Below are 129,445 nucleotides of genomic sequence, written 5' to 3' on the forward strand. Positions count from 1 at the left end.
TTGAGCCAAAATGTCCATGTTTTTGGTCAAAACTTTGTTATTTGTTTTATCATGAACATCAGCAACCGAATGGACAATCAGTTTTCGACAAACGAGATTCATATTGACACGCTTCATGACATAACAGTATATAAATTGCTTAGATGGAGGGCAAATGCGTCAGTAGACCCCTTATTACTCGTTATTGTGCTAAAATGAACCCCCAATAATTGATCAACCTTTTCGTTGTAGTCACACCAATGAAACCAACGAGATCGTTGGTATACAATTCAAGAACATAGCTTGGATCAGGGGCAGATCCAGCATTTTCCAAAAGGGGGGGGGGTCACATTTTCTCGAGGGAAAATTTGTTATACGCAAAAGAAAAGGGGGTTTTTAACCACTAAAACTTAATGATATTTCGTCGCCGAAAAATTTTTACAAGCAAAAAAAAAAAAAAAAAAAAAAAAAAAGGCCTTCACTTTCGAAGGGGGGGGGGCACACTTTTGTTTTAATGCCATTTTTAGATTAAAAAAAATAATTTTGCTTCTCAAAGTCCGCCAGTGGCTTGGATAAGTAAAGCAACTTTTTATAATTTTTATAAAACCTCTTGAAAAACTTGAAGGAGATATTGCTATATGCAGGTTACATGGAAATAAGTTTTGGTATCTCACAGCTGGCTCACAGCCTAACGTGACAGGAGCCGGGCCGGCCTGTCGAAGGTATCCTACCCCTACTTTGACTCTATTATAGTGATTTGGGGCAGTGACAAAACGGCATTTCTACTATGTACATCTCAAAACCACTTTAACTATCCTCCTAGAAAAGATAAAAGAAACATTGCTCTAAATTAAAGATTAAGGGCGTAGGCTGGAGTGCATTGGGTGGTCGAGCACTCTCCCTCTGAGGCAGAGGAGTTCCGACACTGGCAAGCAAAACAATTGTTTTACCCCTTCTGCTTTCAACAGCTGAATTTCCAACCTTTAGTCCCCCCCCCCCCCCCGGTTCCACCTCACTATGCTCAAACCAGCCTACGCCCTTGAAGATTCAGTGCTCGAATAACAGTTTTGGCAAATTAAAGCCTGTACCCCAACTGGGCTTCAATATTATTTACTGCGCACCCCTATCCGAATTTTGACTCTGTTGAAAAATATCGTATTTGGATAACCCCCAATTATGACAAAATGAATCTCCTATATTGTTTTTTGGGGCCAATACAGTTCTTTCTTATAATTCACGATACCATATCATCATGATTTTTAACCTTTCTTCTCTGTCGTGGATGTTTTTGAGCGTGGGTAATATAATAATAATGTCAGTTCAACGTATATACGCCACGAGTTAAGCGTGCGTCATTGTAAAGAAAATCATATTAAGCTATGTAAAGAGGATGATTTTTATTAACCGTGTATTAAGTAGATTGGAAAACATCCTACCATTGGTGCTTGGTTGTGTTGTGAAATATTTTCTTGGTGATCATGTGATAAACTAAATTTTTGATGTGGCTGTATATATAACTGAGCAATGTGCAAAATGTTGATACAACCGCCGTGACAATAACTTTAGATCGACACCGAGTGGGAGTTTATCAGTCACTTTTATTTGCCGCTCTGGGGTGTTGGTAAGAATGTTCATTACAACTAACTATTTTAACTATTAATTTACACAGTAACTTATGTTTGAATAACATTAGAGTTGGATGAAAATTATGTTGTGCTAAAATCCACAAACATTCACGATTTGAAATTATATTTAATACGATATTTGAAAAAGCCATCCTGTTACCTTTAAGGATGTAATTAAGCTTCGATTTTGTTTATTACTTTGTTGCATGGGCGTCAATCTATTCGCTTGTTTGGAGATAATATAGATGGCGATCGAGTCATAAAAAGATAAAAAGACGTTCATCACCAAATATACTCTTAAAAATGTTGGGCAAAACAAGGCCCAATTTTTAACCATCACTGGGCAACATACTGTCCACACAACTATTGGTTAAAATCTGTCCAAATTGGGTAATAAAAACTAACAATTGGGTAATAAATTGCTCAATTGGATAATAATTGCCCAGAATATATATATATATATTTACCAACATACATTACCCAACACAGTGGACAGTATATGTTGCCCACCATAGTGTACGCTATAATCATATTATGCACTATACTGCCCAAACCTTGAGCCACCTCCTGATGAAAAACACAAGCCTTTTTGTATATTCCACGGGCGTAAATCCCCGGGGGGGGGGGGGTGATGGGGATACAACCCCCACATTCCGGAGAGGGGGTGGCATGCAGTCACAGTCTTCCCCCTCCCCACTTTTCAAAACAGAAACGATTTTTTTTTTTTAAATCATCAAGTGATTAATACTACTGTTAATGTGTGGATTCATCTTTAAATGTGACCAAAGTGCTTATTTGCCCAGTTTTGCATTCTAAAAATGCCAATTTCTCGCGCGGTTGCTATGCTCCCGCGCTCAATCTAATCTTACAATATTTTGGCCATGACAAATCCATACGTTTAGCATATTGCAAATGTTATATCCCCTGCATCATGAGAGTATATATGCATATGAATTTTATGATTCAAATGATTTTTTGATATGGTTATAACTGATCATAAACCAATCAAAACATCCTTTGAATACACTGGCGTGAATGTTGGGGAAGTCATACCAGTCTAGCATATTTGGAAGCGGGGGATAATTTATACAAAAATACAGGCATACTCTATACTTAAGTTAAGTGTACGATGAGTTACTGCTGACTAACCAAATCAATGTCGTTTATGAAACACGGAGGCAAGTTAGGACACCGATTTTTAAAAAAAAAACCTTACAATTTCATCCGTTTATAGGAGACTTAAAATCACATTAATTCCATAACAATTTGATATATATTTCAAATATTAATTTCATTCCAAATTTTGAATGTTGCATCATCTTCCAATATAATCTTAAAGACTATTCAAAATCTTTCTTTTCAGCAATATGTTTCTTTTACTCTATGTTGTTACCACTTGCATATCTGAGGGGGAAGGGGGTGAGGGCTACGTGCAGTATCCATGCTGATGGAGTCCCCCCCCCCCCCCCCCCAAAAAAAAAAAAAAAAAAAAAAACGCCAAAAGAATAGTGAAAAGTGTACAATTAATTCCAAACCAGATGTTTTTTTTTCTTGCTCAATTTCGCTAAGTGCATGGCATCCTTGAAGTTTCTACAAAAAAGGTTCTCCTAATGACATTATATGACGCTAAAATTGCCATCAAATCGAACTAGCTAGTCACGAATTTTGTAAGGTAGAAAGGAGTTTTGAAATATTATTCGTGTGGTTGCTAACTTTTGTTCCAGGAGACGCACCTTAAAAGGCACTTCAATATACAGACAGTGTTATCGTAAAATTAAAACCCCTTCAATATTCAAAACCATTAGAAGCTTCAAGCATGCATGGTGCATGGATGTCGTCAAAGGAGACTAAAATATTAGTGTACACTGAAGCAGTATATCATCAAGATGACGGTCATAAAATTATTTGAGATTTGGTGGTGATGACAATGCTAATGGTGTAGTAGTAGTATAAGTGGTAGTAGTATTAGAAATATATAGTAGTAGTAATAGTAGTAATAATATAATAGTAGTAGTAGTAGTGGTAGTAGTAGTATAGTAGTAGTAGTAGTAGTAGTAGTAGTAGTAGTAGTAGTAGTAGTAGTAGTAGTATACAAGTACTAGGGTTAATGATGTGATGATGATGATGATTAAGATGACAGCAACAATGATAATAACCATATGCGGCTATCCCGCGAAGCCCCCCTCCCCACGAAATTAATATAGACGTACAAAACTCGCCAATCAAAATGCGAGCGCACAGCGCTGACAATCAGACCTGAAAAGGGATATTTTGAGAACTTTATGGAATACACGAAGAGAATAGATACTTGACAAATCAAATAATGCTAGTGCGCATGATATCCAGTGATCACAAAGATAAAATTTTACTTATTCATTTATTTTTCTAGAAAAACAACACTGCCCAATCGATAATGATTGGTTGGATTTGGTTATTCATTTTAAGTTTCTGTGATAGACTTTTCGCCATGATTGAAATAAAAATGCAAATTTGTTGTATTGTATCTTGGTTTCAATTGTAAATAAAATAACCCAGTTTTAATGTTATCATTTTGTTACATTTCAACCAACAGGGCAATCTGTAATTGTAACCCCTTTTAACTCTCACTATATAAAGTCGGAGGCAGTTTCTGTGATAAATCGTAACAGAAGGAAACATGTCTCAATGGTTACATTTTGGTTAAAATTGCATTTTTTTTGGAAAGGTAGTATTTTTCTTCATACAAACGTAAGAAAAATCAAACAAATTATTGCATGTTTTGTCACAATTGTGCCCCTCGATCTGTGTAAATTTGAATAAAGCGTTTTCATGGTAGTAGAGCGGATAAGCCGAACAATTGTGCAAATTATGACTAAAGCATGAAACTTTCACAAGTATTAGTATATGCCGTAAGATTTATTTTAAAGATGGGAGGTAAATTTATAAATGCCATTTTCGGCCGTTGCCATGGCAACGGATTAATTTCTCCAAAATAACTTGGGAGCCTGAAAATTATCATTTTGGTCATCTATATCATGTTTATTTACCATTTAATGAATGTTGCATCATCTTCCAATATAATCTTAAAGACTATTCAAAATCTTTCTTTTCAGCAATATGTTTCTTTTACTCTATGTTGTTACCACTTGCATATCTGAGGGGGATGGGGGTGAGGGCTACGTGCAGTCTCCATGCTGATGGAGTCCCCCCCCCCCAAAAAAAAAAAAAAAAAAAAAAAAAAAAAAAACGCCAAAAGAATAGTGAAAAGTGTACAATTAATTCCAAACCAGATGTTTTTTTTTCTTGCTCAATTTCGCTAAGTGCATGGCATCCTTGAAGTTTCTACAAAAAAGGTCTCCTAATGACATTATATGACGCTAAAATTGCCATCAAATCGAACTAGCTAGTCACGAATTTTGTAAGGTAGAAAGGAGTTTTGAAATATTATTCGTGTGGTTGCTAACTTTTGTTCCAGGAGACGCACCTTAAAAGGCACTTCAATATACAGACAGTGTTATCGTAAAATTAAAACCCCTTCAATATTCAAAACCATTAGAAGCTTCAAGCATGCATGGTGGATGTCGTCAAAGGATACTAAAATATTAGTATACACTGAAGCAGTATCATCAAGATGACGGTCATAAAATTATTTGAGATTTGGTGGTGACGACAATGCTAATGGTGTAGTATAGTAGTATAAGTGGTAGTAGTATTCGAAATATATAGTAGTAGTAGTAGTAGTAGTAATAGTAGTAATAGTATAATAGTAGTAGTAGTAGTAGTAGAAGTAGTAGTAGTAGTAGTAGTAGTAGTAGTAGTAGTAGTAGTAGTAGTAGTAGTAGTAGCAGTAGTGTAGTAGTAGTAGTAGTAGTAGTAGTAGTAGTAGTAGTAGTAGTAGTAGTAGTATACAAGTACTAGGGTTAATGATGTGATGATGATGATGATGATTAAGATGACAGTAACAATGATAATAACCATATGCGGCTATCCCGCGAAGCCCGGCCCCTCCCCACGAAATTAATATAGACGTACAAAACTCGCCAATCAAAATGCGAGCGCACAGCGCTGACAATCAGACCTGAAAAGGGATATTTTGAGAACTTTATGGAATACACGAAGAGAATAGATACTTGACAAATCAAATAATGCTAGTGCGCATGATATCCAGTGATCACAAAGATAAAATTTTACTTATTCATTTATTTTTCTAGAAAAACAACACTGCCCAATCGATAATGATTGGTTGGATTTGGTTATTCATTTTAAGTTTCTGTGATAGACTTTTCGCCATGATTGAAATAAAAATACAAATTTGTTGTATTATATCTTGGTTTCAATTGTAAATAAAATAACCCAGTTTTAATGTTATCATTTTGTTACATTTCAACCAACAGGGCAATCTGTAATTGTAACCCCTTTTAACTCTCACTATATAAAGTCGGAGGCAGTTTCTGTGATAAATCGTAACAGAAGGAAACATGTCTTAATGGTTACATTTTGGTTAAAATTGCATTTTTTTGGGAAAGGTAGTATTTTTCTTCATACAAACGTAAGAAAAATCAAACAAATTATTGCATGTTTTGTCACAATTGTGCCCCTCGATCTGTGTAAATTTGAATAAAGCGTTTTCATGGTAGTAGAGCGGATAAGCCGAACAATTGTGCAAATTATGACTAAAGCATGAAACTTTCACAAGTATTAGTATATGCCGTAAGATTTATTTTAAAGATGGGGGGTAAATTTATAAATGCCATTTTCGGCCGTTGCCATGGCAACGGATTAATTTCTCCAAAATAACTTGGGAGCCTGAAAATTATCATTTTGGTCATCTATATCATGTTTATTTACCATTTACATGGGAATGTATGTTATTTTGGAGAAATCAATCGGTTGCCATGGCAACGGCCGAAAATGGCATTTATAAATTTACCTCCCATCTTTAAAATAAATCTTACGGCATATACTAATACTTGTGAAAGTTTCATGCTTTAGTCAAAATTTGCACAATTGTTGTGATTTTTGGAGCTTATCCGCTCTATACTATAAAGAGTTTCACGCGGTTTTAATTCACACAAGTATGAAACTATTTCGGTACACCCAAAATAGTTATGCATCATGGAATGGAATTCTTAGTTCTTAGAAATCTTACAATCTGATTAACGAATTGCTTCTTTGAATATATAAATATACCCTTTTTACTTTTCTCACACAATGCAGCAGTGGTAACCCTAAAAGATCTGACAATGCTAGCTTTACTGGTTTTCATGGCAACAGGTAAAAACTTGTTTATATAAAGGATCATAGTATACAGGTTATCTGAAGGTCAGTGAGGTGGAAAGTATAACACACACACGTACTTCCTTTTAATATAAGTTTTGATCGAGCTCTTTATAAACTAGACGATGAGGTAAAAGTGTCAGGGGTACAAATAACAGAGATAAAAAAAGTAGAAGAAGAAGAGGAGGATGAGGAAGAAGAAAAAAAAAAGAGGAGGAGGAGGAGAAGAAGAAAAAGAAGAAACAAGAGGAGAAAAAAAAGGACAAAAATAGGATGGAATTAATTGACCAATAAAAATTTAACTCCCTCTTCGCGCTCGCTTTGTTTCTTTAAAGAGGAGAAGGGGAGTACTAGTACTGTATTGATCATAAAGATTATCTTCCTGAAATTGACCTACCCAATTTTCAAGTCAATTATTATATATCATTTATAAATAAATAAATAAATAAATAACTATATATATATATATATATATATATATATATATATATATATATATATATATATATAAAAGAAGAGGGCCCTTTGCATAACGTGTATTGCAGCGCGTCATGTTCTATGTACACTTGTAAATAATTCAGCATCAACGCAAGACGTAGCTTCCATGTATCTCTTTATTACAAGCTTTCGGCCAATGGGGCCTTCATCAGGCCTATAATGCATTGAAACAAACAGAACAAACCATACAAATAAGGTCGAAATAACAAAGTAAATGTGTAACAAAGGGTACAGAACAGAAGGGTTCCACTAAGATAACAAAAATAACAGAAATTAACAACAGAGGGGGTTGAGTACAGAACAGAAGGATTATAGTAAGATAACAAAAAATAACAACAGAGGGGGTAATGACTTGAACGAGATGGTGGAATACAATAGAAACGATTGGGAAACTTAAGTGTGTGAAAGGACAAGGTATTTACCGGCATTGAAATTAACTTGGGATTCTGTTCATCATACTTACTACTCCTCCTGATGAACAGAATCCCAAGTTAATTTCAATGCAGGTAAATACCTTGTCCTTTCACACACTTAAGTTTCCCAATCGTTTCTATTGTATTCCACCATCTCGTTCAAGTCATTACCCCCTCTGTTGTTATTTTTTGTTATCTTACTATAATCCTTCTGTTCTGTACTCAACCCCCTCTGTTGTTAATTTCTGTTATTTTTGTTATCTTAGTGTAACCCTTCTGTTCTGTACCCTTTGTTACACATTTACTTTGTTATTTCGACCTTATTTGTATGGTTTGTTCTGTTTGTTTCAATGCATTATAGGCCTGATGAAGGCCCCATTGGCCGAAAGCTTGTAATAAAGAGATACATGGAAGCTACGTCTTGCGTTGATGCTGAATTATTTACAAGTATATATACAGTGCGTCCCAAAAAAAACTATACACTTTTGAAATGGCTGCCAAATAAAAAATATAGCACTTTGGGGGAAATAACTTATAGATATGGAAAGCCGATAAAGTCAACTTTCAAGTGACACCAAAAAGTTGGAAAACTATTCATGCTTGAGCGAGCACTGCCCACTGAAACAAAGGGTATGAAAATTAGGGTGGGCCGGAATTAGCCTTCCAATTTCTTTCAGGTTTTTTGTTTGGTACTTGCAAAGTTGAGGGTTCTTTGGTGAATGAAAGATCAGTTGTGATAGTTTGTTGTTTGTGAAAATTTAATGCGTTTATTACATTGAAATTTAATGTATGAGTGATCGTGAATTGCAATTTTTAGTGCAGCATTTTGTCTTTATCATGTGGATCTCAACAATGTGTTTATGAAAGTCAGGAGAAGAGGGGGTAATATGACTTAGGTAGGTGAAGTACGTTGATGGGATAAAGGTCAACAGAACATTTAGCAACCCCTCCCTCCATCTCAACCCCCATCCCCGCTTCTTTCCTCCTCAGACACTAAGCTCGGCTAGGCTGGGCAGGAATTAGCCTTACAGTTTTTTTGAGTGGTTAGTCCTTTTGGAACTTGCTAAGCTAAATTAATGAGTGAGGTAAGTTTTGGTTTCTTAGGCAAATTTCATGAGTTACTAAATTGAAATTTAATGCATGAGTGAACAGGAATTGAAATTTTAGTGTAGCATATTCATCTTGTGGACCTCAGAAGTGTGTTCGTGAGAGTCAGAGAAAATGTGATGGTACCTGTTACAAGCAAGAGGGCGAGATATGCTAAGACTTGGTTAAAAGGGCATTCCTCTTCTTTTTGTCCTTTTACAAATTAAAAGTAATAATTATGTACCCTCCCCTCTCCACCTCCATTTCCCAGCCCCCCCCCCCCTCTCTGTCTCACTTCCTGGATTGTAGCCTATTCAAAACTTAGCTGCCAAGTGACCGGTGGCTGATGGTCACTTTTTCATTGAATTATTACCAAGAAATTTAATGATTATGATGATTAATGAAATAATTTATTGAAAAAAAAAACTGAATGTTTGATTGATCACATTGCACATTCAATGAGTTGATTTACTGATAAATTGTTGATTAAATGATTGATAGGAAACAGTTGATGCCCCAATTCAGAATTAATCATTAAATCAACATTCCGCTCTGGACTTCACGCGTACATGACAATAGCCATCAGTCTCTCAACAGGAGGGGAGGGCGGGAAAGAGGGAGGGGGCGGGGGCTGAATGTTCTGTTGACCCTTATTCCATCAACCTACTTCTCCCACTTAAGTCCTATCTCACTCCCTATTCTCCCGACTCCCATGAACACACTGCTGAGATCCACATGATAAAGTTGAAATGCTGCCCAAAAAGAGATCCAAATGATAAAGTTGAAATGCTGCCCCAAAAGTGTAATTTGTGTTCACTCATGCATTAAAGTTCAATTTAATAATTTATAGAATTTGCATAAGCAACCAAAACTGGTTACGGTTGATCATTAATTTATCACAACGCCCTTAACTTTGCAAGTTCGAAAGGATTTGCCTCTTAAAAACTGACATAAATTGGAAGGCTAATTCCAGCCCACCCTAATTTTCATACCCTTTGTTTCAGTGGGCAGTGCTCGCTCAAGCATGAACAGTTTTCCAACTTTTTGGTGTCATTTAAAAGGTGACTTTATTGGCTTTCCATATATGTAAAAAAAAAAATCCCAAAATGCGATATTTTTTATTTGGCAGCCATTTCAAAAGTGTATAGTTTTTTTTGGGACGCACTGTATATATATATATATACGAAAGAAAATATAAGACGATAGGACGTTGCTGAAAATTACACTTTTATTCGCCAAGCTTTTCGTCTTTAATTTTTCTTCATGGGCTCTGGATCTTCCGGAGTGGTGTATTATTTTCAGAATATGTACACCAGTCCGAGAGTGTGACGACAGCATATTCATTCATCCAATCTACAGCCTCTTTCCATGTTGGAGGAACAGCATCGTCATGCTCGACAAACTACAACCTTAATTACACCATTTGGCTGCGGTTCCCTTGCCCGCGGAAAGAGGTCGGTGCGGATCTAATTCAGACCATTCCAAAGGAGTACTTTCCGGAATTGCCAAGCATCCTCATCAACTCCACGTCACCCGATGAGTGTTCAGCATTTACTGAAAAAGCAATATTGCGTCTTTGTCGCATTCCAGGTAAGTTCAAAATCTAGTGTAGCATGCGTGGATCGGAAATAGAACCAAGAGAAAAGAAGGAATGAGGTCGTGGCAAGATATGCAGTAGTATTCATTTCATGAGATCTTTGTCCATTATGGGGAACGAGATGACCCATAATTAGCTCCTGTACAAAATTCAAAAGTTGAGGGGGGGGGTGGGAACATGACCACTCCACCTGGGATCTTTGGAAGAGCCTATCTATTACCTCACCATTAGCCTTAATAATTAGCCCCTATTACTGAAAGCCAGACCGAAAGACTCAGTATATGCAGTCATTGGTTTTGCCTAGACTTATGTCTGACTCCACTGATAACTTCCATCTATTGAGGAGAAAAAAGTTGTAAAAAAACTCATCAAATTAGACTGATTTTTCTTTCTACTCTCTATAAGCCTATATAAACCTATATTCATAAAATGAACAAGGCAGATCAGGCCTATCGTTATGAAGAAACAAGGATGAGATGGATAGAAGGGGTACTCTGGTAGCTCCGATCGAGCTGAAAATATTTATAGATAAATACGCAGGCCGGGAGGAGAGGAAAATGTTCCAAAACAAGAAAATTTGTCCAAGTATGATTTTTATTTGAATTAGAATAACGTTATGTATGTTAATCGTTATGATGGAAGATGTTTAATTCTTGTTATATAATGTTGAAAATGATCATACTTTACTTTTGTTATTTTGAATTGTCGAAATACAAAGTCAAAGTTGGAGAAGAACTGTATTCTGGTCATTAATCTTTGTCCAATTTCCCTTATACCTCTATCTAGATTGTATCAGAAACCCTTGTCAGTATGGTAGGTGTGAGGAGACTAAGAAAGACTATAGATGCCACTGTCCTCCAGGTTTCTATGGCCTCCACTGTGAAAGAGGTAGGAACAGGAAAAACCTTACATGCTGGGGGCTTGGGGTAATTTCGCCCCAGAAATGCCCCAAAAGCCATGGAAACTATTTAAAAAAAAAGAACCTTGGAAAATTCCCATTCTCTACAGTGTTAAAGCTTTTAGTGTTGCAGATTTAGGCATAATGTTGTGAAAATTACCCCCCAAACAAAAAAGTAAGTAAGTAAAATAAATGAATGAATAAAAAAATAAACAAACAAATGAATAAATGAATAAATAAATAAATAAATAAATGAATGAATAAAAATAAGCTGTAGAGAATATTTTTTTTTTTTGGGGGGGGCTCATTTCTTTTTGCTTTCTTCAAACCCCGGTCGTTCTGCGCGTACTTCTTAAGACGGGGCCAAGATGTAAGAGGAAATTCTAAGCTTTGCAGGTCATTTGTCTATCACAATTAATTCTGCTTTATTATGTATATACATAGTTTGATTTTGAGTATTGAATAAGGTGATATTTCAAAAGGGAAACATCGATATTTCTCCAGTCTTCTTTTGTTTTGGAACACATTGTATAATACCTCACAATTTAATGTCACCCTATCGAATCTTTGTTTGCAGTTGTTGAGGGCCTTGTGCAAGTTACAACTGATGAATCACTTACTGTCCCAATAGTAACCTCAACTATGGCAATGACATCAGTATCAGGTAGGAGTGATAAAAATGAATGTTATGATTAAGTTGAATATGAATGATTATTATTATACTTGTGCATGAATAGTCATATATTTTTTTATCATCTTGTTGCATAAAGTTTTCTTTGAAAGAAATATATCGTGACTTGCATGAAGGTATCTTTTATTTGGAGATTCTGTAAACTAAATGGCATTTGAGAAAATGTGTATCAGAATATTCAATACCCCGTTGTACCTTATGACCTTTGTTCAGTCAATGAAAGCGGTCAACCAACTGAGGTACGTGTTATGACTCCTGGAATTGTCAACACATCTACATCTGCAGGTGGGGAGATTTTAATTAAAACACAAATGCAAAAGTTTCATATGCATTTTATTTTATGAAATGACAAATTTTTGAATTTGTTTAAAAAAAAATGATACCATATATGTAGTATGTGTTAACGCTTGGATAATCAGGAGGTATATCTATAGCTTGATTTGCGACAAAGTAAGGCATGGCTGCAATGAATGAATCCAGATGACACTGATGTCATAATCAAATTATATGCAAATATCTTTTCAATGAAATAAACTTGAGAATTGATACTAAAAAAATGCTTCTTAAACAATTTTTAATGTTAATTATTGAAAAGTTTTTTTTGCAATGGATTTTAATGCAACCCTTGTAGGATTATGACATTTCATTGACATCTGGATTTATTAATTGCAGTCATGCCTACTTTGATGCAAATCAAAATTTACATCTCTTCAAAGAATACCTACTGATTATCCAAGCGTGGAGACATACCACGTTAATATTTAGTATTACATGTAATCATTTAAGAGAAGATACTCTTTCTGGCCATAAGAATGTTCATGACATTTTCTCCTTAAATTGGGGATTTGTGAGGTGTCAAGTTTTCTTTACTCACATGGCACATAAAGAAATGGCATCAATATAATTTTCAATTTTCTAATGTATTTCTTTGTTTTGGATGAAAATTGTCAGATATAGTACTTTTCTCATCATAAACACCAATATATATATTTATCTTAATCAGTGAAATTAAAGTACACATGTTGTTGACTATAAACTCCATTCTTCTTTTCAAAATTCTCACATTTTCCCATGCAGCCTTCAGGGATACTGATGCTGTTGTGCAACGCAAAGGCAAAGTTTACTTGACAGATGTGAAGGCTAAAAGGGTCTATATTGCTGATATTGGGAATTACTCTTTCACTGCATTGAACGAAAATGATCCTGTTCGTGCCGCGGACATCGCTTTCGATGAGACCAACCAGAAACTCTTCTGGATAGACTCCAGTGATAATAGAATTCACCGTGGCAACTGGGATATGACGGAAAGCATATATGTTTCCTTCGCCCACTCATTTGGTAATGATTGAGAAATTAAATGAAAGTGTTGATACCATTTTTTTGCCTTTGCCCGCGTACCTTAACTTACTAAAGAATGTTTTGGTGATTCAAAAGGAGCAATTGCATCCCTGTTTCATAAAGGTTATTATTAATGTAAATATTTGCCATCCAATGGTCAGGGCCGTAGCCAGAAGCATTTTGTTGGGGGGGTGTACCAGCTAATTTTGCCAACTAAATTTGGCGTGACAGCGCCAACGTGAGCACAGGGGGAGTCTGATGAGGGATGTGCCCCCCCTACAATAATCACATGCTAAAAGATTTTGAATTTTTAGAATTGAATTAGTGGCATTTGGTGAATACTTTAAGGTAAATTACACAAAGATATACAAAGATATTTGCACTTTAAAAATAAACATTTTGGATCAAAATAGAAAGGCTAGTGTGCCGTAGTTGCTAACTTGCAGTATAATGATATACCCTATATGCGTTAATAATATCAAAATCAAAGATTTGTTAATTTTTAATTGACCTTCTGTGCAAGATGTCTCAACTAAAATTTCAAGAGTGCTACTGCTAACAGTGGCGTACCGTGGGTCACGGCATTGGGGGGGGGGGCACCAGCAAAAATTTAGAGTCATTAAGTGGGCGCGCGAAGCGCGCTCAATTGCCAGGTATACTGACCTGATAGGGACATTTTAAGGACTGTGCCATTAAAAGGATATGTATCTTAGTGATCAAATAATGCGAGCGCGAAGCGCGAGCTGAAAATGTTTGATATTCAGTCCTAAAAAGGGACATAATAAGCAAAGTTTTGTAATCATGATACGTACCTGTCTTACAAAACAAACAATGCGAGCGCGAAGCGCGAGCTGAAATTTTTTGTATAACTTAACCCTAAAAAGGGACATTTTCAGGACTATCCTTTGGAATTTATGAAGTGCGTACGTATCTCATCATAGTCATCTAATGCGAGCGCCAAGCGTTTGCTGATTTTGTTAGAATTACACTGTATGAAGCACTTTTTGTGGTCATTGTAATCATGAACATGATACTTATTACACTAATGAAATATTGCGGGCGAGAAGCGCGAGCTGACAATTTTTGAAATTCAGACCTGAAGAGGGGCATTCTATGGCTTGTTTGTAGGAATTTACTATTTCACTAATTAAGTGATGCGAGCGCGAAGCGCGAGCTGAAAATTTGTTATAATTAGATCAGAAAAAGGGACATTTTAAGGACTGTCTTTAGGAATTCGTGCACTGCAAAAACACCGGTGTTGATTTAACACCAGCCCGGTATCTATATCGGTCCACACCAATGCGAACGTAAGCACAGACTAGAAATGTTTTATTAAGGCCTTAAAAGGGGGCAATCACTTTAAGTATATAGTCATGAAAAAAGCATATGTCACTCCATAAAACAATGATAACTTGAAGTGCAAGGAGATAGTTTGGTGCATAATCTTTATGGGCTTAAAATACAACAGGACTATATATCTCATTAGTCAGACAATGCGAGCACCAGGAATGATGCAACCCCAACCTGCCCCCATCCCCACCCTAAGCACCTTCTGACACCATAAATTAAAAAAAAAAGTTTAGTAAAAATAACTTAGAACATTTTTGTGTTTTTTGCCAACTGCAAACTTGTAGACAAGTCTACAAGTTGTAGACTTGTCTTCATGAATTTGCCAACTGCAAAGTTACCAGTTTTTTTTAAGTGATGTGTTCTGTTCTTTTCAGATCTGAAACGGGGCAGTACTTGTACATCACTTTGCTGACTGGTAGAGCGTATAGTGTTCTGCCACTTGAATAGGCCCACTTTATAATTTGCCAACTATACTTTGGCTTTGATTATTCAACTTAAACCTTGGAAATTCATCCCACCCAATATTTATGTAGCTAGTCTTGCCTCTAATTTTACAAAACTAATGTGTTTGTTAAATCGTCAATAATTGTGGTATAATTTGCAAACTAACAAGCTTGTTCATATTGGGGGAGGACCGGGGGCTTACTTTGTGTGTTATTATAGCTCCATCTGTTTTGTACTTAGTATTTTGCTGACTAGTAGGGCTCTAAGCCTGGCTACATTGACTTGGATTTGCCAATTGGTTGTCTTTACTCTAAAAGTCGTAACCTTCTTCGAAGTTAGTACCCCTATTTTTCTTTCCTTTTCTTTCTTTCTTTCTTTCTTTCTTTCTTTCTTTCTTTCTTTCTTTCTTTCTTTCGTGAGGTAGTTGTGTTTTTTTCGAGCTCCGGTTTTTCTGGTTTTTCACTGATTTATATGACCATTTGGTCCTTGATTTTTGTACCATTACAATTGTGTTGGGTTATAGATTGATATAGTCTCGATCCTCCTTCGTCAGGTTTACCAATTTTAGTGTTTTTTAAACACATTTTCTGTTATTTTTTGTAAGGTTTCTAGACTGGTTCGTACATGGCCAGTCAAGCAAACCAACGTAGTGTACAGGGCCAGCGTACCACAAGTGCAGCTGGCCCTTTGTTAAACAATGTAGGACATTTTAAAAATGTCACCCGTCACAATGGTGTAAGCTTTCAAGCTATTGAAAATGTAACGATACAATCTTATATCAATGTCTTTACTACAACTATACCCGCTAATGACGTAATATCTGCCTCTCGCATCTCTAATGGTCGCATAGCTGTGTATCTAAAATCAAAAGAAGCTGTTATCAATGCTGTACAAAAAGGCCTTGAGTATGAGGGGGCCTTTCTTGAACTAACCCCCCTTGTACGGCCCACTACTCGAGTCATTTTATCTAATGTATACCCAGAACTACCGAATTCTGTCTTGACTGAAAATCTAGCACCTTTTTGCAAAGTTGTGTCCGACTGCAAACCAATACCTCTAGGATTTAAAGACAAACGTCTAAACCATATTATGAGTTTTAGAAGGCACGTTCAAGTGTTAGTGAAACCTAACACAACACTTCCAGATAACATTAATTTCGTGTTTTCAGGTATGAACTATCGTGTTTTTATTTCAACTGAGTCAGTCAGATGTTTTAACTGTGGTGAATTTGGTCATATTTCCCGCAATTGTAAGAAACCTCAAACAAGCACAAATACTAATCAGTCAAAGACAAACGCTGCCCCAGTTTCAAATGACACGAGAGTGCGCCAGCGCGGATCCTCCCCGCCCCTCACTACGGTTTCGGACCCCATGCCACCATCACCTCCCCCCTTGGCGGCAACTACAATGCCCCCACCTGTACCCACCTCCTCTGATTTCCCTAGTTTACCACCTCGTGATTGTGGGCCCCTTTCTACCTCAGCCACCCCCTCGCGCATCAGGAAGCCTCAATCCTCCCCACTGCACATACCTCTGACATCACCTGCTCAGCCGTCCAGCAATTCAACTACCACGCCCATAGTCGTGTCCTCCAAGTCCCCTCCCCCCAAATCTATTTCTGCGTGCCCTTCGCCTGTGTGGAAAACTCCCCCTTCACCTGTCCGAACTTTCTCTGAAGTTGTTTCAAAACGTAAGCAACTAACACCCGAATCAAACGAAAACAATACTACTCTTACTACACTGAAGGCCCCCTCTCCTCTTCGGAAAGTGGCCAGGAAAGCTCCCTCCTCCCAAACCGAAACCGTAGACTCTCCAACCTTAACGCAAGTCCTTGACTCCCAAACCCCCAATATCCCTCCTACCCCATCCTCCACAGTTGGAGATTCATCTACCGACACTGACTCCATGACTTGGGAAGATGCCCAAACGGATGAAGATGTCCCGAAGGAAGATGCACTCCCATTGACTCAAGGCCCCCTCTCCCAAGGCCAAATTGTGAAATTTCTGTCAAACGTAAAAGGGCGGAAAAAGCCTGCCCAGATTGCACGGAAATATACATCAAATATTCCAGGGCTAGTTAAACAATTAAAGCCCCTGAAAAACAGCCCCCTAGTAAAACGTAACATGCAGCAGAGGATATACAAATTGATCAGCACTCTGGAGAGCTAATTCCTTTTTACCTTCTCTCCATTCATTACGTACGCTCAAGTTGCTATAGCCATAATGGCACTGTCAATGCTGACCCTCAACACCAGAGGATGCTCCTCCCAAACTCAAAATGCCTCCTTCCGAGTTTATGTTGAGCAAATTGCATGCAACCCGCTCGTTGTATTTTTACAGGAAACTTACCACCTTAAAGATAGCAATCCTTGCTGGAGCAACTGGTCGCATAAACCTTTTTGCTCACCCGGTATTACTCGAGGGTCAGGAGTGACAACTTTGGTTAATAATTCTCAAGTCGATATTTTATCTACTTGTATTGTTTTTGATGGCTATATATTGTATAACAAGCTCTCCCATAATAACTGTATTTATCATGTATACAACACACTCATTCCTCAATCTGATGAAATGGCAATTAAAGCTATTAATGCCCTTAATTGTCATATATCCACCTGTTGCGAAGATAATATTGTGATTGTGGGTGATTTTAATTGCACTGAAAATCCTGCGATTGATCGTTTGTGCACGCTCACAGAACGCAGACCTAAACTTGTTACGGCTTTGCAAAATGTTCTGAATAAATCTTCTCTTTGTGATGCATGGCGTTTTCTAAATCCAAATGAAAAGAAATTCACCTGGCAACGGCACAATCCAGCCAGTGCAAAGGGCTTTTCAAAGTCTAGATTAGATCGATTTTATGTACCATCGTGTCTAGTTTCTTATATTCATAAGTGTGAAATTATACCTTGTTCCTTATATGACCACTCTGCAGTTTCTCTAACCTTGAAATTTCCAATACGAGCTAAAGGAAAAAGTGCATATTGGATTTTTAATAACACTCTTTTGGAAGACGAAAGTTACATTGATATTATTCGTCTTTTTTGGTCAGATTGGCAAAAAGAAAAAAATGACTTCCCGAATCTTGCATCTTGGTGGGATTTCGGCAAGGTTCATATAAAATCAATTACTCAAATGTATAGCAAAAAAATAGTACAAAGGAAAAGGCAAGCTCTAATAGAAATTAACAAAGAGATTGATAAACTTCAGAGCGCAAAAGAATCTAGCCAACAAGATAAATATACTCTCGACGAGCATAGAAATGCATTAAACTCGTTACTGAAAAATGAAGCACGCGGAGCTCTTGTGAGGTCTCGCTTTAAATACACAAATGAAACAGACTCATGCTCCAATTTTTTCTTCAACTTAGAAAAAAAGAATTCCTTATCAAAAAGTATATCCCGCATTCGGCTCGCTTCGGGACGTATTTCGGAGAACCCTTCTGAGATAAAAAATCATGTTCGGGAATTTTATGAATCTCTTTACACTCGAAAGCCAACTGACAAGAGCGCCATCAATAGTTTACTTGTAAATATCAAGACGCTTGATCCGTCCTTATCAAAGGACCTTGAGAATCCAATATCTGTAGAAGAACTTGATAATGCTGTCAAGCAGCTAGGCAAAAATAAGTCTCCTGGTATCGATGGACTTACCTCTGAATTTTATCATGTCTTTTGGCCCATGCTCAAAGATGATTTTCTCGAAGTTCTTACCTCCTCTCTTGAATCTGGATTTTTACCATACTCTTTTAGGAGGGCGGTCATTACTTTACTCCCCAAAAAAGGAGACCTCGCTGATATTTCAAATTGGCGTCCCGTCTCCCTCCTCAACACAGACTATAAAATTTTTGCTAGGCTGCTTGCCAGTAGGCTAAAATCATGCATTGACCATGTTATTGGAAGAGACCAAAGTTATTGTATCCCCGGTCGTTCTATTTATGACAACATTAATCTCATTAGAGATATTTTGTTCTATGCAAACACTGATAATATTTCTTTGGCTGTATTGAACTTGGACCAGAAAAAGGCATTTGATAATGTAGATCATGTTTATCTATTCAATGTTATGAAACGCATGGGCTTTGGAAGTCATTTTATATCTTATATACAAATTCTGTATGAAGGGGCTGAAAGCCTTATTAAAGTGTGTGGATCCCTGACAGCTCCCTTCCCCTTTGAGAAAGGAATACGACAGGGATGCCCTCTATCAGGGTTGCTATATACTCTCGCCATTGAGCCTCTCCTGAACTCACTAAGAGAGAACGTGTCAAATCATGCATTAAATATCCCTGCTATTAACAAACGTTGTGTAGTATCTGCATATGCAGACGATGTATCGATATTTGTTACAGCCGATGCTGGCTTTGAATTAGTTGAACAAACTTACAATATGTTTAGTCTGGCCTCTGCTGCATGTTTAAATACAAAAAAATCACAAGGCCTTTGGGTCGGCCGTTGGAAAGGGCGGAATGATAAACCCCTCAACTTTTCTTGGAATAGTGAAGGTCTCCCTTTTTTAGGAGTTCATTTAGGGAACACCTTTAATTATTCTAAACAAAACTGGATTAAATGTAAAGAAAGACTTAATAAGACTTTCATTTCGTGGTCTCGTTTATCGAACTCACTCTCATTTAAAGGCAAGGTATTGATTGCAAACCAGCTCGCTGCATCAAAAATATTTCATGTTCTTGCAGTTCTTTCTCCTCCTGAAAATGTATTAAACGAACTTCAGAATTTAATTGTGAATTTTATCTGGTCAAATAAGCGGCACTGGTTAAAGAAAGAAGTGTTGTATGAAAAACCTGACGAAGGAGGGCTGGGGCTAGCTTGTCTCCAAGCTCGTGTTCTAACTTACAGATTTTCGATTATTCAACGGTTTCTTTCGTTAAATTCTCATCCAGTAAATGACTTTATGGCTCATTTTCTGAGACAGTATTGTAAATTAGGATTTGATTACCATTTGTTCTTTACAAGAATTGATCCTAAGTTTTACACAAGTCTTCCAGTTTACTATAGTGAAGTTCTGCGAGCTTGGTTGACATCTGGAGCTCGAATTGTGACACAATCCCTCTCTTTCAGCCATGCAATTAACATGCCCTTAAGTAGTTTTCATATTATTGATGCAATTGATGTTGATAATTTTTTTCCGACGCGCCTGATGGCATGCGGAGTGAAACTAGTTCGCCATTTGATAAACCACTCAACCGGTCTTTGGATTGAGAGTAGCTGTCTCCAAAAGAACTTTCCAAGAGGACTTCGACAACCATCATCGCGTCTCATCGAACGTGAAACATTACTCATTCGAACTGCACTCTCTAAAGTTTTTCCTACATATTTTAATGACTCAGGCTGTCAACACGAATACTCTGATTTATTGTCTGTTCCAGTAACTCCGATCAACTTCACTCTGGCTTCTTCCGAAAATGGACTTACTGCTTCTTCTAAAGCCATCTACACAATCTACAGGAAAGAACTAGATAACACGACAATCTCATCAAGCTCACATTGGCATGATACTGGATTTCTCGATCCATCTACAAAAGTGAACTGGCTATCTATCTATCAACTACCAACACCTAAAAAAGAGGCTGATATTCAATACAAACTCCTTCACAATATTTTACCGTCGCTCACTGTACTCCATCATCTTAATACAGACATTTCTTCTTTTTGCGGATGGTGCGGAGAAGCAGGAACCATTCAACATCTGTTCATCGAATGTAAAGGAATTCAACCCCCTCTCAATCTTCTTCATAGACTGTTGAACAATCTCCTCCCCTCTCTCAAACTTAATTTTGACCTGTACTGGGCACTCATTCCGCATGCCAGAGGGCGTGACAGAAAGATTATCCGCCTTGCTAATTTCCTTATTATTAGTTTAAAAAGTACAATTTATTTTATGTACCGTACCTCAAATTTCACCGATCCACTTATAATTTGGTTACATCGTCTCAAAAACAGAATACTCTATGAATTTACTTATTACAAATTATGTTCTAATATTGATGCTTTTTCACGTAAATGGTGTATGAATAGATTACTTTTTACAATTAACGAGGGCAGCATTGCATGGCTCATTTAAACATTTGATTTTATAACTCTGTGCTTGTAATCAACCTGATCTCATTTGAATGTTTATGTCAAACTATTCTTTTATTATATACCTGACTTTTGTGATTATAATTTGTAAATAAAGTTTTCATTTGAAAAGTCAAAGTCTTTCTTTCTTTCTTTCTTTCTTTCTTTCTTTCTTTCTTTCTTTCTTTCTTTCTTTCTTTCTTTCTTTCTTTCTTTCTTTCTTTCTTTCTTTCTTTCTTTCTTTCTTTCTTTCTTTCTTCTTCTCCCCTATCCTCCATTTTGCCAACTGGTACATGATTTTGCCGACTGCCACGAATGTTGGGGGGGTGTCACACCCCCCCATACCCCCCCTCTAGCTACGGCCCTGCCAATGGTTACTTGCATGGAATCATTGATTTTGGAATGGAATCATTATTATTATTATTATTGTCATTAGTTTTTATTATTATTATTATTATTAGTAGTAGTAGTAGTAGTACTAGAAGTATTTTATAACTACACTTTTATTACTTCTACATCAAGCCATGGTTTTTTAGCACATGGATTTTTGGCACAACTACTAAGCCCAATCATTAGATTTCAACATACTGCCTAGCAGTCAGATATTTCATTGCTGCTTCTAGGCCTATGGTATTATTGCAAGGTATGTAAACATGCATGAAATAATACGAACATTTACCAAATATGTTGCATTAGAGGTTAACTAATGATTTACCTTTCCCCTTTGTTTCCATGTTGAGTAATAGTTGGTTAAGATGCTTTTGTTATCATCATCGTAATTTTATTATCAATATCTTCATAATACTGCAGACCGCGCATCAATCTCTCTCAATGAAAGAGAAAAGCAGATATTTTGTGTATTTCATGGCGGCAGTAAGATTTCTCGCATTGATCATGATAATCCAAACACAAGGGAGGACTACGTTCTACATTATCTTCAGGACCCCAGCAATATTATAGTGGCTGAAGATATTGGGTAACTGATATTTTGATTATTCTTATTCTTTAAAGCCAGTGTCCTGTGCTCCCTTTTATGCCTTAGGCGGTCACTGGAGGCGTGTGTTTCCGGCCATCTGTCGGTCAGTCGGTCCCATTTGCCTTCTTATGATAATTATAAATTATTTGATGAATCAGCTTCAAACTTGGTCCAAGTGTGCATATAGGAGTTACAATGATCTTAGTAATCTTAGACCCTAGGCTAGGGTCATGTCATCAAAGGTCAAAGTCACAGGGTAAATTATGTGATAATAATAGCTACGTTTTATTTACCCAGGGTAGCCACTTCAGTCAGGCAATTGCTCTACCAGCGGACCTTGCATAACATAATAATGTTATTTTTACCAGAAGGTCTCATTTTATAGGTCTTTGGTATGATTCGGCCGAGGATCGAACACACGACCGTTCATGAGGCGGACGCTCTACCACTGAGCCTCCATGCCCGGATGTACCCGATCTTGTTCTCCTGTGATTAAAAACAAGTGGAACGCCTTTGACAGTCTCGCCTGCATTACGTGGTTCAATATAGCAGCAGTGCTGACTTTGAAAACAGCTATTGAATAATTATTCACAAAAGAAAACACTCATATGATAATAAAATACTACGTCCATTGACCCAAAATGACCTTTGACCATAATCATGTGACTTAGTTAGACGTGTGCAAAACAATCATTCATACTTGATTAGCCTTAAGTGTATATTCCATGAACTACACATAAACTTTCTAAGTTATGATGCCAATTCAACAAATACCCCAAACATGGTCAAAGTGCATTGCCCTTCAATGACCTGTGATCTTGGTCATGTGACCTGTAATGCGCACATGATATTCAGGGATACATTGTTACTCTATTATGTCCAAGTTTCACGAACTAGATCCATAAACTTTTAAAGTTATGATGACAGTTCCACAAATACCCCCAACATTATCAAATTTCTTTGACCCTAAATGACCTTTAAACTTGGTCAGGTGACCTGAAACTCGCACAGGATGTTCAAGGATATTTAATTGCTCTTATGTCTAAGTTTCATAAACTACATCCATAACATTTTAAAGTTATGTGAACAATTCCACAAATACCCACAACATGGCCAAAGTTCGTTGACCCTATTTGACCTTTGAACTTGGTCATGTGACCTCAAACTTAGGCAGGATCTTTATTTATACACTACTACCCTTATGTCGAAGTTTCATGAACTAAGTCCATATTTCCTAGAAAGCTAGGGAACACTTTTTGCGAGAGTAATCACGAATTTCCTTGTTGACCATAGTAGATTGCGAGACAAATGATTACCCTCTAGCGATTATTTCATTCCGCAATAATGAGCCTATTTAGTATTAAGTCCATATACTTTCTAAGTTATGATGACATTTCAAAAACTTAACCTTGGTTAAGATTTCGATATTGATTCCCCCAACATGGTCTAAGCTCATTGACCCTAAATGACCTTTGACCTTAGTCATGTGAACTGAAACTCAGGCAGGATGTTCAGTAATACTTGATTACCTTTATGTCCAAGTTCCATGAACTAGATTCAGATACTTTTTAAGTTATGATGACATTTCAAAAACTTAACCTTGGTTAAGATTTCAATGTTGTCGACGAAAAGAAGTGTTTGAGGGATCATTTTTAAAATTGTCTTATGAGTGCATGGGCGCGTCGTGGTCTAGTGGTTCTGACTTCCTGACTATCGCCTTTCAATTAAACAGAGGGTCGTGGGTTCGAATCCTAGCCATGGCGAGTTTTCCTACAGCAAGAAATTCATTCACACTGTGCTGCACTCGACCCAGGATTAATTCCGTGCATGCACTGAGCGCCGGTGATGGTAGCTCGAGCTAAAGCCGGAGTAATGATAGCAAGCACTTTGTGTCCTCAGGCAAAAAGTGCTATATAAATCCAGCTATTATTATTATTATTATATTGGTGGAACAGTAGTGTGATAAGAGTTTAGGGTCAAAGAGGTCAAAGATGAAAGATGACAGAGGTCATTACCCCTCATTACATCCATTGCAATCAACCTTTTGATGATTAATCTTCAAACTTGGCTCATGTATAATGCCAGAAAACAATCAGACTACATTTTGGGGTTGTTATGTGGGTTAGTTTGACTCTGAGATTGAAAATTGATATACAGTTCAGGTCCAGCCAGTCTGGTTGTTAATGTGTGTATGGAGTGCCAACATCACTGTCTCAATATGTATATGTGTGTGTGAAATGGACATAAGATAACATATGACATCCCCCTTACGGAGAATAAAACTGAGTCCATGGGCCTGTTGCATAAAACTTTTTACCTGAGAAACTCTGGTAAAAACTGAAAACAAAGGTTAGTCTGATTTCTGCCATTGACTTTAACACAGGGCAAAAACTCCGGTAAAAACAACCTGAGTTTTCTCAGGTAAAAAGTTTTATGCAACGGGCCCCATATATAAAGTCCCAATCGAGATTTCCAGGGACGAAGTCCTTAAGATCCAAATCAATATAGGTCGACTGAAGGTAAGTGGTTGTCTGAAGGTAAGTGGTTGTTTAAAGGTCCACTAATAATAGCTTGAGGAGGATAGATTTTTTGAAGATCCGGTTCCAGACATGCGTGTAATGGCTAAGGACAATCAATAGGTGAGCCTGTTAGGCTTCTTAACATGACGGCCACTGTGGGTGATGTTTGGGCCATCAGCATGTGGGGGCGAGTCCTGACGAGACAAGGGAGATGGTGGTGCAGTAGCCTTGTCTTCAGGTGTTGCATTTGGTGCTGGTATCACCAGGTCACGGTGAGGAAGCCTATGTCGGGCATCTGCACGCTGTTTTCTGTTCCTTCGCAATAGACGACCATTTGGCGTCTCCACCAGGTAGGATCTAGGCTCTGGAAGTTTGTCTCGGACAGTAGCTGGAAACCAATGTCCAGTTCGATGGTCCTGGACTCTGACAAGTTGACCAGCTGTAAGAGGTGGTAAGTCATGTGCCGACTTGTCATGGTAGTACTTCTGGGTCTCCTGTCTCTGTTGTAAGCGCCGGTAGACATTGTCGCGGTATGAAGCGTTGTTTGGAATTCTCACAGGGAGATTATTCTTCATCTTTCTTCCATAGAGTAGCTCAGCTGGACTTGGGATGCAGCTATCTATTGGGGTGGCACGGATACACAGCAGAGCCATGTTAGGGTCTATGCCACTCGCCTTAGCTTTCTTGAGCGTGTTCTTCACAGTTTGGATCATCCGCTGAATGAAGCCATTCGATCTGGGGTAGTTGGGAGAGGAAGTCTCATGGTTAAATCCCCACTGTGTTGCGAACTCTCTGTAGGTGGAGGAGTCAAAGTGTCTACCGTTGTCACTGATGATGCGTTCTGGGACACCCTGTTCAGCAAACAACTGACGTGTTGCATTGACAACAGCAGCACTAGTAAACTCATGTGGCATCTTGCGGAAGAAGGGGAACTTCGAAAAGTAATCTGCGATGATGAGATAATTGTTCCATTCGAAGCAAAACAAGTCTGTACCCAAGACTTGTCAAGGTCTAGTTGGTATATCATGCTGTAGAAGACTCTTGGCAGACTGTGCAGTCCTTCACCATATCCTCAATGTAATCATTGATAGATTCCCAGTACACTGAAGCCTTAGCCCGAAGTCTTGTCTTCTCGATACCATGGTGACTCTCGTGGAGCTTGGACAGTATGTATTCTCTCATACTCATAGGGATTAGGATATGTTCTCCTTTCAGGATCAGTCCATCCTCGACAGCAAGCTCGTCACGGAAAGCCCAGTAGCTCTGAAGATGTATTGGTAAATCTCGTCTTCTCTCTGGCCAGCCTCTAACGACAACCTCCCGGAGCGCTGCAAACTCAGCATCTTTGGCTGTTTCCTCCTTCAACTGACTCAAACGGTCTGGAGCGAATTGTACAAAGTTGATTTGCAGGTCAAGGGGAGTGTGTTCTGGTGGACCAAGTGGACGCCTGGACAAGCAGTCAGCTACCGGTACATCCTTTCCTGGTCTGTAGACAATAGTAAGCGCGTATGGCTGAAGACGAAGAAGCATACGCTGGAGTCTGGGTGGAGCTGCTACTAAGTGCTTGTGTTGTATCATCTCTAGAGGTCTGTGATCTGTTTCCACGGTGATGCTCTTTCCATACAGGAATGTGTGGAAGCGCTCACAACCAAAGACGACAGCGAGTAACTCCCGCTCAATGTTTGCGTACCTCTTCTCTGCGTCACTGAGGGCCTTGGATGCAAACGCGATAGCCTTGCCATCTTGAAGGAGCATTGCCCCTAATCCTTGTAGGGAAGCATCGACCTGAAGCACCGTTGGTTTGCTGACATCAAAGTATGCTTGAGTGGCGTCATGACAGATCTTGTCACGCAGATCATTGAATGTGGTCTCATGACTTGGAGTCCATTGGACGTCAGAGTCTTGCTTCAAGAGACCACGTAGGCTATCAGTCTGAGCTGAGAGGTTTGGTATGAAGGGACTGAGGTAGGTTATCATGCCAAGAAACTCCCGAAGTTGGCTCTTGTTCTCAGGCGGAGACATCGACTTGATCGCCTCAACCTTATGAGGATCTGGGTGGACACCTTCAGCATCATACATCATACCAAAGAAGGCAACCTGATTGACCTTTATGCTGCACTTGCCACTGTTGAACTGCAGACCATACTTTGTGGCTTGTGACTTGAGTTGATTCAGGTTCTGGTCATATTTCTCTTCACTCTTGCCGAAGACCACAATGTCATCTGCGATTCCTATTGTCCCCGGGCAACCTTCAAGGATTTAATCCCACCGCTGCCACCATGGTATGTGGGTTAGTTTGACTCTAAGATAGACTGAAATAACGACACGGATTGAGAATTTATATACAGTTCAGGTCCAGCCAGCCTGGTTGTTAATGTGTGTATGGAGAGCTAACATCACTGTCTCAATATGTATTCAAGTTCAAGTTCAATTTATTCAAAAAACCAGACACATTATGGGTACAAATCAATGATCAGATGGTACAAAAGAATACATGATACAATATGAACGGTTTTCTAGGACCCCGAAGAAGCACAGCTTGTGAGTGGGGCCCTATATACCTCTAAATAAGATGTAGATCTAAATGTATAAAATGACAAAGGAGAATACATAATAAACAGATATATCGACTACAAATATGTACAAAATGTACATTAAACAAGTGTCAGCATAAACACAAACACACTCACACACACCCTCACACACACACACACACACACACACACACACACACACACACGCAAACACACATGACTATAGGGTGGCCAACTACGAGATACATGTAAAACATAATAGACTCTATGGAAGAAAAACTTTCTAAATTAACTAAGATAATAGATTGTCAAAGAGGTATTTTTTACATTGCACTTTAAACCGATAAAGAGTTGTACAGTTCCTAATATCAGAAGGTAACCTGTTCCACTCCTTGATACGGGTTGCTATGAAAGAATTTAAGGATACATTAGTTCTTACATAAGGTCGGTGGATAAAGTTATGTTGACGTGTATTGTAATTGTGTATCTGAGAGTTAAGGGGAAATAAGTCTTTTATATGTGTGTGTGAAATGAACATAAGATAACATATGACAGGGGTCAAGGCTCAAATGTCGCAGAGGTCGTAAATTTGGAGAGTATTTATTTCATCAACATTATTTGTTGTCAGATCTGACAATTTTATGTTATTTGAATTTGCTGAGAAGCACAGTTCCTATGGTAACTGTCAAATAGGCATACTTTGGCAGATAAAATATCAGACAAATCTTTTCATGACATGCTCCCCTTAAATTAATATCCTACCCATATGGGAATGTAGAAAAAAAAACAGCACCAAAAAATATTAGAGTAAATGATGAATGCACAAGGCAGTTAACAAACTCTGCGTCATATGCTGGCCATACTTTATAACTCTTAGTTATTTGACCTAATTTCATTGAACTACACTCTAAAAAATGAAGTGCTAATTTAGCATTAGCACTAAATGTACTTGTATAGTGACTCCACTTTGAGTGCTGATTTAGTCATTCAAATTTGAACTAGAAAATCGGCACTCAAAGTGCAGTCACTATACAAGGACACTAAGTGCTAAATTAGAGAACTTAATTTTTCTCTCGCCTGCATAGCAGAGCGAGACTATATGCACCGCTTTTCCGACGGCGGCGTCGTCAATATTGAAATCTTAACCAAGGTTAAGTTTTTGAAGCATCATAATGTCATGTCATCATAACTTAGAAAGTATATAGACCTAGTTCATGAAACTTGGACATAAGGGTAATCAAGTATTACTAAACATCCTGCCTGAGTTTCAGGTCCACTGATCAGTGTTCAGGTCACATGACCAAGGTCAAAGGTCATTTAGGGTCAATGAACTTAGACCATGTTGGGGGAATCAATATCGAAATCTTAACCAAGGTTAAGTTTTTGAAATGTTGTCATAACTTCAAAAGCATATAGACCTAGTTCATAAAACTTAGACATAAGGGTAACAGTGTATTACTAAATATCTTGCCTGAGTTTCACGTCACATGAATAAGGTCAAAGGTCACTTAGGGTCAACAAACTTTGGTCATGTTGGTGTTATTTGAAGAATTGTCATCATAACTTTAAAAGTTTTTGGATCTAGTTCATGAAACTTGGACATAAAAGCGACCAGGTATCCCTGAATATCATGTGCGAGTTTCAGGTCATATGACCAAGGTCAAAGGTCACTTAGGGTCAACGAACTTTGGCCATATTGGGGGTATTTGAGGAATTGTCATCATAACTTTGACATTTTATGGATCTGATTCATGAAACTTGGACATAAGAGCAATCAAGTATCATTGAACATCCTGTGCTAATTCCAGGTCACATGACCAAGGTCAAAGGTCACTTAGGGTCAACAAATTTTGGTAATGTTGGGGGCATTTGTGGAATTGTCATCATAACTTCAAAAGTATATAGATTTAGTTCATGAAACTTGGACATAAGAGCAGCAATGTATCCCTGAATACCCTGTGTGTGTTTCAGGAACATGGCCAAGGTCAAAGGTCATTTAAAGATCAATGAACGCTGGCCGTGTTGGGAGTATGTGTTGAATTGGCATCATAACTGAGGAAGTTTATGGTACTTACTCATGAAACATCGACATAAGGGTAATCAAGTATGAATGATAGTTTTGCACAATCCTTAGGTCACATGATCATTGTCAAAGGTCATTTTGGGTCAATGGACATATTTTATTATCTTATTATTGTTTTCTTCTGTGAATAATTATTCATTAGCTGTTTTTCAAAGGAAGCACTGCTGCTATATCGAATTGCGTAATGCAGGCGAGACTGCCAGAGGCGTTCCACTTGTTTAGAGTATACCAGCACAATAATCTTTCACTTCCTGATGATTTTGATATTTTCCCTCTTATATTATATTTTTAAAATCTGATATTGTACATTTCAATATCTAGTCTTTTAATAAAATATTATGAACTGATTTGAAAATAAAGGTATATCTATTTATTTAAAATGACCCTTTACTGTCATTTTTTTTTTATTTAACAAAAGTTTGCCCTAAACAGATTATATACATGCTTATGTACTGATTTGCAGAGGCCCAGCAAGGGGTAAAATTTGATATCAAAAGTTAGTAATCTTCGGAAAAAGGTACATTATAAAAATGGGACTTGGCAGTTGGACTATCAAAAAAAGTAAAATTGCTTTTCTTCAGGTATCTTTATTTCACGCAGAATCGCCGAGTAAACCGCTGGAAATATAATTATCATAATGATCGTGATTATGAACTTCTCAACACCATCGAGACTGGGCATATTGATGCAATGGCAGTAGATACTGGAGGCAAGTACGAAGAGAATAATGGCCAAATGCAGTCTAAACACAGTTTGTAGGCCTACATCTTTAATACTAAAATAGATAATAATAAAAAAAAACAGATATTAATTAATTAGAGGACATACATATAAGTGCCAGTCCTTCACTGGTGATGATGACTTTATTAAGTTTTTAATATGTTATAAAATGTTACTTTTACTCCGTCAGCTTAAAAATACTGGAATGATTTGCCACTTATAATTACACAGTCTCCATCTCTAGCAATTTTCAGACAGACATTAAAAACCCATCTCTTTTGTAGTTCGCAGTTTAAAGATTATATGATTTCATTTGATTAATTCATTGTAAGCTCTTTGGGTCAAATTGGAAAAGAGCAGTATATTTAATAATTGATAATGATAGTAATAATACCAATATAATAAATTTTATACTATAGGAAAGTAGTTCGAAATTGGGGTCAGGTTATCCCATCTGAAGTATACCAGTGGGGGTATAATTATAATGAGAGATAATGTCAAGCACAAAGTTGTTAGCGCCCCCCCCCCAAAAAAAAAAAATATATATATATTTTTTTAACCAATCAAATTTTTGGACGAAATTTGAGCCAAAATAAAAACGGGACCATTGTATGTGAACATAAGTTTTAGAATCGCACTGACAATACTGGTCACATACAATATGTGATAAATGATACGTGAAAAGTGACATTAATCTTAATACCATTATATAATCAAGATTTCATACGTTTTTTTCACTCACATTTGCACCCTTTTTGAGACTTATGTGCATTTATTCTAAGAACGGTGCGATTTGTCTCACTGTATCCTAACTTTACGTTTGGAAAATATCACCGAGCTTTATCGCTTCCTATATATGTGGCCTACCAGACTTTAAGAGAGATCAAACCTTTCATCTATTTTTGTTTCTTTCAAACCTAGAAACATTTAGAATAATGAGATAGTGGGTCTTCCATCGATCGTGGATTAATAAACGACTTTTCTTTGTCTTTGCAGCGGAGAAAATTGTCGTATCTGATTATACCGGGGCTATGGTCATGATCATGACCTTGAATGGAAAAAACAGTTTTATTGTAAGGAAGCTATCAGACTACAATATAGCTGGCATCGTATTCTACGAAGGGGACTTGTTCTTGATAGGACAAGGGATTAGCAAAGAAGATGTTATGCTGAAGTATGATGACGATGAAGATTCATTTTGGAGTGTGAAGATTCCGGAAGGTATCAACAGAAAATCAAAGATGGAAATTGCCAAAGTAGAGGCCTCGTAAGGAAGAATTAAATTTACATATCGTATGGGCCTACCAATCACCTTCAATGTATGTTTATAACATGATTATTAAAAAAATTGTAAAATCACTTCATTTTAATTGTGTTTGAGAATGTATGAATATAAGTTCTAGATTTGGGTGATATAGAGTATAAAGCCCATATTGGCTTAAAATTGGAGTGGATCATGTAACTGCTATATCATGTCAACACAATAATTAGTTAGGAATTAAAGTCACTTATTTACAAGTTAAGTGAAGAGAACTTGCTCTCACAATGGTTTTCTTAATGTGATAATTATTGGACTGTTTCAAATTCTGGATTGTATGATTTCCATGATTATTATTATAAGCATTGTAGAGATGTATTATTTGAACCTTTTAGATAAAGTCATTAAATTTACACTGCCAAGATTATGTTTTATAATATACTTTCATTTATATTATGAATAAGGGTTAAAAAAAATTTGATTCGTATGTTTATTTTTTTGCCAGGCTTGTATATTTTACCCTAGTTGAATAAAGTTAAATGATTTATGAACTAATTACATATTATGTCATTTGAATTAATTTATCTATTTATATATGAGGAGGTGGTAATGTAGAGTTTTTCAAAAAGCAAAAGAAAAAGAAGAAAGGAAGCAATATTTGATTTATAGGGAAGGGGTCAGAGTTCGAGGGAAGTGGTGGACGCACTCCACCTTTATTTTTATCTGTTTTTCTCTTATCATTTAGATTTTTACGAATTTCAATCTGTATTAGAAACAAGTTGCATGTTCTTCATTATCATTTAATTTTTTTTTTTCATTCTCAATGACCGCTGTACAGTCATATAATTCTGTGATACTTGTTTTAGTGATTGTATAATTTGCTTATGAGATTTATAATTATATTGTTATTGTAGGGCCTATATATTTGATTTGACAAAAGACAATAAAAACGTTATAAACAAAAAGAAAAACCGTGTTCCTGAATCCAGTGACAGCTGAGAACTGCAATCGTAGACTGCTAGTTGGTTCTGATATGCAGAAAATAAAAGATATTCAAAGTTTGAATGGTTCAGAAAATGAGGTCGACACCTTTTATTTTGTTGAGTTTAAAAAAAAAAGTTTGCCTGTAAAATAAGTGCATTCATGCTCGACCCAAAGCATCAACTTATTTTTTTGTGTAAATAATTTATGTAATTAGTTAAGAAATACTTTCCTAGTAATATTGCTCAAACATTTTAGTTAAGAACTCAATCAATTTGATTTTGATAAGGGGAATTATTCTTGTGTTATGTTTAGAAGGTCACAACTTGATCATAGTTTATATGAAATTGTAAATATGTATTATAGAATATCATTAATATCCCCTGCATCCAATTAGCAACTGGACACGGTGGATATCTTAACAACCCTTATTTTTACAAGTTTAATTTGGTGAATTATTTGGGGCATTTTTAAACGTTTCATTAAAAAGCACCTTTAAATGCATATCATGAAAATTATTATTCTCTTAATTTAGCTCGGTGTGCCTTATAGGCTATGTATATAGAACAAAAGTATTATTTCCCTCTCTTTTCATTTTGTCAATCATTCATTTTCATTTATACATTTTCATTTGCTCTATTGTGTATACATTTCAGACACGATTAGGAATATATTAGAAAAGAAAACATGTAATATATATAAATAACATTCTTGAAGCATTTTCAAATTGTTTAAACTTCCAATTTCCTCTTGTATATTATATCAGCGCATATATTAGAAGTGATTATTTGTAGATGTTTTTTTTGGTGATATATAATGGGTTAATGAAAAATTGTTTTTGTTCATGTACCATTTAAGTCGACCCTTTATTCAAGCAATTTTTCAGTCGATTCTTTCCTAGTAATTAAGTCACATAGATTTCTGTAGTACGAAGAGATTGTATTTAGGTAGATTCACCATTATATGAATTACTTGCCGATGAATTGTTTGGGAATATTTGTATACTTCTTGAATCTTGACAATACAGTTTAATCAAGCTTTTAACACATTCAAGGTGGAATGTGTAGGCTTACCTCTACTGTATCTTGCTGTACATGATAATGTGCTTATTAGGTTAAATCTCCTATGACTGTTTAAATATGTCGGACTTTGGCAAAATTCAACCTAATTGAGATAAATAATGATAATAATAACAAAAGGCATTTATATAGCGCCATCTATCTAGAAATATTCTATTCCGAGGCGCGATATTATTATTATTACCCCGGTTTTAGCTCGAGCTACCTTTCAGCGCTCATGCATTCAAGGAATCAATCCTGCCGGGTACCCATTCGCCTCACCTGGGTTGAGTGCAGCACAATGTGGATAAATTTCTTGCTGAAGGAAATTACGCCATGGCTGGGATTCGAACACACGACCCTCTGTTTCAAAGTCAGAAGACTAATCCACTGGGCCACAACGCTCCACACGCTTTGCCAATTATGGTATGAAAATCGCTTCGACTTTAATAGGAGTTGATTATTTGATTCAGACTTTTTATTATCTAAGAATGCAGTTAATAGTAACTCATAATTTTATCCAATTATCTTATTTTGATGATATCAGAGTTTAAATTTCAAAACTTTTTGTATTTTTTTTTCATTTGCATACTGTGGAATGTTAAGAATGATTGAACTAGAATCGAAGTAGTTATCTTCAATCTTTGCTGTGTGGATAACTGCAGTATTGTCAATAGCCCACTCTCATTTTGCTCATGAAGCTTTGTGATGTGAATTTGATCATATCCCCAATATTCGCTTTTCGCTCAATTTGTTGACAAATTTTACTATTTTCTTGATTGTATACAAATATATTGATAATTATAAGACTGCACTTCTTAGGTTTGTAACTCACAACACAGATATTGATATTTTACTTGCTGAAATCTTTGAGAAAATATATTTTAAGTAGGCCTGTATTTGGGGTGGGGCTAATCACTGTTAATGAAACATTTCATGGGTACTCGCCCTCATAAACAATGCAAGCATAAATTCAGATGCATTTGTGGACATTTTTATTAAGTGAGTTCTTTTTTCAAAACCTCCTTTGTTCAAGGTATATTATTGCATTTATTGTATTGATGACAATATTATATATATAGTGTACAATCTATTGTACAATATAATGGATTATATGTACGACAAATATTTTGGCCTCGGTGAAAAAAACCTGCACTCGAGAAAATTTCGTATTTGGAGTTCATATAGTCCAGTAATATTGTACGATAGAACGTTCACTATTTTTTATAGTAAATAATTGTACAACGCCTACTTAGCTTGTTGTACAGGAGCAAATGGGAGGCTGAATGTCAAACATTTGTACCGTTTCACACGTACCATCCAAAATGTACCGTCCATAATGTAACGTTGCACAAGTCAGGACCATAAATCGATATTCTCCCCATTCATTTAACACGGGTTTTCCCTCCAAAAATCGAAAGATATATTGTAAATATTTTTTTATGTACAATATAACTTTTTGAAGGGAGGTCACGTGGTACCAATCTAGCCAATCACAGCTCGTATTTTACCTCTATTCACTATATATTTTCCTTCTTACATGTCTAGTATTTTCTTGAAAAAAAAAATTATGCAGCAGTTGAGTATATTGAAACACAGACATGTGTATAAACTCAGAATGATAAATCCTCTTGATCATTTTGTATGACAATGATTATGATTATCATTGGCAGTGATTTTGGGGAGACAAGGGGAGAGGACTTGTTCCCCCTTGAGGGAGCAAAATCTCCCAAACCTCACATGATTTTACCATTATTTATTTAATATCATTATTATTGATATTAATATTATTAGTAGTATTATTACCATTATTTTTATAATTATTGTTATTGATACTCTTATTACTATTGTCATTATTATTATAATTATTTTGTTATCATTGTTGCTGCTGTCATCAGCCTCATCATTGACAATTACTGTAACTTATTTCACTTCAATTGCAATTACAATGTTAATAGTGTCTATATACTCCAAACTAAAATAATGAAACTAATTTTGATAAAGTAATTCAGCTTTCCACTCTTTGGGTGTTTCTTAACGGATCAATGACATTTGCTCCAATGGAAAATCTGCACATTAAGCCAAACATTAAACCCAACCTCCAAACAAAAATAAACCCTTATCCTTATCTTTACATTATTCTGGACCAAAGAGTCTATTACAATCTTAGGACAATTGTTAGGAGCAATTGTCGCGGGAGCAAATGTCGTGTCACCGTTTTTTATCTTAAAAAAAAGCTTTACAAAACAACCCAGTGAAAGCAGCATTCACTGTCATCATCATCATCCGCTATAATCTTCAAAGGGCTCTCTGCAGCCTATCTCGAAGATGAAATTAGACTTGGATGCACGTCATGAGTGAGGGATATTTTCAAGGTGATTTTGCAGGAGCTTTTGGAAGCTGTATTTACTGAATTTACTATTTGAAGAGGGAGTTTATTCCATTCAGGGACAGATTGTTGAGCAAAGGCATATTTGTCAATATTGCCTCTTGGACGATACGTCTTAAAACACTTGTTGTGATTTTTCCTGGCAACAGTGGGGCTTAAAGAAAAGAATTTGTCTTGGGGTATTGCAGCAAGGTCATTCACAATCATATACACCATACTGAGTCTGCTTACAGTGCATCTAGAGGACGGGCAAGGCCACTTCAGCTTGGTGAGCATGCTGGTTACGTTGCTAGTTCTACGGAAATCAGCTAGAACATAGTGAGCCGCTGTCTATATATTCCTCATGAAATCTTCAGATTTAATAAACTTTGAATCAATCTTTTAGATCTCCTGAAATCATATGTGATATGTGTTTTATTTTATATGACATGGGTTTGTTCATTGGATATGTAATTGCTACAACATTGAGTGTAGTGGTTTCACAGTAGACCATGTATTCTTTTGTGGGCATATGTTGGACCAAACAAACTCAACATTTGAACAAGCATGTTCTTGCCGTCTTCAGGGGGATAATATATGGTGTACCGTGGAATGTCTCCACTCATTTTTTTTTCTTAGTCATGGAAACCTAAGAATGTACATACTTGCTGCAATCTATCAAATAAAGTTTGATAGGCTCAAAATAGACTGCCACTCAGTCACATATTCAGGCATTTGTAACCTGAATTTGTACAGGAACCTATTAGAGAAGTCACAGGAAAATATTTCACTAAGTGTTCTCATTTACTTCAATGATAATAAAAAACTTCCAATGATCACACCAACCAAAATTAATTTCAAAGATATTTTATACTTTAAAAGCATTTATTTCAATGTTATAAAACAAACTTACAATTTCTCTCATATATTCATGTACAATTCAAGATTAAAAGACAGATTTGAAATGCGACAGTTTCAACCAATCACTACCTAGCTATAAAAAATTCTCACTTTTAGTAATGAAAATGAGAAATAATTGACTTTCATATTATAAGAAGTCAAAATCTGAATACATTATAGCATGTGATGATCATGGGAACCATACTGAAGCTGGATCCAGAAAAAAAAGAGAATAGGTTCAGCAAATTTGAATCTAAAGTTTTCAAAAATTCAGAAAATATGAAGTCTCACACTCTGAGTCTGATATGTACTCAGAAAAATCATGGATCATTCTTTGACTAAGTAATAGTGTGATAAGACTAGTTTCTATAAAATGAACATTTTGAAAAGGAAAATGCGGTTTATTGGAGTACCGACACTGCTCATACTCCGCCCTTATTTTTAATTTCAACCAAACATTCTTCAAAAATATACAAATAATACAAAAGCAAGGAAAATTTATTCTCAAATGATATCAGGTACATTGAACAGAAAGAACACAATAAAAACTTCACTAATGAATCTGAAATTAAAAAAAATTGTAGAAAAAATTAAATTGAGAAGTGGTGTTCTTGATTAAAATACATGTAAAAGATAGAAAATACTAAGAACTTGTATAAAATAAAAAGAAAATTGAGAAATGGAAAATGACCAGGGAATGATTAACCCTAGTGAGAACAATCAACTCGCATAATGATATAAAATGGCATAGATTAATATAGCTTACTTCCCTACATTGTATATACCTACTTATTAAAAAAAAAAACACCAAAAATAAAATATACATGCTATTGGCTTCATGTAATATCTGTGTATAAATCAGTAAAGTGACGCACTGGAGATGAAAGATGCAGAAATAGCACATCTAACTAAAAATTATAAAGGAATACTCGCTGAAAGCAATTCCTGAAGGAGTGTGTTGTGACTTTTACAAATAAGAGCAATTATAACTTATAATCATCATTATTTCTATATTGGAAATGCAATCAAAATAGGCAATCAGAGTCATCATTGAAACATGACAGTTTGCAACTTGTTTTTTTTTTAGGTTTAAGTTTTATCAATTTCATTTTTTACAAGTATGTAGGAATGGAAAAAAAAGAATTAAAGTGGAATTTTGAATTTAAGTCTCAATAAAGTTATGTATGGCAATTTCTTGGTTTGAATTCATTTTACACTAATATCTACCTCATGGTTATTGCAATCAAGCCATTCCAAATGAGATAAAAAAATCTACAAATAAAAATAACATTTTGCTCAGCACCAATATAGTGAAGGAAAAAAATATATAAGACAACCCTAGACCTTAAAAGACATATTTAGTTACATTTGCTGTCTGAGTGAAAATCTAATCTCTCACTCAAATTGCACATAAGATATTTCTCAAATAAAGAAAAAAAACAAGGTATATCAATGTAAATCACACAAAATATCTAATATGTAATAGATTCAAGATAACCAAATGCAATCACGAAAGAAATTCATTTTCAATTAAACTTCACAACAAACAAGACCTCATAATGTTGAAATTGCGAATTCAACATCATGGAAATTTGAATTTTTGCATACAGCTGATGCAAGACATAGACACAGCAGATTAACCCAAATTTGTCATATTTAACACTTTTTGAACTTGTTGGAACCCCCTCCCCTAAAAAGACAAAACATAGAAAGACTCCCAAATCATACATGCATCAGCTGGATTAAAAACAAATTTGAAAATGGAAACACTGTTGACCTTTTGATGCGGGTGGTAATCCCATCCAAGAGCAAAAACAAGACAAGAACACTAAATTAGCAAAAATTTTACATAATTACACAAAAGTTAGCTTGTCTAATCAGCATTGATTATAAAAGCAAAGAACAAATATTGCAGATACAGGAGTTTAAAAGAGCAATTGAGTTGAAATTAAAAAAATTCATGTCAAAATGTCAATAAATTACAATAGAATCAAAGATAGCTACATCTATTAAACATCAACAGTCTGAGACTCATACAAAATTCAGCACCTAATATTATTATTATCCTCAGAAGGCACAGAAACACACAGAATAGATGGGGGATATTGTCATTCAACATCTTGAATCAATAGATTATCAACATTACAAATAGAATTGATCTTATTTTATTTTGAATAGTGTCACCAATACCAAGGGAAGCAGAGATAAATGGATTCAAACACATTTCAAAATACGGAACTGTTGACCAAAATGATACAAGAACAATGATTGCCTCTCCATCATTCAAGTATCAAACATGTGGACCAAAGTTCCTAACACCTTAGTCACATTTGCTCTATAGCGCCGTATACCGTACAGCCGCCGTAGAGCAAATATGACAGAGGTATAATCTGGAAGTTTGAGCAAATGAAACATAAAGCATCTCATCAATATGAATGAAGATTTCTAACAGCTGGATTCTTCTCACATAAATGCACATGGTAAAATATTAATTTGTGTTTAAGTCTCCTTGTAACTTTGTGCTAGGTGTTTAAAATTCATTTAAATATCAAGAAAGAAGGAAAAAATTATAATTTATCCAATTGTAAAGGCAGTGTAAAGATATTAGAATTATCAGTAAATATCTATGAAAGTATAAATGAGAAGTTAAATCAAAGACTTTCAAACCAGTATTCTGATTGAAATTCATTATTTTCATATTGCTTAACTGCCCATACATCAAGCTAAGAAGCAACCACATCCTTCACAAATAGACTCGCTTGAATATATATCTGTCCAGGGGCCCGTTGCAGAAAGAGTTGCAATCAATTGCAACTCTAAAAATCATGCGCAACTTGATTTTCAACCAATCAACAGTGCGCATTTGGGACTTGCGATTGATTTTTTGACTTGCGTTTACACGCAACTCTTTCTGCAACGGACCCCTGATGTCTATTGGATCAAATGTTTCCACATGACACTGAAGCTGTAAAAAATATCTCAGCTTACTGACATCTCCATCAAGCACAAGCAATAACATTCATTGCTTCCTGAATATCAAAGTTCTTCTCCATGTGGTCCTAGAGAATGGTCTTTTAAGTCACTTCGCCATTTAAAAAAAATAAATTTGGTATCATGCGGTTGAAGTATGCAGACTGGTTGGATTACTGATTATACTCTGTGAATAAATGAAAGTTTATCTTGTCACTTTGTTTTTATTTTTTATATAAGACCAATCTATACATTGAGTAGATCGCACAGCCAATAAATTTGAGGGAAGTCATCAAAATTGAATGATAACATTTCTTAAATTGATATAATTTTCAAGGAATCTCTTGACTTCCAGGGGGAAGTGGCAATAAAGGTGCTGTATTGTTTATCATTTCTTTGTTAGTAGTAGATCTCCTAACCATCAGAATATCCTGCACCATGCCTTGCGATTCCTCATGGTAAACAAATCACATCAAATAAACAGTTGAGATCTTTGGCACCAAGACTGGCCATGAACCCTTGACATCCTCGTCAGTTCACTCCGTTGATGTTATCCTCATGTCACACACAATCACTGCTAACCAGTTTATCCCTTCTGATACAGAAGCCAAAATTCTCTCTCCATAGATAAACAGGATATTCCAGGCCTGGCTCCAGCAAGAAACACTTTTACCTGTGTTTTGTTGACAAGGGCACATAGTGCCCTTCAGGAGTGTTCTTCCAGGAGTGTTGCCTTCAGGTGATGTCTTGCAGCCTCAGAGGCATAAACCATCTGGGTACTATATATATTATGACAAATCTTTGGAAATAGCCTTCTCTTTCATTCATCATCTTTAAGGTACATGTCCATCAGTACAATCTAAAGTTCATTATAAACTGAACCTCCTAGAAAGGATGGTTTCGTGTCTGTTCATTCATAAAAGCACTGAAGTTTCGAAAATGAAAGTTCGAGTCACTATTGAAGGTTTAAAGATGATAAACAGGTCATCATGGATGACAAGTATGTGTATATCATAATTTTGAAGATGTCACTTAAGTAAAATCTTGCAATTTCAGGAAAACAGATGATGACAAGGAATCCAAGAAAATATATAAAAATCATCCTTTCTCAGTTCTCACTAACTATGCAGTCACTAACAGCGATAGATGACATCTGAGTTTGCGTTATACGAACGACGAGAATCCATGCACGGGGGCTCGTGAGCCGGCCTGCATGCTGGCTAGATTGTTCTGCAGGTATACAGTTCTACCATCCACCGTGGGTACGGGATCCGGCTCACTGTCCGTGTAGCTATACGCGTTACTGGACGGACCGCTTGATGTTTGCTGGCGCCGCCATGACTGCGTGCCTGGAAGACTTGCGTAGTGGTTGACAAATGAAGGAGGATCGCCCCCATGGGCTCCTCCACCGTCTACTTCAACATCGCTCTCGCTGGCCTGGTAAGGAAAGAAAGAAGGAATGGAATTAGGGGTGTGGCAAATAGAGGAGGTGCGTTAAATATGCAGAAGAGGGAGAAATTTTCCAAGACCCAGTGATTACATAAAACACTAAGTGCCATGCTCCAGAAGTAGTACAGCGAAAAAGCATTAAAGGGATACCAGTTTATAGAAATCAAAGTAACAATTATTCACATTTCTTAACCAAATGACAAGGCCATAATTCTGTCTTGTACACAAAGCTGTGTCTTTAATTATGAAAAAATCTTATTCTTTATTTCTTTTTATCCTATTTTCAAGCAAAAAAAAATCCATACTTCTTTAAATTTTTGAAGAAAATAAAACATATCATCATTCTTACATTTTCTAAAATCCAATTTCTAGTGGATAAAAAATCATATTTAGAGTCACTTTCCCCTTAAAAAATTCTAAATAGGATAAAATCTTGCTAGCTCTGAATCCTTAAAAGAAAGAAGCACTTACTAATGACTCTGAGAGCGATGGTAAATCATTTTTCTCTGTTAGACTGCTGTTTTCTCCCGGCTCATCACCTCCAGCCATTCTCCGCCTTACATCTTCATAATGTTTACTTTCTTCTTCCTCTGAATACTGTATACTGCCTGGACTGGGTCTTGGAGGGGGCCTAGAGGGTAGGTGAATAAATACAAAATAGCAAAGATGGTATCAGGTTTCTCTTCGGAGTAGCCACCAGGCGTTCTCTACATGAAAACTGTTTCTTTAGCACTGCAAGTCTACGCACACTGAACTACTAGTAATTACTGATGATTTTCCTCCCGGGGTCCATTGCATAAACTGGTTATAATAACAAATTTGCAGTAACAGTTTAAAGCTACCGTAATCATTTAATTTGATGACAGTAAACTTGTCACAGAAAATATGCATTTGTTATTATAACAAGTCTTTGTGAATCGGTCCCCTTGTCTAATCTCATTATATCCAGTTCCAATTCATTTTCATCCCACTCATCCGCTTCCATTTTATCTACAGCCACTGGGTCTAAAAATAACCATCTGGTCTCATTACTACCTACATGTAGAACATAAATGATTACACCAAGTTTCCTATTAAAGTACGCCTGTTTCAGAAATTTACCTATAAACTCTTGTAATAGACCAAAGAATATCATACATGTATGTGGTGAGAAAACTAAGTGACCATTTGATCAAGATAATAAATGACACTTAGCCTTTTAGACGACTGGACTAAGTGAGAACTTTCACAACACTATCTTACTTTCTTAAAACAAATTGCTGGACTCTGTAGATGTTTTTTTTAAAGCACCAAACTGGTTATCAATATCAGTTTTGAATTGATTCTTATAACAAAAGTTGGTACTTTCAAATTAAATACTAGATTACTGTGAGAACAAGTTAATTCCTGCCCAATTTACACTCACTTGTATACACTTGCCGGAATTATCAGAAATATATATTGAGTAGTATAGAGATGAACATGGATGTGCATTACAGATAGATATTTCTTGATCTTACAAGCTGCTGGTACTTGAATGTCATGCTAACTCACTAACTACACAAGTTAACATGCATCAAGTCTAGCAGATTGTAATCTCTACTATTGAAGATACATACATGCCTTCCAGAAGAAAAAAAAATCAATAAAAGTAAACATTCTTTGTTATTACTCAAGGATTTTATGAAAAAGAAATCCATTGAAGATAAATATTTAAAGCCAGCCAAAAAATATACTGGGCAATCTTTCAACATGCCCGTGTGAGCCAAAATAGATGGATAAAAAAAAAGGATAAAGTGTAAAAACAATCACCCCCTTGACTTAAGTAAATGTCATATTTATGAAATAAACAAATATGCATAGGAACAGAAAAATTTGATTGATTTGCAAATATGATCCTTCACACTGGCTATTTGTAAAGTTTACACTGTGGGAATGGGGCTGTTAATCTGTGCAAAAATCTGAAAGTATTTTTGATTTACCCAAAATACATATAAAATAAGCAAAGTGCCGGAAAAGTCTTTTTTTTCTCCAAACATTCAAACAAAGTGGCATTGTTTTCACTCTATAAAACATTTAATCAAACTGGGTTAAAAAGTATACACAGTATTATCAATATTTCAATGAATATTGATACTATATCACAATTCCTGTTGATTGTTACTATTACTAGTACTACCACAACAGCTACTACTGATACTAAATGAGTTAGTAACCCTTAACCCTCTGCAAATTACATTCACACTGTCTGTGTATCTATATAATTCAGAACTAAACACAATAATTGACCATGAAATGTATTTCATTCCTCTGTGACAACACCAAGAAATGATAATGAGAAATAAGTATGGAATTTAGAACTGAGTTATATTGACTGTTTGGAATGACAATACAAGATCATAAAGCAATTCATAATATCAGCATTCAAATACAAATTTTAAAATCATTTTTCCTATCTACCAGCTGGCTTCATTGAAAACATTTTATAAACACATGTAAAAGGGAAAATGCATCATTACTGAAATATGTGGTTGCATAATTTTCTTTAGATTTCAGCAAACGATGATTCTACTTATATTGCCTGGTGTGAACACACTACAAACATTTATATACCAGTGTGCTTTAAAGGCAATAACAAAGTGATTCACATATGATATATACCACCCAACATAATCAACACACATTAAAACTTGAAAAAATGTGCACAGTTTGAACTTTATGAAATGTGAAGATCCTTGCTATTCTTTGTATGTACGCATTATCAAACAACAGGAACGTTCCAAAAGTCTGCTTAACTAGAAGTTCGAACATGGCTAGTTTAAACAGTGAACACAGTCATTCATTAGGCATGCCTTGTTCACATCTAACTTTAGTCTCATTCAAACTCCTCATGCAGGACAAATAACAGGGAAATACATTGAAAATCTACTAAGGAATGAAAGCCACAGCACTCCAAAATAAGGGCACAACCACTGATTGGTCAATTCAAATTTTGCTTTGCTCTGATTGGAGGACATACGCGATTGAAGGCCCAAGGAATGTCAGCAATTGTGGGAGCTCCTCGTTACTGCTGTGAAACAATGATTAATCATGAAATAATATACAATAAAGAAGAGAATAGTGATTCTAAAATGTAATCTAAATACACTGTACTTTGCAATACTCTAGTGATTTATGTCAAGTGCTGTAAAGGAAAAACAGGAATACATCTAATTGCCGTGTACTTGATAGTTTTTGTAACTCTATCATCAATTCAATTACTTTATTTCAATTTGTACAATGTATATTAAACATCTCAATTTTTGTGCAAACTGCATTGCATATTCCAGCACAAAATCTTGACAGCAATGCTCAACGCAATGGAATATTTTATTTCTCACAATTTTCTTGTTCTCTTGTACATCCTTTCCTCTTCCTTTTCAAATCTCCAAAACTCTTATTTAGTTAATAGTATAGAAACATCCACTTTCTAATATTTTGCCTTAGTTATGACTCCAATCATACTAGCTTACCTGGTATATGAATTTGTTCTGTTATATACTCCACTGCGACCGTTTGTTCTTCCATTTCTCCCTGACCGTCTCGCAGCAGGATCCATCTCAAATGACGTGAAGCCGCCGTCTTCCGTAACACTCACTCTTTCATCAGGTGTCATTCTTTTATGAACTTTCCTGTCTGTTGATCAAAGGGAATATACATGAACAGTAAAACCACCTGATGGATACCATGGAAATGGTCTGTATTAAAGATTACTATATACAGTTGTGCTCCAAAAGTTAGTGAAGCCCACTACAAAATGCACTCCTTCATGCTGAGTATTGAATGTAGACAACAACATTACAATATTCAGCGAGCCCAGAGAAACAAAGTTTATTGAATGTAATATTTCATCACCTAAATTCACAATTAAATATCTAAAACATGGCAGAACTTGAACACTTTAGATATGTTCATTTTCTGGAAGGGTCCACCAACGTTTGAGCACCATTGTATATTATGTTTTAATGGAGGAAATTATTCAACGGAAACCAAACTAGTGGTCTTGACAGACAAGTGGTCCTTCTATACATGGGAGCATTTCATCAAATTTTGTCTTCGGACAAGTTGTCAGACGTGACAACTTTACCTGGTTTTGATTGGCTGAGAGGCAAAAGTGTATGACTGTTACTATTGTAACTGATGGATAAAACAGACTTTGTTGGATAAAAGACCTGACAAGCCCTTTCATGAAATGCTTCATGGGGTGGTCACTAAAGCAATTTTGACTGTACATCTTTGTTATTTTCTGGAGTTTATTTCAGAAAATTTATGAACATGTCTCAGTAAAATATATTCTGCAAAACCCATTGCAAGGTTGTTTCCAAGAAACCATAATAAATAATTCAAACGCATGAAACATACAATTCTGTACATTCTGTACAACAGAAAACCACCTAGAGAAGCAAGTCAACACATCACATGATACATACCGACATATAAACGGCTCCTTCCCAGCATGCAAAGCGAAGCTCCAACAAGGATGATGACGATGATGCCAACGAGGGCAACGATTACCAAGAACCACCACTCCTCGTAGAAATTCTTCTGAGCTAGGTTCGTACCAGCAGCTGCAAAAAAGGAATTAAAAAACACCAGAAAATTTACAATATCATATGATTAATCGTAGCCTCATATATAATGAGATGACTTTAATTATTTGTTTTATCTATTTGTTAATGCTACTTGAAATATATCTATGACAATTAAATATCAAAAGATTTCTGAGTTCCCCATATCTACATGTATACTGTTTCATGTCACTAATGGTATCTTATTTTTGTTGTTATTTTAGCTGCAATAAAGGAATTTCATTTGCCTATTTAACATTTTCCTGTATACGGATTGACGATATGACTAGCTGTTGACAATTACGTAAGTGCTCATATTTTTATTTACACTATATAAGGTAGAAATTCATAACAGATGCTGAAAGAAAATGTTATTTTTTTCTTTGAACATCACAAACTTTCTATGCTAGAATGAAATATTTAAGTGACTAACATGAATATTGGTATGCCATTATGAACAAAAGTACTATGTAATTAAAAGTTTAAAGTAAATTATGTATTGAGAAAACTCTTACTAAATACATTTGATCAACAATACTCATGAATATGTGAAGTACTACAGTTCATCACTTTATTTGACCTTTAAACTATATAATACTACTCATGCACTGGCTGGTGTTTGTGTGGTATATATAAGTGCTATTGTGTGAGAGTATAAATCGATACAACAATGCAAAAATATTATATATACGACATATGGGGCATTTAATGCGTAACATCATCACAAAGTAAATGAAAATGAGAGGGGCAAAACTGACATATCTTATTCAGGTACTACACAAATCAGATATAACATTTTACTTGCCGAAATGATTTACTATCCCAAAATAATACTTTGATTGCTTTTTGTGAACCAATAAAGGTTTCTTGGGCTTATAATCACATCAGTATTTCAGAATGCAATTTCCGATATGTTATATTCACAAAGCAGGATTTTAATATCACGATATAATAGCTAGTTCAAAAAAAAAAAAGAGCAGTCACATTACTAAGTACACATTTAAATACAATACAAAAATACTCATACATTCCATTATACTTCCATAACATAGGTGATGTAAAATGGGTGAACATATGTAGGCCCAAAATTCACCAAGGTTATTTTGAATCAATGTGAATTGATGTATGAAATACGTATTAACCATGGCTTTAAACAAAATTCAAAACCACCTCTGTGAATTCGGCCCTAACACTCCAAGAAGTTACTTGAAACAACACTTCAAGATTTTTCACAGAAACAGATAAATGGACAATGTCATTTGGAAGAGGGAGGGTTCAACTCCAAACAGCACACATGGATAATATCCCTTGTCAGGTGCATATATTGAGAAGAAGTCTCAGGTAAAACATTTTTTGACCAAGTTTTTTTATTCTTCCTTTTTCCACCTAAATTTTGTAAATTTCCAAATGTGGTAAAATGTTACATATTTTCTTCAATCCCACACTGAAAACACAAAACAGCATTTCAACTCCGGTGTGTGATTTATGAAGAGTCAAAATCAATACTCAAACTTTTTTTTTTTTTGGGGGGGGATGAGTCCATTGTTATCAGACCATTAAGCAATATTTAGTTTCTGTCAAATCTTGCACTCACTTCCAACTGGCAAACCACACGAGTGCATCATGCACAGCTCATTCCAATATAGTAATGTTCAATATTTCTATGATAGTATAGAATAAGTGACAAGAAAGAAAAAAAAGACAGCATCGACAGCTATTTTTTCAATACCTTCCGTAGTAGCTTGGAAAGAACTTAATGGAGGTGAAGTGGGTGAAGCTATGGCTGAAAATTACAGGTATATGTTAGATAAAGCATGATAATGGAATGATGGGTTAGCACGTAATGAGAAATATATGAAGAGTAAGAAAGGTGAAAAGTCAATAACTTGTATTTTCACATAGTAGGTATATACAAGTGAAGATCTCATTTCTTTGAAATAAAAAGGAGTTTCTCTACTTTCAGAATTGAAAGGAAGAGAAGCAAAGAAGTAGATAATGACCAATGATAATGAAAATAAAATGAATGTCACATAGCAGACAAGAAACAAGAACAGAAACAAAAAAGATGAAGTGATGATATAACGTAAAGAAAAACAAATGAAACCAAATCATAATATCATGGAAACAAAAATATAAAAGAATATCAAGCAAAGGCAAATGTTCAAAGAAGTTGTTACTTCTCATTCTTTAAAACAGCAAAGCAGAAAAAAATTATTTTGCAAACCTGTTTTCTTAGTATTTAATGCAATAATATCCATCAGCCAAGAAATTAATCTAAACAATTTTGGCCTTTGTAAAGAAGTCATCCTCATAGTCACCTGAACACTGAAGAAAGTTTCAGTGGCCTTATTAATAAAAGTGTATTAACCACTAATTTGTGTATTCAAATAAACCATGGATGAATTCAGGGGAGCGTTTCATCAACATTTTCGTCCGACAAGTTTTGAGATCCGACAGCTCTCCATCATTGTGATTGGCTAAGAAGCACTGTTACTATGGTAACTGTCTGATAAAACAGGACTTATCAGGAAAAAAAAAACGTCCTTTCATGAAATGCTCCCCAGAGATCTAATATGAGAAGCCATGTGTGTCATGAAGAGTAGATGTTTGATTTTTCAGATAACCCAAACTACTAGCAATTAAGAAGTATTTCTAGTCGAGTCCCCAAAATGTAATCTATTAAAATTCATATCCCTATCATTAAAAACTGTCTGGGAATGATACAAGTTAGGCTTTCTTAATTATTAAAGCACAATTCTACTATTCATAAAGAAAATGGGAGCTGAGACAGGATCATCATCTTGGCTATCCATAAAAACTACATATAACAATCATAGTTTATGAACTTATTACACCTTTCTGAAACCAGCCATTGATAATATGAGTTCAAGATTAAAAAAAAAAGCATTGTGTTTTCCTAAGAGAAGTCCTCTAAATCCCAAGAGATAATATAGACATACCTGGCACCATCAGCTCTTCACTCAATGCAGGTTCACTGACACTGATCATGCTCTCAGCCATCACACGGAATGTGTATACTGTCACTGGGTTCAGACTGCTGTACGGTATGGAGAACTGTGATTGGTCAGCAGCAATGGTATCGTTGACATCCTCCCATGTATCCTGACCTGTATGGTTGTAACACATTTTGACAATAAATAAGGGGTCTGTTTCACAGGAAGTACCATAACTCTACTTAAAAGCAAATCCCTGAGAAACGTCTCGACTTTGAAAATACAGTCAGACGTGTCTATAAAGGCCACATTTCTCCAGTGGACACTTTCTTCTTTCCTTTAGGTTGCCTTAATATACAGGTTCCTTTTTTAATGGGAGTCAATTTGGTGGCAACTGAATCTGACAGGTTTTCACTGTAGACAGTACTTTTGTCAGTACTTGTTTTCTAGAAGTTGTCCTCAAAATTAGACTCACAACAATTTAGTGTAATGGATCCCCAATCCTTAAAAGATAGATAACCTTCCAGAATTTAACTTCTGCACAGACAAACCAATTTTAACCACATTTTAAACCATTTCTGCACAAACAAATCAACAATTGCCCACGAAAGATACATGGTGTACCGTGAAACCCACTACACTCAAATCCATTTACTTTTAGGAAACATAAAACAAAATTATCAACGTAAATTAGGAATCCATACAGAAGTGACAAAGAGAGCGTTTTATCAAGATATGGCTGTCTGACAAGTTGTCCGATCAGACAAATTTCCTTGATTTTGATAAGCCAAGAAGCAAAGATATCTGACTGTTCTGTAATAAATGTTGGAAAAAATCCCTGGATAACAGCTGCACCAAGGAAATCTATCAAGCAACAACTTATAAATATGATTTATTGACTTTTGTACATTAAGCATCCAATTAACACATTGGCTGCAAAAACAGAGTGGCACCTGTACAAAGCCTGTGGGACCAAGAGAATTCTGTATTAACTTAACTGACCTTTTTCCAGTGATTGTATGATGTATCCGGTGAGAGGTTGATCCCCATAATATACAGGTGCATCCCAGGAAACAGTCACGAAGGAAGACTCTGGAGACAACTGAACATATCTTGGAGATTCAGGGGCACCTAACGGACAGACAGAGGGGAAGTGAGAGAGAGAGGGGGGGGGGCAAGGAGAAAGAATGGTTTGGGGAAAAAAATGTAGGTTATACCCTTACAGTAATTTTTACCTCTATAAGACACATGACAGTTACAATGGCCACAATCCCAAGCAGAAATGGGCCTTATAATTTTGGTCTTCATGTGAGTTTGGGGGGTTGATACCCTAATGTGAAGATCCTAATCATGATCACAAGAGTTTCGGTAATGACTGAAACACAATTCAAACACCATTTTCTTGGGACTTACCTAAAAAAAAAAAAAACAGAGACTACCAAAGGAAGTTCTAGACATGTCTAATCTTGGATTTTGGAGGTGCAAATCATCACTCATCCTTCCAAAAGTAACATTTTGGAAAGCTTATTTGAATAAATTGTGTGCCAACTGCCTTCATATTTCCAATATCAGTTTATAATGATAAGTAGTCAATTGATTTTATCATGCATATATCATAACCATAGTGATTCAGTTTCCGGACAGCAAGAATGATTATGATTTCCAAATTGAATTAACAATCAATTGTTTTTCAGATCGGGAATATCTTATTTACTGGGTACAAGCCAGAAATTGTACTTACAGTACAATAATAGCAATATTGGTTAACAAAATTATTAAGAAAGCCTACCTGCTTGTGGTCCAGTTGTAATATTTTGCCCTCTCCGTGGTCCAATGAAGCTAGTAGTCTCTGCATAGACTTCAAACAGGTATCGTTCTTGTTCACCAAGCCTCTTGGCAACGTAGGAATACTCATCATTGGGTAGGGTCACCACAACAGATGTTCTTTCCCCTACAATGATATCAACGAGAGATTTGTTACTTCATCTTTACATCATGTTTAAGATGAAAACAGTATCACACAAGGAGGGTGGGGATTCATAGTGTTCTTGTGGATGAGGTGATTAGTCTTTGTATTTGAAATCTTTGGGAAGTTACTTAGTGGGTGTTGCAAGGAAATATTTGCTAATTTCTGTTACAAATTTACAATTGCTAGATTTTAGCTGTAGCAAATCAATTTACATTCCTTGTTGCAAGAAACAGATTAGCAATCAAATGCAAATTTACAATTGATTGTAAGACATATGATTGGGAAACACCAATTGATTTGATTGTAAGTTTCTTGAAATGCCCCATTAGATGAACTAAACGTAATGTCATGTAGGTAACCTCGCTCTCTATCTGAAATGATAGGGACGACTTACTAAATACAATGAAACAGGAGCCATTCTATTCAATGTTTTAGGGCCAGTTTAATAAAACTTGTTAGAATAACAAATATGCAATAACAGTTACAAGCTACTGAAATCCTTCAATCTGATTGGCTGATAGTAAATTTGTTATAGAAATTGTGCATTTGTAATTATAACAAATCTTTATGAAATAAGACCTAAAAGTTTCTAACTCTCTTGAATTTCTTACTTTCTTGTGACACAAAACAGTTCCTTCGGCATGAAAATGCAATAGTGCCTTATGCACTACTACCACTATTACTAGCACTTTATCAATATTACATTAATAATACATTAACTGATACTTACACTACAACTTGAAAATTATATTTAAGAATACTGATAAAGTTCATGCTCTCATTTCTTACCATTGATGGGTTCATGAGGTTGATAGAATAGTTTATACTGAGTGACAGTCCCGCAGGCTGATGTCGGAGGACCCCATGATACGTTGAGAGAACTCATTCTCACCTGACTGAATAATAGATGGCTGACTTCACTCGGAACTAGGGACAAACAAGATTTTTATAATTGATCATATTATGAAGGAAAATTGTAAGAATATTGTGAAGAAACACTGAGGGGAAACACCAAACAGGATATAGGGATTATATGACAAATACCTCAGGCTCTTGGAAGGGAATTCAATACAAGGATACCATTTGTCACAAATATTTGGAAATAAAACCTAACAAAATTACCTCCCAGATTTCAGGGTTGTACTGGGACGATTTTTAAAACAGCATTAAATTTAATAATCTTATTAAAATTAAAACTTCCTTTCTTCCCAAATCAAGCCCATAAAAAATACAATCTTTCCCTGAAAAATCAGGAATTTGAAAAAAAAGGACTGAAAATCACCTTGGATGGGCGATTTTGTACACAGAAAAATGTATTTCTACGAGTAAGAACAAGATTAAAAAGTCTGAATTTAGACTTAAGCTTGAAAATTGGCACCCCTGCACTTAAATAATGAGGGGGGATGACATCTTCCTGAAGGACACTCCTACTCACCATCTTCATCTGTAGTGCTGTACTGTGGGGGCGATCCTGGACCATCACCTGCAGCATTGAAACCTTTGACAGAGATGCCATACTCGGTGAAGCAGTTAAGGTCATCGAGGGTTGCTACCATGGCCGAGGCTGGGAATGTTTTGGTCTGCTGGACGATGGTGGAACGCGCCTGGCGGGAGTGATTCTCCCAATACAGTACCTGGTAATAAACATGATAACATGATAATGACCACAGCACAAACAACAATGACAGCCATTTCCAAGTGCAAGAACTTACAATATTGGGTCTGCAGGGACTCCAGAATCAGGTGGGTGCTTCATAAAGCTGTTTGTAAAGTTATGCACAACTTTACATGACTGGAACATGTTCTCAGGGGCTAAGTCAGCTACATAGGTATATCTCATTTAGTGCAAGAAATGGTCACCAGTCATGCATAAAGTCATTTGTAACTTGCATAAAGCTTTGTGAAACACCTGTCAGGTATTAAGAACTATTTCATACTTGGATAATTTGTTTACCTTGTAACCTTGGAGACCACCATTCTGTGATTCCATAGAGGGTGGTACCCATGAGATCTGAAATGAGGATGAACCAGTGGTACTAATGGACACAGCAGAGGGAGGCTCAGATGGAACTGTGGGTAAAAAGAACAGAGAGAGAATTTGAGTATCACCCAACAAATAATATGTAGAAAGGCTCATCAAGAAAGAGTTGTCTTTAAAGACAAGTTTCTGAAAGTACAAGCTTCAATAAGTAACATAGATTGAAGAGAAACAGAAAATGCTATAGAAATGTGGTCGCTATAGCAAGTTTTATTCTATATTTTTAGCCTCAACGCCAAGTATGTCAAATAAGGAGGAACTTGAAGGAGAATGAAACCCTTGAAATCAGCTGAATCCATATCAAAGAGAAAAATCAACGAAACATATTGTTGAAAGTTTGAGGAAGATTGAATGAATAATAAGAAAGTTATGAGCATTTGAATATTGAGATCACTAATGCCATGTAGTTCCTCCCATTGGCAATGCGACCAAGATCTGTGATGTCACACACGTACAACTCCCTCATTACTTTAGTAATTATTTCACTTATATTCTCACTTTTATAGAGTCTATCACAAGGTGAGGTTCTCTTTATGAGAGGACAAGTACAGAGGTTTCACAACATTATATCATTGATGAATTGTTTGTCATATGATTAGAATGAGCAAAAAGAGATGTTTTTTGGGGTTTTCAGTGTCCAAAAGGGGAGAGTTGTTCATCTGTGACATCATAGATCTTGGTCGCATTGCCAATGGGAGGATCTCCATAGCATTAGTGATCTCGACATTCAAATGCTCATAACTCTTCTATTGCTATTCCTATTTTACTCAAACTTTTGTTGATCTTATTCTTTGATTTTTCTGCTTTCACAAAAGCTAACTTGCTCCAAGAGTTTCATTCTCCTTTAATGATTAAACAGCAATTTAAAATATACATATAAAAGAACATCCATACAATGGGTATGTTTAGAAATGAGAAAATTCCACAAAAAGGGTGTACAGGGAGAAAAAAAAGGCAAAAGAACATTAAGAGAGAGAGGAATACAAAAAGACATTGGTTGAGATTGAAATAATCTGTTCTTACCTGCTTCTCCGATGTACACATAGACTGGAACACTGTAGGGTCCGAGCCCTTTGCTGTTGGTTGCAGCCAGCTTCACCTCATAATTCTGATACCTAACTAGATTGAGGAGCTCATACTCGGTCACTCCGGGATCATTAATGTTCTCTTCCATGAAACTGCCGCTGGGTAACTGCCTGAACTGGAAGCGGTAGCCAGTAAGGGGGCCGTTGGTTTGAGCCTGGAGGGGTGATTGCCATGTTACCAGGAGGGATGTGACTGTGATTGGGGTTGCTGTTAATATAGTGGGTGCCCCATCAGGAACTAAAAGAAAAAGAAAAGTGAATTTTATTTTCATCGGTAATTAATGTTGTTGTCCTCATTGTAATCATGTGGTTAATCAATGCCATCACTGTAATGACCATTTCCATCACCACTTATATCATCATAATAACAATCCTCATCAGAATCACCATTATTTTTTTATCTTCATTACCATCAATAATTTCATCATAATCAACCTCTTTCCTTTCAGAGTGGTTGAGGTTATATTTTCTAATAACTCCATATAAACTACTTTGTATTTATTACACTCATGTAATAACTGCAACAACTGTAAAAAATCAATAATTATAGACCACCGGATAGTCAAATCAAGTTGTTCAAATCCCAACAAACTTACTGTCTTGTTCTGTAGTGATTTGATTTGATGAGGGACTCTCTGGGCTGGCTCCAATGTCATTGTACACTTTCAGACGGAAATAGTACAAGGTGTATGGATTCAACCTGAAAAGACAAGATAACAACGTTACACTGCAAGTGAGAATAAGTCAATGGACAACATCATACATGTTATGGCAGTGAGTCCAAACTTTGCGCGTGTCCATACTTCGCGGACGGTCATTATCTAAAAAACTAGCCAATATCCTTAAAATCTGACATCATCAACGTGAAAAGCGACCTAAAATTACCCTTTAGTAAAAATTTCTTTAGGATGAGTTTAGTATTCATGAAAATATTGGCAAAAGATCGGCAAATTTGCCACCGCTAGCGCCCGTTTTGAAGAAATCAACAAGCATCACGATATCACCATTTTGCAAGCAGAAATCATCAAAAATGTGAGTTAAATCTGGTACTAACCGATTCCATAGCATTTTGCCATCAATCTGATATAAATATTTTACTTTTTGAGCTTGAGTTTTTGTTTAAATCTCCACAAAAACTTTGGTGCGCGAAGTTAGGTCACATTTTTTCTGAACGGTTTTCCAGCACAGCCCGCATTTGCCGATCGGAATAGAATTTTGAGATCGCGATACCGGCGAAACCCCTTGACCTACTTTACATTTTCGTCCATGATTTTATAGTTTACGATCTTGCCGTCAATGTGGTAACTATTTCTTGAATTGGTTTTGTATAAATTATGAATATTTTGTGAACAAAATTAAGCCTGATGAATATTTTTGAAAAGTGCGCGAAGTTTGGACACCCCATCATACTAATAACAAGCTACAGTGTTCAACACAGATCTGGAATTTCATCATCTACATAACATTTAAATTAATAAAAATTTATCAGACTACATAATAAATTTTCTCTACATCAACTATTGTTACCAAGTTTATACATTTATCATAGATGAACAGGCAATACCAAGATTTCCCAAAGCCTTGCTCCACCCAAATCAGGGCTCAACAAATACAAAGGACAGAGTTATAAATGCTCCATAAAATAGCTGATTGCAGGACTGACAATGAAGTACAAAAACGCACATTTAATGGTGGTGGTAACTAATCATAATTATATTGCACCTCGCTATATGACAGGTCAGACTAGTCTAACGCCGAGGACATTGATGCGGGAATTAAGCAACTAACTCGGAAACGACCTGGCGCAGATAATCTACCAGATTGAAGAGCGCCAACTTAACTCCAACACCAACCAACCTGACTAGCAAGGGGTTAGATACACCTTCATTTCATCTCTTCATCAGTGGGCAATTCCACAAAATAATTTAACTTCTTGTACGCCCAACTCCCAAATAGTTCTCCATTCTTACTTTCCTACACAAACTATCAAGCCATGATAATCTGAGATCATTACAACTTCTTATATGAGCTAGAAAAGAGAGAAAAATCTTTTAGTGATGTCCTGCATTTAACGAATCAAACACACATATTTTAGGGAATTACCCTACTATATTCCAGTTGAGATCTTACCCTGTTAGTGTATAGGAGACTTGAGAGGCATCCACTATGGTGCCGTGTTCTTCCCATGGTCCAGACCCCACCCGTACATCAATGATGTAATAACGAAGAGGGGAATTCCCATTGTTACCAGGGGTCCATGAAAGGCGGACCTGCCTGCTCTTGATGTGGTCTACCGTGGGTCTGGATGGGGCTTCGGGAGTGGCTGCATAAATGAAAATAATCAAATCATAAAATTACATTTAATAACAAGTTACATTTTAGATACTAGAACCATAAAATCTGATGGGCTGAACATAAATATGTCACAATAATTTAACATCACTCATGAAAACAAGTTTTATGAAAAATGGTTGAGCTGTGTTTCAAGATGACTTCCACTCAATTTGGCTTAACTAATTATTGGAATGCTTCTACAGGTTTAAAAAAAAAAATTATCCATGCAGCACTATACATTCAATTCTCAAAGTGAAACCAAAATGGACAAGACAGAAGTAAAAGGATGCATAATTCAATACAAAACTCACTTCTATTTGTTGTTGTAATAACCAAAGCCGAAGCAGGCTGCCCAAATCCCATTGATGTTTTCGCTGTCACTTCAAAATAGTACGTCTCCTGTGGCTGTAGGCCGGTAACAGTATGCTGTCTGCTGCCCCCTACATCTTCCTCTACAAGAGAAGCAGGTGGACCAGCCAGAAGGCGATGACCAACCTTGTAGGAGAGGTTATGACCGTTTGGAATGAGGGGCTCGTTCCATGTGATGGTGACGGATGAGAGTTGGACGGTAGGGAATGTGATGCCGACCGGGGGACCAGGATCTGTGGAAAAACAAAAGAGCAGGTTGGGTCAGGCATGGCTGTGGGCAACAACAAGAATATTCAACACAGGCTTAAGGTTGAGGGGCAGCTGAAGCCCCCTTGTAGTGCAGAGGCTTGAAGTATTTGACCTTGCTAACATGTTTTTTTTTTTATTTGTTCAGATGAATGACTACGTTTAGCTATAATCCTTCTAGATTGTTTCATGAAAACTTAGTAATATCAGTGCACTGTAACAAAGGTTAGCGATTGATCATGTGGCTGATTCTATGATTGATTGCATTGAGTATTGTGTATGATCAGTTGTAAAAAGCAGCTCCATAATCAATCGCTAAGCTTTATGTAACCGGGTCCTGATGGTTTAATTGTGATGCCAAACGCACAAGGTCAGATACAAAGAAATGGAAATTGTTTGTGAGAACACTTACACCACTCGTGAGTCCTGACCGGCACCTCATTGCCGATGGCGCCGTCACCGACCACGGTATACGCCAGCACCGTGATGGTATAGATGGTGTAGCCTTTGAGGTGAGTTATGGTTGCCTCACGTGAAGTGTTGCCTGGTACATTCATGTACATCAAAATGCCTCCACTCTCTCTAAATATAACCTAAAATGAAAATTAAAGATAAAAAGAAAATGTCTTTTACTTTCTCAATCTCTGTCCTATTCTAAATCTTTCTATGCAGTAGAGCTGTGTTAGTTCTTATTGAAAAATAAGATACAGTTAAAAAAATCAACTCACTTATTTCTGCTAACACTTTTGAAAGTTCATCGCCTTTGTCAGTTTCACACCAAATGATTGAACTAAATGGACAATGACAAAGGTAGGCTTTGTAGTCTAAGGAAGATGATAGAACATGCTTATAAGTAGTGCATCATTGTGAAACCAGCAGATAAGACTTGAGGGGAGTGGGATACAGCGAAACAGATAAACAAATAAGTTGAGCTTTACAAGTACCTCAGTAACAGTGCTTTTGGGTCAGACAAGAACATCCATTGTTTTGTCTGTAGGTTTCTTGATAAAACAATATCTCAAAATGTTTTCCCACTTACCTTGAAGCCTAATATCTCTCCATTTTGATGAATTACTGGCACGTCATTCCATGTGACCAAGATCTCTGAGTAGAAAGTAGGTAATGCTTGGATGTTGGCAGGACCAGCAGATGGGACTAACACAAGATAAATAAGAAATAAGTAATCATCATATCATGCAGTGAAGCCAAATAACTTTATATTTCAGGTCGAATTTCAAATCTTGGTAAAAAATATACCCCTGTACGTCTCTTTCAAGGTTCATCATCATCATCATCATCACCAACACCATCATCATCATCACCACCACCACCATCATCATCACCATCACCATCATCATCATCATCATTATCATCATCACCATCACCACCACCACCACCACCACCACCACCACCACCACCATCGCCATCATCATCGCCTTCATCATCGCCGCCACCACCACCACCACTATCTACTTTCATATCCACTAGCATCACCATCAGCCAGCCCTACCCGCTTCATTAGTCCATCCAGTAACCATTCCACTGGTTGGTCCCACATGCAGTTCATTATACGCCTCGATCCTCACATCGTAGGGCATCCACTCCTCCAAACCAGTGATGACATGGTTATTGATGTATGGACTAGCTAGGTTGAAGAACATCTCCTGCATGCTGGTACCAGACGGCCTCCAGTAGATGAGGTATCCTCCTGGTATACCATTCCATTCAACATCATCCAAAGGCTGTCAAAATGGAAGTTGGAATGTAAAATGAAATCAAATCATATCTCCCAACCCAAACGGAAAAATTACATGGAAAATGGATTAGTTCAAAAGTAGGGAAGGAACAGAATTTTATTGAGGGTGAAGTAGAATTATTAGGAAAATGGGAAATCTTATTTACTGAAGAGCCAAAATCAGATTATATCTCTAAATAAAAACAAATAGTTGGAAGGTCTGTTAATTATCAAATGATTTTGCTGTGATCTTAGAAATAATATCACCTACTTTGCCTTGTTTCAAGAATCCTTCAATGTTATCAGATGAACTTTTGCCAAATCAGTTTTGATTCAATTCATTTTGTTTTTCCTATTTTAAAATGATGTGTAAGTTTACAAGTTTTCTAGAATGTGCCATACAACATTAGAACAACTCCCATCTCTTTGTGAAACTGACAATCTGGAGCATCACAAAATTTCACTAAACATCATTCTCAAATGCTACCTTTTGAGGAGTCTGTACCTTTACATGTATTCAAGCATGCTCATTAGTTTTGACAGATTAAATGCAGTAAAAGAAACTCACCATCCATGTGACTCTGAGGGCAGTGGAATTAAAAGCTCGTGCCCTGGCATCACGAGGAGCAATGGCTGGCGCTGTGGACAAAATCAAATCACATCAAAGAAAGAGTTAGATTTGTAGTTTGCATACAAAGAAACAATATCCTTAAGCTGCCACATGCATCCTTTCAATCCTCAATTGGGATGCTAAGTGCTATATGTGCAGTCAATTAATATTCATTGTTGTATCTATTGTTTCCACTGCCAACATAATAAAAAATTGCAGTATTTTGAACGGCAGACAAATATAATTTCAACTTTTCTGCAAAAGAAAGGTGTATTTCATCCCTGTTCCAACATTTCATTACACAATCAACAGTAGATATAAACATGGCAGAGAACTCAAGATCATGAAAATAGTCTCTTATTTAATTTCATGTCAATGAAATAATAAATTTAGTCATAGATTGTTATAGAGTGCATCCTTTTCAACCTTATATTCAATTATGTTTTTTTTATTCCAAAATCTAAAGAAGATGTAGATATAGTAAAATGAAAGAGGGTTTCAAAGTTAATGGTATTATATACAGTTGAGGGTTATAATAGTTTGAAAGGCTATTCAGTTAGAATCAGAAACATATTTTCTTATCAAATGCTGGTTTACCTCATTGGTAAAATCTTTGGTAAACAATTTCATATACAATCTAAAGTAGATGTAGACATAGTACATTGTATGAGGCTTTCTAAGTCAAAGGCATTGCATACAGTTTGGTGTAAAATAGTTTTGAATAGTTATTAGAATCATTAAAATATTTGCATATAAAAAGATAGTACAGCTCTTTGGAAACCAAATTTCATGCTGTGCAATCTATAGTAGATGTCGACACAGTAAAATGAAAGAGGCTGTTCAATTTATGTCATCAAATACAGTTGAGAGAGAAAATTGTTTTAAAATGCTGGTCAATTACAATTGAATAGGCATTGGCTTATTAAATGCTAGATTACCTCTTCATTACCAGCTTTTATATTGCTTAATCTGTAGTACATGTAGATATACTGCACTTGTTAAATGGGGGATTCATTAAATATAAAAAATTTAGACTTTTATCTCTCTCTCCATCAATTTCCAATTCACATCTATATCCATCAAGTAGATTCTTATTTTTTTCATGAAATCAATTCCATAACAATGTGAGAACATAACAATGAGAATATTAAAACTTTTCAAAAGTATAAAAACATACATGAAACATTTCAGGAATTCCCACAAACAGGGAGCTATAAATACTCTCCAGGAAAAGCCTTTCTAATGTCAGAAAACATGTTTGAAGTAAACACTCTTGATTGAAACGTACCATCTTGTTTAGTCTGTATCTGTTCTGAAGGCTCACTGACGTTGCTAGACCCAGCCACATTGGTAGCAATCATCCTGAACTGATAGTATGTGAACGGCTCCAGCCCGGTGACCTCAACGGACCTGGCGCTGGGGTCTGAGACCTCAAAGATCTGCTCCCAGCGGTCAGACTGACCTACAAGGGCCTGGACGGTCCACAGGGTGATGCCAGCCTCCCCGTCGAATCCTGGAGTGAAGTGGAGCTCCACAGACCGTGACTGGATGGTAGCATCCGGGACGTTTAGGTTGGTAGGTGGTTGAGGGCGCTCTGAGAAAGATAAGGGTCAAAGATTTACTCTTTTTTTTTTTCTCAATTGTATACAAAAAGATCCTTAATAACATAGAACATGAAATAATTCTTCAGACAGTTACATTGAAGTCAATAATTGTAATGCAGAAAAATTGGGAATTGTAAAACAAAAGGGACTACTGAAGTGTCATATGTAGCAAGTGTCTTCAAATGGGTTTTGGAAGTATTAAATATGAGTGATGGTATATAAAGATTGGGAGACAGTTTCATCATTTGAGAGGAGCATATGTTTACCAAGGGTAGAATTTGATTTTCAAAGATATTTCAGCCATCAATTGTCTTCTGATCTACAGAGATTGTAAGATGACCAATTGGCAAAGATTGACTCTATCTTTACTAGTATTTTGTATTTTGATAAGCTCACCTGGTGGAACCCCTGAACTGATGATGATGTCTGTAGTAGGTCCTGGACCTACATTGGTCTTAGCCCAGACCTGGATCAGATAGGTAGTCTGTGGTGTAAGGCTTGTGATGGTATAACTGGTCTCACTTGGTAACCTACTGGCATTGATGATGTTGGAGGTTTTGTTGTGCTCCTGCCAGCTGATGCTATAACCTAGATTCAAAACAAAGAAAATTGGTATCTAAATTGTAATTCATTGGTACTAATTAGGCACACATGTGACCATACTCTGAACCACCACAAACTAATTCATGTCATATTAAGAGTGCAATTTTCTTTTTAACATGCTCTTCTAAAATATGGTCATTGATATGTTTAATTACCAACATCAACTTCCACTGAGAATCTGAACAAAAGAATAAATGTGAAAAGTTGCATAGGGCACCACACTTTAGTACACCTATTCTACTGATCAATTCATAGAAATTCCATAATGCTGGAATGTCTAAAACACTATACTACAGGAAGAAACCTATATAATTTTGACACATCTTGAAAATATTTACACAGATGACTTGCTTTTCCTCTTCAAGTACTTTCATATGTCAAGCCTTCATTTTATACAACATCCCCTCAAGCATCCATTACTCAAAAATAATTCAAAAGAAAAAAAAATAGGAATGTTTTTGTTTACCTCGAAGTACTCCATTGATCTCCTGTGGTTCATCCCATGATATCTGCAGTGATGTATCATATACATTGCTAACACGTAGATTACTCACTGGACCAGGAACTACACAGGAGGTAAAATGAAAACAAGAAAAACTTATATACATACATGTCTCCACAATAAGTAACTGTGAGTAAATTCAAAGGCACTAAAACTGCACATGAGATAAGTATGCAATTTGTTATCAAGAGCAAATGAATGATTAATCAGTAATTCAATTGCAATTAGGGTATGGAAAATGTATTAAATAACCTACTCCTCTGCTAATAAATCCTTGAAACTAGACAAACACAGATTGGCTCCTTAACAGATTGAGAACACTTAAATCAATTTATTGCAACCATTTAAGACAGACACAATAAAGATAGACTTCTAAATGAAGTAACTTATATCTACATTAAATTTAATCTCAGAGAAGAAAAAAAAGATCTGGGACTATAGAAGCAAAAACAGGCTGCAGAGTGAACTGAAAGCAGATACATTCAAATTAAAAAAGAATTCAAATGTAAATCACACACAGAAATAAACATCTGGGAGTACAGAAACTATACTTACCATCTTCAAGTGTCATCAAGGTGACAGGTGTGCTCGGAACGCCATCCCCAGGGTTGGTATAGCAGAGAACAGAGGCTTGATACTCAGTAAACTTCTTCAGGGTAGTGATGTTACCAATGAAACGACTCTGAGCAATGTTCGAGGGTACCAGTTCTACGATAGGGTTGTTCTCCATTCCAGGTTCCCAGGCAAGCAGCTGAGCAAGGATATGGGAAATGAAAAGAAATTAATGATATGAGTCATATATGAACACGTGGAAAATCTATATTTTCAGTGGTATCATTATTCCCTATACGTCTTGTGACCTGTTGAATGACATACTTGCTCCCTCCATAGTTAATTCAGAACTATGATACGGTACCCCCCCCCCCCCACCCATGTAAAATAATTAAAGAGTACAACAAACCCCTTCAAAGACATTTTAGATTTAAGTTATTTTAAATAAACTGTCAAAAATTAAACTTCAACTTTCAGATGTTATAAAGTTTTGGGGAACGAGATACGAATTGGAACATACACATAGCCGAAGAATCAACATTTCATCAAACTTCTGAATGATTTTAAAGCCATTTTTACCATAAGCAAAGTGTTCAACGATAAACTATTTGGGTAGGATTTGTTTATTCGAACCAAAGACAAATGTATACAGTGCAAAAATTAATGTTCAAACCAGAAAATTGTTTCCTACTATTTTTAAATGGAGAACATTCTTAATGGTTGGTGTAGAACAATCAAGTGCACCACCATCATCTCTCAAGACGAACAGATGCCGATGATGAAAATATTACAAAGGGTCAACTTATTGAAAATATTATGTAATCCACAAACCTTATATCCTTGGTTGATACCATTGATAAACTGGACGGGAGGTGAACTGAATAGATACATGAAGGATGTTGAACTAGTCACCATGATATCAACATCCTGGGGTGGTGCCGTGGGGACTGGAGAAAAAAAGACAAAATGAGGAAGAAAATCAGAAACAATTCCGTGAAATTTACCAAATAATAAGGATAAAGGATAACAAATATTTAAAAAAGAGATGCTCCTGATACAAAGATGCCACAATATTGATTGTACTTCATTATAATATGATTAAGCATTTCAGCTGATTTTTCATGAGCTGAGGTAGTATTTTTTTTAATTGATGAGTACATTATTGCACATGTTTGTACTTCTGTATCATAGCGATTGTACATTACACACAAATTAAAATGCTATAAAAGCTTGTTTGAATAATCCCTGATATTTCTATACATGAAGATTTCAACAATAATATTGATGTTACCTGGTGCATATTCTTTTTCAAGATTGTGTTAAAAATAAGTTAAATGTTGCATATCAATTCACCCACCTCCTTCATTGGTGCGGACATCAATAGGATTAGAGTAGGCCCCCACTCCAGCACCGTTGTACGCAGCAACCTGAATCTCATATATCTTCCAGGTGATGAGGCCTACAATCTCATACGAGGTCTGCCGGTAATTGGTGATGTTGTGGAATTGGAATGCAGTGTTATAGCCTTCCATACGCCACTGGACGATGTAACCAAGGAGTGGACCATTCCAACTCTCATATGGAGGCTCCTAAATAGAAGGTCCAAGAGGATATTAGTTCTTTGGTTCTTATAAATAAATAAACTGTTGTGATTTTTTAAATAAATCTATACAGATGATATTACCCAATATTGTGAGAAAGATTAGACTGGACATATTGAATAAGTCTGGTTGCATAAAATAGGCCTATCCTGAAAGGACAAGTCCACCCCAACAAAAAGTTGATTTGAATAAAAAGAGAAAAATCCAACAAGTATAACACCGGAAATTTCATCAAAATCGGATGTAAAATAAGAAAGTTATGACATTTTAAAGTTTCGCTCAATTTCACAAAAACAGTTATATGCACATCCTAGCTGGTATGCAAATGAGGAGACTATGACGTCATCCACTCAATATTTCTTTTGTATTTTATTATATGAAATATGAAATATTCTAATTTTCTCCTCATTGTCAAGTGATACAACGATTAATTCCTCCCTGAACATGTGGAATTAGCATTGTTTAATACTATATGGTTCAGTCAAGTTGGTCCTTATTGTCAAATCTATAAAAAATGAAATAATGTATAATTCAAACAATAAAAAACAAAAGAAATAGTGAGTAATGGACATCATCGACTGACTCACCTAGTTGTGCATATCACTGTTTTGTGAAAAATAAGCAAAACTTTAAAATGTCATAACTTTCTCATTTTACATCCGATTTTGATGAAATTTTCAGCATTATGCTAGTTTGATTTTCTCTTTTTATTCAAGTCAGCATTTTCCTGGGGTGGACTTGACCTTTAAATGGACCCCACATGTTTTACAAGAAAACAATGCAATCACTTTAATGTCTCATGAATGATGGACATTCATGGCACTGACCCCACAATAGTTTCTTAAATACAAGTAAAAGAATATGATATAGCAGCTTGGCATATATTAAAAAAACAAATAAATAAATGGTGGGAGATAACTGGAAAATAGAATGCCACTCGTAATTATTTATAATGCTATAGTCACACCTCAAAACCAAACTTATATTGACTGATAATATTCCATTGAAAATAATGTAATAGCTTTGATTGGTCTAGAGGTGGTTTTGTTGGTTTCATCTCAGCATATGAACTCCGTATCAACGCATCATGTACAGTACATATATGCAGTGTGTATTTTGATGGATGTCTTTATTTTTCTATCTTACCCCAAATTCCACCATGATACTAGAGGTAGATGTAGCACTGGCCCTCAGAGATTGAGGTGGAAGATCAGGTGCTATAGAAAGAGAGAAGAAAACATAAAGAGAGTATAATGAAAATATATCTAGTCTTCATCGTTGAATCGTCAATGTGAAATATGAAATGCTGAATGAAGCAGTACAGGAAACTTAATCAATATTTGGATGGGTCAACCAGGGGCCTAGGCTGAAGGGTCCACGTATCGTTTTGGGTTTGGCAGCAAATGTATGTACACTACTAGGCACTAGACTCCTACCCCCCTCCCCCAGCCCCCAGTCGATCATGATCTACACCTAGGATCAAATTTATCTATTTCAAATTCAAGGAAATTTCACCAAACTTCATCTCTTGATACATCACGTTATTGATCAAGTCAAATTATTGCTTGGTAAATTCAGCCCTATTTATGACAAAGCACACCAAGTTTGATTAATCTACCATTCTTGATGGACATCCGTTTTGTGAGACTTACGTTCCTCTGGAAGATGGACTACATTGCTAGGGTTGCTCTTCTCGCTCATCCCGATGGCATTCTGCGCCCTGAGCCTGTACTGGTATCTCCTTGATGGCTTCACACCGGTGACTGGGAACTCATTAAGAAGAGGGTTGATAGTTGCTTCGACCTCAGTGAAAGCAGAATCTACAGGGGTAAATCAAAGAACAAGGATTAATAATGTCAGAGCAATGGGTGATTAAAGAAGGCAGTTGAAATAAGACGGATGGGTGGAAGGATAGATATATGGCATTATCACTTTTTGATAAAGCAAAATGAGGAGTGAGATTGTGATTGAAAGAACTCGTGCATGAATGATAACATCTCACCCTGAATCATCACCTCATAATTCACAATTTGTAATAAAAATAATAAACAAGTTGTGTTGTTCTCTTATTGGATGATTTTACAACACAATACTCAGGCAACTATGGGGGTTGGGTTACCAGCAAAGACCAGTAGTCAAGATATGATGATGACCATCACTAACATCAATGTCATATTTATCATCATCATCATCATCATCATTATCATCATCATCATCATCATCACAACCACCACCACTGACAATTTACCAACACCATCACCACAAACATTATTAATTCAACGATACATACCATCTTCTTTTTGTTCCAAGATGTACCTGATGAGGGGTGAGTTACCATTAAAGACCGGTAACCAAGAAACGATGATGGTCCTGGCCTGATCCATGCTCTTGACTGCTGTCAATCCCTGTGGTTGATATGGCACCTCTGTAAAATCAAAATCACAAATAAGTTACAAAACGATTCTTCATTTCTTCTTAAAAAATTATCTTGTATGTCTCATGTGTGTACAAATAATGTTCTATCATCATCATCATCATCACCGTCACCATCACCATCACCATCACCATCACCATCATCATCGTCATCATCATCGTCATCTTCATATACCTCTGATTTACATAAAATGATTTTCTCACTGATTCCCATCTTCCTTTGTCATTCACCTGCCAGTACACAGCAATTTCATCCCAAAAGGAATAAAAGTGGTGGTTAAACTTATATCTAAATGCCACTACTCTACAATCAAATGCAAGTTCTTCATATGGGCTCATGAATGGCTAATAATTTAGTTACATAAGATAACCTTGGATTAAATTGATTGTTTTTTATATGCAGTAAGCCACCTTTCCACATTTGTTATTTATATAGCTTCTTTTTCTTCTGTCCTGAATTTTCCATTATCCATTATCATACTCACGTAGGACAGTCAAGTTGGCGCTGCCATGGTCATCCCCAGCCACGGAGGTCACCTTACAGACATACAGCCCCATGTCCAGTGTATCGGTGGACATGATGACCAGGGAACCGGACGCCAGGATGATGAACCTTCCATCGGGTACTATCACACCACCATCCTGCATCCAGGTGATGGTTGGTGTTACCCTGGAGTCATGCTGGACCACACAGGTCAGGGTGGACGTCTCCCCCAGGATGGTCTCCACGTTGGTCGGCCTCTGGGAGATGATGGTCCGTTCTGTTGGTTTGGGCAAACAAGTGCAGGATTGAAGATTAAAGGTGTGGAAAAGTTAGGACAAAAAAGAGACTGAAAACCTCCTTTAAACAAAAACCTATAAATCTTTATTTTAATAATTAAGATTTTGTTAAACTGACAACTTAACTGTTTGTGGTAAGAATGATGAATCTGAATTGTAATTTATTGTGTCTTTTTTTTGTCTGTTTTGGTAGATTGCAGGCACGTTTACAATAACTGAAATCTCTTGAGCCCAGCTATTTTAGAATTATAAAGCTGAAGGGGAAGTGGGGCTGAATTACATGTATGTCTATATTTGGAACCACGTACCCAGTAAATTGTAAATTAAGTCTCAAAAGACAACAGTTGGGATGATGACAACGACAAGTATGATATTTTTGTTTTCTTTTTTTTTTTTGAAAGGGAAACGGGGAACTTACGATAAACAATGAGTGAAGCAGAAGCACTATCCCTATCCAGGGTGTTGGTCGCTACGCAGGTGTACTCTCCAGAATCCTCCTTGACTGCCTGCTGTAGGAGCAGGTTTCCGAAGGTCTGAAGAATATAACGGTTGTTGAGCTGAAAGGTTGAACTCAGTACCAGCTGGCCATCTGAAAAAGAAGGAAAAAAAAAAAATGGATTGAGATCAAGTCTTGAAAAGAAATGAATATACATTCCCACACTTTTGAAACTAAATTGCTATTCTTGAGCAAGAAGAACGAATGGGTCATCAGAGAAAAAGGAAGAATAGAGATTGAGAGCAAGTCTTTGAGATGATTACAAAGGACAAAAACACAACTATCATTGAGGCAGATAGCTAAGGTTTGGACCAACTTGATACTTTATAAAACAGAAGGATACAAAACTTTCTTTCAAAAGCTGTTCTTACAAAAAATATATATATGTTTAATGTAGTCCTGGGACATACATGTAGTGAATGCCGAGTTGGAAATTAGGACTTGAAACTACTAGCCATCCTCAGAATACAATCAAGAGGTAATCAAACTAACACTTTATTTTAAAAGTGATCAATCAATCTTGAAATACATAAAAAAACATCCCCAAACAGAAGATTTTCATACAAACAAGATCCTGATTTTAAATACCACCAATATATCATAGCCCTTAAATTCTTATATTTTTCCTTCAAATTTTCAGGAAGTCTGGCTGAATAATACCTTTATCCTTATTACTTATAGTACCAGCTGTGCCACACATGAAATTAATTGTTCAAATTGGAAGAAATGTTGCAATTTCATCCATATGTGATATGTTTCTTTCTATTTTGAATGAAATTTTAAAACTTAATACAAGTTAATCACATACATTTGAAGCAGGAAGGAAGGGCAATTCTGGGTGGAAGGGAAATTAATTATTTTTAAGAACAGAAAAAAAATAAAGTATGCAGGTACCTGTAAATCCTCTAAAATGTTTATAAAAACATATGGTATTCAAGGAGAGTACTATTTCCTTGACTAATAGAACTCCTAGTCCTAGGTATAAAGCTACTTAGGGCTCGTTCACACATACATTGATACAACAATCAACATCTGTGTTTAAAATCAATGGTACATGTATACAAGAAAATGCAATCAAACTGACTGGTCACATTCTTTCAAAGTGCAAATCTAAGTGACACAGACAAATTTGTAACATAAAAACTTTTTGACAAAACTTTGAAGATAATTTTTAGATTAAAAATTCATATTTTATTAAAATGAGTGTGAATGCAATGAAAGTGTTGCTCAGTTTTGTGCACTGATGAATGAGGCTTATAAACATGTGGTTTTCAAGGATAATACTATATCTATTACACATAAATTCTCAAATAAAACTGCTTATTGAGCTTTCCCATTATTTCAAAATGATACAAATTGATCAATATGAGTTCAAAATATTCATAACACATAGTCAATTTCTACATCTATACCAATCAAGATGTTCCACTCAACTTTAAGTTATAAATCATTACATTTTTCAGTAAATGCAACTCTCTATTTTCTGCTTATTATTATACTTTCCCTTTAAATCACCAAGGAGTCATGGCCGTTATGTCACAATGGCAGCCATGCAAAGACATGGTGGAGATTCAATACTGTCATATCTAATGGTTAGGAGTGCAAAGTAAAAGCACTATCATTGAAATCTTTCAAACTTGTTCATGAGCAAGTTCAAGACAACTGGTTGACACAAAATATATATATCCCGATATCTCCTTCTTTAATAGAGTACTCAACAGAAATGATACAAATTCAGTGTCTCGGCTTACTCGTAACTGTTCTTAAACTGGTGATTATGTAATGTTTACGGGCGAGGAGAGTATCATCTTCCCTCTAAACCATGAATCATCGTCGGTGGATGCATTAATACTGTGCTAAAATACGTACAGATACATGTACATTAGTTTGAGTACTGTGAATATTCCACAGTATTATATTATTATCAAGGATTGCCCCTCAGATATCCTACCATTAGAATTACAATGAAATATATCTGGGAAAAAAAACATTTAGACCAATCATTTGTGGGTATGCACTAGTATGTGCAGAACATATGGCCCACAAGCTTAATACTTCATTCGTGATATTTTAATAATTTCTTAAATCTATCCGCAAACATAAATTATTGGGTGCATTAAGATCAACCGTTTTATCCACACTTCAGTCGCATAACCAGGGGCCAGTTAAAGAAAACCTAGCAATCATCAAAGAAGAAAATCTTAACAGTTGATTGCATTGACCACAATGTACAGTCCATAGTGAAAATCAAGCACACGATAAATTGCAAACCTTTGTGTTTTGGGACCCATAACTTATATTTATCTTTACTGGCGTAATAAAATCAACAAGGGCAAGTGATTCGTAGTATCAAATGTTGACATTTTTGACATGGCTGTCTATCTTTGCCTTTAATGGTACTTAGCCATGTAATTATATCTCTATGTGCAGGTATGTCATGGTTGAAGTACTCAGAATTGACATTTGTTGACATATGATACTGTCAAAATACTGCTGGAACCTTAATATAATTTTGAAACTGGAGCTATGTGCCTAGTTTTAGACATAAGTAATTGAAGAAGACATTGAAGAGCAGAGTAATGAATGATTAATTTGTAAACTATCCTATACCTTCTGGAGATAAATCAATTTGGAAGAGGTTTGAACTTCTCTTATTGGGTACATATTTGCAAGAGATCAACCAAACAGGTTCCACTCAAACAGCTCGATAATAAACCTTGGTAATATTACATTTCAAAATGATTAAATGCAGTCTATGTGATGAACTTTTTAAATTGAAAATCACTAATAACAGGTATCCTTGTCTTTGGAGCTACTCAAATGACTCTTACTAATAATGAAGAATGTGAGCTGGGCTTGAGTGACACATCTGTCTATAAAGTGTAATTTTCTATGCACATCAAGACTCCATTATTCATTTTCCTTTTCCCTGACTATTGGAAATTGTATTGGATAATCTCTTCATATCACATACCACATAAGTGTTTACTATAACATTGCCATAAGGCAACCCGTTACCACATATGCATCCAAATAATGCCTTATATCAATGCTTACCTTTCTCCCAATGTATGACAGGGTTAGGAGCACCCTCTGCAGCACATTCCAAGTAAGTAGTCTCTCCTTCTAGGATTGTGGTGTCATTAGGAGTCAAAGTGATCTCGGGAGCAATTTCTGGACAGGAGGAGAAAAGACACAATGATATGACCGAATAAAGTTTGTAGTGATCTCCATGATAATCATCATTTGGATTAGTAGCATATCACTATGAATATATCATTATCCTTAAACTCATCCTAATATAATTGTAATTTGTCATCATCATGATAATCCTCCTCATAATCACCATCATGTCATCATCAACATCATCATCATCATTGTTATTATATTAATATTATAATATATTATTATTTTGAGAATATATCTCTTGTCATTATAAGCAGTGTGTTGACTTCAAAACAAGAATTTAAGGAGGAACAGAAATTAGCAAAAGACAATAGTGTGAGCAAAAGGAAAGAGCAAGAGAGAGATTGAGATATCTCCCCTCCTCCACTTCGCTCAGTCGCTGCTTGTGATTGTGTAGTAAAACCTACCATAGGGTGGACATGTTAAAATCATCATCATCATAATGATCATAAATATCACAAGTACAACAAGCATTCGTTAAAATCATCTGCATCACTGGGGATCATTTATATTACATGGAAGCCTTGGGGGTATGATTGATTACTACTCAACCACAAAAGGAAAGAAATTACAAATCTGTCTCACCTTGAACATGTAACCATGTATCTGCAATCTGTTCTCCTACATCATTGATTGCCTGACATTGGAACATACCACTGTCATTCTTCTCAAGATTGATCAGTTTCAAACTACCATCTTCTTCCATCTGAAATGAAATATAGAAATAGACTCGTCTACACTAGCCAGAGAAAATAGTCTAGCAATTTCGTTTACTAAAAATAGTCACAATCATTGCCACCACCATTGCTGATCCTACTAAGGACCCACCGATTATGCATCTATTTACAAGCACAGCATAAATGTTGAATTCTATAGTTAATGTATATATATATAATCAAACAGCTTGACTTTTGCTGTGTGGAAAATCTATACTTCCTGACCAAATTAATATTCAATCACTATTCAGGCAGGACCACTTAATTATGTTATAATAATAAAAAGGGATTGATTGACTCAAAGATGCATGCATCAGCAATCGTCATCTTGGAAGATTCTAGAACCATCACATAATTTTCCTGACAAAAAAAAACTATGGAATTACTTTCATATTTAATATTTACTTGAATTAGTGCCATTGTTTAACAGAAGCTTCCCTTTCCAAAAAAAAGTTTGGGGGGCTCTGAATCTTAAATGACTCCAAAACCCAAAACATGGAATCAATGCCATCAATTACTATGATTATTTATAGACATACCCTGTAGCGGTTGTTGCCCATTATGGCGATATCAGCAGCATTGCGGAACCACTTGATTTGAGGGGTTGGTACTCCTGTAGCCATGCAGGGGAGGGCGATAGTATTGCCTGCTGCTTCTTGGGTCTTCCTCTCCAATCGACTGGTTATCCCTGGTGCAACTGATTGGTGGAAAGAATAAAGAGCAATAGTTTAGGATTCATAACCTCACAGGAAATATACTTTTTCTTATTCATTGTATAATAATTAGGATTCTCATAATGTTGCTTAATGATTTTACTGATAATTACTTATGTCTGGCATGATGCGGCAGTGAACTCTACATACACGCCTTGGGTGTTTGCATGTTTGTCTTTCTTGTGTTAGTCAGAACAATTAAAAGATGTTTTTCAAAAAGTACTGTTCAATACTCGAGTCTTGACTACACTACTTACATCATACATGCCAGATATGTTGTACTGTAGGTCTTATGTGATTTTGAGTAATTTTGAGCCAAATGATGACTTTGCCCCATTAATCTAATCCCGTCATCAAATGCATTTAGTTTTCAATTTTAAATTTCATGAAGAAATGAAAACCTATAGTGGATACTTAAAAAAAAATCACCTTATGATATTTCAAAAATCACCTAATGAGTTCAGAATTCCTTTCCATAAAGTAAAAACTTGGGTGGCAAGGATTTGACATGAGACAGAGAGAGAGAAAAGCATGCATCATGCAAGGCCTGATGTCGCATGACAAGCGTGCCTCAAAGCTTATAACTATTATTGGTCGTTGTAGATAGTGATATTTGTCGTCATTGCAGCATCCGAAACAAACACTAACGATGATGCAGGGAAAGGGATGTATGGATAGGGCAGTAATGACGTAGAACAAACTACACTCCCACTTCTAAACGAGGGGAGAAGGGGGCTTGTGGGATACCCTGAAAGCTGATCTGTAAATCTGTCATTGCCCAATTTAACTTCATTAATCACTCGGTCTTCATGTTTCCTCTATATTTCTCTGAGTTCATGTTTGAGAGGTGAACGGGAAGGAAGGGAAATAGGAGAGAACATCAGCAAAGGAAAATAAATGATGGAGATATTAGAAATTGAAAGAAGAAAATACAGAGGAGAGTTAAAGTGAAAAAAAAAATCCTACGAATTTTTAAATACTTGCTGGAGACTGAGAGACTGGGGGTGACAGAAATAGGAGATACAACACTCTCAGAAGAAAAAATTAGGTTGGTAAAAAACATCAACCTAATAACTGTTGGCTAAAAGAAAATTGCATGTAACACGAATGGAGATTTATCTTAACCTAGAGTTTGTAGGTTCAAATATTGACCAACCAAGGTTGGTTAAAAAAATTTCTGACAGTGAAGGGAGAGCAAATGGATAGGGAAATCAATCACATAAGGAAAGGAACAGTAGAATATACTGGAGACAGGACGCAGTGACACAACATGACAGAAAGAAAAGGGATGGAACAAAAACAGAAAAAAAGAAGAGATATACAGGGGGAATCCAAAGGAAACAAAATTCAAAGGGGGAAAAACCAATGATATAATGGCAGTAAAAACTTTTGTTTTTCGAAGAGACTGCCATCGTGCAAGTTACTCTAATCAATATGCTTTATGAAAATGATATTGATGATTTTAAACTGAATTGATCTAATTGAATGATAAGAGCACAGAACAGAAGAACACATGTAGTAGACCTACTTTCTAGTGAAATGTATGGCTTATAATGATCAGTCTCATCGGTTCTCTTTCCCTTGATAAAAGCTTTTATCTCATGTGATAAAAAGAATGGATAATGCTTGTATCCAATGAACCAATATGCATCTAATAGCCGACTACAAAGAGGCTTTGAATCTTTTTCACGCTCCCGCAATCAGATAAGCCGGTAACATGAGTCAAGCAGATGAGCTTTAGAGCTTGAATATTCATACCACATTGTAACATTGTATTCGGCGCAAATTCAACATCTTTTAGCTGTCTTTTAGAGCATTTCCGTATTGTAAGATTAGTGGGGAGATAACACGAGTCAAAGCACAAAATCCAAGGTGTTTGAATAGAATCCCTTTTCCATAAAACGTCGCAATATCAGCACTGTTTAGCCTACAAAATAGTTTGTCTCAATAAAAGCAAAATAATGCTCCCAGAACAATCTGTGCAAAGTCTGACAAAATGCTGACTGGAAAAAATAATAACGTAGTAAGAAAATAACAAGTCTCTCATCTAATTTCTACCATTTTTCTATGGATATGACTCTACAATATTTTGTTCCACTTTAGCTGACAATATACACAGTAAAAATACTGTTTAAGATTTTATACAACACTGTTTACTATATGAACCTTACAGTATTTGTTTAACCGTTTAAACAATCATGCTTAATTTATTGAAGATAAGATATTGAAAATTATACTTTGTTGCTTTGTTTCATACAGTGGGTCAGTGGTTGGTGTCGTGTCGTGGGTGCTCAAGCATGCAGACAGGGTATATTTATGTATATTTATTTTATTGATATATTTATACTACATGTATGTATTATTTTGATGTATTGTATTTATAGTTTGTGAATGATTATTATTTTTTTATGCACTTTTTGTTAAGAAAGGAGTCCGAGGACAATTTTTGTGTTTTTTATACATGACAATAAAATGAATTGAATTGAATTGAATTGAAGATTTAAACACATTTTAAACTGTTTAAACAATCACTGTAAGGTTCATATAGTAAACAGCATTGTATAATTTTTTTTTACTGTGTACCCCCACTAGGGTATGGAGGTAGACCATATATGTTACAAATATTCATCAGGTTTAGGGCAGACTACCCCCTTTAATTTCTAAAACCTTCCCATTTGTATAGCAGTTATAGAATAAGGAGCGTGTTGATCATTTGCATTCCTTTTATTTATCATAATCACATTTGCCATAAAAGAGCCCATCATCCGTGATGATAACTCTACTCTAGTCTGCATACATTTCAAATGTCATTATGCCCCTGCTATGGAATACTTTATGATGGGACCTTTCTCATGGCTAGGGATTTTCCTTCTGTTAGTAATATTACTCTTCTCTTCTGTACACACTTTTTCCTCTATCATACATGTATCTATACTTCTTTATGTTCCAAAAATGTTCTAAAATCAATTCACCTATAGGTCAAAATCTTACTCTTCTCCATGCCATTTTCCTACTGTAGTAGTAGTATTCAGTATAATGTTCCGTTTATTTGTTGTGGGTGTGTTCTTTTCATATTTCTGAAACTGCCACTGGCTTTTCCTTCTCTTTTGTAATCTTCAGCATTTTTTAAAAGATGAATCATTCTTTGGTGACATTGTTAAATTCAATATTCGATTTCATTTAAAGTGCATTTGATTTGTGCACTGAAGCTGATGTGACCTTATTATACACACAAAGGAACTTCAAAAGGAAGAATCAGGTTTTGCTCATAAATCAACTGAAATGAATATAATGCAAATATAATGTCAGCAGGAGATCATTATCAATCTGTATATACATTTTCATCGAAAAGGACTTAACAATGGTTATGAGCAATTTGGGGAATATACAAGCACAATATCAAAGTGTGGGGCTTGCTATTCCATTTGAAGCATTGCGGATACAGCTAAATCGCTATCATGATAATGCTCATCTACAGTTAAATAAATAGGCCCTTAATATTTAAATCTGTTTTCTGAAAGATTTCATGTACATTTATGATATGAAGTATGGTTCCACTTTAACAAAATATTGAGGATTTTGGCCTCTTTGACTACCAAGTTTGATAACGGTAAAATAAACATGCTTTGGAAATGGTCGTTGTACCGTTAAAATTCACTGGGCTCCTGGTATACATTGATTGAATTCATTTTCTTTTCCTCTTTCTCTTATCTCTCACAAACAAAAATAACTTGCTTGGAAGCATGGGAGGATGGGTATATTTTTTCCATGCTTGGAGGGGGGAATTTAGGTAGGGTATTAAGTTGAAATGTTCCATTAATTATCAAATATCAGACCACATATACATGTATATATCATTAATGATGTCCTGAAACCCCTCAAACATTTCATGATAAAGATTTGTCTATGTGCACGGAGTTCTGTTCTGTTCTCCAACAAATGTAGGAGTGAATTTATACCACCGTAATACTAGAATGGCACGTGGGCGAAGTCGATGACACAGATCATCTTCCCAAGTGTCCCATTCTGGAACGGTTGTTGAGTAACATGGTAGACAACAAGGGACACACATTAGTTGGTTTCAAACCGCCTCGATCACAAGAATCCCTGTTAAATTACGAGAACTTTTTCAGGCTAAAAATATACCTGATAATCATCCCTGCTTTTCTTCATACTGCCCTGTAACATACCCTTCGGGGAAAGTTCCCGAAGTTACGAGCATGTGCAGTATGGTCTGATGATAAGCAGGCAAGGGGCGAGATTCAAATCACTAGCTCAGCAGCCTCCGTAATTTGCTTTCACACTGCCAAAATACCTGCGACCTTGGAAAAATCCCCACGAAAGCTCATAGTTTTGACAAGTACCTACTATTTAGTGGGTAGTTTTGACAAGTACCTACGATTTAGTGGGTATTTTCTTTGGGGGATATCACACGTAATTTGCTTTCAGACTGCCAAAATCACCTGGTGGGTGTTTCATAAAGCTGTTCGTAAAGTTACGCACAACTTTACGAACGACTGGAACATGTTCTTATGTCCTAAATGAATGACATAGGGATGTATCATCTAGCACAAGAAGGGGTCACCAGTCGTGCGTAAAGTCATTCATATCTTACGAACAGCTTTATGAAACACCCACCTGGTATATTCTGATCAGGGCAAATTTCCTGATCAGAAAATACCTGTAACTGACGAACTTCGAGGCGGTCTGAAACAAGCTATCAATGCCTCCTTCTATAATCGCAGCAGACAAAGCGGCAATGAGGGAGGATGACTTGAAATCAGGGACGTGAGAGGGAGAAATCAAGGGATGGTAGAGCAAGGTCGCCCCATACATGTACAAGGGGAGATACGGGGAAAGGATACTGAATTTCTTAATGAAAAGGGATGGTTTTAATCATCTCATATGACATTAATTAGCGAGATAACACAATATAATGTATCCGGGCAGATAGGGTATCAAAGTGGAGATTCGAAACAGATGACAGAATGGAGAGGTAGCTGGTGTTTTATGATCCCATCTCATCTCATCCGAGTGCTGTATTTGAATGTGAGCATGAGACTGAGAAGGGACTCGGGGAGTGGAAGGTAAAGCCAACTATTCACTATGATCATGTTTCTTATAATTGAAATATGGAAACTAATACTCATCACATCTCTTTTTTTATTCAATAAAAGACTGGAGTACGTCCATGTAATATGGGACGATTGATATCTTTATTGTCAGAATTCTATTGATAGAAACTAGCCTCAGCAGCAAAGTACAGATAAAGAATAAAAGCTTATCCACATGTTACTATATTAGGAAAATAATTAATAAAATGATCGAATCCAATCTACCCATACAAAGAAATGAATAAAAACTTAAACAAGGTGAAACAAAGTAATGAAGAGGCTACCGAAGAATGGGTTTTGAGAGCAAGCACAGGTGTGTCATGCATTCTCTATTCAAACCATGGATCGGATCCATGTTCAAACTCAAGTGTCTGAAGAACAGATTGAAACTGAAATACATCACTCGATACATCACTTAAAAATTTAATTTGGTTCAATAGAACTCTAGGAGCACACACATTTTAGAAACTAAATTGCAAAATTAAGTTTTAAAACTACAGGCTGAAACATGACTACAAACTGTCAAGTTATCAGAGGAGATAAAGGTTTCCCCTTTTTAATGAATGATCAAATAAATTCAATATGTAAATCTAACATTTTAACCATGTCTTTATATTTCGCCATTGATTTTCAAGTTCTTAGCATGCAGGGATAACGGATCAAGAAAATTACCAATCAATTAATTACGTACATGTATGTTCATTCATGTGTATTGTACGATATGGAACCTTATGAGATAATATCAACAGTAAATATATTTGTTTTGAAGAAGATGTGTAAAACAGCAAACATCGATGCATAAACAGAGAATTATTTTTGCATCAAAATTCCAGCCAGGTCAGTCTGGCAGGCTCCCTCGCTTGGCCTATGACGGTTAATGGTGAAGACAGAGAAGGGATGATTTGTTTTCAGTCATGCAACATACCAAGGTGAAAGCGAACACTCTCTCAAGTTCAGACCTACTCCATTCAACACGGTGCCTTGAAGGCCACACATATACTGTACATCAAGGTATTATAGGTAGGCTATTAATACCTCACTGGTAAAATGCTTTGACCTATCATGCAAGTAGATAGTGATGGGCAGAAATAAATGTACAAGGGTGTAAAGGACTTGAATAGAAACTCCTTGGCAAAGAAAAAGCTGGGTTTAGGTAGGGAAATTGAATTAAATTTCAGCACAGATTTTTCTTTATAAAATTCTCTTAATATTGCTTAATATTGTTTACAGAAGAGATTTCATATGGCATAGTCTGACTCTGATATAACCCATACAAAGAACTTATGACAGGTGAATCTTTCAAGTCAGCTATTGTGCAATAAGAAAGATGAAATGGAGTGTGTTGTGTAATAACCGGGGATATGCAGAATGGCTTTATTCTGTTCAGAGATCCTTTTATCAAAGCTTTAAATTCAGTTGAATTTTCAAGAGTCTGGGAGGATCTAGTTATTCAGGTATAACAATGTATGATCTAGGAAACATAACAATAAACAAATGAGATTTGCAAAGTTTAATGGGGAATCTCTTTTCAAAGCCCCAACTGAACATTTCCAAGAATACCATGATATAATGGTTTCTTTCAATGAAGAGTTGTCCTTTCTTAGGAAGTAGGTCCATTCTGTAATGTCTAAACATTCAAAGCAAAAGTGCTGAGATTCTGGAAAAAAATCTTAATTAAGATAATTCTTTGAATTCATTTGTTGAAACATAATCAATGAAAGCAACTTCCAAATATGATTATTTTGAAAGAGGCCACAGAAAACTGATGTTTAGGAAGAGACCACAAAGACCTGAATAAAATGATGGAATCTCAATATTTCTTTTTACCTATGAGCACCCCTTCCTTCAATTTTTAAATCGAATTGAAAGGGTGATCTTTTTTCGTTCCTAACACTACACAGATAATTTCAATACAGTTAAAAGTATCAGGTTTGAAGAAAAAATGCACTGAAATAGGGATTGCATTGTTTATGAATCAGTTATGTAGGACCTATCAATCGATGTAAAAATCCTAGACTAAAAATATTAATTTTTAAATCTCCTCAGAACTTAACATTTGGGCATATGCACACATACCTGGTCTGAAGAAACATCAAAACAACATCTGAACTTTAAATCATCTCTTAAAGAAAATGAAGGCTTATATAGGCATATGTGCATGTATGACAATCAATCAAGTAGTGCTGTGCACACCTAAAGTACCCGGCACTTCTACTAATCACCGACATGCCCCCTTGCTCAAAAGCAATCAATATCCAATCAAAATCTTGAAAATGAAAAAAAATCATCACTATAGTTATCTAAGCTTTGGTATTTTTCTCAAAAAGCTGACCGAAATGATTGCCAATCTGAACCCTTTTGCTTTAACAACCCTCATTGGTGTTGTTTGAATAAAAAGCTAATTTCGAGGTAAAAGGGAAGGTCACAGCAACAAAAATTGGACCCACGATTCATCATTTTTTTTCCATCTCATACCTATACATGATGATACATCCCAAGTTATATAGGATGGTACTAGGACAAGCTCCAACTGAGCGTGAAGCCAATATCGCACGCATGGCATTCATTATTATCAAAACCAAGTGCCTGTGTAGGGTCAGTCGGGTCTAAAATTGAATCATCCCCCACAAAATATGCTTTCAGGCTTGACTAGGTGCTGGAAGACATGTTCATTGACGATACAATATATTTCTTCTTTGGAGCCACATTGGGGATCAACATTGGATTGTTTTGGTAGCAGGGTTGACTTGGTTTCCAAAGTGGTATCCTTGGTACAAGTAGATTTATTTGACAATAAATACACAATGAGGGATTGGAGGGGTGAGGTTACAAGCTTTTATCCTCAAAGTTTGCTTAAGGTTGGCACATGAAAATGAGCCTGGTGTGTTGTCCTCAAGAAAAGGTCATATCCACAAGTGACAGGATTTCACACTTTGAATCTAACAACTGCACTTCCGCAAACAGTTTTATTAACACATCATATTTCATAAGCTACAAAGCATTCCTATTCTATTTTCTTTTACAAATCCCAGAAGGCAAATACAATGAAATGGAACAAGATTTTTCTATGGTTAAATATGATGTGTTATAAAACTGTGTTTGCGGAAGTTCACAAGAGAATTTCTAAGACATAGTTTCATGTATGTCTACTGCAAGCACTACAGATCTAAAAAATAGTGTTTTTCTATTTTAAATCTTATATTTGGCTTTCACTTAAAGACTAGAAAATTCTTTTGCATTCATTGCAAATTTCAAAATCAAATGAATAAGGCCAACATCCCTACATTATAAAATGTCATTATGGGTGAAGATTCACAAGGTTAATAGCTTTTTTTTTTTGGGGGGGGGGGGAAGAATGACACAGTACATCACCCCTCCCCCAAAAAACAATAGGGTTGCTACTTGAATCACCGTTAGTGTATGCCAATATGAAGATTTTAAAAATAGCAATTACATGACTTCATTCATGGTTGTTTAACTTGAAGGGTAGGCCTACTGGCCTAGTGATAATGATTAGGTAATTATATGATTTGAGCAACTAGCAAGAAACATGCTTCAACATATAGCATATTCTCAGGTTTATTGCTCTCTTTTATGCTTTTCACACTGCATTTCCTTAACCCCATACTATCCTTAACCCCGGACTAACCTTAACCCCATACTATCTTTTTTTCGATTCACACTGTCTTTCTTAACCCCATACTATTTGCTTAGCCGGGGTTAACGCCTTAACCCCGGGCAATCACACAGCTCATTAATATTGATGATTTTACCATACAGACCGCGATTAACGTGCAATTTCGACTTCTGTGATTGGCTAATGCTTAGCCCCACTTTTCCTTAGCCCGGTTTTGATTCACACTGCATCTCTTAGCACCGCAGTTGTGGTGCTAGCACCGCAATATGCAGGCTAACCCTGCTTTTTTGCAGGGCCAGATAGTACCGTACTATTTACCGTGCTAGCCCACTTTGCTAAAACGTAGTGTGAAAACGAAGTGGGCTAAGCTTCACCCCGGGAAATTGGTGGGGCTAAGACCCCCCCTTAGCCCCACCAATTTAGGACAAAAAGTGCAGTGTGGAAAGCATATAAGAGTTCCAGTAGTTCCCTACTGGGCATACGACCAATTTCACTACACGTGGATACTTGCTTACATATCTTACCCCACCTATCATCCTTAGCTGAAACAACTGGCCCAGCAGGATGACAATTTCTCTTGCCCCTATGACCTTGCCTGAACGAAAGGATGCTGCGACAACTATATCTCCTTCTCTTGTATCTCTGCGACCTCATATTCTCAACAAAACAGGTTCTTTCAGATTTATGAGAATTCAGTTATTTCATTTCCTATTTAGTTATTGAATGAAATTATTTACATACCTGTACTTTCTATTAGGCCTACCCATTTATTCATTATCAAATTTTCAATTCTTTCTTATTCATAAATCATCAATCTACTTGTATTTATATGTAGTATCTTAAATTATCAGTATACTTTAAGGCCATCGCACACCTTACGACTGTTCGCGATCCGATTTCGGAACATATCGCATTTTGCTCATTTTCTGAAAATGTGAATGGAACATATCATTTTATTTGAGGTTAAAATTAATTGAAAGAATACTAATATAACCATTTTGAAAGATTGCAAGCCTTTATTTTGGAGTAAAGGCCAAATTATTTTCAAATCGTAGCCAATCATACGACTGCTATGACGTCATTACGACTAGATATTAAATTCGCTTTTATTCTAATAAGGATGAGAGCATAGTCACAGATTTGAACATAGGAATTCGTACGATGATTTAGAACATTACACAGTAAGATAATCTAAGTCTCAATATTAGCATCAAATTATACCACATTTTATTCTGAAATCGGGTCGCAGACCAATCGTAAGGTGTGCGGTCGCCTTAAGTGATATAAGATATTTGGTTTTTTTTTACTAACTTTCTTCCTTTTTCCATCTATTTTTCTAAATAATTTTTTGTAATTAATCTTTTAATCTTTCTTTCTTTCTTGGGAGTCGGGAATTAAATCATCATGACTATTAGAAAATGTCAAAAGAATAAGAAAAAAATTAAACTTGATCAAAAGGTCCCCATTTTGTCCATGACCATGGATTCTGATATGACCTTCAGAATTAATCCAGATATAGATCTTCATATTTCAATTTGTCAAATTTGTGAAAATGGTGACAGCAGTGGATTGCAAAATGCTATTAAGTTTCAAGGATCACTCAGTAAACAGATATGAATGCAGTAATTTGAACTTGGACAAATATATGTAGCTGAATTTTTCATAATCATATCTTTAGTTGAGCCTAACAAACTCTGGTGACAGAGGTCAAGAGTTTACGACAGCGTGACCTAATCGCTGCTGCTCCAGGAGTTACTACTGATCATCCACCAACATGACAAGCCATATGTTTCTGGACCCTCAGTAGCAGATTCCCAAAGCCAATATCAATTCATGACCATGAAGTTTAGGGGTACACAAAAGAAGAAGAGCTGCACGGCTGACAGTATTATTAGGGTCTAAACACAGCAGTAGCAGAGCCTGGAGTTTTGTGATACAAGCTCACCTGCCTCCTACCTTCAACCTATATGCATTTTTGACAGGTGACTGGAGAAAAGTAAGAGGCAAAATTTTCTTATAAATTAAGACCTAGTATATGATGGAAGTATTTTTCTCACTTTTTATTTGGCACAGAAAAATGTGGCAAAATTGCAATTTGTGATGCATCACTGTCGGCCCTATGTGTTTTCTTCACTGAGATTTACAACTTGGGAGGCCGGAGCACAGATTCCTACCTCTCAATGTATTATGCAGGCAATTACCAGCCAGCTATGGATGGAATAGAAAAGATAACCAGAGGAGAATGGGCCCAAAGAACTCAATCATCAAACACAAACCCTTTCTATGCTTCTTTTAACAAATTAAATTGATACACCAATCTAAATGAATGCAAGATCCCTCCCCCCTCCCCTGGATCCTGCAGCCCCCCTCCCCCATAGTTTCAGAACAGCTAGTCAAGATTCTCTCTCAGGATACCTAAAGAACATGTCCCAGCTCACCACAGGGGTAGCTAGCAGGGGCAGGATAACTAGCCCAGCAGGTGGACACACGTGGGCACCATTAGGGATCATCAATGATGGAGGAAGATACGTGACTGATCACCATGAAGCATCTTCAAGTCATTCATTCATAAAGATTTTTCTTACAATGTATGATGATGTAGAGTGGGTTATGAAGTATTAAGGTACGGAGGTCCATTATTCTACATATTCCAACAGACTTATCTAGGCTAATTACTACTGAGCAAGAACTGATTCATTCACATAGGAAATACATAAGTTTCATATCAACGTTCATTAAATCATAAACAAACACATCAGGAAACGATAATCATCAACATAATTCAGTACAATGCATGCTTCTTATTCCTCTATCTTTCTGTACTATTCACCATTACATTTCATGAAATGTTGCTGACATCTATATATTTCCATTTTAATGTTTAGCTTAAAACTTTTCTTTGTAACATCCCCTGGGGATGTGAATACCTTTTCTAAACTATTGCCTTCTAGCTGATATATTAATTTCAATCCATTTTCACATGTATAAAATCTTGTCTTTAGTTGGAGATAACCATATCTTGAGGAATATCAACACAATCTCATAATGGTAAGGTAGGCCTTTCTTTTGAAATATCTTCTGTTGTTTTATCTTCCTGTACCCCAAAGCAAAGAAACATTCTTGGTAAACCATCTTTCCTTCAAAATCCACGCTCTTAAATAGCCAATACAGTGGACTGTTTGTCTATTCCTCATTACTGTCATATTTCTGCATCAAACCAGAAACCAGCAATCACCCACTCTTCTTTGTTTGCGGTGTCCAAAGGCAAAAAAGGACTCTGTAAATTCCAAATCAACCCGATATGAAACAAAACTCTCATATTTCTCAAGCAATAGTGACAAAATAATGCCATAAACTTGCCAGCCTGTCCATAAAACCTGGGGAGAAGTGGCAATATTTATAACCATTGAAAATCCCACTCACAAAGCATACCCCTTTCAGATAGTATGATAATCATTATCATCCTGGTCTCACAAAATAGAAGTGGATATGATTTTATTAATTGAAGAACAAAAACAAAGGTATCCTGTTGCTTTCAACTACATGTATTGTGGGTGTATATACCAATAATTCAATTTAAAAAGCCTGTGCATGCTTTCTGTCAATTTATTATAATTTCATTGAGAAAAAGAAAAGAGTTTAAGACTATTTGAAATATAATTTTCTAAAATATTTATGCCAAATTTTCTGTTAGTTTGAGATAAGATCTTGCAAGCATTAGAAGTAAGGGAACCCAAAATGTCTAATGGGTAGATTTGCACACAATCACGTATACGATTTAATGGTAAGTTTTCTACAAGTATTGCATCATTTGCAGAACCTGAAATGACCTATCATCAAGTCAAAGCTTGACAGTTATTTGTGCAGTTAAGTCTCATGTACCACCATATTGCACCAAACCAACGGTGGGGTGTGAAATGGGTCATATCTGGACTGACCCTAGTTTACTGCCCTCGAGGGTGAGAACGATATAGGGTCAAACCAGGGTCAGGATTGTCAATGTTGATTCATTGGTATGGAGGAGTATTTGCAGAAAACATTCTTGTCAACAACTCAGGGAAATTCTTGGTCTAATGATCAACATTACACCAAGTTAGTTTGCAGCAAAAGATTATACACTATAATCATTCATCTTTTTTTCAAGGGGAGGTTAATATCCTTTTAATTACCTCGACCCAGGTGAGGTAAATGGGTACCCGGCAGGATTAATTCCTTGAATGCTTGAGCGCCTAGGCAGCCCAGCTAAAGCCGGGGTAATAATAGCAGGGCCCGCTGGGAGAACAGTTTTCGGAACTGAAGCGGCTACCCTGGGTAAATATACCGCTATTATTATTATTATTATTAATATTTGAGAATATAAAATTCATAATGTGAAAAAAATGATTAGGAATTATGATCAGTGTTTTGCAGTATGGCAAGAGTGCTCTAAAAAAAAGGGTTACAAGGAAAACGTTTGCAAATTATCCCTAATCTTAAAGGAGAATGAAACCCTTGAAACCAGCTGAATCCATATCAAAGAGAAAATCAAAGAAACATATTGTTGAAAGTTTGAGAAAGATTGAATGAATAATAAGAAAGTTATGAGCATTTGAAAATTGAGATCACTAATGCCATGTAGATCCTCCCATTGGCAATGCAACCAAGATCTGTGATGTCACACACGTACAACTCCCTCATTACTTTACTGTAGTACTTATTTCACTTATATTCTCACTTTTATAGAGTCTATCACAAGGTGAGGTGTTCTCTTTATATGAGAGGACAAGTACAGATGTTTCACAACATTATATCAATGATGAATCATTTGTCATATGATTAGAATGAGCAAAAAGAGATGTTTTAAGGTACATTTTCAGTGTCCAAAAGGGGAGAGTTGTCCAGTTTTGGACACTGAAAATATACCCCAAAACATCTCTTTTTGCTCATTCTAATCATATGACAAACGATTCATCAATGATATAATGTTGTGAAACCTCTGTACTTGTCCTCTCATAAAGAGAACACCTCACCTTGTGATAGACTCTATAAAAGTGAGAATATAAGTGAAATAAGTACTAAAGTAATGAGGGAGTTGTACGTGTGTGACATCACAGATCTTGGTCGCATTGCCAATGGGAGGATCTACATGGCATTAGTGATCTCAATATTCAAATGCTCATAACTTTCTTATTATTCATTCAATCTTCCTCAAACTTTCAACAATATGTTTCTTTGATTTTTCTCTTTTATATGGATTCAGCTGGTTTCAAGGGTTTCATTCTCCTTTAAGGTGGAAACTTCATTTTTTAAGCTACCATTAGGCCCTACTGCATTTGAAATCTGGATCTTGATGTATGAATCTTGTTCTTGAAAGGGTTGGAAGGACATATTTCCAATTAGTATAATTAGCCCTATTTTGTATTATGTTTACATATCAATACAATGATACTTTATTCTTGATTCATTCAATTGATTAATTTATCAAGCAAGATTGCTTGGAAGTACAGCACACCAAATTAAAACAATAAATCAGAATACCAACCAACCATTAATCACTTTTAAAATGTATTTTTCCTGTTCAGTCATCAAACGATGCAAATAGAAGCAAACTGGGCAACAGATAAACATCCTGACTTGATTGTGTGAACTGTGTACATTTAAATATTAATTGGTTTCAAACCACAATTCATGATCACAAATAAATTTGACAGCATTAATTCAATTTACGTCAACAAAAAAGTCAGTATTATTCATTAAAAAGTCCCACAGTCATTCTGCTGAATGGTAAATAATGTTGAGTAGATAATCAATTTTTTAAACTTTCATGAGCAGGAAAAATTTCTGATTTAATCTGTGAAAGCTCAACATTTGTAGCAAAAGGAATATTGATCTGAAAATGACAATGTAGAGTCAGGATGTCTGCTTAGAAAATAAAAAGATTTTTGTGTCATGTGAGATCATCATCATCATCTGATATTCAATTCGTGACTTCTGGCAAATTTCACTGTATTTCTGAGTGGGCGCAAAGAATTATCTTGATTATACTTTAGGAAATTTTGATCTACCAGTACATTAGAGGACACTGAAGCCTGCCTTCTCAGCATGAATGGTGATTTTGCGGGCAATGAAAATATGAAATATATGTGATTATGTTTGTTGTACATCTATGCCATGCTGTGTCCACTGTAACAAGGATACTCATATGTCTGGCCTATCCTTGCCTTTTTTGTTTATGATTATATTCATATTGATGAGGGGAAAGTCATCTTAATTTGCTACTTGCTGTATAGCTAAATAATTGTTTAAGCCTTGCAAGTCAGCTAAATTAAAACCAGACACTCTAAAGATATTCAATGGACTTTCCAGCTATCAGACATTTTGAATTTGCAGTTGCTACACACTTGCGTTGGGATCTCATCCTGCAGGCAATTTATATAATATATTTTTCAATTTATTTTTATTTCATTTTATCATTATTATTTATTCATTATCATTATTTTTGGGGAGGGGCTCATTTTCACAAGTAATTTCAAATTTGGAGTTGCACTTTAACATAGATCTATAAAAGGAAAGTTATAACATAATTTCATATCTCATAAACTCCTATGTGTAATGCAAAGTAGGCCTATACAAGATATTTTTCACACCTCTGTGGCCTCCACATGCGCAATACAGGTCTGCACTACAAGTCTGTAGAAAGGAGTTGTGACCTTGGGTCAACCAAAGCTATAAAATATAGTTTGATTTATATCTTTAGTCATATCAGCATTCCAAAACAAAATATTGTCAGTTCTCTCACACCCCCCTCCCCTAAAAAAATACACAGGGCCTATGTAAGATGTAATTCCATTCAATACACATATCATTATGACTAAGGAATTCATGTTTGACTTTTAAAAGGGTTAGTATTTCAAAAATAATCTTGGAATAAATATAGAACCTGTATCATTCAGATGCGAAAAGCGGTTAAAAAATATCCTAGCATGGAGAGTTTTGAAGCAATGAACATTAAAAATATGACTTGATGTAGTGTATTTACTGTATTTCAATATTCATCAAGATATGTCTTCATAAAACATCTATCACCAGTTTTACCAAAATATGCAAGCATCTCATTGGCACTGAAAATATGGTCTGTATACCTCTGTCACCATAGCAACATCAGATAGATCATGAGACTAGGCTGCAAACAAGATCTAAACTCTAACCTCTGAACATGATAGGGACATAGTTCAAAGTCAAGGGTCAAGTTGTGATTGGATCATCAAGTTCAAGGTGGTATATCCAATCAGAATTCCACCCTAAAAATGCTTAAATGGAAATAATTCAGTAAAAAATACTGCTTCTATAAAGGAGATGTTCAATTATAGAGACAGTTAACTCCCAATGTTAAATCAGAAGGTGAAGGTACGATGTAGTCTAGTGATACCAATAACAAACAATAAACAATATAATATAGGGCTGTTTGATGGTGAAATATTTTGAAAGACAACAAAAAATGTTCTATATTCTATCCTATCTGCTGGAAGGGAAACAATATATTTATAAATACAAATAATCCAGTCAAAGAGATGCTAATTAGTTTATTTATACATGTATAGGAAAACATATACTGGTGAGTGCTATACACCCTACAGTATCAAAATATTAATTTAGCATTTTTCATTAGTTTATGCCATCAGCCAAAAGCGTAATTCATCAGCATTCACTTAAGGAAAAAGGGACACATTCTGTAGCCTTGCGGCATGAACAGATGGACCAGAGTGAAGCCTGCAGACACGCCTCATGATTTGATTCTTGAGCCTTTGATTATTAAATAAAGTCCCCTTTATTTGGTGCCTTGGAGGATTCTGAGGATTCAGATTCCCCTTTTTTTTAAGGTACAAAAGCAGCATTACTAGTAGGATGTATATTGGAATAATTGATGAGTGTAAAATGCATTCTGCACGAAATTTGAAAATTATATTCAGTTATTTTACCAACTTAAAATGTTTAAAATAAACAAGAGCTTGACTAAAGATTTAGTCCCTTTTAGTCCCAATAGAATAGTAAACATGTTATACAAATCAGTAAGAAGATGTAAAGCTTATAAATTTCCGGGGGGGGGGGGGGGTGAATTTCTTCATCTGGTTCAATATCAAAGTGTGAGAGGACAGAATATGATCTATTATTTTGAGGCCTAAACAAGTTCTAATAATTTATCTGTATTTTCATTTTTACTGGGTGAGTAATATAAAAATACCTACTGTTTCACTTAAATATTGACAATATTATTTTTTCTTCAAATAATAACTTACTAAAGACATGACAGAACTCATCTACACCGTTGATACCTACAAGCATTTTCCTTTTTTTCTAAAACATAGGAACTAGTCTCTAAGGGAGTGTGAATTTCAATATATTGGGGCAAGTCATATAATACATGCAGCTTGTCTAATCTCATGTTTCTCTGTCACATATGCTTAGGAATGATTTATTACAAGTCCTCTGATAACAAACACTTGATTTTGTAACATTTGCCATTAAAATTCTCCACCTCTGATACTCCATGAACTTTCACATAAAGCCAATTTTCATGTCATATTAAAACTGCTGCTAACTAGGGCGTGAACAGTTTTGAATTCCGTCATTTGGGACTAAGTATACTATGGACAGAGAATACACCCCTTTATCATTGAGTCATGTTATGATCATACTAAGTGTCATCATATTGAAGAATGGAATTTAATAACCGCTTTGTATAATACAATCTATGCAAAGAGTTTAGAATGTTTGTGGATAAGATCATATTTATTCTATAAAAAGGGCTTTAAAAACTGTTTCATATATTCTCATTGTTCATATTCTATGTATATATAAGCAGGGGAGGGGTACAAGGACATTAACTGTAGGTTTGTATATAGATTGTGAATACGTAGAAGAAGTTTGTATTTTTAAAGCCCTAATCTAACAATATTTCTTTTTCTCTATCTTTTGGCTTGTTAGTCCATGTTGTCAGTGTTCCTGTCTTTGAGAACCTTCTCCTCTCTCCACCCCCCCCCCTCACCTTGCATGATAATGACAGTCTTTCTACCTGCCTTCGCTTGAATGAAATTGTATGTCTGTTGAAACATTGAACATTTATACATCAGAGCACATGTGTTCTGTCTGATTTCTCTTCATCTGGCAGACTGAATACATCTCTACACAAACCATGCTTGTTCATGTCTAACATAATCAAAACTTCCTTCCTTCCTAGTAATACTTCATAGTAACATGTCACTGTATTGGCCAGTAACATTTCATCACAGTGTCAAAGTCTGGTGGTCCGACTCTGAACACTAGAAAAGTTTTGCAAAGTCAGTTGAGCTCAGACCACAACTCTGATCCCATCAGTCAGATTTAAATCATGCATGAATTTGGGACGGTTGCCATGGGAGCCATGAGGTCATATTCGAAGAGGGATTACACATGAAAATGAAACTGACGTCATGTTCATCGTCATAACTTCTTAATGTCTAGAACAAGAGATACTTGAAATGATCTGTATAAGTAGAGGGAGTATACACTTTCATGATTGGCTGCTCCTATTTATTGTATCGTCAAGTAGTTATGGGTTTCAACTACTTGAAACCATTTTAAGTATTATAGGAAGATAGAGGGAAATAAACGAGTGACAAAGATCTTATGTTGAATGGGAAAACATTGCTGTGAAAGTGCCATTGAATCAATTCTGTTCCCAAACTGCAATAAAATATGGAGGGAAATAGAATGATCAATATTTTTCAATTTACTGTTGTAAGTGATGGGAAAAACTTGAAATAATTACTTTCACTCTTAACATGCTTAAATAAATAAAGCAAGTGCAAGTGGTGAATATACTCGCTGCTAAGAGATCTAACTGAACATCTGTTACGATTTCCATATTCATAAATTTTTAAATATTACTGTTCAAGTTAAAGAAGAAGTAAAAATTATATCAATTTCAAAGTACTTCGGATTTCAAGGATATACTTCCTGTGATATTTCTCATGGATACATCATGGTAGAAAAGCATTGAAGTCCTATACATTTGACCAACTGATTGAAAAAAGGTCTTTCCCTGTTAATTTTTTTTTGGGGGGAAATAAAACCTAATCAGTAATATTCATTTACAAAATTCTAAACTTTTCTCCCAATACTGATTTTTAATCTGTGTATAAAAAAATCCCATTGTAAAAATTGTACCAGCAAACCACACTATCAATCTTCCAAGAAGAAAAAAAAAAAAATCGTTTTTTTAACAGAACTCATCACTGCAAATTTATCTCATCAAACTTCAATCAAAACCACAAACTCCATAATTACACTTGAACATCTTCAACTGGAATATATTGAAAGCCAAATAAAAAAAAAACTCCTCCAAAGAAAAGAGGAAATGAAGTTATTATGGTATCTCTCAGGAGTGATTAGATTCTAAAACAACACCCTACATGTTTATCAGGATGATGATGTGGAAAGAAAACACAACCGCCCATTAACATTACTTCATTGCATTACAGAAGCGATCATGTATTGGTTTCCTTAGGGGAGACATGAAGATGAGACACTTTTCTGTTGAGAGTGACAGAGAATTATTTACATCATAGATAGTACAATGTCTAAATGAAATCATCTAGTTGCTAGAGCATGAAATGATGGGTTGAATACACTCTCAGACTCAGTAGAGTTTACACTGAATTTGTTTTACACTCTTCTGGAGTTTACAATGATCTCTTTCTCACTAATCTAGTATACAAATGTATAGTTTAAAACTTAGTTAGAATATACATGCTGGTCTCTAGAAGTACATCTTCCCAACTTTAAGACTAATCAGATTTGCTTGATAATTAAACTTACGTGTACTTTTCTTTGCATCAAACTATAAGCTGGTGTGATGCATTTGTTCACCTCACTATTCCCATAAACAGTAACAAACATACATCTATGCTTTTCTAGATTACTGAAAAAAAGTCATCAAAATAAGCACAGCAAACACGGCAACTCTATTTCTAAAATTCCTAAATGTCTATTTCCATGGAAGAAATTTTCCTCATTCTTCTAAAACGCTAATGATAACAACAAAAACCACAACAAACATGACAAATAAAAAAAATGATAACATCAAGCTTGAATTCATAACTTCAATATCACACATGGGCTTGATAACAAACCTGGGTCTAGAAAGCAAGCAGGGTGGTATATGCAAAAAAGAAAAAGGGAACAAATAATTGGGTGAATACATGTAAAAACATGCAATGTAGCAAATTCATGTCATATTTGTAATTCATTCTGAAACAAAGTTGTAGGCCTATATATGCAAACTAAATATTGGATGCCTCTAGTTCAAAGCGAAGTGCTTGGGTTACATAATTGGGAAAGGAAGCACAAGATGCATTAAAATTGATCTGCTTGGTGAAGGCGTGGTATACTTTGCCTGGTTAAAGAGGGAAAGGCATTAATAATCTAAAACTAGAAATGCATTGTAAATACTAATATAAGCATAATAATGGTAAGCAATGACCTACTTGCATTTGAGGTATAGATACAATAAAATGCAACAAAAAATTCATTAAAGGTCAAGTCCACCCCAGAAAATGTTGATTGGAATCAAAAGAGAAAAATCAAACAATCATAACGCTGAAAATTTCATCAAAATCGGATGTAAAATAAGAAGTTAAGATATTTTAAACTTTCGCTTAGTTTTCACAAAACAGTGATATGCACAACTCCATGGCATGCAAATGAGAGTCGGTGATGTTCCTCACTCACTTTTTCTTTTGTTTTATTGTTTGAATTACACAATATTTCAATTTTTGCAGATTTGACAATAAGGACCAACTTGACAGAACTATAAAATCTTAAAACAATGGTAAAAGCACTTGTTCAGGGAGAAATGAAACATTGTTTCACATGACAATGATGAAAAATAGGAATATTTCATATTTCATATAATAAAATACAAAGGAAATAGTGAGTCGATGATGTCATCAGTCCCCTCATTTGCATACCGACCAGGAAGTACATATAAGTGTTTTGTGAAATTAAGCAAAACTTTAAAAGGTCATAACTTTCTTATTTTACACCCGATTTTGACGAAACTTTCGGTGTTATGCTTGTTGGATTTTTCTCTTTTTATTTAAATAATCTTTTTGTTGGGGTGGGCTTGTCCTTCAAAAATATTGGCAAGAACACATGATATGCTTGAAAATAGTAGGATTGTTTAAAAAGGGTTTTATCATTGGAGGTGACGTAATGTTCTGGAATGGGGGACAGTATATTTTTTTGGCTGAACAGAAGCTGAATAATAGTAGGAAATAGGTACATTAAAAATCGCAACTCTAATATGTGGAGATTAAACAAGGCCATTAGGAAAGAACATGTAAACTATACAAAAAACAAATATACACTGATCAGACACAATAACATGAAAAAAAAAATGACAATAGCACATGCTCGTCACACAGACACACCATTCATAAGCATACAAAATAAACATGACCAAGAGCAATACATCATTGGCCCCTATCGTACCCTTACAAATTTTGTTGTGCAGTCTTGTAAAATGCACCCGCGGAAAGCAGTCCCCCGCAACTAAAATTACCCCGTGAAAAGCCTGAAAGAGCGATTGAGTGGCAAAAGTCAATTTCAGCAGCGGGACATTCCATTTGGGAAAACATACGGTTTACCCATCATCTGCCGCCGAGTTTGGAGTATGTGCTGGAAGAGATATGGGGATGCTTGCCTTGAGCATGTGAATGTGTGACTTTGCGTTGATATTTTAATGCTGTAAACAGATTCTTGATCTACAGAGTCTTGTACTCTGAAATCAGTGAGCCGAGCCGAAGCAGACGAACAGAAGTAAAAGTGAAATGCTTTGGGGGGGGGGGGGGTACTTGGAAGATATAAACACTCAACCATACAACTAGTGTGTTTGGTTGTTTTGGTCTATAACTGAAGTGCAATCATGCAGCATCACCTACCCAGCATTGGACAAATTGAAATACAGCATCTGCTACAAAGATTTCAGGAAAACAGGACTGCCTCCCCCCTCCCCACCCCCTGAACATGACCTCTTTTCATTTACTCAAAAAAGGGAAAAACATAATGGAAATGATTTCATTAAAGCACAGGCTTTTTTTGGAAAGTAAGTAACAATGTAAATTGCGATTTTAATGATGAGAATATACCAATAATATTCTCCTTCTCCGATTTCACAATTAGGAATGGAGAATTGCCATCAAGAAATCTTTTTAAAAGGCAGGAAACTTGTGGTTTGATTTAAGATGTCTTTGCAACTTCACTTGACCCCTCAAATTGTATTTGACAATAATTGATCGGCAAGTCTTTGCCACTGTAATGATAACAGAATAACTCCGTCATAAACCAAATGCAACAACTCTCACAATGTTTGCTTCCCCATGGCAATGCACTGTCCAAACAAAATCGATATCGTCACAACCCCAAACGTATCAGATATCTTCTCCTACTCTTCCACAGTAATTAAAACTTTCCTTCTCCCAGCCCACTCCTTCCCTTTGCCAACCCCTTCCTTACACATTACATCCTTTTTTTTCATGAGCCTCTATCTCCACGCTTTATTCCTTAATTATTTTTTTTGCAGGGAGGACAAGATTAAAAACAACCTTCTCTTGCATGAAAACAGAACTTAATACTTCACCAACCACCTTATATCAAGCTCCAATTTCGACCTGCCCCTCCCAAACGGACCTGTTATCGCCAGGGTGTGGATACAGCGTTGGTTGGCATGCTATCACACTCGTGGAGCTGTTTTCCTAACCCCAAAATGTGTTTGTGGGACTACACCTGTCTCCATGGGGATATATTATAAAAAGGGATGTTTTTTATGATGTTTTTGATGATGAAAATCTTCCGCTGTGCTGCTATGGCAAGGGTTATCAATGTTTTGCACATGAATAGGAAGCCACATGATGTTATCACTGACCTTTGACCTGAAAATTTGACACTATCACTGCTAAAATTTGATAAAAACTGCATCTTCATAGGCAAAGGGTTTGTTTTATTCTAAAATTGTAAAATAAAATTCTAAATCACTTATTAAAAAGGAACTAGAGTAAGAAAGCTTTACTGTGTAACCTGTACTAATTTTTTTTTTTAAGGTGTGTTTTCTTACATTGTTTTCATAAAAATAATGTGACGAAATATATCTTTCCACATTCCAAAATTCACGCGCTGTGGCATTAAATAATCCTTCATAAAATCATGCTTGATTTTCTGTATAATTTTAATTAATCATCAATTAATCATCAAACATTCTTTGAATTCCCTATCTATAAATGTGACTCATTTTAAATAACTATCTGCATAAGGAACAGCTATTATTAGGACTTATTCAGCTCATACAGTTTACACACTTCAACAGTGATGAAGCTAATGTTTGAGAAATCTTATATGCATAGAATTTTGTTCAAGAATGGCTTTATATTTCCCTTTATTCATAATAGAAGAAACATGACCCACTATCACTTTCACAAAATCTGATCAAAAATAACTTTAGAGGTTCTGATTTCAAGACATTCAAAACGCCCACTTGATTGAAGTTCAAAATTCTAGAAAACTTGAACCCCACCTACTCAATTTCATGCATGGCCTTTTAAAGAGATTCCGATTCAATCTAACAAATGGACCTGTATATACATCGGGATCACATTACATAAACGGACTGTCTCGATTCAGCAATGTCTCCCATTCGGCGATGGCGGTACAAATCTGACTAATCGTGAAAATATACAAACTGCCAGGGTTTTACATGAAAAGCTCCTGTTCAGAGCGGTGAGTCAGAGGTTTGGACTGAGTAAGGTGTAAATCACTGCTCCAACAGCTGTTTCTTGGATAGTTGTAGTAAAATCCCATTTAATTAAGTGAAATCCTTTTATATTAAATTTGATATCAGAGGGGACTGCCCTGATAAGAATCGTCTTGGCTTTCATAGGTTACATTTGATGTTTTATGTTTCATTAATTGCAAGAAATTACTTGATAATACTGGCACCATAATTGTTACAACCATAGATCAATTACAGAAATGTATTTGCCTAGAAAGTGAGAAAGATTGCATGCATAGGGTTTGGAAGTGTTTTTTTTATACTTATGTGAAGGAGAACATTTTGCATCTTTGTTACTCTTCAGTGAATCTATCCTCATTTTTCTCCCTTATCTTCTCTTATCCCACCTTTTCATTTAATGAAATCTCTTTATCCAACTCCCACTCTCTCATTTATTTTGGATCTTTTTACTCTATCTCTCTGCCTCTAATTTTACCATCTCATCTTTCTTAATTTCTCTATCTTTCTTTCTTTCTGCCTTCATTCTCCCTGTGCTTGAGTGTGTCTCTCCTTGTCAGAGCTGCCAACTTTGATATTTTCTTTTTAGGGAGAGTTTACTGAGGAAGGAGGGAGATCTTTCTCCATTACACACAATCCTATGAAAGAAATCAATGCATGAATCAGGGAGACTTTGAAATCTTGAGTTTTTCACTCGAAAATCAGTCAATTTTCAGGGAGACTTGGCAGCGCTGCTCTTATACTCATCGATTTCTTCATAAACTCCTCCGTACAATCCCTCTGTCTCCTCCTATCTTTCATTCATCCTCCCCGGTGCCTCCTCCACTCACGTTCAGTGATGGACTGGTGACCAAGTATTCCGTTCAAACTGTGTGACAGCCGTCATTAGCGCTATGTAATCTGTGCAGCCTAAAACATGTCAACGGTCTGGGCACACATGTCTAGCTAGACAAGGCCTGCTGGATTCCTGTCCTAATATTTATAGCCTGTACCCACTGCCATTTCAAACTTTTCCATTGTACAGAATATAATTGGGGGACTATTGCTTCAAATCATATTGAATGGTTAATGTTTTGGTTTCAATTACTGGAGCCAACAATTGTTCAGCTTCTCTAAATTGAGAAAGGTATTAAAGGAGGTTCGGTAATGAGTGCTAAACACCCCCCCCCCCCGAATAATCCCTCATTAAAACCACAACACTTACATACAAAATTACATCCTCTGATATTACATGACAATATGACAAATAATTGGGGAATTCTCTTTTTGAGAGTAGTTTCAACTAATTTTCATATGCTTTATAAAATCATTTTTGAAATTGAAATGTAGACTTCTCTTATTGAAGTTGAAAAGATAATGCCATTTTATCACAAGGATGGGGGAAAACACCGGGATATCCCAAATTCATAGCAATGTGAACAGGGCTGTTACACAAATGGATCTGTTTACACATGAAGAGATGTTCCTCACGGAGGGGAATATAATTTGTTTGTCTTGCATGAAGAAAAACCAACAGTGTCCCTAAGCTATAGGTCGTTATCATCATCAATCTAGCCTATCCCTGGATATCTTTTTAGGCCTGTTGGACATATCCTAATTCAAAACTAACTTCTAGCTCTACTTCTACTGATATGTGAGATCTCTGTGTTGTGATGACCTCATTAAGCCTAAGAAATGACGCATCTGGAACTAGTTTGATATTCACCGAAGTATTGATTATAAATGTAATGTGTCTGGGCTAATTTGCTCTTATCCAAATATATTGATTTCCAAGCACTGTGATTATTCACACTCATACGCAGATACAACAGCATACAGACATGCATACAAGAACGGATACAGACAAAGCTTTATCACACCTCACAAAACAGGGCAAAGGTACAAAACAATAACAGAGAATACGGACAAACACAAAACAAAAGAGAGAAACATGTGAAAGGATTAATAAGTAGATTTGAGGAGGTTTTGTAAATGCATGATTTTCTAGATAGGTCTGACTTACTGTACATGGTGAGGTTTGCAGAGGCCTCTACTGCTGGCAAATCAGAGCCTTGCAGGTCACCTAAGCATCTGTATGTTCCTGCATGAGCCTCGGAAGGGTTGAAGATTTTCAGGATGGCCCCAGTAGGGCCTAATGCTACACCATCCTTCTGCCACGAGATCTGGAGAGAGCTCAAAGGGCTGTAGAGAAAGATACGACAAACGGACATGGTATGATAATGTTTAGTCTCTGTAACATTGTTCTATGCAAGTCTTGCGGTTGAGTTGCCCAGTGATTGCCCACAAGTCATCCGCAACAAAGTTTTGAAAATGTTTAAAAAAACTTTTCTGTGTGCAAATCAGACTTGCGTGCGCTTCTGCGGGGCAACTGCATGTGAGATGAGTGCGAGATACTGTCAATGCGGGCAACCTGTGGGTGACCTGCGGGTAGCAAAAATAGTTACCCACAAGTCGCACATAAGGCTTGCACGGAACAACGTGACGGCCAATAATATGAAAAACAGAAAGGATGTGTATACATATAGGACCTTGATTCATGATACTCAATAGTAACAATGGCCCTATCTAGAAGCCCAGCTTACGGTAACTTAACATACATGTACCACTTTTGCCTATTGGAACTAGAAACTCACAAAATAATACACATCAATTACACAGAGCTAGCATTTGTCTGGCACAGTATTCCTTCGAATGCATAGAGAGAAATCTATTTCCACATAATTATAATGAAGACTCTTTTCCATCACATTAAAAATTTGAATTGAATTGCATGGTTTGAGTGCGGGGAGTCTTGAACATGTAGTTAAATGAGACAACTTGGAAGACAAATCACTTTGTCCATACTTATTCACCCATCAATGTTTCATGATTGTATTCCAGCGGGAATTTTTTCCAATTTACAATGGATCTATGATGGATATAGCAAGATATCCATTGCGAGGATACCCTAATTTGAGCACTCCTCCAAATCACCATGACTATTGACTACTATAATGGAAATTGCCTGAAATTCAATTTCTATCTTTGATAGATGGAGCAATCATCTCCCACGCTACCTTAATCAATGTTCATGCCTTAAAGATAAATTCCAGTAGTTGCAGTAAACACTGATTTCATGAGAAAGTCTGTAAAACCAGGCTTAATTTTCAGTATATCATCGAGGATCTAGATCTGGTACAGTTACATAAACTGAACTTTGTGAAATCTTGAAATCTACGCTGAAAAATGTTCAGACTGAACTTCCCCAACACAGATAAGCGCACGTGGGACAGTGTATAATTATTGCTTTGAGCGTCGGGCCCGACGCTCTACCCGAATCCTGTGCTTATTTGCTGATTTCTCAGCAATTACACAATTTCTTCCAGAATCCTTTGGCACATGCGTTTTATTTATACAAACAGACACTTTGGTGGTCATTTCATTGGATTCTGTACGAACTCATTTTTATATCGTTACCAAAACTAGCATTTACCTTTAAAGGGCATACAAACCAGCTGCCTTAATAGCCCCACCTCCAGTCCTCAACTGCTCATATCTGGCCAGGTGCATTACCCATAATGCAACATTCTTAGCAGTGCAGTCTTGTAATATAGGCCCACTAATTGACTACTCAATCTATATATTCATACCGCAGTATGTATGTTATGAAATAACAAAACAGGTACCTATAACTTTTCTCTCTAAAACATTTTAATTTTTTTTAGACTAGTATTAACAGAGTACCGAAGCGATGATGTCAGTTGCCAAGGTGTCATGATGGCCTGGTTCTAAACAAATGAACCCAGAATTAAAGCGTGTGTTTCTCATTGGGGAAAATGGCTGCTATCGGAATTTGATCACTTGCAACCTATTTTTCAGACGAGCCAAAATGTGTACAGACGATCATCAGGTGCGACTCTGTTTAGAACCAGCCAGTATGAAACCATGGCAACTGACGTCACACTGCGGTACTCTATTTTAGGCTAATTTTTTAAAAGTTATCTATAAAGGTGTGATTTAAGACTGGGTATTTATAGCACACAGTCAATGAGAAACAACAAACAGCTCCTCTTTTAAAGTGATAGTGTATCTTCATTCAGGATCTAAATATTTTTTCCTCTTGCAGCTAACATTGAATCTTAATTGCAAACCTTCAGATCAGACAGGAATCACTGGAGCTAATCGGTCACTTAATGGCTGTGATAATAGAATTGCAAAGAGATTTCCTGCATATTTTTACATCTCCTATACTGTATATCTTGTTAACAATTACATTTTTTAAATGGTACAGGTTGTTAGTGGCTGAGCATTACCAATCCATATATGGACAGGCCTTTTCATGACACATTAGGCAACTTGTCAAAAGTCTGTGCCATGTCTTATTACAGGAATCCCCATACAAGGATGCTATGTGTCCTTTAATTGCAGCTTTCCTGCAGTCTCCACCGTTTTGACTATGGTGATGTTATGTAATGAAAAACTGCTTGCAGGAGTCTTGAAGGGAAGACCCAGCTCTGAGCCTTAGACTGTAAGTTGCTAATTCGTATATCACCAACTCGTTCACTCATCGCTTGGTCTACATTCAAATTGTCTAATGCCAACATTTCGTCTAATAACCATTTGGACCTATAGCCATTTGGTCCAATCATCACTTCATCCAATCACCAGATTGTCTTTGACCATTTCGTCTCATATTAAACCAGTTGGTCTAGTAGCCATTTTATTTTTATTCATTTCGTCCCATTAACACTTAGTCCAATTAGACCAAATGGTATGTAGACTAAATGGCTATTAGACCAACTGGTTACAAGACCAAATTGTGAGTGGACAAACTGGCGATTAGACCATGTGGACAGTGGACGAACTGATGGTTGACCAAATGATAGTAGACGAGTTGGTAATTGGAAAAATTGGTATTAGACCAACTGAAAATAAACCCCTTAGACTTACTGTGCACTGATGATGCATTCCATTTGTACAAAGGACTGTCCTGGCCTGACGACAGTATCACTGGGTGGAAGGACAATGGTGGGTGCGATGAACTCTGGAGGTGTAAAAGTACCTGAAAGAGAAAGTGAATAAAATGGCAAGAAAGAAAATATTTAAAGAAATTTAGAAAGATATTGAACCCTAATACAGCATTATGACATATGATAGGGCATCATCCACCTGTACTTGGAAAACCTATCCAGGTAATTATTATGAGCACTGATAGATAAAATAAGAATTCCTTGAATGAACTCCAGTGAAAAGAGGTAAATTGAAACTTTTTTTTTTACAACTGTACAATGTCAATTCCCAGAAAGCAGTGTTTATTCATCTTGCATCTCTGAGTTTCTTTAAACTTTAACCAATTTCACAGTTAGGACTTGATAAAATATCAGTATGAATGCATGGAGTGCGAGCACATTCAGAGGGTCCATGCTCTGCTATTTCCTTAATGACTGGGGAATAGTTCAAGCATGAGGACAGATAGGCATAAACCACAATAATCCAGTCTGTCATGGGGATTGAGCAAAGCGTGAAAAAAGAAATCAGGCAAATGCCAACAACTTTAGAGATAGACAGGCTTAACTCATTTTAGTTTGATTGCCCAAGACAATCTTTATAAAGTAAAGTTTAACTTATAACCAAAGTGAAGGATATGAAATAAAATATTGGACAAATTTAAAGATTTTAATCCAAATCTATTTTGATTTTGGGCAGCGTATTGTGGCACATTTTTCTCCTGCACGGATTGGGCTTAAAATTTCAGGATTTAATCTGTGTCTGTAGCTTTCTAAAAGCCAATTACCAAATTTGTAAAGTAAGTGCTCAAAGGGCTTTATTACACAAATATAAAATCATAACTAAGAGCAGGCACTAGATGCCGAATTTGAATTCTAATGGCTGAAAAAGCATCCAATGACCACAACACTTATGTAACATCGGAATGTTGGACGATACTCGAGTATAATTAACATTAATATTACTGGCCCTTTACGAAAGCCTAAAATAAAGACAGCAGACCTGCCAACCTCTGGGAATAAAAAAGTGTATTCTGTGATAAAAAAAAGTGTATTTTTCCCAAAAAAAGTGTATTTCATAATAAAATGCGTGGCGTACTCGCTCATCGCGGCGCTCAAGCTGCATGCAAGCTAAAAAAACATTTAAACATGTGTATATCTCACCCAGGTTTTAACAAAATGATTGAAAAAAAAGTTACCTGAAATTACATTGATCTAATAACCATATTTGTGTAAGTTTTATGAAGGAGACATATATCGAGATGATTTTTCTCAATAAATTAAGATTTTGTAAAAAAAAAAAAAAAAAAAAAAAAAAAAAATGTACTGCCGTATTTTGGTTGCAAAAACGTACTGGTAGGCAGGTCTGAGACAGGCTTTAAACACAGTCAAAATCATTTGAATTAAAAACAAAAATTAAATAAATCTACCTAATATACAAAACTACTCTAAATCGATTAAAAAATCCTATTGAACCCCCCCCCAAAAAAAAAAAATATATATATATATATGAGAAAGCTATTAAAAATGATGCTCATATAAAACAATGTGATATCAACATGATACTGATCAGAAAGTTATTGGACAGAAATGATTACCAAGAAAAATATTAGAAATGAAAGGTATTTTGGTTGCAAAAACGTACTGGTAGGCAGGTCTGAGACAGGCTTTAAACACAAACGAGAATAGATATGATGCTGCAGGTAGTATTTTGGCAGGATTGCTGCCTGCAGCATTGTAAGGGTTAAGATAGAGGAGTTCACATTATTCCATATCCAGACAGAGGATAAGAGTCTTGGAGCTCAATACCCCTTGCACTTTTACTAATCTCCAGACTCTACTGCTAATCTCTTAAACATCACGATACTCATGATACACCAGGGTAACATTTCAGGAAGCCTACCCTTTGTGATTTTCACTAACAAACGTGCTCTCAGCCAATCAGATACAAGGATTTCAATATCTTATAACAGATATCTGTGGAAAATCACTTAAGATCAGGTTCATGAAACAGTCCCCTGGAACACCATATGGAATTGATTTGGTTTCTTAGGATATCCTGGGAGAAACATGGTTCTTAGCAATGACATCCTCTTGGATTGTTGGTCACCATCCTCTTGAAGAAATCCATGACAAACATATTGATAACATAAGCACTTACATGTACAATAATATGATAGACATACTGCCCTTTCACATGGTAAAAAAAATCATAATTTGAATGATGATTCCAGTGAAAAATAAGGCTAATGAAGAATTTTAACATGTGTGAAACCAAACTAGAATCGCGACTGCTAATCACAATCATGAATTCAAATTCTACTCTGGAAGTATATTCCAGTTAAGTTTCAATCAAATTACGGGATGAATTTTTCGTGTGAAAGGTCTGAAGATTCTAAAGACCAATTGCAATCATCATTACAATGATGATTCAAGATTCATGTGTGAAAAGGCCAATAGTAACTGCACATTGTTCTGACTGACTGAATGGATGGATCTTCATCAGCCAGAATTTGCTCAATCTTGAGTTTCTAGCCAGATTAGCCCTCTTTCAGATTAATCTCAAAGTTAGGGGAAAACCCTGCAATACGTCACAGTGTTATGAACATGTTTATCTCGGTATAAACCAGAGATTTTTCACTTGCAAATTGGCAGGATAATTCACCAAACTGTGAGCTATTCTAGACACAAAATAATAGTAAGTTGACTCTGGATAATGAACCTATGCAATAGCTCACTACACATAATTGCATCTTTATTCAGGGGAGTGTTTCATCACCATTTTTGTCTGACAAGTTGTCAAATCTAACAACTTTCCTTGATTTTGATTGGCTGAGAAACACTGCTACTATGGTAACTGTCGGATAAAACAGGACTTAGATAAAACGTCCGACAAGTCCTTGAATCATGAATGCTCCCCCGATCACAGAATAATGTGCAGGGGCTCAGTATAATTTAAAAAACTTGGGCCGATTGGGACTAGCTTCAGGATGCAGATCATCACTCACCTTGAACATTCAGAGTCACACTAGGACTAGTCTGTGTCTGTCCGTATACATTGTTGTGGGCCTTGCAGGTGTATAAGCCTTGGTGGTCACTAGTGGCCTGGAGTAAGACCAGTCGCTGGTCAGCGGTCACCAGCTGGTCAGAGCCCAGTATGATGTCCGTTCCATTGAACTGCCAGGTTATGGTTGGGGTAGGGTAACTATCTGTAATATCAACAATTTCAAAATCATTTGAATTAAAAACAAAAATGAAATAAATCTACTAAATATACAAAACTACTCTAAATCCATTAAAAATTCTTATTGAACCCCCCCCCCCCTCCAAATATATATATATATGAGAAAGCTATAAAAAATAATGCTCATACAAAACAATGTGATATCGTATCAACATGATACTGATCAGAAATTTAATGGACAGAAATAATTACTAAGAAAAATATTAGAAATGAAAGGTCTCAACTAATAATATACATGTGAGTCAAACTATATACCATTCAGCTTGTGTATACTACAACTTCCAATTGTCAATAAATGTATTCTTTTTCAATTTTAATTACCGGTAAATACATATACGTATCGGGAGACTATTCATTGAAGTGTCTTATATTTCAAATCAAAGTTGATATATCTCTCTGTAAACATGCATCTACACTGTACGTCATTATTTCCATGAATTCCACACGGATTTATCCTTTATTCCCCACATATATACAAACAATGGCCCACCCTGTTATATCAGACTTTGCTTCCAGTCAGAGACTCTTCAAACACCATCTTCTCAACTTTTATTTCACCTTCGTTTACAGTGCATTTAATCCTGGCACAATGATACCCAATAGAAAACAGACGCATATTTGAACCAAGATAAATAAAGTCTGCTTTCAAATTTTTACAACTTTAAAAGAGGAAATAAAGTTCTATACTGTACCTTTGTCAAATTTTACATTAAAACCATTGAACCATTGAGAGTAAAGGTGGAAAATCAAAACAAATTACACATCTTCCAAGTATTTTTACTTACATGAACAATGGACAAGAATTCATCTATTTCATAAGAATATTTGATGAATTTTTTTTTCCAAAAAATGTTTGGATATAGACTAGATGTAGTAGACAACACAAGCCTGAAAATGGCAAAATCAGGGTTCAAAGTCCGGACAAAACCAAAAGAACAAATAGAGGCATTCAATAACTGCAGGGATGATTCACGCTCAATAGATGCAGACCTCACTGTTTGTCCACATTGAATTTATACAATGCCATCATAAAAGAGATACTCAAGGACCCGTAAAATGAAGAGGAATTACCTATACCAAATATTTAGCTGGAGTTTAATTGGAGGAGGATAGAGAAAACCACCAGTTTTACTGTTTGCACAAATAATTTTTTTCATTAATTAAGGATTTGAACAGTGTATGTGCCATAAGCATTTCCTTTTAAATGATTGAATGGCCTGAGGATATGTGCTCTGATTTCATTAAAAGGAATCACAATAACTAGAATGATTTGATAATTATAATGAAACGGGGTAATGCTTTTTTAGATAAAAACTTATCTCTTCATAAAAAATGACAGAATGGGGGGGGGGGGACCAGTTTGATGGAAAAGAGTTACACTGTAACTGCAATTTGGAATATTTTTTTCCCCCCCTTCTTTCTTGGAGTTGAATATAAAAAAGTCGTGTTATGGTAGAGACATCGTTCTGATGTATGAAGTGTATCAAAAGCAGACGTATTATTATTATCATCATCATCATTCGCGGTAGTCGTAATTGTAGTAGAAATAGTAGTAGTAGTAATAGTAGTAGTAGTAGGAGTAGTAGTAGTAGTAGTATTAGTAGTAGTAGTAGTGGTAGTAGTAGTAGTAGTAGTAGTAGTATCATTATCATTATTATTATTATCATTATCATTATTATTATTATCATCACAAGAACATATCTCTTGTCCTTATAAGAACTTCATAACAGAATAAAAGGAGGAACAGAAATCATCAAAAGACAAGAGTGTGAGCGAAAGGAAAGAGCGAGTGAGAGATTGAGATAACCCTCCCCTTCCACTTCGCTCAGTCACTGCTTGTGATTGTGTAGTAGAACTTACCATAAGGTGGACATGTTAGAATCTTTGCCTCGCCTGCATTGACCTGTGTCGTCTCTGGGAGACCAAGATATGGTTCAAAATCTAGAAGAAGAAATGAAACAAACAAAGTGTCTAAATGTCAAACATTTCATACATGAACATGTATATCTGACTTGAAAACAGCATTGAAGTCTTGAATAAACATGAAATGTCATGTTTCAATTGCATTCAATTCCATTCCCATCAAAATTTCAAAGATATAAATTGATACAGAAATAATTTTCTTAATTTAAATTGTTAAAGAAGAAAAAATGTCAATAAGACATTAGTTTTAAAAAATACAGATATATATTGCATGGGCTACTTGACTATTACAAAGTAATAACTTTATTAATTACATGGATACAAAAATGAAAATTATTTTTGATGTATATCATATTTCATGCATATTATTTGACTGATGGATATGTATGTATGTATTTTATTGTTTTTTTTTATACCATATTCCAGTACTTGTCGTAGTTTATACTTTTTGTTACGATATGTTAATGATTTATACTAACTGTAGGACCCCATTGGAAATAAGCCTTTTGGCTTACATGGGCTATCCTGTCCAGGTATTCTTCAATTTTATTGTAATCTCCTGTGATATTCTTGACGAATAAAATCAATCAATCAATCAATCAGGTGGATAGAAATAATTTTGACTATAAATTTTTAAAGGCTATTTTGGAATGTTTGAAGAATGTAATTGAAATGAATGAAATTTAATCAATTTTTTATACCATGATATTACAATATGGAAAGAATGGAGTGAAACTGTCAGAGACTGGAATTTTTTCGGATTATAGGCATTCAATATCTTGAATTTGTTTTTTTTTTTCTTTTTTTTCTTTATACATTTTGGTCTCCTGAAAATAAAGACACTTATTCGTCTGGAAAAATCAAACTTACAAGCAACATGAATTTCTGCCCCTCGACTGATGACAGTCCCAACAACGTTCATCGCCGTGCATCGGTATACCCCTATGTTGCTCTTCCCAGTCTGCATGAAGGTGTAGGAATTGGATTCCCACTCTGGGGACAAGATCCTTGTATTGTTGATCTCCCAGCCATAGTCTATGGGCATGGTCCCAGTGGCCTGGCAGGAGATGGTGTGACGGTTGGAGTTGATAACGGTGGTTCCGATCGGGTGGGAGGTGAAAAACGGTTGCTCCAAGGCATCTGAAAATGAAGACGATAAGATGGCATGGTTATCATTTAAAGTTATTTAAGTTGTACTAATCTCATAAAAAATGGTGATTTTAATCATGGGGGCCATTCAATTTTATTGCTTTACGCACACATTGGAGCAGAAAGACCTATGACAGGCAAGATTTTGCTGGCATAGACGTGATACAGGTATTACATGTTAAGGGTGTTAAAGATCAGAGAAGGGGATGGGAGTAGATTTCTGGAAGAAAAATGTCCCCAAAATTTTGCAAAAATTGGTAATTGGTAAAGTTTTTTAATTTTTGTGTTTAGGGTCCAATAAAGCTTGTAGTCCTGAGATAGTGTTGAGGGTATTAATCAGACCACAGAAACATGTAGATGCCTCTACGAATCAACAATAAAGTTTGATCCCCCCTTCAAACAGATCTATTTGTTCAATCAAATTGTCGGGGTACGTGTATATATACCCTTGATTCCCATCTAACAAAGTGATCTGGCATTTGAACTGAAACATCTGGTGAGGACAGAGAATCCATTCAGTGAAAGTAATGTACAGAAGATGTTCATGAAATGTGTGAATACAAACACATGCTAACAACCATCTCACATTAGACATTTGTATTTTTTTTTAAGTCAACTTTATTACAGCATCTGCAGAAACAGAATACAAATTAATCCTTAAACATACATGTAAGAAATCTTACAATTGGTTAGAAAAATATAATAAATTTAAGTCAAAGACACTATGCAGACATTGATGATGCTCCTAAAATGTGCAAATGGGTAGTGAAGGGGGAAGGGAGATTTATGGCAGGGGTAGTGAGAATGCACCTCAAACACAAACTCCAACCATCTTTAGGAGTTTAGGTCTAGAGATAATAAAATCTTCGAATATGCTTGAAAAACGAAAGAAGGGCTTTTACTTGTTGCTATCAGGACCCTCACCTCTGCCCCTCCCCTCTCCTTCCCACTCCCCATCCTCCCCTCCCCTCCCTCTCCCCCTCCTTGCTCCTCAAATACCTCTCATCAAGTTCAACTATTCAATGTGTGCAGTTCCCGGTGGGCAAGCAATAAGCTTTCACTTATCAAATTCAACCAAAGTCAATTTGTGCATCATTTTATCTCCGGTGTAATTGCTTTACACAGCCAGAAATCTGACCGTGCCGAGTGCTTCAACTAAAATTCAATCTGCGCCCATTACAGCATACAGTAGAGATACTTAGTAGGTGTGTGCAAGGAGTGGGTCTTTGGGGCATCTTCTCTTTTTTTTATAGTAAGAAACCGTGACGCTACTCTCCCCTTGATAACCTCCAGCTAATTGAAGCAAAGCCACCGTGACACGTGCATCAAACGCTTCACCCTCTTGGCCAATAAACGAAGAAGCGTAATTAAACGCACCTCGCATCCTTTCACAGACAATTTAATCCACCGCAATGATTTGGAACCGTTAGTGTTTAATCATTGGTTCAACTGAAACAATATGACCACCAGCAATTTCTGATCAAATTACTATTTGCTACCTTTACTTTCTTTACGGCAATCTTTTTGCGACGGCACTCATGACCAAATACCCAGACATACAGTACTTCATTCAATTTGTCATATTAATCAATGTCTTGGTAGAATAAATATCCCACCAAGCAACGGCACAGTACCTGTGATATATAGGCTACATACAAAAGAATCTTCCAGCTGTTACAATACATCGACACAAAGTTTTCCTCTTTTTCATTGACATGAAATCAGCTTTTTAGCCAACTATGATTCACATAAATATGTATATTTTGTAATATTCATTCATGATAGTTTAATACTCCACAGTTTTCTTAAAGGAAGGTAGGTTTCAAAAAAGCAGAATAAACTGATTTTGGTCAATTCTCTGTTGTAGTCACCTTAAATATTCTGGTTGATTGTTGAATGAAAATTAAATCCAGGAAGCCATTCAGTTTGCCAAAGCCAAAGCAAACTGGGCAAAGTTATGAATACTCTATAGATTTTTGTCATCTTCTTTCAAAATATTCTAAAATTAGTGAGGTAGTCATTCATACTTTTTTTTCTTTGGACGGCCTTTAAAGATTGAATCGGGGCATGTTGCAATATCATCTCACTGAGCTGTCATGTTGATACCCAAGGAACATTGAATTCACCAATTAGCCATAACACATGTGCATGCACATACTGCCCCGCGATCACCGAGTAGATCAAATCTCATCCATGAACTTGCATCTCATAAATCCAGATATCTAGCTCGCTCACTGCCATGGTCAAATCATCAATCACATTGCCACACATCAAAACAAGTTCCTTGGCACTTGGCCTTGCCATCCTTCACCATCACTGAACCAGGGACATACCCTCTCATCCTCATCACTCTTCCTACCCTACACTAAAGCAAGCCAGCAAATGGAGAATTTTCACAAAGTCTAAAACCGCTTTTTTTATCTGATTACTTTACACAAACTGGTATTAGACTAAATCAACACACGAAATGGTGTTGATGTTACAGCAATTAGACCATAAATCATTATGAACACATGTAGATACTAAGGCCCGTATTTTGAAGTCAGGTTAAACTAATACCCCTTTCATAAACCCAATAAAACACAATTATGCGGCTAATAGCAGCATAATTTGGTCGTAAAATCAGAGGAGGACAAGAGTTATCCGCATTATTCTGATGCTGCTATTATCCGCATAATAGCGGCATCGGGACAAGATTTTGAGTTTATGAACGTATTTCCAAATAATGCGGATAATTGCCATGGTGCGGTCACAAGGTCACCCTTTTCCAACACAACCGCATTGGAGGGGGCGTGTCCAGTTGTCATGACGATTATCCGCCTTTTTCAGGACGGGCGCTCGTAAAAATAATTCATGGAGTTTGTGAACGCAATTTTTATTGAATTATCCGCATTACTCTTAGGCGGCTAATTGGAGGATATGTTTTATTGGGTTTATGAAAGGGGTATTAGACCATGGTCTAACTCTGTGCTAAAATTATGGGAAGCCAAAAGTGTCAAAATTTTTATTAAGTTGTATGTTTCTTATGTTTGCTGTGCTCTTTCCTGATTCATCGATGGTGAAGACAATCATCTATTTATACTTCCTAGACAATTAAGAATGATTTGAGCGCCAAATGAGCTAAAATATGATATCTCTACCGTTAGAGATTTATGTAACAATTGGCTTTCCATACTTAAACCACACTTTAAACCTGAGTTTAAGTTCAACCCGACTTCAGAATACGGGCCTAAGAGACTGAGTGATGATTGGACCAACTAGCAATTGGACCAAACTCGAGGTCGACCTAAATGGGTTTGGCCTATAAAATGGACAATCTGGGAATAAGAACAATTGACACTGGATTAAGAACAAAACTGTTCTAATAAAATGTAGGCCTAATTCTTCTGAATCAGATTCAGTAACTCAGGGTGCCTTCACAAGTATAGAGTGAAGGATGATTATGTTGCTATTGTAAAGTTGTGACTCGTGAGCATGGTGAGTGAATCAGCGTCTGTAAGAAATCTTGAAGCTTCCAAGAAACAGTATATGGATTAGATCTTCAAATGCACATTTGTGAAATTAACAAAACTGAGAATTATAGCTGCAGAGACATGTGTAGACTTCATTCAACTAGGGATCAAGTCAAAATTTATATCTATTTTCTTTTTCACTTTCATCACTGAAATGTCAAACTGTCAGGTTTTTACTGGATGCTGTGAAACATTTCGTTGGGGTATAAACTATCAAGTCTTCTTGCTGACTGTGGCATGAATCAGATTTCTCCATCTCACATGACTGATCTGTTCAAGTCATCCATCACACATCAGTCTTAATAATGAACCATCATGCCTCGCTCAATCACCATCATCGCCGGTGACTTTAAGAGATCGGCCAGAGATCGGACCACGTTCTCTTTCCCAGCTCATTTTCTCTGATCATCAATTAAACCAGCACGACACTGCGCGGCTGCATGTATAATCCCGGGGAACCCAGATACCTACAATTAATCACCGAGGGAGATGTAATGATGTTTCCAAAGTTATACATGTACATACAGGTACAGATGTACAAATGTAGCCATTGCACTTTTGATTAATTAATTGGAATGTCAATAACATCTTGGCTAATTGGTTGATGTTCTTAGAACCCTCATGTTGAAGATGAATGAAAATGTAATTTATATGGAAACTTGTCCATTTTATTAGAGCTAATCTGAATTCAAAGCAAAGAACTTGATATCAATGCCCGCATTATGCACAAAATGTGCATGAAAATGGGTTAACTAAATTTGTAAAGATATATAAGGTACAAATATACCTGTGTATAATTCGACTTTAATTCATAAGGAAGATAAAAAAAATTCAGCACATCCAGTCTTGATTGTAACTCATTCTAATTTCATAGCCCTGAATTTTCTTCTCATTGAGAAAAATATTTTTTTAAACATGACATAACATATATCACAAGAAATCCTTTCTTGTGTCACCATTATCCTGGTTTTCCATCCCTACTGAGAGTATAAAACTTCACTATGAAAATTACATTGCTGTTATATGGTCCTTTTGATTCTTCATTTCAGAAATCTAGAAATAAAATCAATTTAAGTCCTAATCACTAATTAACTCGATCTTCACTGTTGTATGTACATTTGTAAAGCTGAGCAACAAACTGATTGACAGAATGAGTAGCTTTGATTAGACAACCAGCCGATATATATTGGAAACATGCCTGAGGACAGGTATCGACTGGGCGCTGTAATTACAAGCGATAGAAGGCTGCAGTTTGCACTTTCCATCAAGCTCTCGCCAAACAAACCCACAACAGGGTGTAATATCAGCAAGATGATAGTGCCACCGATACCTCCACGTACCCCCACTAACTAGGCGAGAGGACAACACCGCATGTGTGATGTACCCTCCTCCCCCTCCCCCTGGTGGTAGAACTACACCCAACCCCAAAATGACCTGCTTTCTTTACCCCTCCAGGTGTGAATATATCACAGACTAATAGAAAGTGTGAAGACAGGGAAAGGGGCTGAGACGGTGATGGGGAAAGAAGGATGATAGTGGGGTGATAATGAAAAAAGAATTGATGAAGAAGGATGAGGAATGGTGAGGTGTGGTGAAAACGAGAAAAGCGTCGAGAAAGAAGGCACCTCAATATCCAATCCATCCAACTGTATTGGACAGAGAGGTAAAACAACCAATTTGGAACTTCCTTTCCATGACAAGTACATTTAATCAGGCTGAACTTTAAGTGACAGGTTCTTTTCTAGGTTTGCAATTAGGAATCTGCATGGTCTTACCAGGGAAATGCCGAACTGTAAAAGAGAGAGAGAAAATTGAAAGGTGGGATGATGAGGATGAGGAGATAGAGATTATTGACCAGAATGAACGGATGCAAGTTGTTTGTTTGTTGGTGCAACAACGCATATACATGTAGCTTCACACATTTGCGCACAACGCTATTCATGTAACATGCACAAAAACAATGCTTATTAAAGAACAAATATATTGTGTTATTTGAAATAATTGCAAATTAATTTAAAAAAAACTCTGGCAATGCGTTTGAAAAAATGATTTGCTTATAATTAACTTGTCTGGCCATTGGATCTTGAAATGATAAAAAAGCTATCATTGTCTACATTAAGCCTATACAGCTTTCTACAGATCAGATGGTATCATCTGGGGAGATTCTAGAAAAACATTTTTCAATCATTGGAATTCCATTAACATTCAAAACTCCAAATCCCATTTACATTTTCCACATTGTTTACTTCACAAGTACTTTATCAAATTAGTTCAGTTTCATTGGGCTAAACTGATTTTTCTATCATCATCCAAAATGCGAAAGCCTGAAAACGGAATCAACCACGATCAGTTTGAAGAGAAATCACAGCAGGTTATGCAAATATTCCACGCACCTGGCCCAATGTTATGGCTCACAAGTTTCAACAGGACCTGATTCCAAAACACGTACTTGAAATTTGACCTCCCAAGACGATCAAAAGCCGCCATCTCGGGGATCATGTTCAGGCTTTGATGCCCTTTGCTCAGGGGAGTGTTTCAAGAAGCTACTTTGCAGTGATTTTCATTGCCAAAGATGCTATCAGCCAATCAGAAGCAAGAATTGCACGACTATGAGTCAAAATCACTTCTTACATGTATAGCGCTCTTTTTTATGGTAGAAACATGTGCATGTGAGTGTTGAATTAAAAAACACTGGAGTATTTGCTGTGGATGTTTACTTTCCAATTCAAATGAATGCAATGTACACAAGAAATCAGACAATATGTTAATATTTTCTCCTACATGTACATGCAGATAAATGTTTACTTCTAAGAAGTGTACGGTATGTAAAATTTGGGAACGTTTTACATGTGTGCAGTCCTACATGTACATGATACATGTCCACTTGTAAAAGAGAAAACAATATTGCTGTTTGATTTCTTAAAATTTCAGTTGCATTTAGGCCAACAGTACATGCTTAAATGTATCGACACATTTCTCAAGAAAAGCCTAAGAAAATGAACCAAAAGTAATAAACTCAATTTTGCCTACATACATGTACTATAAGAATTTCTTCTTTATTGCTCAAGAAAGGTGAATATCACTTTCAAACTAAAACAATCGTTTCCTACTTTGTACAAACCAAATAACTCTGAGACAAGGTAAAACTAACAAAGATGAACACTTAAACTTAAAAGTGGTAGGGATAAATTATTTAGAGAAAAAGTTGAATACTACAAGGAAAAAAGAGAAGAATTGTAGTGTACAGTTTATAAAGAAGGAAATTTAATTGACATATTCATCAAAGAAAAGTGCTTTAAACATCAAATATTTATGGTGCAGATGTGAAAAAACAATGCATAAAAAAGTACAGGCAGCAGACTTTAATGGAATTAAAATTCTTGAAGACACACCAAAGATGTGAAGATATTAGTCGCTATGGTGATGATATCATGTCTGGAAACATATTAAAAATTTGAGTGCTACAAATGTAGGTTGACGATCAAGACAGTCTCATGGTTATAAAAAAGGGTTCCAAAGAGAGAATGGAACTGTCATATTTGCTCATTCTCAATGCTTGTTCCAAAGAACAGTGCCTGTACATAAAATTCAAACTGCATTTGGCAGAGATTTAAATAAAAGGCATTAAAGCTAGACTGTCTTAAATCCTCAGTGTACACACAAAGTAAAGTTGAAAAGGTAATAACATCTATTTTAATAACGAGGACATTTCTCACAATAAGTGAAAAAGAAATATTCAAAATAATGTCATACTGGGTTTATAAGGTCATTAAAGTGAAAAGACTGATTTTGATAAACTGCTGAGCCAAGTTAGTTGCCAATGTTATACCAGAGGACCAAGGTGTCTTCTCTGCTGAAAGGCAAGGCAAACTTGGGCTCAAATTTTTCTGACATTCATGGTCAAAGCCTACATCAAATAAATTTACTTTCATGAAATAATCCTGGATGGATAGTGGCAATTATGGATAAATACATTTCCAATTTAAAATGCTGCTATGGTGGGGTGCAAATTTTAAATGATTTAAATATCACTTTGAAGCATATCCACTGGACCAAAATGCATGTCAATTCCTCCACAAAAGAATAACAAAACTACAAAGCTTGGAACAACAATATGTATACATCATACAATTTAGTAAAAACTTGGACCTGATTTATAGTAACATGACAAATATATTCTTGATCAATTAAAGGATTTTACTTTTAAAGGGGAATCCAACCCAAATAAAAACTTATTTTTATAAGAAAAAGAAAAATCAGACAAGTTGATAGTGAAAGTTTGAACAATATTGGACAAACAACAAAAAAGTTATGAATTTTTAAAACTTGTAAATATTGGTAATCACTATACCCATGGAGACTTCAAATTGGCCGCAAATGGGATGTCATAATGATGTAAGGCAACGACTACTCTTCCATGTACTCCAATACATATTATGGCTAAAATGTCACTTCTCCAAAAAGTTTTATTTCAAATTATATTTTTCTTTCATGAGGACATAAAACAATATACTACCTGGGATATATTTAGATTACTGCCCCATGGGAATGGGTACTTAGAAGAAAACCACAAATCTCTGATAATTAAGTGCATGGCCTATGGGAAAGTTGTCCTTGCCCCTTGTTATAATTTACTTACCCAGTTGCCAATTTGAAATCTACATACTATTAATGATCTCAATTTTAAAGCAGGTATACCTTTCTTATTGCTTGTCCGATTTCTTTCAAACTTTCACCATTCTGTTTAATTTATTTTTCTCCTTCCCAACACAACATTTTATGGCCAAGGCTGGATTTCCCTTTAATAGTATACACTGTACATATGTAACTTTCAACATGCAAATTGATCACGAGCACGAAACAGGGCTGATAAGTATTCAGATGAATAAACCCAAACAAGAGAGTCTGTTGATACTACTACCATAACCTTCACAGGGTGGGGTATCAGACAAGACAGAAAATACCATTATAATCTGAATGATCTCTAGGGTGGGCCCTACTTTCAAAAAGGTGATAAGGGCAAAATAAAAATAAAAAAGAGAATCTGGTGAACAACCAAATACCCTTTTTACACACGCTAAAATTTCCTTAACCCCGTACTATAGGTGGGGCTAAATTGCCATTTAGCCCCACCTATAGTACGGGGTTAAGCTTAGCCCACTTTCTTTTTACACAGCATTTTTGCAAAGTGGGCTAACCCCACCTTTAGTACGGGATTATTTGGCCCTGCAAAAAAGCAGGGTTATCCCAGCAATTGCGGTGCTAAGAGCGATAGTACGGGGTTAAGATCGCTAGTGTAAAACGAAAGTGGGCTAAGCTTAACCCCGTACTATAGGTGGGGCCAAATGGCAATTTGGCCCCACCTATAGTACGGGGTTAAGGAAATTGTAGCGTGTGTAAAATGGTACGAGTGAAGTACTTGTACTACGAATGATCGACAAAAACCACTAGTCCGGGGTTAGCGAGTTTCGTGTGTGAAAAGCAAGCATTCCTTATCCGGGGTTTGCAATAACAATTTGGCATGTGTAAAAAGGAAAAAAAAATAGTACGGGGTTAAGGATAGTACGGGGTTAGCGATAGTCCGGGGTTAAGAAAATCCTGTGTAAAAAGGGTAAAAATAGCCCTTGCCCCACAGAGGATATCAATGGGGTTTCCCCCCAAGATATGCCACTGATTCCAATACCAATACTGATGATGCTCTATTGATAGCTACAATGAACTTCATTGATATCATTTATGAAATGGAAAATTTAGAAGGTATATTGCTTGAAGATAATATTGAATGGTCAATCAATTTTTTTTTCTAAAAGCACAATGCACTGTGTAGTGTACCATACTGTAGGTAAATTTCTTACTTGTAGCGTTTAAGTGTGGCTAGTGATGCCCAGTCAATTGGATATGACACAATTTGTGTTGTAAAGCCAGAAGGAGGACACTCACTTATTTCTCCTGCCCGATTAAAGCTCTGAACCAATGTACATTAGGTGGTTTCAAACCGCCTCAATCACAAGAATCCCCGTTAAATTACGAGAACTTTTTTAGGCTGAAAAATACCCATTAATTATTCCTGCATTCACACCGCCCTGAAACATACCCTTCGGGATAAGTTCCTGAAGTTACGAGCATGCGCAGTATGGTCTGATAAGCAGCAAGGCGCGAAATTCAAAATCACTAGCCCAGCAGCAACCCATGCACGGCGCCGCACCCAATGACACGCTGGGCTAAAAGTTCCCGTAATTTGCTTTCAGACCGCCAAAATACCCACGACCTTGGAAAAATCCCCGCGAAAGTTCTCGTAATTTCGCCAAGTACCTACTATTTATCGGGTATTTTCTTTCGGGGATATAACGTGTAGTTTGCTTTCACACCGCCAAAATACCTGGTATTTTCTGATCGGGGTAAATTTCCAGATCAGAGAATACCTGGAACTGGCGAACTTCGAGGCGGTCTGAAACCACCTATTGTAATTCTTTAAAATCTACACAAATATGGTGCTATGAATTTGTCCATGCAACTTTAGAAATTGAAAACAGATTCATTCATACATCAGCTCGGGGTCCCATTTAATAAAACTTGTCATAAATACCAAATAGCAATAACAGTTTAAAGGAATGAAATCATTCAAATTGAATGGCTGATTGTAAACTCATTACAGAAATTGTGCATTTTGTTAGTACATTCATAACGGGACCCTGTGCATACATGAATCCCTACATGCATTATAATGCAAGTATCCATCCAGTAATAGAAAATTTACATGAGTAGTATTGCCCTTTGTCTTTTTACATAACCACATTTTGCCTCTACGACCTCATTAGAACAGATTGACCCACATGTTGCACGTCCAGTAAATGACTAATCCAAAGTCTGCAGATTATTGAACAATTGTTAACTAACAGTCGGCCACCACAATGAATCAGGTTATATCATAACAGCCGCTTAAGGTTGTTTGAATCTTGAATCAAACCTGACAGGATTACACAGACCAGTAGCAGGGCTAGCATCTTTAAAACTTGGACAATGCAATTCATGGATTCTATTCAACGAGGAATCTTCAGGCTATTTGGCAAATCAGTACCGTACAAAGATGTGTTCTGATTTCTGAAAAGATTTGTCACTTTCTTCAAATTGCAATGCTCCAATAATGCTCAACACTGCACTTAAAAAAAATGTCGTCCAAAATTTCCAAACTAATTTTGTCCCGATGTTGCCCCTCCCCTCACACATACATGTACACACTAACTGCCACTTAAACTGAAAAAGAAAAATAATGATAAGTCAATACGTCGTGATCAAGAGACATAAACAATGTCTAATTCATATAAAATGAAATTACTTTCCAATTAAGCATTATTATTAGATTTGTGTTATCAAATTTGTAGTCATGAACCAATTCTTCGCAGCACAATGGTCTTACATCCTAGTAAGCCTACGGGGCATAATCACAGCCTTGGCCTGTCATATAGTTTAAGCCAATTTAGGCAACCTTGTTGCTATTATTGAGTACCATAATATTATTATTTCAAAGACTTTGGGAGGACCTTCACATGATAGTGTTAAAATTGACTTTCTTATATTGCATACGGTCATTTTCAAAATATATGGTGTAACTCTGAAATTTCAATGTTTTTATCTGTAGCAGTCTCATAAAGCCACATAATTTAAAGATGCTTTGGCATATGAGTAACCTCAATGAGTGCTACCTCGGGTAGCATAGACATCTTCACTCATTACTTCGTTTAATTTTGGCAGGCACATAAGTACCCTAAGTTGCACCTTTTTTGTGTACATAAAATACATAGACTTTTTTTGGAATGCCCTTTCTTATTTCTGGAATGTTGATGATTACTTTTGTTATTCAGAATGTGAAGTTAGATGTTCAATGAAAAATACCAGATAGGTTTTTAGTGTGACTGCTTCTTTATTTCTGAGAACGGGGTGGTCCAATTTGTTGTTTTGGAGGCTTCATTTTCCGTTAACAATAGCTAACAAACTTTGTATTCCGAGCATTGGTTTTCAAAAAAAAAATTCTGCTCCCTAGGACCTTTATGCAACATTTGAAGTATAAACTTCCAAATAAAAACAAAATATCTTGGATCACACTTCTTTTTACAATTTTTTCAAAGCCTAACTGATCAAGGTTAATTTTCCGTTAACTGTTTTGAAGCCTCCGAAACAAACTTTACAGACTGCCCATATAAATATGAACGAAGGAACTTGTCCAATCAATACATCACAATGTAGTATATGGACACCTAGTTCACCTGTCAATAAATAGCAGAGATATTCCTTGCTGTTTGAAAATAAGAGATGATACTAACTTTCCGTTAACAATTGAAGCCTCCGAAACAGTCAAATCACTTGTTTTTATTTTTTTGTTACTTCAGTCCAAAATTTGTAGGTTAAATTTGTATTATAATCATATGTTATGTTGTATAGACTGGCCTCAGGTAGAAATTGTATGAATATCAATTCAATTTTTTTCAGAATTCGCTGATAACATAAAAATTCTGTTTAGGAGGCTTCGAACATAAGTTAACACATGTTTTTTTTTGTTATTCTAAATTCATAGATAAGAGAGTGTTCACATTTTATTTTTTTGTTGTTGGTTTTGATCTACTTAAGAACAGAAACATATTTGATTTTATAATTAATAATATTTCTTAAGTTATACCTGAGCTAAGTATTTGAGATGGGATTTTCCACTCATAAAACATGCATTTCCCTATTTCTAACTCAGAATATAAACATTAGATATCAACTAAAAGAAAGAAAAGTCACACATATAAACCATGTAATGTTTATTAATATTGTAATATACAGTGGCTCAAAATAAAGCTCTGCATTTTCCCAAATTGACAGGCATCCTAAACTTATGTTAACACTTGTTTCGGAGGCTTCAAACAAGAGTTAACACCATATTTTGTGTTATTCCAATGTCCTGGATAAGAAAAATTAGGCATTTTTCAACAGCATGTTTGGTTTTGATCTACAAAATTACAGGAATGAGTATTTCTTCATCAGATTTTCAAATTTTTAATGATATACAAAAGAACTTGTATTTGTGATTGAATTTTACATTTGTAAACGTGTGTTATCCTCAATCAAATTCAGGTTACTCAGTGTGCAGATACATGCATACTTACACACATACGCACAAATACAATATTTAGGAACATTTTAATATACAAAGATTTAAATAAATCTTTGCATTTTCTCAAATTTTCAAGGTATCTGAGACATGTATGTATATATGTACATGTAAATACATGTACATGTAAGTTCTATGTTTCAGAGGCTTCATTCTCTTTGTCATACCATTATAAGTTAAGGTTTTAAGTTTGTCATCCAAAAACCATAAATTGGTGGACAGACCATCCTTTTATAGATTCTGAGGAAGTAATAGTGTTATTACCACAAATGACTAGATCATGATGAACATGTATTGGTATGGAGAAGTTTATGTAAATATTTTAAGCAACATCTAATAGCATATGTATCTTCAAGATAGGCATGAATACCAAATACAGGGTTCTCATTCTCCAAGCACTTAGTCCATAATAGTACATAACATTTGCTTTTTTCATTATCATTATTTTATCAATATTTTCTGCACAATTTGTTTTGATGGAATTGTGAATTCAAGTATTTTCAAAATATAAAAGTCTGTCACTACAATTTATTTCAATGAGCTCTTAGTAATAAGTACATAACAATTGGCATTACACTTTTTGAGTAATGTATGAGCAATGCAGAGTGACACAGCCTTATCATGTTCGCAATCAGTGATTGTGAATTGTGATCATCCATTTTGTACATTGATTTCTTCTGAAATACAGGTTGGTTAGACTGTGACCAGCCACCCCAAACCTACAATAAGTCACTAGGGAAGGTTCTCTGTAAATAGCCAGAATATTATGTTTTTGTAAAAAAATAGAAAAAAAAAACTAATTGGAAAGAGTAATTTTTCTTCTTCATATACAGTCAAAATCTCAAGCAGTAAACTTAGATAGAAAATCAGATAAAATAGTCTTGACAGAAGTGTTTGTGGACTGTTTGGACTTTTCTCTGAGATCGCTGCATCTTAGGCTGCGTTTATCCGACCTCAAGCCAGAATCGTGATTTGAATCATGATTGGAATCATGATTCAAATCACAAACATGAATCACAATTACTACAGAATCAGGGTTTAGACGACCTTCGTTCCAACGCTGTTTCTCCTCGGATTCGGACCGATCCAGTGCGCATCACAGTGCGCAGTTTGACCCAGGAAGTATAGGTCAACGTTGGACACTTAATTGGAGGTCGGCGACGTACATGTGATGTGACAACGTGGGGCGCGCGCCTTGGCAAGAACCGGAAATAGCTCGACACAATGACGTCATATAATCATGATTCAAATCACGATATCGTTTATCCGAACATTTTCGTACGTGATTCTGCAGAAACGTCTTTCCAAACGCCCTTTTTTTCGTAGTTCATGTTTGTGATTCTAATCATGATTATATTCAATTTCGACTAAACGCAATCGTGATTCTGCAGAATCGTGATTTGAATCATGATTGGAATCATGATTATAGGGTAAAAAAGTGGCGGATAAACGCACCCTTAAGCTTGAATGGACCCTAAACTTTGAACATTGTTTTTCCCTATTTAAAAAGTTTCTTCTGCATTCAATCAATGACTTACATGTATGTGGGTTATAATGGATTAATTTTGACATGTTATATACCTTTTAAAAGCTTGAGATGAAATAACTTAAACTCAATAAAAATTTCATAATTCATTTTGGCAACATATACACTGTAGTTGGATTCGGGATGGCTGGTCACAAATTACCTATCAAAGCAATGTTAATCCCATTAACTTTCTCAAATAAAATTACTATCTGTGAGAGTTGTATCAGTTTGCCTTGAAGGATTTTCATTTCAGTTTTTAGAATATGATTTGAAATGATTTGTTTATAAATACTTAATGTACAGCTTACAATGTATGTCTTGATTGTCTTTTTTAAGAAAAAAAAGTGGGAAGAAAACCAAGTGCCAAAGATATGGTAACATGAAAAAAGATCAAGATGAAAGCAAAGCATGATATAAAACCTTTCAAGTATAATTTGATTAATTTTGTGAGCTTAAGCTCTACATGTAGGTTGGTATGCAGACAGTACTTGTGCCATAAATAAAATTACCCTAACTCCATTCACTACAAGTGATTCCAATACCAACAATTGTTTTGAATTATAATCATAACTTACATGTATTGTATGTACTTTTTTTAAAAGCTTGTTGTTGAATGATGCAAAGTAAAGTGCTATTAAGCACTAATTTGAAAGTGCAGTATTAATAAATTCAAGTCCCTAGCATAGAAAATTTCACTAATCACACATACATGTACATGTTTGCTCATGGCTATGTTCCTTAACACTTCCATTTGATAAAACAGTAAGGAATAAATATTCAATTTTATATTGTCATATCAACAATATGGTCGAGGTGCCGCGGCCAAGTGGTCTAAGGTGCCTTGCTATCCATGTACTTGGAAAGTCTGGAGTTTGATCCTCGGCCGTGGCACCTATGCCCGTTAGCAAGGCATTTAATTGACAATGCTCTTTTATCCTGCATTCAAATAAATGGAAATGCTATTGGTATTAACTAGGTGTGCATTTGTTTAAAAAAAATCATACATTTCTAGTGTCAATTCAATTCAAATCCAAACTGCCTTTTAATGTGTGACTTTGATGCACTTACTTTACTTTGGTACTTTGGTATTTTGGGTAATGCACATCTACCTAACAAGCAGAATTTAAATATAGAAAATATTTCCTGGACATGTTCATTGTAAAAATATTGGATATTACTTTAATATGCATGTATATGTTACAGAAACTGTTGGACTATTAACATCATTGAAGTCTCCGAAACATACACTGTTGTTACCTAAAGGCATACAAAAAATAATTGTCAACCAACTTTCTGCATTGAACTTAACATATAATTCTGGATTTTTTTACAATTGGATTTAACATAATAATAAACAAGTGTTAAAATTGAAATAAGCTGTTAGCTATATGATGGAAAACGCAATATGTTAACATGATTGAAGTCTCCGAAACACTCTGGGAACCCTAGCAAAGCCACTGAAACACAAGTTTCAGTATTTCATCACTTTGTTTATGCATCATGAATATTCTTTTCTGTATGAGATGTACTTCTATTACTATATTCCCTTTAAAGCTGAACAATTACCTATCTTGGCACCAAGGCATTGAAATATGATGTCTTTGTGCAGTAGTTAACATTCGTGTATTACATTTTCCCATTCACGAGACATTAGTTTGTTTGATTTTGTTTACATTCAGTCTTATACTGATATGCCATTTGAAAAAGATAGATTTGTAAAAGTAATCAACTTAAATAAGGGACTTTCATAGTGCTAACATGACTGAAGTCTCCGAAACACATATTTTTGTTAACTGAAGCCTCCGAAACACACTTGGGAGAAATTTCCAACTTTCTTATTTGGTATCTGATTTCCATGGGATTTGTGTTAGTAATTAACCTTCATGGAGAAGTAAATGTACAATAATTTTTGCTTTCCTCTTCCTCTTGGAAGACATGTAATTTTAAACACTTTGTTGTCAAAATCCAAATTTGTGATAAATTTCAAAAACTCATAGAAATTTTTAGAAAACTAATAAACTTTGACTCCAAAACTTTTAAAAACCTCAAAGAACATTGAATTTGTGAATGAAAAAGTGCAAATGAAAATGTTTTCCACGAAAAAATTTGTAATTTTGGTAATGAAATCAAAAGGCTGATTTTATTCAATTTTTCTCATTTTTCACAGTTGCACATAATTTTTTTGAGGTTTCTCAAGTAGATTAAGCTCCAGAACAGACAGAAATGAAGAATTTAGACATTTATTGACCTGTTTTTATTAGAAATGTTTAAGAAAGTCCATTTTGAAATTTTGATCTTGAATTTTGAAAGTTACACCCTTGACCGTGAAAAGGACCATACACGTACACCATATCTATCAACAACCAAATTTAATTCTTTTTTAGGTGAAACACCATAAATGTACCTGTAGATGTGGAGTATAATGTAAAATTAGGGGTACCGAAAAACATGTAGCCCCCTCCCCCCTGCAAGTACTAAGCTTAAAACATACATTCCCTGAATCTGAGAACCCGATGGGTTGAATGGCGTGGGTGACAAAATTCACAAATCGAAAGACGAATGGCATTGGAAATATGTAAACATGTTCTGTTTTGTGACGTGTGCTGAATATTGCTTTTGTATTTATTCTGTAATTGAGCCTGCATTATACACTGCATGCCACAATGCACATGATTGCTATCTTTAAATTAAAATCTACAGCAATGAAATCTGTTTATTACATCCAGGTGACTGGTCCCAGACAAATGCATCTTTCATATTTAACCTTTTCCATTTTCACTGAACAATGCTCAGGAATTTTTGAAGCAAAACAACTATGTCCTTCCAAACTGACGGAACACTTACATTAGATTGGTCTATGGAGGCTACACGGATTTCTCATCTCATGAAGTTACAGCCAGCACTCTGACCAGACTGAAGAAAGATGAACCATCGCAACTTTCTGGTGATATCATCGTCTCCATGGAGACAATTCTGCATCCCATGGAGATCCAACAAAGAAATTCTTTACCAAATCCTGCCAAATCCGGCCTAAAAGTATGCCAGTTGATATAGTACAAAGGGATTGTGTTGAGGTTTATGAGGTCTTGTTGTCATGGTAACACTGATCGACAGCCACCAGTGGGCTGCTCTCATTTTTCTTCCAATTTCAAGATCCAAATATTTTGACATTGACTAAAGTAAGATTGAACGGGGCACAAGGTCGTTGCTCAGTCATTGTCTACTCTACATGTAGGTATTAAGTAAGTTAACCAAAATTTGAAATACTTTAAAATGGGCGAATGTCAATAAACTGTAATTTGCATGAAAGATTCATATGAAAAAATGAAATTATAATAAGGAATAAACACCTGGCCTTCCTATTCATGAGGGAAAAACTGTATGACTGTACTTTTATAGATTAGCAGCTGCCAGATTTTAGATATTCCATATATGTGGCTGAAAAACATTCATGTAATAGTGATAAAATCGTGGTCAAGGGCTGACAAGTATTTCAAATTCTATAAATCATTGGAATCAAAATACACAATCAAATCTATATGGAAAATATTTTGAATGAAAATGCAATAATGTCATACAATTGAACTTTTTTTTATACATACACTATTGAAAGAACAGGTACATAAGGAAGACTAAAGAAAAAACAATAACAGAAACTTTCTGCTGTTTCATCACCCATGAAGCTCAAGTCAAAGAAAACGGTTGGTTTCTATATGTACATGTATATGTACTGCCATATTAGGAATGGGCGACCACTGATCGAGCCAAATGCAAAATGAAACCAAACACAGCATTAGAGTCAAGTGGTAAAGCAATTCAGGAAACTATTACTTCACCAACTGGTTTACCATTACACGTCCACAGGAAAGGATTAAAACTTCTGACATTATCAGTGTAAACATTGTGTCGTCAATAAAAGTATATTCCATGTGAAACTGATATGTATTGTGCTCGACAGTGTGGCCTACAGTACACATGAAGTGCACAATTACATGTAAAATTGAGCATAATAAAATGGCCAATTAAAGTGAAGAACCCTTTTCAATTACACAAGGGCAATTTTATTACTTATATGCATATTTCATGCTGGTATATATATGTAGGGGTATGTAGGTGTATTGTTTCAAGAAAGTTTAACCATACATGTAAATTACATGTATATTTTGAATAAAAAATGAATTATTGATCTTTTCAATCCTATCATCCTACATGTATAAACACAATACTATGCCTAAATTGGCCAGAAATGTAAGAGTAAACCAACACTGAAGAACAAATTAGATAAATGATGTAGTTGCTTGGAATCAACCTTAATTCAGAACATCACTCCTACGTTTATTGCCTTTATGATACATATGTACATGTACATGATTGCAGTTATACTGGATTGCAGTATAAAGCAAGATTATGAATAGGATCTGCAGATAATCCCAGGTAGGTATACATGTACTTGCAGATGAATAAATACTCGTCTTAAAACTTGATAACTTTTATGACATCATTTTCAAGAAATATGAATATGATACACATTCTTGGGGAATGAATCATCATACATCCAAATCCCCCTCAAGTCATATTCATTGCAATAAAAAAGCAGAAGAATATCACGGATTGCGGGTGGAAAGAGAAGCTTTGGAACTAATTCATCTGTCTCCCATGGGGCTTGGAAGGGATTAAATTAATATGGTATCCAAAATCCCCCTGCTCCTATTAAGGACTTATGCTCAGGAAATGAAATGAGTTATGTTCATATGACAGTATAGTTTAAATGAAATTTAGGTCACGATCTTAAACTTGACATATGGGTGAATGTAGTGTGGACAAGATTGTGGTTACCAAATTCTTATTAGTTTTGTCAGTAATGTCAGAAGATGTCTACCAGGTGCAAAGGAATTTTACTCCATGATGTTCCGATATTACTCCAGTTGTGTATCAAAATGCAAGGTAAAACCATGGAGCTACTCTGTCTAGTCAATGGTAAAACTTCTATCTTAGACTCGTGTTACTTGGTGTAAGATTCTTTTGCAAGGGCTGCTTATAAACCCATCTATTGTGCAAATATTATACACTTTGAATACTGGGCAGAAATATCATTGGAAGGTGGCTTTACATTAATTGAGGTTGCAATATCAAGAGTTCCAGGGACTAAAGGTAATTGGTGCCAGCTTATCTATTCACTGTTTTATAGACTGCTTTTGTGTAAACCCTCCATGCTCTCAGCAGATTACCACAACTTCGGATCGCATCAACTTTGACTTCTTATGGTCTTGTGTGAACATACATGTAGCATTTGGAAATGAAATGGTTTACAGAAATCCACAAGCTCTGAGGTACTCTGGTCAATGATTAGGTGTCTTGTTTCTAGATTGGTTGCAATTACTGAGATTAGATACCCCTTGATCTCTCACAGCCTCTTGAAACAAAGGAATCATTCCATAAATAAGGTTAAATTGTTATTGTTTGAAGTCATCAGAGTTATTCCCCCTTTGCAGTGAAATCCACTACACTGTATGGGGGAGGGGAGTGGTATCACTTCTTTTCAGCATTGGATAAATGTATTATTACTTCAAATAGGAATATCATGCAATTACATTACATGCATCACTCTTTTAAAGGAAATCTTTACTTCACAAAACTTAAATTGGTTTTTTTAAGAGCCTCATTGAGAAATTAGACTCAAATCATATTATATTTCTATTCTCATTTCTTAAATTTCTTAATTTCAATAACTACATTTAAGTAAATGGAAAACAGAAAGCAAATAAGCCAACTTGAAAAAAAATAAGAGTAACAGTATATTGAATAAAGACAGCTAAGACACAAAGTTTGTAACAGAGAAGTCTTCCTAAGATATTATTCAAGAAACAGGGTCTATTCAGTACACCCAATCTTGTCCTCCAAAATGAAACACCCAATTCTTCATTTAGTTTCATGTCATCAGGTGTAAGACTAGAGTTTTTGCAATTGATATGTAGAGATACATGTATCTGGGTACATGTTCAAGTTTATCTGTGGACTAAAATGACAGGACAAACTTGTTAATGTTGGATTGAATTGATCTACTGTCATTACAAAAAATGAAAGACCAAATAAATTAGATATTCTGTGCGGAAATGTATAGCATAGTGCAACAAAAGATTTGTTTAGAGTGTAAACCTGCATGCTACATGAGCATGTTCCGTATTCAGTCCATCCCAACTACAAAGTTGATTTAAATTTAAGGAAAAAACAAGCTTGATAATGAAAACATCATAAATCAAACATTAAGTATGAAATCTGCACTTAACATCAAGTTTTGCTCAAAAGCCTTAATTCAAACACACAAAAGTTGCATTTTTAGGGTTGGGAAGTTTGGAAATGAGGAAGTAAGTGATGCCAAATATAAATCAATTCAAATTTCTTGTCATGTAGAATTGCAGATATTATCATCTTTTAACATTTTATAGTAACGAAACAATTGATTTTTATCACAATATAACGTTGATTTTATACCTGGGGAGCCAATACCATGATTAGAAACAAAAATTATTGGTAGTTCATACATGTACGTCTTAAGAAATCATATCAAGAATTTCTGTCATTTAATAAAGGAAATTGTCCACAAAAAATTTAGGAATTTTTGTGTTTTTTACTACTAATAGAAAGATGATATTTAGTTATGACTCATTACGACTGTGATGGGAACTTTTGGGAAGTATCATGTGCAATCATTATAACTATATTTAAAACACGATACAGATTTGAGTCAAAGACAAATTGACAGAAAAAAGTATAAATATGCAGCTTGTGACTCAAAATAGGGAGGAAACTGTATACATGTATGCACAAATCAAAATATGATATTTCCTGCTTGTTTCTAAGTAACAAAGTAACATGTTTGTGTTAAGATTGCAGATAATTGCAGAGAAAGTGGAGGAATGTCATAGTGCCAAAAGATACATTCATTCAATTGCAACTCATTTAATGTATATTTCTGTATTTCAAGACTTGGCATGTTTCATTTTCTTCAAAAAATGTATCAATCTTTAACCTTTTTTTTTTCCTTTTTTAAAATACCAATATAGCATGACTTGAAAATTCACCCAATAATTCAATACAGGCACAGAAATAAGGTTTTGTTTCAGTGCATCAGTTCTTCATTTCTCAGCATTACATATTATCTACATGTATAATTCTTATTACATGTACCTTAATAATCTTTTTATCAAAGTCATCATTATCAAATATCAATATCAAGAAAATAGATTTTAATTATCTATCTGTTTATTCCTTTTTTAAAAACTAATGCCAATTAATTAATAATATATGTAGACAAGTAATTTATATCTAATGTAACCCTACCCCTCCTATTCCACAATCACGAATACGCTAATACATTTATTAGCATTATAACAGTACATGTAAAGAATCTACAGAATATATGCACAAAATAGGAGATAAAGAAGTAAACAAGAATGGGGTTATCAAAGCTTCTGACTTTCTCTTTTTGGCAATGCACACCCATGCTACAGCTCTGAGTACTCTTCATCAATAATAAAATAAAGTGTATGTAACATAATGTGTATAAAACTACACAAATATTTAAACAGCAAATAAAAAGGAAACAATCACTCCCCCTGTATTTCATATCTACATGTAGGCCTATAGGCTAGAGAGAAAAGAATGAAAAAGAAATCAGTAGTATAGTACTAGTTTCTTGAAAAGAGCACTGATAACAATCAGGAAGGTTGGATACATAAATCAAATTTCAAAGTACTTTTCATCTCCATGTCTCTATCATAGAACATTCCAATATTTATTTCTAAGGAAGTAGTACCAAAACTATTTTTACACTAATGTACTGGCAGATATGAACCAATTGTTGTGAGTCATCTATAAATACATGTACTGACTACTGTCCAGAACAATACATGTAGACCCACATAATGCACATTACTTTATAATTACCAGTCATACAGTGAGAATTTCAACTAAATTCAAAACATTCAATTTATTATTGGCAATTGACATGGCATTATTCAAAATGCATTGTCCTTTATAGGTTGTGCTTTTGTTCCTAAAAAAAGAGCTTTATTTGTGGGCCCTGTTGCACAAAATTTACTATTATGGTAACTTTACCATCCAATGGCAAGTACCATGGAATGCTGATCAACAGCTAATCAAAGTCAATGATTCCATATGCAAGTTACCATTTCATGGCAAAAAAGGTAACTTTTATGCAA

General features: G+C 35.7%; 2 protein-coding genes across 2 annotated transcripts; both read right to left on the reverse strand.

Moving 5' to 3' along the window:
• Nucleotides 1-24,860: 24,860 nt before the first annotated feature.
• On the reverse strand, nucleotides 24,861-25,661 carry LOC135155825 (uncharacterized protein K02A2.6-like). Its single transcript, XM_064106096.1, has one exon. It carries the CDS (start codon nucleotides 25,659-25,661, stop codon nucleotides 24,861-24,863), a length of 801 nt encoding a protein of 266 aa, XP_063962166.1.
• Nucleotides 25,662-36,604: 10,943 nt separating this feature from the next.
• LOC129270507 (protein sidekick-2-like) lies at nucleotides 36,605-113,031 on the reverse strand. The gene is made up of 38 exons (XM_064106097.1): nucleotides 112,938-113,031; nucleotides 106,754-107,023; nucleotides 105,821-105,901; nucleotides 103,725-103,925; nucleotides 100,661-100,772; nucleotides 97,734-97,912; nucleotides 72,007-72,164; nucleotides 71,337-71,457; nucleotides 70,623-70,739; nucleotides 67,488-67,658; nucleotides 66,775-67,050; nucleotides 66,147-66,281; nucleotides 65,509-65,676; nucleotides 65,003-65,073; nucleotides 63,613-63,844; nucleotides 63,087-63,202; nucleotides 62,259-62,454; nucleotides 61,668-61,766; nucleotides 60,995-61,186; nucleotides 60,283-60,588; nucleotides 58,953-59,023; nucleotides 58,160-58,391; nucleotides 57,689-57,804; nucleotides 57,062-57,242; nucleotides 56,346-56,636; nucleotides 55,831-56,023; nucleotides 54,297-54,400; nucleotides 53,639-53,938; nucleotides 52,532-52,647; nucleotides 52,013-52,211; nucleotides 51,367-51,504; nucleotides 50,398-50,559; nucleotides 49,611-49,739; nucleotides 48,615-48,782; nucleotides 45,517-45,654; nucleotides 44,560-44,722; nucleotides 41,540-41,699; nucleotides 36,605-41,056 (listed from the first exon to the last, which is right to left on the reverse strand). Exons 1-38 carry the CDS (start codon nucleotides 113,029-113,031, stop codon nucleotides 40,784-40,786), a joined length of 6,429 nt encoding a protein of 2,142 aa, XP_063962167.1. The 3' UTR covers nucleotides 36,605-40,783.
• Nucleotides 113,032-129,445: the final 16,414 nt, after the last annotated feature.

Source organism: Lytechinus pictus, chromosome 10, assembly GCF_037042905.1.
Source record: "Lytechinus pictus isolate F3 Inbred chromosome 10, Lp3.0, whole genome shotgun sequence".
NCBI lineage: Eukaryota > Metazoa > Echinodermata > Echinoidea > Temnopleuroida > Toxopneustidae > Lytechinus > Lytechinus pictus.

What these genes read in the sequence shown, in the direction of transcription:
- LOC129270507 (XM_064106097.1), bottom strand. Translation starts at nt 113,031, where the DNA reads ATGGCGGCTTTTGATCGTCTTGGGAGGTCAAATTTCAAGTACGTGTTT. An exon ending in GGTCAGGACTCACGAGTGGT is followed by an intron (nt 56,637 to 57,061) that starts GTAAGTGTTCTC and finishes GTTTTTCCACAG; the next exon opens with ATCCTGGTCCCCCGGTCGGC. An exon ending in CAGCACTACAGATGAAGATG is followed by an intron (nt 51,505 to 52,012) that starts GTGAGTAGGAGT and finishes GTTTGTCCCTAG; the next exon opens with TTCCGAGTGAAGTCAGCCAT.
- LOC135155825 (XM_064106096.1), bottom strand. Translation starts at nt 25,661, where the DNA reads ATGCCACATGAGTTTACTAGTGCTGCTGTTGTCAATGCAACACGTCAG.